Source organism: Petromyzon marinus, chromosome 39 (genome assembly GCF_048934315.1).
Source record: "Petromyzon marinus isolate PM22_M1 ecotype Great Lakes invasive population chromosome 39, UKy_Petmar_22M1.pri1.0, whole genome shotgun sequence".
Taxonomy (NCBI): Eukaryota; Metazoa; Chordata; class Hyperoartia; order Petromyzontiformes; family Petromyzontidae; genus Petromyzon; species Petromyzon marinus.
In genome coordinates this window covers 9,732,486-9,876,664 of record NC_133705.1, presented here as the reverse complement: position 1 = coordinate 9,876,664, position 144,179 = coordinate 9,732,486, and the positions used below count along the sequence as shown (strand labels likewise).

General features: G+C 48.9%; 1 protein-coding gene across 3 annotated transcripts; it reads left to right on the top strand.

Moving 5' to 3' along the window:
• The first annotated feature begins 34,888 nt into the window (after positions 1-34,888).
• Positions 34,889-131,809, top strand: LOC116950383 (uncharacterized). 3 transcript variants are annotated; one of them, XM_032968074.2, is made up of 6 exons: positions 34,889-35,480; positions 36,567-37,105; positions 103,785-104,958; positions 114,539-114,626; positions 116,535-117,560; positions 131,750-131,809. In XM_032968074.2, the coding sequence occupies exons 3-6, from the start codon at positions 103,785-103,787 to the stop codon at positions 131,760-131,762; spliced, it is 2,301 nt and encodes a 766-aa protein (XP_032823965.2). In that variant the 5' UTR covers positions 34,889-35,480; positions 36,567-37,105; the 3' UTR covers positions 131,763-131,809. The 3 variants fall into 3 exon arrangements, with proteins under 3 accessions (XP_032823965.2, XP_032823963.2, XP_032823964.2); XM_032968072.2 differs by having other exon boundaries at positions 131,535-131,809; XM_032968073.2 differs by lacking the exons at positions 34,889-35,480; positions 36,567-37,105 and adding an exon at positions 38,665-39,975 and having other exon boundaries at positions 131,535-131,809.
• Positions 131,810-144,179: the final 12,370 nt, after the last annotated feature.

The following is a 144,179-nucleotide window of genomic DNA, read 5'->3' as shown; positions in this document are numbered from 1 at the left end:
TTCATTAATTTCGTCGTGACCGGAGCCGAGGAGGGAGATCAGAGAGAGGGAGACCAGAGAGAGAGGGAAACCAGAGAGAGAGGGAGAGGGGAGGGAGAGACGAGTGAAGGTTCTTTCGCGAGGGCTGACTTCTCCCAAGTTCTATGTCAAGAATTTACTGCTACCGCTTTTTTTTGTCAGAATCAGAATATGTATTTTTATGTTACCAGGCAAGGCCCCACTACCGCGTAGTAAAGTGGGGGGGGGGGGGGGGGGAGCGGAGGGCGGGATCGTAGCGACATTGTTCAAACCCAGTGACCTGAGCTTTAGCTGCTCACCCCGAGCTGTAAGTGCTTTTATGGAGCATTGTCTTTGTGCTGTTCGCCTTTTGACGTTCTCTGGTCTGACACTGGTGAGGCCGGGCCCTAAAGAAGGCTCCTGCCTCTGGTGTAGAGCAATCAATTTCAAAGACAATGCCCATATTAATATCAGAGCACGTTTTGTTTTGATTTGAAGCTTTCGTGACCGCAGGAATCCATACTCTCTTGTTTTTTTCGATAAAGTCACGTGGGTATAAATTGTATTTTTTTCTACCTACGTGACTTTACCGAAAGAACCAGAGAGCACGTTTTGTTTGCATATTCACCACAAGTACCGTCTGTCGTTAATGGAGACTTGATTCCTTGCAAACACATCTTACAGTAACACCCACTGTTTCATTGCCATAAAGGATGAACCCTATTCTCATTTTTTCATACTTTGATACTGGCAAAAAGGTCCAATTTTCCAGCGACCTGAGTTTCATGGCATTCCACGGCTAACATCAGTGATACCTGAACCAGCCCGCACTGACCAGAGTGGTGAAGTATGGCCAAACAACCAGCCACGCTCCACACACGGCACGGTGATAGACCACTACCCACGCAGACAAGCAGCTTGATCAAGGGGGCTGTAAACTACGTCGAGCTTTTAAATGACAAATTAACCAACAGCTGCGAATGTTAACGGTGCAATTTACGTGTTAACTGAGTTTTGTTGACTAAATAAGAACACGTTTTGGCTGCTCAGGTTCCCATGTCCCAGAACGCAATCCGGAGCATCTCAAGAGGCACCATTTGTCAAGTGTAAATAAAAAATAATAATGTAGCTACATTTTTTGTCTGAAGATATGAACAGCAAACACGAGGAAATGAATTTGCCCTCCTCTCTGCAGACCGACGAAATTCGATGCAATTGAACTATTTTTATATTTTAAGTTTTTTGAAAAAAAAATGACAATCCTGAAATGTGCAATTATTTTCGTAAAAACAACAACAAACAAAACAGTTTAACACGTAGGCTTTCGCGACCAATATTATTAATAATACAGGTTTTTGGGTTAGATCGCGTTATAAATGTGTCGCAACCCTCCACCACCTGACACGGCCAATTAGTAAAAAAAAGTGTCACGTTGACAAAAGACAAAAAGGTCACTACTTTAGCCCACCGGTGTGTTGAAGAGTGAATCCACAACATTTACAATTTGAGTACACCGTTTCGCTGGTAATTACATCCAGCATCTTCTTGAGAAGTATTAAAATAATTTAAACCGCTGTGATAGCTATAGACTCAGCGAAGCCTGGAAGCGTATTATTAAGTAATACACAACACATTCTAATTCATTACAGGTCACATGCTAAGTGGCTGATCACTGATCTATTACATTATTGCATTCACCCCTACCCCCACCTCCACCCCTGATCTCGAATTAGTAGTTTCCTGTCCACCAACAATCTACTACATCTAAAACAATCTGCGTTCCAAAAAAAATACAGCACCACATCTGCTGCATTAGACTCTTTTAATCAAATTTACAATAGCCTTGATAATAAGCAGTACTGTGCCTGTCTTTTTCTTGACCTGTCCAAAGCTTTTGATACAGTCGACCACAACACCCTGCTTAGTAAACTAAGTTGCCTCGGTTTTTCCGAAAACGCAGTGAATGGTTGAAAAATTACCTCTTTTCTCGCACCCAAACTGTATTCACAGATGGTTGGAGGTCAAACAGTGTTAAGATAACAAAAGGGGTTCCACAGGGTTCCATCCTCGGCCCCCTCTTGTTCTCTCTTTATGTAAATGACTTGGGCACTGACCTGGATCATTCCAGGGTAAACAATTTTTGCAGATGACACGATACTGATTACTGCTGGCCGCTCTCCAGATGACGTGATTGCTAAGCTCCAGGGTGATTTCAACAAACTACAACATCAGCTAGTTTCTCTTAAACTAGTCCTGAATACCTCCAAAACCAAGGTGCTATGCTTCTCACCGGGACTAAAGCAGGAAGTTATTTTTCCCCAATTACATTCCTTGAATAATTATCAAATAGAGCAAGTCAAGATCTATAAGTATCTTGGGGTCATCCTGGATTCAAAGCTTAATTTTGAAGATCACATTGATTATATTGGTAAAAAGACAAAAATTAAAATTGGTTTTCTGTATCGACACAAGCACTGCTTCCCACCAATGTTCCGTTTGGAATTGATAAAAGCTACCATACTGCCTCTACTTGACTATTGTGACATCGTGTATAAATCAGCCCCAAGTACTGTACTGAAGAAGCTTGATTCCATCTATTACTCGGCCTTAAGATTTGCATTGAACTGCCCATATAGGACTCACCACGGTGATCTCTACATTGGGTCAAACTTAACATCTCTTAATATTCGACGGCTTGTGCACCAGATCTTATCTATTCACGATGTACTTACAAAAAAATCCGCAGACTACCTACTGAATCTCCTCTCTGTTTCCAAGAACAAATTTGACCTCAGGTCTTCGCTCATCTACCAGCTTCACATTCCCTATTGCTGTACAAAAACCGGAGGAAGGGCCTTTGCTATTGATGCCCCCAGGGTCTGGAATGCTATTGCCAATAAACTGCAACTTGAATCACTACCTATGAGATCTTCACTCAAAACTGCTCTAGAGGAGTTGTACACCCCTAGCTGCCACTGCTATTCAGTGGCGTAACATATGGCTCTAGATTTTGGTGTTATAATTTATTTATGTAGTTTATTGTTAAAAATTCGGTCACAGTCCCTATCATCACTGTTACATTGCATTTATGGCTTTTATTTTGGTGATTTCGAAAAAGTTTTTTTTGTTTTGGCCATGTTTTTGTTTATTGTAGTACGGAGTTAGACTGATGGCCTTAATCTAAGTTGTCTTGTGGTTGTTGTTGTTATTTGACTTGCATCCCAATGGGATTTTTGCACACAGCGTTGGTGTACGGTGCTATTTCAGGAATATTTTGATTGTTTTTTTCCTGGATTTTCTGTTTGCACAGTCACATAATCACTTTAAGATGTTTTCTTGTTCATGTTTTTTGTTTGTTGAGGTTGCACCCGATTCAAGAGCCGAATGGCTCACAGGGCTATACCAAATAAATAAACTATGAACTATGAATCCTGATGGGGTTCAACAATGATGACGTCATCCTGCACTATTTAAGACCCGAAGCAGGTGGATGGCTTCACTGTTCTGGCAAATCGCCCGAAGATACTGGATGTAATTACCAGCGAAACGTCGTACTCAAAATATAAATGTTGTGGATTCACTTTTGTCAACGTGACACATCTTTTACTGATTGGCCGTGTCGGTTGGGGAAGGTTTGCAACACATTAATAACGCGATCTAACCCAAAAACCTTTATTTTGAACAGGCAAAACACAAACTTAAGAAAAAAACGATTTTGTGTTGGTCCCCTGGGCTCGTGCAAACACACACACACACAAACCTTACTTCGCTCACTTATCCGAGATGTCTTTTCTGTGGAAGTTTACGTAATTGACGCACGTGTGTAACGCATTGTTGTTAGGCGACGTTGTTTTTATTGCTGCTTGATGCTGCGTTGACGGTGGAGCACAAGCACAGATAACAACAACAATAACAACAACAAAAACTGGCTGGCCATCGGACAAAGACGGTCACTGCAGCGCGCGCTTTCAGATTCGCTTCTGATGCCGTCTGGAACGCTCTTCCCTTGCGATATTATGATACCACCGGGAGCTGTGATGCACTTTTAAATCATCATCTACATTGAGAGCTCATTTCTTTAGAGCTGCGTTTTGTGTTTAGTTTGTTGTCTTTCATCCCGCACCCCCGATGAGCACGGTCGGCTACGTGCAGTGGGAAATAATTTGAAGACGTACATATATATACACGCAGGGTGTTGTTCTAGAGTTTTGTCTTGTAAAGAATTCCATGCGACAGGGCGGGCCTTTGGAACGCGTGGTCACCATGCGTCTTTCGGCGGGGTTCGTAACAACAACAACAACAACGACAACAACAATGACAGCGGCAACAACAACAATAACAACAATGACAACAACAATAACGACGACAATAACAACACCACCACCACCAACAACAACAACGATAACAACACCAACAACAACAACAATGACAGCGATAGCAACAGCAACAACAACAATAACAACACCAACAATGACAACAACAATAACGACGACAATAACAACACCACCAACAACAACAACAACGATAACAACAACCACAATGACAACAACGACAACGCATAACAACACCAACAACAATAACAACGGCAACAATAACAACAACAATAACGACGACAATAACAACACCACCACCACCAACAACAACAACGATAACAACAACCACAATGACAACAACGACAACGCATAACAACACCAACAACAATAACAACGGCAACAATAACAACGACAATAACGACAACAACAATAACAACAACGGCAACAATAACAACAACAACAACAACAAAAACAACAACAACAACAACCACAACGACAACAACGACATCACCGCGAGCAGCAGACCCGAGGAGTTGTCCTTCACAATCGATGGCGGCAGGCGTGAACGAATCCCACACATTCCCACGTGGCAAGAAGCCATTTTGCTGAGCCATCGCTGGTGGCCCAGGTCGCTTCTGAGACGGCAAATTAATGCCTCAGTGGCCTTTGCCTCGTCGGGATGATACGATGGTTTAGTTTTATTTGTATCTGTTTGGGCGATTTGTTTACCTTCATTGTACCTGCCTCCTCCTCCTCCTGCCCCCTCTCTCGCCTATATAACCTCGTGCCACGGCAACTCTCCCGCCGACTTCATCATTCTCTTTCTGTGGTTCTCCCACCTGATGAAGGTCGCTTGTGTTGCGATCGAAACGTCGTGATTTGTTTAATTTTGTTTTTATTTTTCTACCCACGTGACTTTACCGAACGAAGCAAAGAGTGCGCATTCCTGCAGTCACGGAAGCTTCGAATCAAGATGATCGTGTTTTTTTTTTGTTGATTGTTGTTTCCCCCCCCCCCCACCTGACCCTCCCCACTCTCTGGACGTCTGTGAAAAAGAGCTTTATAGCTCATCGGATTCCTCCCAGTATAGATACAGACGCGTTGCACTGGCAGACAGTCGGACGGAGCTTTGCGATGCCCGTACTCTGGATTTCTTTCCCGATCCACGGGGGGGGAGGGGGGGGGGCTTCAATATTTTTTTGTCCGCCTCTCTTGGATCGCAAATGCCGGGGCGCGTGACATCCCCTGCCACGTTTTCTCTGCGCCGCCACGTTCAGAGGCTCTTCTTTGGTGGTGTTTTTTTTTTTGGCTCGTCTCCAGTCGTTGCCTGACGTTCCGCCCGCAAAGCCCGGAGCAAAGCGAGTGATATCCGCCCCGGTGAAACATGTAAATGTCAAGAAACTATTTTTGGACGAGCAAAAATAAAAGCACGTGTGTGTGTGTGTATATATAAAAGGAACATTTTCATCCTGTTAGCGAGCGGGCTAAGATTGTTATTGGACGCACGTGGTACATTTGTATGTTTTTATCCATCCTACTATACACATTCAAGACAACTGGTGTTTAAATTAACGTCATTTATTGGAGTAAAATGAAAACAAATTGAACGTGAAATCTATTGCGACTCTGAATGAATAAAAGTGGCAGCCGCGAGGAGTTTGTGGCCGTGCCGCACGCCTCTCCAATGTGTCCCCGCGGGTCGTTCGGCACGATATCCGACGTTTCGCTCCACGTGCTGGGAGCTTCTTCGGGAACGGAAATCACACGACGTCCGACGTTTCAGAAAAAAAATGCTCATGAAGGAACTGGCATTATCATCATCATCATCATCAACTGAATCATCAATTCATCATCATTACGTAAAAACTTCTTTCGGACTCTGCGTAGCCAACCGTGCTCATCGGAGTTGCGGGGAAGGACAACAAACTAAACCCGATAATCAATGTTTTTGTACCATTACCATCCACTAATATAATTTCCTCTTCATCGCATTAATAAGCAACATCATCATCATCACCACCTTTAACCACAATAACATTTCTCACCAGTAAAACTACTGTTCATTGGCATCATCACACAGCGTTGACAAGCGACCCGCTCATTGGCTGTGTCGGGTGGAGGAGGGTGGACGACACGCATTTTACTCACGCGATCTGACCCCAAGAAAGTCAATCGGGGAAAAAAAAGGGGCACTTCTCAGATCACTTTACACAGAAGCAGAAGGCGAATCTCCCAGCAGGTGGAGGCGAAACGTTGGACTTAATTTTTTTGGACATTTGTGCCAACTAAGTCGCTTCTGAGAAAGAGCCGCATAGCTCACTGGGCCTCACCTGGGAACATTCTATATACACAGTACAGTATGTGATATTATATATACATATAATTCACCCCTTTTGAAGTGACATTACTGTTGCTGTTGTTAATATTCATGGATTTTGCTTGGGGATGTTGCGTGCACGTGTAATGCGGCGTCAACGTGCGTTTAGAGTATTAGGGGTCGTCCATAAATGACGTCACGCACATAGGGGGGAGGGGGGGGGTCAGACATTTGTGACGATGTGTGACGAGGGGCGGGGGTTGAGAAATGTGACGTCATATCAAAACGCGCAACTTTAAATAAATATAGACAACACGTTCTACTTAATTAAATAGACTTTTAAAATGAATGTTTTCTCCTACAACATCAGAGTGCAGCGCCACATTAAACACGCGCTACAATGGCAATCGTTTAAAGCGATTTGAAGCGTGTTTTATTTTCAAAATGGAAATATGGTTTTGGGGGGGGGGAGGGGGTCAAAAATCGTCCAAAATCGCGCGACGTCATTTATGGACGGCCCCTTATACCATCTCGAGCGAGCTTTCGTTTCACACTTCCACGACCCCCTCCGCAGCTTTGCCCACATCAAGGAGCACAGCCCTACCCCCACCATCTACCCCCCCCCGCCCGCTCCCACCACCTGCAATCTCAACGCATGAGCGAGCGTGTGTGTGTGCGTGTGTTCGGGCGTGGGGAGTGGTAGTGTAGCGGACAATGCCACATATATTATCATAGTATGTTTTTTTGTTTGCATTTTTGACTGCAGGTATTGTGGTTAATGCAGACATGAATCCCTGTAAAAAAAAAAGGTTTCAGTTTTGTTGCCAGAAAAAAGGGGGAAAAACCCCTATTATTAGATGGAAATTAGTCCACGCACTTTTCCTGTACCGCCTTTTTCAGGCGGTACAGGAGGGAAGGAAATTCAACATTTTATGCACCCCAAAAAATACGTAAGAATGTACATACATAGTGCGCGTGCATTAATGCGTATGCATAATATGCATGAGCTATGTGCATGCATTACGTATGTCGATTAACTTTGAATTACCCAAACAATAATACTGTATATATTAATTATAATTCATATGCATACATTAACCAATGCCCCTATGCTCTTCGCACCTGATTGGCTCACAAGTGACTATATCACGTGTGTCCCTCGATTTAAGACCGAAACACAGCAAGATTTATTCACACAACCCTGGCTGTTGCCTGATGAGGGTGGTTGTAATCACTGGCGAAATGCCACAGAACTCGTATTGTGAATGTTGTATTGGGTTTACAACTGCATGTGGAGCGTAGCCACAACCACCGCGTCCCGGCTGGAACGTATTTATCCCGCATTTATCCCGAACACACGGACTTTTGCAGCCGCTCTGAATGAAGCAAGGAGTCGCTCTCGTCGTTCAAATTCCGATCCGGGGAATCTTGTTGTTGTTGTTGTGTTATTGTTGTCGTTCTAACCTTCGTTTCACAGACGCTTGTGCCTCTATTTTTCTGCCATCATTTTTTTATTTTTAATTGTTGCTGCGTAAAAATAATAATAATAACAATATCCTGGTGTCTCTGTGAAAAGCTCTCGGCCTGCCACGTGGTGAGCGTTCCAATGGACACCACCATTTATTTTGTTTAACCTTCGGTCGGAGACAAACTCGAGGGCCACTTCTTAAGTGAATTTTGAAGTCCGCCGGTGCGCCACCAGCCCCTATACGATGGGTTTGTACCCGGCGCGACGTTCATGAAGATGCACAGCTCTTACCGTGCGAGGTCTACATTGAAATTCTCGGGTTTTTAAAAAATAATATCTCTATATATATTTTTATCTCTCTCGCCACGAATGCAAAAAGAGAACTTAACATTGGAATGCAATTGTTGATTCATGGTGTGGCATATAAATGGCTCGCGCTCCGAAATTACAAATGTCCGGCCGGTCCACCCTCCCGGCATGGCAGTCGAGACAATGGAACAATCTCTTTGCCCCCCCCCCACCTCCTCTCCATCCGTCTGCAATGTTTTATTGTTATGTTGAAGAGGAAGTGATATTGGCGAATGTGGGTGGCTAGGAGATGTTCACTACCTCGCCTGGTGTACAGGAGGTCGTTGGTTTGATCCCGACCCTGACGCCTGCCGCTGCATATTTGGAGTTTGCGTGTCTCTTTCCTCGTGGTCGCGTGGATTTTTCTCTGGATCCTCCGGGGTTTCCCTCCACATTTAGAATCACGTGCGTTTAGGGTATTTGGCTGCTATACATTTCCACGCGATAAGCCACTTTGTTGAGCGATCATACAAAAAATAACTGTATAGCTCAGTGGGCCTTACCTGGTGGTAAAATAAAAAAAAAACGTTACGTTTTTTTCTCGATTGTTTTTGCAGTGCCACCTTGCAGTGCTATAGTTGTTGATCCTTACCTGGTTAAATAAAAAAAATATATAGTTTCAAATAGTTTCATATTGATGTTCATTTGTGCTTGCATACTGCTGCCATTGCATCGCGGGTAGCACTCTGGACTTGCTACCCAAAGGTCACCGGTTCAATCTCCCTGTCCACCCAGCCGTGAGCCTTAGTTACGCGACGGTTAGTCTATGATCGGCAGGTCGCGTGCGTGGTGGAGTAAAGTGTGGGATACTCCCACCTTCTTCCAACACGTATTTGATCGGCGTGGATGAGTAGGCCAAGTGTCCTCCAGGTTCTCCCTTCTTTCAGCAGTTGCACGAGAAAATAATGATGGGCAGGGCTGCGCCTTTATCTATACATCAATAAGGAGTGGAGCAATGGTGCAGGGCGGCGCATACATATGCTAATTTTAAGAGTAAACATATCAAACAAGTTTACGAAAAAATATATCTCCTTCATTTATTACCAGGGCTTTGTCCTTCATCATTGCCAGGACTTGAACCCATGTGACCTAGATCACAGCGCACTCACAACCAATACTACATCACCCACGCGTACTCTCGGCGAGACGGCAATACAGGTGCAAGCCGTGAAATGTCTTGCTCGCCACCACTGCTGGCAGAAGGTGCCCATCTAGAGAGAGAGCCCCTCTCGAGGGTATTTGGCCTACTCTTCCACGCTGGCCAGACAAACGTCTTTGAAGAGGTGGGAGTACCCATGCTCTACCCCACCAGCACCACCACACATAAACCTGCTGATCAATTAACGTGGTGATCTCATTCACACTGCTGCTGGGTACACAGATGCATTGTTTCGCATCGAAATGCGGACCACCTTTGGACCGTCCAGTTAGCGAACCAATGACATCTCCCCTTCCTCCCTCCGGTTGATTAATCAATGCATCTTCCCCCAAGAAAAAAATAATATTCTTCATCACTAGCAGGAATTGATCCCATGTGGCCATAAATCACCCACCCACGTTGTCATGTCTAAAACGTTAAAATAACCTTTCCTACGCTGTATCGCGACAGACACGGGATTTATCATTCGGTGACATAGGGCACCAGCGCTGGGTAAAACTTCAATTTAAAGTTTTTGCCGCGTGAGAAATGAGGAAGTGGAATACAATTCTACGCATATTACAACTCCGATTTAACTTGGGGCTCAACCACCGATCTTTTGGCACTATATCTGCGATATCCTTGGCCGTTGACGGAGAGAGAGAGAGAGAAAAGATAGACAAAACCGTACAAAGAGTTAGAATCTCATTTTGCACGGACATTATCTAAAGCTGCCTCGTGAGATAGGGGTTATGTAATTGGCTTGGTGGTTGCGTGCTCTGCGTTACGACCATGGCACACCGGAGTTCGATTCCTGGCCGTCTCGTGCAAACAGTGGGCATCAATGCGTTTGATCGCGCGTCCAATTGTGTAGGCCCACATTTTTTGCGGGCTAATCGTAAAGTCAGAATCAGAATTCTAGATTTGAAGCTTTCGCGACTGCAAGGATTAATGCTCTTTTGTTTTTTTTCGGTAAAGTCACGTAGGTAAAAAAAATAAAGTAAAAAAATAAAATAAATGAACACTGAAGCGTTTGTGCTTTCGCTCCGTTGTCCCCACCTGAAGAAGGACGTTTGTGTTGCGCCCGAAACGTCGTGATTTAATTTAGTTTTCATTTACTTAATTTTCTTTTATTTATTTTTTTACCTACGTGACTTTACCGAAAAAACCCAACGAGTGCAGAATCAGAATCTCTATTTATACCTGGAGGAATTCCCATGAGCTAGGAAGCTCTTTTTCACAGATGTCCAGGAGTTTTCACAGATGCCACCTTACGTTTGCGCAATGTTTAAGGTGTTTTATTCGCGTGCGGTTTTTTTTGCCTCTTAGTTGTGCAAATAGTTTTTTAAAGGACCCTGCCCTCGTCGTTATTGGTAATGTCGATGTGTTATTTTTGCTTCGTCCTTGCTGCCGTGCTCACGCAACCACGGATTTCCCCGTGTCAAGAAATAAATAAACAAACTGAACACTCAACGAGAGATGAAATCGAGTCGGTGACCCGAGTTTGTTTCCATGAGCCCCATCCCACCATGGGTCCTGGGCACACCCCCCCCCCCCCCACCTCTTCACCAATCAATGCCACACTGCTCAGCATGGTGAAGTATGTTCAAACATTCTTCATCAGGTGTCAAGAACAAATCACGGAGGTAAATACAACAAAGAGATGAGAGACGAGAATTCAACAAACCTGAAAAAAACATTATGTGAAGCACATCCAGTCAGGCCAACAACACAGTTAGACACTTCCTGGCGGACCACGAATTTCAGAAGAGTGTTAAATTTCGTGTTCAACCTTTGGATTGCACATACCAGCATAGATAGAATGAAAAATACGAGGTACACGGTCAGTAGAATTTTTTTTAAAATATAATTTTATTCTATTTTTACATACGTGACTTTACCGAAAAATACAAATGAGTAATTTTATGCAGTCACGAAAGCTTTAATTCTTTATTATGTTCAAACAATTGATTTGGCCGTGAGGAAAGCCATCGTCCAGCAGTGGACGTAACGAATGTGCTGTGAATAAAACGGATCTCACAACCATAATAATGATAAATAATTGTCTGGTGCCTTTTCAAATGTCCCAAGAGGGCATGGTAAATAAATCAATTATATTTATTTAAAGCGTGTGACAACAGCCCACTGAGATTCGTTAGGCTGTTTGCAACGCGGACATGTGTGGGTACCCATAATTAGTAAATGGATCTTTATTATTTTTAGGGGGGAGATTTTTTTAATTTTTCTCTCTTTCTTTTCTTTATTGGTTACAATTAAACCGTGAATATTTTTAGATTTCCACTTTCGGGCACCACGAAGCCGAGGAAGCGGCCTCCTATTTTTAGAAAAAGAAAAAAATATTTGTGGATTTTATCACCAATTAGTCTCCAATTGCCGCTATTATTGACGTCATCTCTCAAGATGAGAAAAAACATCGCTTCCTCCTCAAGCTCCCTTCGGCCTGGTTAGGGGGTGGCGGGGGGGGGGCTCGATTGCCACGTGCCAGGAAACGACCCCTCGTTAGACGACGATGACGTCACAGAGTGACTTCTGGAAGTCGCTTCAATCGGCCTCCCCGTCTCTCCCCCCCCCCCCCCCTCTCGCAAGGCCGAGAGACAAGAAGCGGTGAATACAAATCAGACAACAACAACAACAACAACGACAGTGACACCGATGGTGACGCGTGGATGTTGCATTGCAACTGTAGTGTCAGCGGAGCGGGAGACAAGGTTTTTTTTCAGGAGGCACCTTCTTTATTAACACCTTCAGGTTCACGGGTCCGTCCTCGCGATCCCCCCTTAGTCGTCGAGCCTAGCCGTGAACACAACCCTGATCGTGGAGCACCGACGGCGCCGGCCCCGAGAGAGCCAACGACTCTCCGACCTTGACGTAAAGCTTTCGTGACTGCAGGAATTCACATTCTTTGAGGGTTCTTTCGGTAAAAAATCACTTGAGATAGGTTCAAAAGAAAATAACAACAACGAAAAAACGACGACGTTTCGATCGCAACACGAGCGGTCGTCGTCAGGAAAAAAAAACCAAAACGTTTTGACGACGACCGCTCGTGTTGCGATCGAAACGTCGTAGTTTTTTCGTCGTTGTTGTTATTTTCTTTTGAACCTATCTCGCGTGACTTTTCCGAAAGACCTCGAAAAATATAACTATCCGGCCGCGCAATATCCAGCCGAAGACGGCAGCGGCGACGAGACGAGCCCACTTCCCAGAACCGGCATCCACGAGCTCCCCGCTCTCCGCTGCTTTTATGCTCCCCAGCGCGGCCTCTGGCTCCACCCTGGCCACGCCTCCCTTCTCGAACACACGAGCGGGTTCCAGGGGCTTTCTAGATGGGGTCCTCCATGACCCTTGCCCCAGTTCCTCCGCCCTGCCGACACACACACACACACCGCGTATATGCTCGCCGGCGTGTGCACTGCGTGTCCACTACAGTTGCCACTGCCGGCCACCAAGCCGGCGCTATTGAACTACACAACCATAGCCCTGCAAAGGTGGCACTGCAAAAACTCGACGATAAAACAAAATAGATAATATTAAAATAAAATAAAAACACGCTTTAATGAAATGTTCCCTACTAGTAATGGAAGAACTTTACAACTCCAGGAAGTGGCCCCGAAGCTTGCCATAACGTAAGGGGACCGTGGTGATTTACAGCCAACGTCAGTTGAGCGTGGACAATTAGACCCAAGCTGAAACATAACATATAAAAAAGATCGTTTAATTTTTTTTTTATGACAGAATCTAGTATTGTCATCAGCATGACATAAGTATGCCAAGTTTGCAGTCGATGCCACATTGGGAAGTGGGTTACAATTGAGTTGCAATATTTGAGGATACAACAACAACAGACAGAGTGAGTTAATAGAAAGCGTGTTAAAAACTAAACTTAACAAAACGATGTTTACTCTCTGGTTCTATTCGGTAAAGTCACGTAGGTAAAAATACAATAACAAAAATCACGATGTTTGACCAGGGAAGGCCCATTGAGCTCTTTATCAGAAGCGACCTGGCCAGATATGATAGCCCAACGAAGTGACTTGTCATCACGTGGAAATGTATAGCAGTAGCCAAATGCTCTAAACGCGTGACGTTGATTCTAAATGTGGAGGGGAAAACCGGAGGACCCGGAGAAAAATCCACACGACGACGGAGAGAGAGACATGCGAAACTCCAAATATACAGCAGGCGTCAGGGTCCGGATTGGGATCGAATCCACGACCTCCTGTATAGCAGGCGAGGTAGTTCACATCTCGCCACCGCGGCGCCCCGAGGTAGCTAACATTGACGGCCAGCTGTTGCAATGGTATAGAGCAAGGCGACTCGCAACGTAAAGAAGGCGTGCGAGTTCAAATCCTGGTTGGGGGGTTGACTCGATCCACAATCTCTCCGGGGGGTGGGGGGGAAGGGGGACCATAAACATGGTTAAGCACTTTGTGGGAAAGTTATCTGCGTTTGTCCTATGGGATAGACTCGCCTCTGCCAGAGGAATGTGTAATTTTCCACCGCCGTTCTCAAGGCTGTAAAGAGGGGGGAAGGTGAGAACACAGCTTTCAACGCTCTTCCGAGGAGGAGTTCACTTTGACTTTGAATGGTTACTGGTAGTCCACGTGCAATGGACGGCCAAGGCATCACCTCCGATTAGCGCGGTTGGCTACGTACGGCGCGAAAGAAGTTCAACGCACGCACATAAATACATCTGCTAGGCGCCAGTTTCAGGTGCACACTACGGAGGAGACGATCGGCAACAAAGAAAAAAACACCCACTCCACTCAAAGAACACGACAAAACACGATTTGGGATTTTAGAACGCGCCTTTGATCAGTGTGTATCGCCCGCAATCGACGCGTGGGTCAGAAGAGGCAAGGGCATTGAGAACGAGGATGGAATGAGAGCTGATAAGTGCGCAAATAAGTTTGTTAAAAAAACAACAACACGTGAATACACGTCGCTTAGCCTTTTTTTTGTGAATGATGTAGAAAGCCACAGGCACTTACTGCACACGTGCATTGTGGTCCTCTCGTCTTTCGTAATTGACAATTCGTTTCTTTTGGGCGAGATCATAATAATAATGATGCAGCAACAACAACAAAAATAAAAATAAAAATCGTATTTATCCAGGAGAGCCACACGAATGCTTCAGTGTTCATGCAAAACGAGGAGGAAATTGGAGCGCCCAGAGAAAACTCACGCACGCGAGGGGGCAACGCTCTATCCCCGTACAGATGACGAGTTGAGTCCACTTGCTGGGGAGCCCAGGGCACGCGATCTCCTCGACGCCCACGGGAAGGTTGATTCATACACCACTGGCCACACAGTCGTTTGTGAGCGCGTCATTTCGTTACAATTGATTCAATGCAAAGCAAATCTCGGGACCGGTTTTGACACACAGTGTCTCATCGGCAGAGTCAGGCTCGCTTGAATCGATGTCGGTGAACCGCCGCATTGTTACAGGCGAGGACCCTCCCTTTAAGACAGTGGCTCTCCACCTGGGGTGCGAGATGCCCTTTCGGGGGGTGTGGGACATGGCCAGATGTTTTTTTTTTTTTTAGAAAGTCAATAATCGAAACACAAAACGAAGTACGGGAACGTAAGCGCAACTCCTTCGTTTCGTCAAACCTACGTGTTCATTAACATTATTCGTGTTTTTAACGATTGAGTAACCAAAGGGGAGCAAGGGTGCAGTATATGGTTAAGAGCCATTTTGCTTTAAGACTATTCATATTTGACGTCGTTGTTCCAAGGCCGTTCCCTGTCACAGCGTGGTGCATTGCTCGCTGCAGCGGTGTCACAGTGTCATCGCATTTGTTGTTATCTCGTTACAAAGCGCCAATTGCGCAACTGGGAGGAAAAAAGTGATGTTGCCTTGGTGGAAATTCCACACATTATAGCCAATGCAGCATCACAATTATGATGGGAAAGTCACAATGTATTTTCATGTGTGTGTCGTCTTTGACGTATTCACGTGTTTACTTTGTGTGCAGTCAGAGAGGCAATTTGGCCGTGCCGCTATATACCTCGCCAAAGGCTGCCGATGTTCAAATAGGGCGATTATATTTTTCATTGAAAACATTTACATGTTATTCCTTCCCGCAATGTCCTCTTGAGCGCTTCTGTTCGAAAAATGGTGCACCGGGAAATTGATTTTATTTCATTCTCGCTCACTGCGAGTACGACTGCGGTCTTTGTGCAGAGCCTTGCACGCGTGCGTGTGTGCGCGTGTGCCCGAGAAGATTCGTGCATGTGCGTGTGAAGGTATGGAGAGCGGCATTGTGCTCGCTAACAGCACTTGCCCCAACAGTCTATGTAGGCTACAGGGTGACCTTTGCTTCGTGTGTCGCGATCCGTCAGGTGGATCCATTTACAACAATTCGGTGTCGATGCCAATGCCCTCCGCAATCTAATTTCTTAGCTTGAAAATGCATCAACTTAACCTGACTTTTGAACCCAGAACCATCTCACTCTCATCGCTCCGTCTCCGCTGAGGAGGTGCTCTCTGTAGGCGCGTTCCTTCCTTCTGGACTGCTAGTCTCGACAACTGGCAATCATTCCTTTTTCGCGAAGTGTCCTGCTCAATGCCACTTACCATTCTTGTATTTAATAAAATAAATGGTTAAGCCCGCTCGGACAAAAAAAAATGAATGGCCTGCACAACCATGTAACATTCTTTTAAAAAAAAGTCGCCTGCAAGCAAATCAAAGCAAGGATGACTTAAGAGAAATTAGAGATGAGATTTGTGATTTGGCACGTAGCATTCCCTCAATTTTTTTTTTCTGGCGGTGGGAGATGTTCATGTTTTTGTTTGTTGCGGTTGCCCTGATTCAAGAGCCGAATGGCTCACAGGGCTATACCAAATAAATAAAACTGAAATTGAAAAAAAAAAGATGTTTTTTTCAGAATTAGCCGGGTGGTGGTGGTGGTGGTGGCCACGCACGCCTGTCATCCAGCACTGCGCAGGCAGCGAGCGTTCGTGGATCACCGCACGAATCGTGCGAAACACCTTTCCCGTGGGGGTCGAGGAGGTGCCATACCTTGTCTCGCCGGTAGAATTGACTCCAACTGTTCCGCTTATACGGCATAAAGCGTTTCCCCCTCGCACGCGTGGGTTATCTCCGGGTAGTCCCGGTTTCTCCCACGTGTAAACACTAATTATTCGGCTGGTAAGACCTTTATATACATCGGGCCGCCAGAGCTTCGACAATTTTTGGCAACGGGTCACCGCACGGCTGCCTTTCTGCTTGTCTGTTGTGCCTCCTCGGGCCTCTACAAGAGCGACCAAACGTTGTGCCGTGCGTCCCAAGTTGGCATCATTATTGCTGATTATTGTTGTTATTATTAATATTAATCCGGCACTTGTGCTGAAAGTGTCGGCCAAGAAACCTTCCGTGCCTGACCACTGACAGCAGCGAGCAACCAAAATCTAACAGGTGCTGCTTTATATCAATTATTCCATAAATATAAAACGACTAACGATTATAATCAACCATGCTGGGGTCTCTAGACAATAGACTGGCAGACCAGTGTCTGATGGGGTGTCCTTAGACAATAGACTGGCAGACCAGTGTCTGATGGGGTCTCTAGACAATAGACTGGCAGACCAGTGTCTGATGGGGTCTCTAGACAATAGACTGGCAGACCAGTGTCGGATGGGGTGTCCTTAGACAATAGACTGACAGACCAGTGTCTGATGGGGTGTCCTTAGACAATAGACTGGCAGACCAGTGTCTGATGGGGTGTCCTTAGACAAAGTCTTTCTCCATAAAAAAAAAACCCAAGAGATTAGTATTTGATGAGGTTTCCCGAGCCAAACATCACCGCGGAATGTTGTTTCGGATGGCTAAGCGATGGCCCAAAATCGATGGCTCTGTAATGGATGGGAAGATCAAAATAAATAACCAGGCAGACAAACAATTACACGTGTAATGAAAACAATTTGGGCACTCTCGCCAAAGAAGGGATATGACTAAGCAATTTTCTTGGTGACAACATCGGAGAGCCGATGTTGTTTTTGGTAAGAGCCCTTCGTTATATCGGCAGTGAATGGAACGCGGCTGATGATGTACTTACTCCTGCATTGGTTACTCCTTTGTTGCAGGAATACTAAGTGAGCCCGTGGTGGAAATTCCACGTTACCATGGCACGTGCCAGTTAAAAATGAACACTCCAACCACAGACGACTTCCCACACAGCGGTTCGTTCTCGTTGTCAACCCTCGAGGAACGATGGGGCAGCGGTGGCGCAGTGGCTAGCGCCCTGCGCCGTGAAACCAGGCCACCCGAGTTCGACTCTAGGCACGGCTAACATCATTGGCGAGTCGCGTCTGAACTTGCCTTGCGCTGCTCCACTTCACCAACCCGCACTGACCAGCGTAGTGAAGTATGGCCAGAACCACCCCCCCCCCATGACCTACACCACGTGTGGAGACCTTCTTCCAGAAGCAGCTGCTTTTTCAAAGGGTTGCAAATTAGCGTCGTTAATTATTATTGTTATTATTATCTATTAAATGGATGATTGGCCGAGTACGCGATACATTTGCAGGTTGCTGGTGCTACACCGCGGTGGTGCGTGGTAGAAATACAAAAAAACGCAAATATTTTGCGGCAATAATGATTTATCTTCCCGCGAGTCGCTAACCCCGGTCAGAAAATCTTGCGGGAGGGGGGGGAGGGGGGGTGGTGCTGCGTCAAAATCGATTCTCGTGATGTCGGAGCAGTCGGAAGACGAACGTGTCACGTGTGTGCGGCCGACCACGAAGGATTAAGAGTCTGTTGCTGTATAAGCAGCAGCACCCAGGCCTGATGGCGATTGGCTGGGCGCTGTGTTCCAAACGGCAAGGTTTGACTCGTGCTCGAGACTTGGTCGGGCGTGTCTCTGGATTCATCGGGACCCAAATCAGCGGTCAATATTGACCCTTTTTATTTAGTTATTTATTTTTAGCAAGTCTCAGTAGAGTGAATAAACCTTCGAATCGAGTCCAACTTGGCGACAGGGTCAAATCAAGGCTGATAAACAGATTTGTTATGCTCCACCGGTGTGCCGTCAATACGTCCATTTGCTCCTTCTAGCACAGTCGAGCCGAATCAGCGCAAGGCCCCCCCCCCCCCCCGGCTATATATCGAGTTGAGCCGGAACCAAACCTTTAAACTCTGGCCTCGCGAGAAGCCATCCGAATCAGGTTCGGTGCCAAAGCACGGCCAAAGAGGTCGGGTTAATAATCTTCGTCGTGTGCATCATCGAACACGCGTCCTCGACTCGTCCATTGCGTGTGACGTCACAAGCGGCACGGCACGGCTTCTGTAGTGGGAAAGAAAAACAACTCTGGCGCCTTATACTGAGCCGTACCAGGGCTGGCTCGGCAAGGCCCCTGGCACGGCTTGGTTGTGGCAGTGGAAAAAAAAGTAACCGTGTATAATTCACTGCCGTGACAAGACTTCCACAGAGAACTGAACTTTCCAGGAACCCTCTTGACAAAGAATTGTAAAGCTTAACGGTTTAAAAAAAAAAACATGCACAGCCCGCTCCTCAATCCACTGGTGGATGAGGGCCTCGCCACGAACTGCAGGCCACGTGGATTATTTGACCACATACTTCACCAAACCAAGTCGTTGCAGGTTGGTGCAGGCAGGGAGCATAGACAAGGGAACATACATCTACACTACAACAGAGGATTATAGCGCCTGTGCACGCATGGACCAGTCGCCCATCTATACAGGCTAAAACACTTGCTTAGCATTCAACATTCGATGGGACCGGGGAGAATCCCATGCGATTTGGTAAGACGGCAAGTTGTTCTAACCCGGTTAAATAAACACTTATAAGCAAATAACCGGGATTAAATATACCGTGCACTGCGTGATCAGTTTCATAAGTACAGGTATATACTAAAATTTGTTTTAATGTTACCTGGTGAGGCTCATTGAGCTACACAGCTCTTTTTCAGAAGCAACCTGGCCACAAATGATATCTCAACGAAGTGGCTTATTATGTGGAAATGTATAGCAGCCAAATACTCTAAATGCACGTTTCTAGATGAGGAGGGAAAAACCGGAGGACCCGAGGAAAAATCCACGCGACCACGGGGAGAACATGCAAGCTCCAAATATACACCTGGCGTCAGGGTCGGAATCGAACCCACGACCTCCCGTACACCACGCGAGGTAGTTAACATCTCACCACGGGGAGAGAAAGACACGCAAACTCCAAATATACAGCTGGCGTCAGGGTCGGGATCGAACCCACGACCTCCCGTACACCAGGCGAGGTAGTTAACATCTCACCAAGGGGAGAGAAAGACACGCAAACTCCAAATATACAGCTGGCGTCAGGGTCGGGATCGAACCCACGACCTCCCGTACACCGGGCGAGGTAGTTAACATCTCACCACGGGGAGAGAAAGACACGCAAACTCCAAATATACAGCTGGCGTCAGAGTCGGGATCGAACCCACGACCTCCTGTACACCAGGCGAGGTAGTTAACATCTCACCACGGGGAGAGAAAGACACCAAAACTCCAAATATACAGCTGGCGTCTGGGTCGGGATCGAACCCACGACCTCATGTATACCAGGCGAGGTAGTTAACATCTCACCACGGGGAGAGAGAGAGACACGCAAATGCCAAATATACAGCTGGCGTCAGGGTCCGGATCGAACCCACGACCTCCTGTATACCTGGCGAGGTAGATAACATCTCACCACGGGGAGAGAGAGACACGCAAACGCCAAATATACAGCTGGCGTCAGGGTCGGGATCGAACCCACGACCTCCCGTACACCAGGCGAGGTAGTTAACATCTCACCACGGGGAGAGAAAGACACGAAAACTCCAAATATACAGCTGGCGTCTGGGTCGGGATCGAACCCACGACCTCCTGTATACCAGGCGAGGTAGTTAACATCTCACCACGGGGAGCGAGAGTCACGCAAATGCCAAATATACAGCTGGCGTCAGGGTCCGGATCGAACCCACGACCTCCTGTATACCTGGCGAGGTAGATAACATCTCACCACGGGGAGAGAGAGACACGCAAACGCCAAATATACAGCTGGCGTCAGGGTCGGGATCGAACCCACGACCTCCCGTACACCAGGCGAGGTAGTTAACATCTCACCACGGGGAGAGAAAGACACGAAAACTCCAAATATACAGCTGGCGTCTGGGTCGGGATCGAACCCACGACCTCCTGTATACCAGGCGAGGTAGTTAACATCTCACCACGGGGAGAGAGAGTCACGCAAATGCCAAATATACAGTTGGCGTCAGGGTCGGGATCGAACCCACGAGGGAGGTAACATCGCGCCACCGTGGCGCTACCATTTTATACATCCAAATAAAAATAAATCTACATGCCAGACTACGTCTTACGTACAGTGTCCCATTTAACGCTCTATTTATTTCGTTGTTTTTCCTTCCGAAATAAAAAAATTATCGATTAAAAAAATCCTCATTATTCCTTAAATGTGTGGCCAATTCCAGCGCGTGCGAGAGTTGACGGCCCCGCGAATACCCCGAGGAGTGGGGGGGGGGGCGATGTGTGTGTGTGGGGGGGGGTCTTGCTGATGGAGCGACTCTCCGGACTCTGAATTGACCCAGGGGAGGCCCAGGTTCCGGTTCAGATATCAACTCTGGCACGTGTCGTGACGGGTACTGCGGGATACGCATTGGGATTCTAGGATGGAATGCAAATTATGAATGTGAATTATTATCTTTTATTTTGTCCGTCCGGTGTTCGCCGAGCTGCATTGGCTTTCGGTTGCTCAACGAATACATTATGATAAGGTCGCACACGTAGCACACAAAGTGATCTCCACAAATTGCCCACAATACCTCGCTGATCTCGCCAAGGAGCATGAACGATCACCCGACACTCCGCTCATCCTTCCTGGCGAGCCTTCGAACAGAGACGGCCACTCCATCGCGCGCGCTCTCTGACGCGCTTCTGCGGCCGTCTGGAACGCTCTTCCTTACGATGTTAGGAAGCCGATGGAGATATGCACTTTTAAATGATCTAGATTGAAAACTAATTTCTTTATAACTGCTTTTAGTTTTCTTTTGTCATTTGTCCTTCCCCCCCGCACCTCCGATTAGCGCGGTTGGCTACGTAGCGTGCGAAAGAAGTTCAATATCTTGATTTAAAGCTTTCGTGACTGCAGTAATTCATATTCTTAGTTCTTTCGGTAAAGTCACGTTGAAGGGAAACAACAAAATAATAAAATATATATAATATATAAACAACAAAATAATATATATAAATATTGTTTTAATAAAATATATATAAATATTGTTTTATATATTTTATTATTTTGTTGTTTCCCTTCAACGTGACTTTACCGAAAGAACTAAGAATATAAGTTCAATATCATCTACATACGTAACAGGCGCACACTCGCACTCACGCACGGGGGGATATATACAAATTCCGCAAGGGACTTCACAATTCCATGCTCTTGCCCCACCCCCCACAAAACTCCTCCTGGCAATCATCGCTCTTCTCGCCTGTCCCTTGCCTCCTCCTACGTCTTGCCCCCCCCCCCTCCACCCGATCCGCTCCTCTTCTCGTCGCGGTTCGAGAAACAACAATCATCAGCACGGGCGGGCCGCCCCGGAGCGCCATCTCGGCTTCCACGCGGCTGACGCTCGCGGGCGGTGTCAAATCGAGGCTCGCCAGGCCAAGTCGCCGTTGCTGCCGCTGCCTGTACCCTCTGACACATTCCCACCACCCCCCGCCCCCATCTCTTTGGTTTCTCGCGCAGGGAGATCTACGGTCGTGTATACGCACCCGCGTCGTATGCGCGAGCTTATAGGTGCGTGCGTGCGGGGAGCGGTAGGGCCGCAATTCGCGTGGCTGCGTTACGAACCCCGTGACCGGAATTGGATTGCCGCTCACGGCCAACACCGGTGACGATTTTTTAAACCGGTCCTGGGCCTCCCCTAGGTCGACTCAGCCTCAAATGAGTACTTGGGGCGCGGTGTGTAGGCACCACCATGGGGGAGACAAAGGCGGCCGGGCGTGGTGCTGGCCACCCACCCCCTCGTGTGCCGCGCCCACCTTCATACGTGCTCGCTAACGGCACTTGCTCCAACAATCTGTTAAGGCTAAACGGGGGATATTTGTCTTTGGGGGGGGGGGGGGCGCTGAGTCGGCTTAACACGACATCACATGTTCAAAGTGTTTATATTGTTTATTTATTTATCCCCCCCACCCCCTTCCCCCATGCCACGTCGCGTGGGTGACAGGTCAGCTCGGACACGGCCGAGCCGAGTCAAGCGGCCCGGCTTTGCCAGGGCACGAGGCCTCGTTCCACTCGGGACAAATTGCGATTCTGAGAAGCGGGCGGGTGGGTGGGTGGGCGTGGGTGGGCGGGGGTGGGCGGTAGTCCAACCGCTAGCACTGCACTGCACCACGAACCCGGCAACACGAGTTCGATGCCCGCTCACGGACAACACCAGTGACGATTATCTTAACCGGTCCTGGGCCCACCCCCCTCGGTCGACTCAGCCGCAAGTGAGTACCTGGTACGGTGTGTAAAAACATCGCCACTGGGGGAGACAAAGACGGCCGGTGGTGGTGCACGCTTACCGACATACCTCGTGTGCCGTGCGGGCCTTCATAGGTGCTACTCGCTAACAGCACTTGCCCCCAACAGTCTTTCAAGGCTATACGGGGGACCGTTGTCTTTCATCTTTGGTGGGGCCAAAGGGGAGTGGGGGGGGGCATTGCCTTGGGCGTCTAAGAAGAGCCGTACGCTGGCTCACCAAGAGAGGGCGGTACAGTAAGTGGACTCATCGCCATCTGTTTCTATCTGTATGGGGATACAGCATTGCCCCATATTGCGCGTGGGTTTTCTTTTAACGCTCGGGCATGAAAAATAAAAAAACCCAATATATATGTGGTTGGCTTTTGTTTTACTAACAAAACTTTTAAATATGTCAGGGACCCTCCTGCAAAAGAGTCCGTACGCTCGGCGTGGTAAACTAAAATAAATAATGAAAATATCATCTCGCGGCCGCCCCCACCTCGACTGTGAAAACTTGGCAGGACCCTTCTGAAAAAGGAAGACGAATAATAATGAATTGATATTGATTTAGCATTATCACAAATAAATAATAGCAGCAACGCAAAACGAGGTCACGAAGCCCTCTTGCTCTGAGAGCGATTTCATGCCGTGCCTTTAATCTTTGGCTGAGTGTTTTTATTTTACTTAATGCGGCTCAGCCAATTCCGTGACATTTGCCTAAAGCCCCCTAACGTCATCAGATGCTCACCGGCTCAAAACTATAATTTTTGTTGCATCAATGACACGGGTAGGTTGTGTGTGTGTGTCTTTTTTTTTTCCCCACGAACGGCCATGGGCGAGCGGAATCGATTCTCGCGGTCCACCAATTCGCCTTGCGCGTGTTAGATCGGTTTTCGTCCCCCCCGCCGCCCGCTAAAATGTATGCAACACAAACATGCGAGCGATCGATATGCAAACAGATGTGACAATATAACGGAGCGAGCGAGTGTGTGCAAATACGAGGCAGAATGTAATGACGCGGGACAGTGGTGACCATGCACGTGACCTGTCATTCGTCACTGTGGAGGTGGCGGGAGCGAGCTGGTGGGAGTGGGGGGGGGGGCTTCATCCAACAGTGGATAGACAATGGCTGATATTGATAATGACTTCACCATGCTGGTAAGTGCGGGTCGGTCTTCAGGCCTTCAAAGGCCGAGCACGTGGACATCTCCCAACCTTACCACACGCTTTGTAGTCTTTGAGCTGCAGTGAACCAATGATTGTGCCGATTAGATGTACGAATGGCTGCCGCTCACAATTGCAATTAAACAAACTAAGTGAACATAGGAGTACATTGCAATGGGTGTTGATGCCAATGCCCTCCGAAATCAAATTTCTTAGATTGAAAACTCATTTCTCGATTGAAAATTAATTTTAGAATGAAAACTCAATTCTTTGAAACTGCGTTTTGAGCTTAATTTGTTGTCCTTCCCTTCCCCGCAACTCGGATTAGCACGGTTGGTTGGTTGCGTACGGTGCGAAATAAGTTCAACATACATACATACACACAATGTAGACGCTGGTCACCCATCCAGCCACAATCCAGGCTCAATATCTGCTGAGCATCTCAGATCTACCCGGGCTAGGACGCAATTCCAGGTAATTTTCTCGGATTTGCGGTGTCTTCAAACTATGCTTTTTAAATATTTAACTTAACTATTTTGTTATTTTTATCAGGTAGAGCCCACTGAGCTATATAGCTCTATTTCAGAAGCCACCTGGCCACAAATGATAACTAAAAAAAGTGGCTCATCGTGTGGATATTTATAGCAGCCAAACACTCAACGCATGTTTCTAAATGTGGACAGAAAAACCGGAGGACCCGGAGAAATATCCACGCGACCACCAGGACAACATGCGAACTCCAAATATACAGGTGTCAGGGCCGGGATCGAACCCACGGCCATCCTGTATACCAGACGAGGTAGCTAACATCTCACCACAGGTGTCTTGTGACCCCTCAATTAATTGACCCCAAACATGTTTTTTCCTCTGCATATTCATTTCTGTTTAAAATAAAATGTAGTTGAAAAAATATTAACTTTTAGAGAATTAAATATGGAGGGTGGGGGTTCACAAGACATCTAGATAGAATCACCGTGATGACATCACCTCAGCTCTATTTAAGACGGAGACTGGAAGACTTCTTCACAATTCTGGCAAATTGCCCGATGAGGCTGGGTTTGCAATCACCAGCGAAACGTCGTGCATCGAATTATAAATGCCGTGGGTTTACTCTCCAACACTCAACCGGTGCGTTGAAGAAGTCAAGAATTGGCACGTTCTGTTTGAGTGACAAACATTTTACTTGCTAAATTATATGCTAATTCCTTTGTCAAGGCGCTTTGTTTCTTCTCCCACAGCTTAAAGGTCCTGATCTGAACGTGGCTTTTTCACTCCAGCGCTGTCCTACCAGACAGTCTCGTCCCTTCACCTGATGAAGGCCGCTTGTGTTGTGGCCGAAACGTCGTGAGAATATTATTGTGTTATTTTATTTTATCAATTTATTATTTTATTCTCATTTTACGTGACTTTACCGAAAGAACCAACGAAGAAAAACATTTTACTAATTGGCTGTGTCGGGTGGTGGCGGGTTTAACGACACATTTATATTTACGCGATTCAACCCAAACCCACCCCCCCCTTTATTATGGACTGTATATTGCGCTCTATTATGGACTATATATATAGCGCTTTATTGCAAGGCGAAGATAATTGGCCCATCATGCCAAGCGAACCTTTCGTGAAAGTCCGGAGGCTCGGCGAAGGAGGCTTTCCTCGTGCAAATAACTTAGAAGTGTTAACATTTAATGAAAGAAGCTTCGTTTTTTTTTTTTGGGGGGGGGGGGGGGGGCCTCATACAGTGTTCGCCTATTCTATGCCACATTCTTGCCCCGTGTCGAGGAGCCGAATGGCAATGCCGGGGTCTGCGCTCTACTTGCCACGACGAGAGAGCTTCAGCTGAGAGACAGAGAAAGAGTTGGTGTCGTGTAGCCGGTCCTCCTCCTCCTCCTCCGCTGAAGGAGGGCAGACTCCACTGGCTTTACTATTAGGGCTTCGTAGTTTGGGTTCCACGGGCCACAGTCTCTCCACTGTAGCTTGTGTCGTTAAATCATCTCCTGGCGTCTCCATGGACCTCGATGCACCTCGACGTATCTCCACCGTCTTGCGGCTGGCCACGACGAGAGAGCTTCAGCAGAAAGAGAGAGAGAGAGAGTTGGTGTCGTGTCACTGTTCCTACTCCTCCGTTGAAGGAGCGGAGACTTCATTATTTTACTACGTGGTCCATATGGTTGGCAGGTCATATACCCTGTGCAGAACCTACATCGCTTCAGGCTGTAGAACAGTGGTTCTTCTTAACCTGGAGTGCACGCAACCCCCTTTGGGGGGTGCGAGATGCCCTTTCTGGGGGTGCGAGACGTGGCCACATTTTTTTTTAGAAGTTAAATAATCGAAGCACAAATTAAGCACGGCCATGTAAGTACAACTACTTTGTTTCATCAAACCCCTCTGTATTTATTAACATTATACGTATTCTTGGTTCTTTCGGTAAAGTCACGTAGAAGGGAAACAATAAAAAAATATAAAACAATAACATTCTCATGACGTTTCGACTGCAACACAAGCAATCACCAGGTGTGAAAACCACAGCAAGAAATGTTCCTTGCTGTGGTTTTCACACTATTCTCACGGGTTTTTTTGTGATGAATGTAGCGGCCTCTTGTGGCTGCAGTGTAACATAAATTACACGTAACGAACACGCATAGAAAGTACATGATATTGTGGGTGTTCTTTTTTTAAAATGCAACTTGCCTGGCATGGCGTGCATTGGGATTGGTGGGCGACATATTTAGACAGATGCTTTGAAATAAGATGCAAAAATCTGTTCCACATCCTATTATTTTAAGTGGAGTGTCTATAAATGGATCGCCCTGTACCCTCTCTCTCTCTCTGTGTATATATACACACACAGTATTCTTACACAAGGGTGTTCGCGCCAGCTACTGTTACAGGAGTGCAACTGTGTGTCTGGAGCCTCTCTCTAGCACCATCGTCTTCGTCTCGAGTTAACTCGCTACTCACATCGTGAGCCACATCACCTACTATAGAACCCGAGTTACGTTCAGTGTTGACCCGCTAGGGAAGTTGTTTAATAACGGAGTTGCCTCCGTGTTGAACGCTACACTTTGAAGATGCTCGATATGAGAGTTTCAAGTCACGTGGGTTTATATTTTGCTCTGACACGCGTGGATCGCAGAGGACGGTCGAGTTGCAGGTCGCGTCCTGTGTGAGTGTGTAGCAGCGTTGCTGTAAACGTCGGCATTGGGGAGACAAAGGCGGCCGGGTGCCTTGGCTACCTCGTTTGCCGTTCCGGCCTTCACGGGTGCTCGCCAAACACACACTTGGTCCAATAGTGCGCCAAAAAAAGGTGGGGTGGGGGGAGGGGGGAAGCTATTTGCCCTCTTGTGCGTGCGTGCATTGGGGGAGCGGCGGCGCACTGGATAGTCTCGCTCACGGCACAACATCGGTGGTGAATAACCGTGGCGGTACTCGGCCTCCCCTAGGTCGACTCAGCCTTAAAAAAATAAATCAGCACATTGGTGCCGCGTGTGCGTGGTTTGCGGGCCACACAAACTCCTCGTGGGCCTCGCCCACCTCAATAGGCTCTGTTGGACAGCGCTTGCCCCAACCATCCGTTGAAGGCTATACGGGGGGTGGGGGGGTGGATTTGCCTTTCGTGCGTCTCTTACCCTTCTCCACGTGCTCGGGCGAACTTGAGTGAGTGGCACGGCCAAATCGAATTAAAACTCCCTCCACAGAAGCCCTTGCGGTGGGGCTGTAGAGGTCGGATCACTGCGCCTCTATGAACCTGGCAAAACCTGGGTTCGATACCCCGGGGGCCGGCGCCGAGGCGATGACAATTTATATCCGAACCTGTTCAACAGCTTCTTAAACGGGTTCGCGGTGCGAAACGTCACCGCCGGGGAGACAAAGGCGGTCGGGTTTGTGCGTGGCGCCGGCTCGATCGCTCCCACGTCTCCCGCGTAGGCCTTAATAGGCGCGTTCTAACAATGCTACATGTAGAATAGGGGTCGGCATGCAAAAATAACAAGATACATTTTTGTTGTTCGAATTCGGTATGTGTAGTGGGTTCACGTGAGAGACACACTAATTCAGAAGGCAACACGTTCATTCTACGACCACAACGGGGTAACTACACAACCAGTAACCACAACGGGGCAACTACACAACCAGTAACCACAACGGGGTAACTACATAACCAGTAATCACAACGGGGTAACTACATAACCAGTAATCACCACGGGGTAACTACATAACCAGTAATCACCACGGGGTAACTACATAACCAGTAATCACCACGGGGTAACTACATAACCAGTAATCACCACGGGGTAACTACATAACCAGTAATCACCACGGGGTAACTACATAACCAGTAATCACAACGGGGTAACTACATAACCAGTAACCACCACGGGGTAACTACGTAACCAGTAACCACCATGGGGTAACTATATAACCAGTAATCACCACAGGGTAACTACATAACCAGTAACCACCACGGGGTAACTATATAACCAGTAACCACCATGGGGTAACTACATAACCAGTAATCACCACGGGGTAACTACATAACCAGTAACCACCACGGGGTAACTATATAACCAGTAATCATCACGGGGTAACTACATAACCAGTAACCACCACGGGGTAACTATATAACCAGTAACCACCATGGGGTAAGTACATAACCAGTAATCACCACGGGGTAACTACATAACCAGTAATCACCACGGGGTAACTACATAACCAGTAACCACCATGGGGTAACTACATAACCAGTAATCACAACGGGGTAACTACATAACCAGTAACTACAACGGGGTAACTACATAACCAGTAACCACCATGGGGTAACTACATAACCAGTAATCACAACGGGGTAACTTCATAACCAGTAACCACCATGGGGTAACTACATAACCAGTAATCACCACGGGGTAACTACATAACCAGTAATCACCACGGGGTAACTATATAACCAGTAATCACCACGGGGTAACTACATAACCAGTAATCACCACGGGGTAACTACATAACCAGTAATCACCACGGGGTAACTACATAACCAGTAACCACCACGGGGTAACTACATAACCAGTAATCACAACGGGGTAACTACATAACCAGTAATCACCACGGGGTAACTACATAACCAGTAACCACCACGGGGTAACTACATAACCAGTAATCACAACGGGGTAACTACATAACCAGTAACCACCACGGGGTAACTACATAACCAGTAATCACCACGGGGTAACTACATAACCAGTAACCACCACGGGGTAACTACATAACCAGTAATCACAACGGGGCAACTACATAACCAGTAACCACAACGGGGTAACTACATAACCAGTAATCACCACGGGGTAACTACATAACCAGTAACCACCACGGGGTAACTACATAACCAGTAATCACCACGGGGTAACTACATAACCAGTAATCACCACGGGGTAACTACATAACCAGTAATCACCACGGGGTAACTACATAACCAGTAATCACAACGGGGTAACTACATAACCAGTAATCACAACGGGGTAACTACATAACCAGTAATCACCACGGGGTAACTACATAACCAGTAATCACCACGGGGTAACTACATAACCACTAACCACCACGGGGTAACTACATAACCAGTAACCACCACGGGGTAACTACATAACCAGTAATCACCACGGGGTAACTACATAACCAGTAATCACCACGGGGTAACTACATAACCAGTAACCACCACGGGGTAACTATATAAACGGGTCAGGTCAGTCGGAACACTGCCTGACCCACGATGCCGAGCACGAAGACCGGAGACCGAGGAGAAGACGCAGCACGTCGGGTTCCATTCCAGCAGACAGCCCCGATGGAACCCCGGGACCTCCCTTTTATGTCCCTCAGCGTGTCCCCGCTCCACCCTCGCCCCCATCCAGAACCTATTAGAAGGAACCTACTAGAAGGTTCTGGATCGCCTTCCACGTGTCCCCTGCCTGGCTCCGCCCTCGGCCACGCCCCCTTCTGGAAGTCACTAGAAGGTTCTGGGCCCTACAACACGTGTCTCCTCCGTCACCTTTGGCCTACATCCCATCACGTGCCCCCGCCGGCCAATCGGGCTACTACGTCCTCAATTGCCCCCTACTCTGCCAGCCCCAGAGACCTCCTCCATGACATCATCATATACTCTGCTGGTAGAGAGCGCTACTATACCATGACATCATCATATACTCTGCTGGTAGAGAGCGCTACTATACCATGACATCATCATATACTCTGCTGGTAGAGAGCGCTACTATACCATGACATCATCATATACTCTGCTGGTAGAGAGCGCTACTATACCATGACATCATCATATACTCTGCTGGCAGAGCTACTATACCATGACATCATCATATACTCTGCTGGTAGAGAGCGCTACTATACCATGACATCATCATATACTCTGCTGGCAGAGGAGCTACTATACCATGACATCATCATATACTCTGCTGGTAGAGAGCGCTACTATACCATGACATCATCATATACTCTGCTGGTAGAGAGCGCTACTATACCATGACATCATCATATACTCTGCTGGCAGAGGAGCTACTATACCCACTATTCCTCTCTCTGTCGGTAGATGGCGCTAGGCACCGTAGTGACCCATTATATGTCATTACATCACCCCCCCCCCCCCCCCCTTCGTAAAACTCAGCCTTCCCGGCTGATTACTATACCTCAAACAACTGCCTCACAAAATTTTGGACGACAGCAACAACAACAATAACAACAATATAAGCGGCAACCGTCGGCAAAACAATATGTACATAACTGAGGAGCACCCCAAAACAATAAATATTTGATGAAGAAGAGATGAGAGATTCGCGAGCCACAACAATAGCATCGTCATTGTACGTCATCACGCTTCAATTGTATCGTACCTGGAGGGCACTTTGCTCTTCCACTGCTGGATGGGGGCCTACCCACGCCATGCGAGGCATGGGGCGTTAACTGCCCGTACTTCACCACGCCCGTCAGCGAGGGTTGGTGACGCCGGGGGAGCATAGAAGCGCAGCACAACGGCGGGGATTTCCGCACTGCCCTCTGCTGCCCACCCCGTAGCTCTACAGCTGCAGCAGCAGCAGCAGAAACAGCGGAACACCACATCCAGTATGCCCTACGTCGTGGTTATGGGCGACATGTCACGTCCGTACGACCTCTCCGGTTCACCAGCGACCCAGAGAACATGGAATGCACCCAGCAGCACACCACATCAAGTATACCTCTCGAATATGGTTAGAAATGTTAAACTGATGGTGTCACCTTTATTGGCTATCTCTCTCTCTGTGTCACCCAACGATCGACAAGCACTGCTTTGCTCTTATAAAAATTATTCACCACACACGCACTCAAGTATTCACTGATATCAGTAATGGCAACACGTAGGTGATTATGTACCGACACAAACACGAGCCCTGATTCACGTAGACTCAGCTTCGAACACTCAAACCCAACCTCAATCCCCCCACCTCTCCCCACTAATCCTGCCTTTCTTCCCACACAGCAATCACTCTCTCCCTCCCACCTCCCCATTCCATAACCCACTCATCCCCCTCCACCCCAAACTCCCCACTACCTAACCACTCACCCTCTCCATCTCTTCACTACATAACCCACTCACCCTCTCCACCTACTCACTCCCTAACCCACTCATCCCCCTCCCCCTCCACCCCAAACTCCCCACTACCTAACCACTCACCCTCTCCATCTCTTCACTACATAACCCACTCACCCTCTCCACCTCCTCACTCCCTAACCCACTCAACCCTCGTATCTCCCTTCCCCGATCCGCAACCATCCCTCTCTCTCCCTCCCACCCCACCCACACCCGCCAGCCCACCTCCTCTCCCCCCTCCCCGCCCGCTAGCCCCCACCCTCTCCTTCCTTCCTTCCTCAATCTCCCACCCACAGCTCTCGCTGACCCTCACCGTTCGCTCACCTCAGCGCTTCCCTCTCGCCCGTCTCATAGCCCCTCCCCCCCCCTGCCATTCACTCCCTCCCTCACTCCCACCTCTCTCTACGCCAAACTCTCCCTATCCACTCCCACTTCACCCGCACACCGATCTCACCCTCCCCTACCTGTCTCTCTTCCCACTTGACCCACACCACCAATCCCCCCACCCCCCATTCCCCCCCCCCCCTCCTTGATCCCTCCCTGCATCATCCCTCCCATATATAGCCCACACACCCCATCGTACACACCCCTAGCCCATCCATCCACCCTCCCGGTAATTACCCCCCCGCCCCATCCCCTCCAACCCCCACGTAACAAAGTCAAAAGTCCGCCCGTTTCGCCTATCGGGGCAAGTGCTGTTCGCGAGTCGCACCCATGAAGGCGGGCACAGCGCGCGAGGGGCTGAGCGGCCAAGCACCGCGTCTGACCGCCTTTGTCTCCCCAGTGCCGATGTGTGCACACGCACCGCACCTAGGGGGTGGCCCAGGACCGGTTAGGATAATCGTCACTGGCGGTGTTGACCGTGAGCGGAAATCAAACTCGAAAAAACCAACACCCGATCGCCCACACCCCCAGCACACTCACCCACCCACCCATCCACTCTCCCGCCCTCTCCACATCTCCCACCCATCCACTCTCCCACCCTCTCCACATCTCCACCCATCCACTCTCCCACCCTCTCCCCCATCTCCCACCCATCCACTCTCCCGCCCTCTCCCCATCTCCCACCCATCCACTCTCCCACGCTCTCCACATCTCCCACCCAACCACTCTCCCACCCTCTCCACATCTCCCACCCATCCACTCTCCCGCCCTCCCCCATCTCCCACCCAACCACTCTCCCACCCTCTCCACATCTCCCACCCATCCACTCTCCCACCCAACCACTCTCCCACCCTCTCCACATCTCCCACCCATCCACTCTCCCACCCTCTCCCCATCTCCCACCCATCCACTCTCCCACCCTCTCCCCATCTCCCACCCACCCACTCTCCTACCCTCTCCACATCTCCCACCCATCCACTCTCCCACCCCACCACTCTCCCACCCTCTCCACATCTCCCACCCATCCACTCTCCCGCCCTCTCCACATCTCCCACCCATCCACTCTCCCACCCTCTCCACATTTCCCACCCATCCACTCTCCCACGCTCTCCCCATCTCCCACCCATCCACTCTCCCACCCTCTCCACATCTCCCACCCATCCACTCTCCACCCTCTCCACATCTCCCACCCATCCACTCTCCCACCCTCTCCACATCTCCCACCCATCCACTCTCCCACCCTCTCCACATCTCCCACCCATCCACTCTCCCACCCTCTCCCCATCTCCCACCCATCCACTCTCCCACCCTCTCCCCATCTCCCACCCATCCACTCTCCCACCCTCTCCCCATCTCCCACCCACCCACTCTCCCACCCTCTCCACATCTCCCACCCATCCACTCTCCCACCCTCTCCACATCTCCCACCCATCCACTCTCCCACCCTCTCCACATCTCCCACCCATTCACTCTCCCGCCCTCTCCACATCTCCCACCCATCCACTCTCCACCCTTTGCCCATCTCCCGCCCATCCACTCTCCCACCCTCTCCACATCTCCCACCCATCCACTCTCCCACCCTCTCCCCATCTCCCACCCATCCACTCTCCCACCCATCCACTCTCCCGCCCTCTCCACATCTCCCACCCATCCACTCTCCCACCCTCTCCACATCTCCCACCCATCCACTCTCCCACCTTCTCCCCATCTCCCACCCATCCACTCTCCCACCCTCTCCCCATCTCCCACCCATCCACTCTCCTACCCTCTCCACATCTCCCACTCATCCACTCTCGCACCCTCTCCCCATCTCCCACCCATCCACTCTCCCACCCTCTCCCCATCTCCCACCCATCCACTCTCCCACCTTCTCCCCATCTCCCACCCATCCACTCTCCCACCCTCTCCCCATCTCCCACCCATCCACTCTCCCACCCATCCACTCTCCCGCCCTCTCCACATCTCCCACCCATCCACTCTCCCACCCTCTCCACATCTCCCACCCATCCACTCTCCCACCTTCTCCCCATCTCCCACCCATCCACTCTCCCACCCTCTCCACATCTCCCACGCATCCACTCTCCCGCCCTCTCCACATCTCCCACCCATCCACTCTCCCACCCTTTGCCCATCTCCCGCCCACTCAGGGCCGGATTAAGGCACGGGGGGGGGGGGGCTTTAGGGGCTGCAGCCCATGGGCCTCCGCTAGCTGGAGGGCCTCCAGAGATTAAGTGAAACAGTTATTTCGTTTGGGAATTCTGAATTTTATTTGTTGTTAGCCTTTTCAAAATACATTTTATTTTTCTTTAACTTTGTTTTCCTTTTCAAAATATGACGGGGGGGCCTCAAAGTTCCCTGTAGCCCAGGGGCCTCAAACAATATTAATCCGGTCCTCCACCCACCCATTCGTTCTCCCACCCGCTCCCCATCGCCCACCCATTCATCCACCCTCTCCCCATCACCCACGAATCCCTTCCGTTCCTCCATCTCTGCAAGCAGCAACAGCAGCAGCGCGCTCCTCCGCTAGTGGGCGCGGTAGGCGTGTGTGGAGAGAGAGAAAGTCGAGCTGCGTCGAACCGTGCCGAGCCGTGCCAACTCTCCCCCCCCCACCCTCTCTCTGTGTGCCGAGCCGTACAGACTCCAACTCTCTCTCGCTCGCTCTCTCTCAGCAGAAGGCGCCTCGCTCGCAGGCGAATCGACACACGCTCCGGTGGTTGTTGCGTCTCTGATATAGCAGCAGCAGCAGCAGCCAGCTGGGCTCATACAAGCCGAGCTAAGCCGAAGCCAGCCCCGTCTCCTGAGTTAGTGGGGTGTGTGTGTGTGTTTCGAGAGCGCTTCGAATAGTATTCAGTTAGACACGCACGTACACACGGGAGTAGCTCAAGTGGACCCGACGATTACAGGATAATTTTGCAGTTCACCCTACAGCCAGAGTACACATTATTGTTAGTGTTGTGATATGTGCGTGAGTGCACGCGTGTGAGAAGAGCAATTTGCTGCTTAGCATCATATTCAGTGATCACACAACGACACATAGTGCATATCCAAAGTGCATTGGTTGAACGTTGCAGGCTGATGTGAATTTCAAACTATATCCAATTCAATAGTAGTTCGTATTTATGTTGTAATAATATATTTGTTTTGATGGTGGGATATTTATCAAACGTGAAGTTCATCTTAACAACGTCGCGGATTACCACGTGAGTATTGTGAATGTAATAATTATTACTTATTACAGAAGAATTGTGGCGGTACAGCACACCGAGTCGCCACATTGCTCAATATCGCCCCATGTTAATCATCAATCAAGGGGAAATTATTGCATTTCCACCTGGACTACCTCGTATGGAATCGTGTTGGCTAAATACGACTCGACTGCGACTACTCAGAATTAAGGTTAATCAATACATTGCGGTTAATTTTAATGCATTAACACACTTTTAACGGGGGGGGGGGGGGGGGGGTAGGTCATTAGGGCATTGAATTTCGAATGGCTCGGTGATTCTGGGAATTGCCGCACGAAGCGCGTCAAGTAGGTGATTGAAATTAAGCAAAATAGTTCATAAAGCGTCGACGAATATGGCCGTTGAAAGGGTTAAACGGTGTTAATTAAAACAACAATTAAAACAACAATAAAACAACAATAAAAAATAACATTGATGGGGGGGGGGGGGGGGGGGGGAGGAATACCACTGCGCTACGAACCCTCGATTCCTGGTACCGCAATCATCGGTGGGACGCCGAGATCGGAATAGGTTCTCGGCTCGAGCCGCACTGATTACGGGGAGGGTTAGAGGGGGGGGGGGGCTTTATCATCCAGCAGTGGATTGACAAGGGTGCACAACGAATGCGATCGATCGACTCTGTTGTCACGCACACACACGCACACATTTAATGCACCCTTTATAATGTTATAATATTACCAGTGCAATGAAACGTTAATCATACAATTGTATTTAACTTGCGTGTGAAAAATGGAATGGCCGTGGGCGCAACAAGTGAATGATTCTTGGGAATGCTTCTGCTGACGTTGATTAGTATGCTGATAATATTAGTGTGATGTAAATGAAATAATAATAATGATATTTATGAGATTATACCGATGATGTTAATGCGGAAGCTCATGATGTCGATTTGATGATTATGAGATAATGCTGATGTCGATTCAATTTACGATAATGAGATAATTCTGGCGATGATGTTGATTAGATAATGATAATGAGATGATGTTGGTGATCATAATGATGATAGGCGTTTATTTAAGAGGCGTGTTCCCGTCTTCACAGACTCGGCGCCGTGCGCGTGCAACCTCCCGAGGGAATGAGCAAACGAACGACATTGACGAACGAATGAACGAGCCACTTCGTCGGCACGAAAGTCAAAGACGGAGTGAAGGAATACATGTAACACCAAAGGAAGGACGCGGGGATCAGGGCGCGTGATGTCATTCAACATCGCCAGCGGCATCGTGCCCATCGGCACCACCGTCAACAACAACATCACCTGCCCAGCTTAATGAGAGAACGGATCGCGAACGCCAGCTGATGTGCAGTATACATTGACTGCTGCAGATCTAACTGCAGGGATAATTTCTGCACGCGGCAATAAAACAACTGTTGTTTCGACTGCTGCTGCTGCTGATAATTTGGATAATCATTTGCGATGTGCTAGATGTCATTTATTTATTCATCATTAATTAATTAATTACATCTGCGCAACGTTGCGTCGCTGGGGTCGGCAGACGGAGCTCCCGGCCAATGAGAGAGGCAGAGGCGAATCCGTCGCGACTCGGGATGAGTGACAAAAGAAGGCGATTTCAGCAGAGGTGCAGCACTCACTCACTCATCCACCAACCCACCACCCACTCATCCACCCACCCACTCATCCACCCACCCACTCAGCAACCCACCCACTCATCCACCCACCCACTCATTCACCCACTCATCCACCCACCCACTCATCCACCCACCCACTCACCCACTCACCCACCCACCCACCCTCACTCACCCCCACCCACTCACCCACCCACCCACTCACCCACCCACTCACCCACCCACCCACTCACCCACCCATCCACTCACCCACTCACCTACCGCACTTACTTACTCACTCACCCACCCACCCACTCACTCACTCACCCACCCCACTCACTCACTCACCCACCCAACTCACTCACCCACCCACCCCACCCACCCCACTCACTCACCCACCCCACTCACTCACCCACCCCACTAAACCACCCACCCAATCCACTCACTCACCCACCCACCCAAACCACTCACTCAACCCACTCACTCAACCCACTCACTCACTCAACCCACTCACTCACCCACCCACCCAACCCACTCACTCACCCAACCCACTCACTCACCCAACCCACTCACTCACCAAACCCACTCACTCACCAAACCCACTCACTCACCAAACCCACCCACCCAACCCACCCACCCACCCAACCCACTCACCCACCCAACCAACCCACCCACCCACCCAACCCACCCACCCACCCAACCCACTCACTCACCCACCCACCCACCCAACCACCCAACCCACTCACTCACCCAACCCACTCACTCACCAAACCCACTCACTCACCAAACCCACTCACCCACCCAACCCACTCACTCACACACCCACCCAACCCACTCACTCACCCAACCCACTCACTCACCCAACCCACTCACTCACCACCCACCCACCCAACCCACCCACCCACTCAACCCACCCACCCCACTCACCCACACAACCGACTCACCCACCCACACAATCCACTCACCCACCCACCCACCCAACCCACTCACCCACCCACCCACCCAACCCACTCACCCACCCACCCAACCCACTCACCCACCCAACCCACTCACCCACCCCACTCACCCACCCCACTCACCCACCCACCCAACCCACTCACCCACCCAACCCACTCACCCACCCACCCAACCCACTCACCCAACCCACTCACTCACTCACCCACCCAACCCACCCACTCACCCACCCACCCAACCCACTCACTCACCCACCCACTCAACCCACTCACCCAACCCACTCACTCACCCACCCACCCAACCCACTCACCCACCCACCCACCCAACCCACTCACCCACCCACCCAACCCACTCACCCACCCACCCAACCCACTCACCCACCCACCCACCCAACCCACTCACTCACCCAACCCACTCACTCACCCAACCCACTCACTCACCCAACCCACTCACTCACCCACCCACCCAACCCACTCACTCACCCACCCAACCCACTCACTCACCCACCCACCCAACCCACTCACTCACTCACCCAACCCACTCACTCACCCAACCCACTCACTCACCCACCCACCCACCCAACCCACTCAACCCACTCACTCACTCACCCACCCAACCCATTCACTCACCCACCCAGCCAGGCACCGACTCACGCACCCAGCCACGCGTCCAACCCACTCACGCACCCAGCCACGCGCCCAACCCAATCACTCACCCAGCCACCCACGTACTCATCCACCCACTCGCCCAATTACGCATCCGCCCAGCCAGATGCACACACGCATCAAGTAGCTCGGTGGCTTGCTCACCCAGCCAGCCACCCGCTCAACCCAACCCACGAAGGCATTTATTAATTCACTCGGCCACCCACTCGGCCACCCACTCGCCCAATCATTCACTCAGCACACTCGCCCAATCATTCACTCAGCCACTCATTTATCCATGCACGCATTCACGCACATTCTTATAAACGCATCGAGTCACTCACTCCTACTACTAATATTTAACCCCATTCACCCAACCATTCACCTACACACCTACTCGCGCACCGACTCGCTCATCCACTCTCCTAGGCACCCAGTTGCACACTCATCCATTCACCCACCCATTCGCTTTTTCATTCATCTCATCTATTCCCCCAGTGACTCACACAAACATTAATCGACTCGTATCAATCAATGCACGCATCCACTCGCTCTCTCACCCGCTCTACCACCCATCGACTCTTACACGAACAGACGCGCGTACCCCATCGCGCACTGCCCAGTCGTACTCACTGGTATATTCATTCACCCATCCACACATTGATATACACACACACACACACGTCTCACGAATTGGATATTTCACGCACTATCTCACTTGCCCTCTCACCCACTGACTCACGCACTCGCCTCTTCACATTTTCACCCATCCACTCGTACCCATATTCACCCATCCACTCACTAATTCACTCACCCACAATATCACGCCGCCGCATGCACTGTCGCGAGCATCCGTGTTGCCACCCACTGACCATCTCACCCATTCCCCAACTCATTCACCATGTCATTAACTGCCTCACCACCTCACAGCCGCACTTGATAAACACCCACCCAACGTTTAACCGCTCACCATCTCACTCACCCACTCGCTCACTCGATTACCATCTCACTCACCAAGGAGCTTGACCGCTCGCCATCTCGCTCACACAGCAGCTCATTATCTCACCATCTCACTCACACACTCCTTCGCCCGCTCAGTCATTCGCTCACCATCTCTCTCTCTCACACGCGCAGGCTCTTTTTAATATGCTCACTATCGCACTCGCATTCACACACCCGCGCGTTTCAGATCACGCAACACCACCACCACAGTGATAATGCGACAACAGCATTAGCTGCCATCAACCTATTCATCCATCCATCCATTATCTAGGTGTCGTGCTAAGGTGAGTACTGTATAATGATGTGGTGGCAGTCTTTGCATCTCGTGATGATGATGATGATGGTTGGTTCTAACCCCGCTACACATGCAATGGCATCGCTATGAAGGAGGAGTTACAGATGACGATTGATGTTGCAGTTATAGATCTGATGGTGGATAGACAGACTGACTCTCACCACGTTGTAGACGATGCTTACGATGTTGCAGTTACAGATGATTATGATGATATTAATGTTGCAGTAACAAATCTGACGGTGGGTAGTCACACAGACTGACTATTTTGGCAAATCGCCCGATGATGCTGGATGTAATTACCAGCGAAACGTCGTACTTGAACTGTAAATGTTGTGGATTTACTCTCCAACACACTGGCGGGCTGAAGTAGTAACTCACTGGCGCGTTGTTTACGTGACAAACCTTATTATGAAGACTGACTCTCACCTCGTTATAGATGTTTAGGATGGTGATGTTGCAGTTACAGATTTGAAAAATAAGGTCTTACCTCGTTAGACAACGGTGATCATAGGCTCTTCGTTATAGACGTGGTCGTAATGGACTTTCACCTCGTTATAAATACCGACGAAGATGATGATTTTGGGCACTCGGTTATAGCTGTGAAAGTATCGGACTCACCTCGTTAGTTATGATGATGAGCTCTCCCCTAATTCTACTATCACAGGTATAGTTGCAATAGTTAATGGACTTTCACCTCGTTAGGAATGCTGATTTATGATGGGCTGTTGGTTACAGTTGTGACAGTAATGGATCTTACATCGTTATGCGTAATGATGATGATGACCATGCGTTATAGACGCGACGATGTCTTTCCTATTCCGGAATCCTTCCTTTACGACTGACGATCGGATACACGTCTTAAAGATGATGGTGAGTGTGGCGATGGATGCTAGTGGTGGTGCTGGCGGTGATGGCAATATATTTGTCTCTAAATGTTATGACGAAGCGTAATGACGATAATGTTGCAAAAGGCAACAGGTGCTCGTTAATGTAGCGATGATGATGATGATGGTGCTGGTGGTGCTGGTGGTGATGATTCTAAAACGGATGTCGATGACAGCGATGGTGACGACGGTGATGGTATTGTCGAGGTAAAGCCGACGAAGGTTGCTGTTTGCGCGATGGGCAATGCGATCGGCAATCGATGTGCTCGGAAAGAAGGGGCATTGCGCGAAACGTCGCCAATCGTACATTGTTTCCTAATTAAGAGCACGCACCGCACGGCGTTACTCACGCAACGCGCTGGATTTGTTGCTGTTGCCGTTGTTGCGATAAACAACATCTTCAATGATGTATCACTTGACGAACAGAATACGACTAAACATTAATTTCCCCCAATTAGTGGAACGCAATTCGATTGCATGGTAGGGAAAATCAAAATCCCACCCGTGCTTTTGTTGCTAGCCACTGTCAGCAGCGCGTTAATTAAACAGGGGTGCTTCAACAGCAACAAAAATAAACCGGTAACACTTATATGGGACCATCGTTTTTGTTTAATGGAAAAAGAACGGACAATATGACACTGTAACGTGATAACAAATGTTTGTTAATAGCTTCAAAAATGAGTCTCCACTTCAATCTTGATTTGAAGGAATCCATACTCTTTGATTCTTTCGGTAAAGTCACGTAGGTAGAAAAATAATAATAATAGATCACTAATAGATGATTTTTCTACCTAAGTGACTTTACCGAAAGAACCACAGAGTATGGAGTGTCCCACTTGTTCTCGCCATCGTTGTCAACGCGTGCCTGGAATCTCCTCCAGGTGTACTCCAGCACCCAGAGGAGGAGACACAACATTAAATTTCGATTTAAAGCTTTCGTGACTGCAATGATTCATCTTCTTTGGTTCTTTCGGTAAAGTCACGTAGAATGAGTGACTTTACCGAAAGAACCAAAGAAGAGACACAACATTGCTGGCTGTGTTGTCGCAAATTCTAAGGAAGCGTCAACGGTTTTTGTTGTTGTTGTTTAAGCACCCCTCTGTATACTCGGTTGTCATCGGTACGGCAAGTGGCTGCTCTTCGAACGGACTGCGCCCTGGCATAGGAACGTGGAATTCCCACCACTGGTGATGAACCCTCGCCACGCACGCTGTTTGGGGAGATGATGAGACGTCGGCGCTTTCGATGGTGGATCTGTGGATCTACTGGGAACGAAGTCTTGTGTGTGTATGTGTGTGTGTATGTGTGTGTGTATGTGTGGGGAGCGGTAGTGTAGTGGTTATCGGGCTGCGCTATGAACCTGGCGACCCGGGTTCGATTCCCGCTCACGGCCAACACCAGTGACGATTATCTGAACCGGTCCCGGGCCTCCCCTAGGTCGACTCAGCCTCAAATGAGTACCTGGTGCGGTGGATAAAAACCTTGCTACTGGGGAGACAAAGGCGGTCGGGCGTGGTGCTGGCCACCCACCCCCTCGTGTACCGTTCCGGCCTTCATAGGTGCTCGCTAACAGCACTTGCCCCTACAGTGTTGAGGCTATACGGGGGATCTTTATCTTTATGTGTGGGGAGCGGTAGTGTAGTGGTTATCGGGCTGCGCTACAAACTTGGCGACCCGGGTTCGATTCCCGTTCACGGCCAACACCAGTGACGATTATCTGAACCGGTTCTGGGCTTCCCCGATGTCGACTCGGCCTCATATCAGTACCTGGTGCGGCGTGTAAACATCGTCACTGGGAAGACAAAGGCGGCCGGGAGTGGTGTTGGGCCACCCACCCCCTCGTGTGCCGTGCCGGCCTTCATAGGTGCTCGCTAACAGCACTTGCCCCAACAGTCTGTTAAGGCTATACCGGGGATCTTTGTCCTTTGTTTGTTGTGTGTGTACACGTGTGTTGAGCTTCGTTAGCACCGCACGCAGACACCCGTGCTATTCGGAGGTGCGGCGGGGAGAGGACAATGAACTAAACATAACATAAATCATTCTGAAAAAAACAAATGAGTTTTCAAGATCAGTGGCTCCTTGGCCTTGGGTGCCCGCACGCCCTGGGGGTGCGAGACACGGCCAGATGACTTTTTTTTTTAGGTCAATCATCGAAACACGCAAATTAATTACGGGCACGTAAGTAGAACTACTTTGTTTCATCAAACCTATGGATTTATTAATATTATACTTTTTTGTTTACGATTAAGAACCAGGGGGGGGGGGGGGAGGCAAGGAAACAGTAAATGTTAAGAACCGCCGATCAAGATTATTTGAAAGTCCATCGCTCGCAGTGGCTTGCTCATATCGGAAGGAAGAGCGTTCCAGACGGCCGCACAAGCACATCTGTAAACGCGCGATGCATGCGGTGACCGCCTTTGTTCGACGGCCGAGCTAAAAGCCGCTGCTGCGAGGATGACCGGAGTGTTTTATGCTCATTGACGAGATCGGCAAGGTAATTGTGGTTCATTTGTAGCAAGCACTTGTGTGTGTGCGTGCGTGTGTGCGTGCGTGTGTGTGCGACCTTACAACGCAGCCGTTCGGCAAACGGAAGCCAATGCAGCTGAGCGAGCACTGGACGGGTACGGTGTCGGATCTGGTGCACGTGGTCGGTTGGATGCCTTCTTTAGATCGCACACCTCCTGGCTCTGACACTCCTCATCCCCGATCACTCCCTCCCATCCCTCCCATTCATCGCTCCCTCTCATCCCTCCCTACTCTCCCTCCATCATCCATCCCTCCCTCCCCTCCATAATCCCTCCCCTCCCCTCCCTCCATCATCCCTCCCTCCCCTCCATAATCCCTCCCTCCATCATCCCTCCCTCCCCTCCCCTCCCTCCATCAGCCCTCCCTCCCCTCCATAATCCCTCCCTCCATCATCCCTCCCTCTTCATCCTTGCAGACAGCCGTCTGACAGCCGCAACACGCATCAGAACATCAACAGCGACCCGATGCAGCACCACCTCCCCTTCACGAATGAAACATTTAACGAAAAAAGGCCACTGCAGTTGTGCATTCGTGGACATGCAACCCAACGTATGGACCCGCGTAGTAAACATGACACAGAGACCCATAGAGATGCACAGAGACTCATAGAGATATCCATTTAAAGACAAGCCACAGTAGTGCGACTGTGGTCCGTGCAACGCGAACTCTGGACCCACACGGTAAACTCACCGTGGTCTGCGCTCCTTCAACGGAGCAGAATCGTTCAATTGTGGAAATGCAAACCGAATCATGGACCATATCGTAAACCCACTGCAGCCTTGAGCTCCATCAACGGAGGAGGAGGCGGAGGAACAGCGACACGGATTATCTCTCTCTGCCGAAGCCCTCTCGTCGTGGCTAGCAGCAGCAGACCGCGACATTCGCATTCATCTCTTGGACCGAGTGCCATTTTTATACGTAAGAATATAATCTTTAGAGGTCCGTTGTGGGGCCCCCTCGTTTTACGAGACGGACGGGACGTGCAGAAACAACGGACCAGAGATAGCGAATGTACTTGTGCTCCCAACCCAGGGGTGTGTGGGAAGCGTTAAGAGCGCTTGTAAAATGCACCCAACAAAGTCTGCAGGTGCAAGTGTTAAATTTGCGTGCAGATTGTGTGCGAAGTGGCTCGCACCATCTCATCCGCTCGCCATCTTGCTGACCCAGTCGCTCACCATCTGACTCGCCCAGTAGTGTACCGACTCACTCTCACACACACTCACTCACCATCTCACTCACCCAGTAGTGTACCGACTCACTCTCACACACACTCACTCACCATCTCACTCACCTAATAGTGTACCAACTCACTATCACACACACTCACTCTCACACACACTCACTCACCATCTCACTCACCCAGTAGTGTACCATCTCACTCTCACACACACTCACTCACAATCTCACTCTCACACACACTCACTCACCATCTCACTCTCACACACACTCACTCTCACACACACTCACTCACCATCTCACTCACCCAGTAGTGTACCAACTCACTCTCACACACACTCACTCACCATCTCACTCACCCAGTAGTTTAGCATCTCACTCTCACACACACTCACTCACCATCTCACTCTCACACACACTCACTCACCATCTCACTCTCACACACACTCACTCACCATCTCACTCTCACACACACTCACTCACCATCTCACTCTCACACACACTCACTCACCATCTCACTCTCACACACACTCACTCACCATCTGACTCGCCCAGTAGTGTACCAATCTCACTCTCACACACACTCACTCACCATCTCACTCTCACACACACTCACTCACCATCTCACTCTTACACACACTCACTCACCATCTCACTCTCACACACACTCACTCACCATCTCACTCTCACACACACTCACTCACCATCTCACTCTCACACACACTCACTCACCATCTCACTCACCTAATAGTGTACCAACTCACTCTCACACACACTCACTCTCACACACACTCACTCACCATCTCACTCTCACACACACTCACTCACCATCTCACTCTCACACACACTCACTCACCATCTCACTCTCACACACACTCACTCACCATCTCACTCACCCAGTAGTGTACCAACTCACTCTCACACACACTCACTCACCATCTCACTCACCCAGTAGTTTAGCATCTCACTCTCACACACACTCACTCACCATCTCACTCTCACACACACTCACTCACCATCTCACTCTCACACACACTCACTCACCATCTCACTCACCCAGTAGTTTAGCATCTCACTCTCACACACACTCACTCACCATCTCACTCTCACACACACTCACTCACCATCTCACTCACCCAGTAGTGTACCAACTCACTCTCACACACACTCACTCACCATCTCACTCTCACACACACTCACTCACCATCTCACTCACCCAGTAGTGTACCAACTCACTCTCACACACACTCACTCACCATCTCACTCTCACACACACTCACTCACCATCTCACTCACCTAATAGTGTACCAACTCACTATCACACACACTCACTCTCACACACACTCACTCACCATCTCACTCTCACACACACTCACTCACCATCTCACTCACCCAGTAGTGTACCAACTCACTCTCACACACACTCACTCACCATCTCACTCTCACACACACTCACTCACCTAATAGTGTACCAACTCACTCTCACACACACTCACTCACCATCTCACTCTCACACACACTCACTCACCATCTCACTCTCACACACACTCACTCACCATCTCACTCACCTAATAGTGTACCAACTCACTCTCACACACACTCACTCACCATCTCACTCTCACACACACTCACTCACCATCTCACTCACCCAGTAGTGTACCATCTCACTCTCACACACACTCACTCACCATCTCACTCACCCAGTAGTTTAGCATCTCACTCTCACACACACTCACTCACCATCTCACTCTCACACACACTCACTCACCATCTCACTCTCACACACACTCACTCACCATCTCACTCTCACACACACACACGCTCACTCACCAACTCACCAATCCAGCAGCAGCAGCAGCTCACTCGCTCACAATCTTACTCTCACACACACTCACTCACCATCTCACTCTCACACACACTCACTCACCATCTCACTCTCACACACACTCACTCACCATCTCACTCTCACACACACTCACTCTCACACACACTCACTCACCATCTCACTCACCCAGTAGTGTACCAACTCACTCTCACACACACTCACTCACCATCTCACTCACCCAGTAGTTTAGCATCTCACTCTCACACACACTCACTCACCATCTCACTCTCACACACACTCACTCACCATCTCACTCTCACACACACTCACTCACCATCTCACTCACCTAATAGTGTACCAACTCACTCTCACACACACTCACTCTCACACACACTCACTCACCATCTCACTCTCACACACACTCACTCACCATCTCACTCTCACACACACTCACTCACCATCTCACTCTCACACACACTCACTCACCATCTCACTCACCCAGTAGTGTACCAACTCACTCTCACACACACTCACTCACCATCTCACTCACCCAGTAGTTTAGCATCTCACTCTCACACACACTCACTCACCATCTCACTCTCACACACACTCACTCACCATCTCACTCTCACACACACTCACTCACCATCTCACTCACCCAGTAGTTTAGCATCTCACTCTCACACACACTCACTCACCATCTCACTCTCACACACACTCACTCACCATCTCACTCACCCAGTAGTGTACCAACTCACTCTCACACACACTCACTCACCATCTCACTCTCACACACACTCACTCACCATCTCACTCACCCAGTAGTGTACCAACTCACTCTCACACACACTCACTCACCATCTCACTCTCACACACACTCACTCACCATCTCACTCACCTAATAGTGTACCAACTCACTATCACACACACTCACTCTCACACACACTCACTCACCATCTCACTCTCACACACACTCACTCACCATCTCACTCACCCAGTAGTGTACCAACTCACTCTCACACACACTCACTCACCATCTCACTCTCACACACACTCACTCACCTAATAGTGTACCAACTCACTCTCACACACACTCACTCACCATCTCACTCTCACACACACTCACTCACCATCTCACTCTCACACACACTCACTCACCATCTCACTCACCTAATAGTGTACCAACTCACTCTCACACACACTCACTCACCATCTCACTCTCACACACACTCACTCACCATCTCACTCTCACACACACTCACTCACCATCTCACTCACCCAGTAGTGTACCATCTCACTCTCACACACACTCACTCACCATCTCACTCTCACACACACACACGCTCACTCACCAACTCACCAATCCAGCAGCAGCAGCAGCTCACTCGCTCACAATCTTACTCTCACACACACTCACTCACCATCTCACTCTCACACACACTCACTCACCATCTCACTCTCACACACACTCACTCACCATCTCACTCTCACACACACTCACTCACCAACTCACTAACCCAGTAGTGTACCATCTCACTCTCACACACACACACGCTCACTCACCAACTCACCAACTCACCAATCCAGCAGCAGCAGCAGCTCACTCGCTCACAATCTTACTCTCGCCCTCACCAAGATTTACACTCTGTCGGCACGTGCCGTAGGGATTGTTGGGGGCTGTATCGACAACAACAACAGCAGCGGCGGCAGCTCGTAGCTCGGTGGCGCGTGTAAAGAGCTGCAAGCACCGCGGAGTTGCGCGCCGGTGCGGAATTCCATTCCAATGCTTTTCTCCTCGCGATTTTTGAGGCCTCCGTGTCCACCCCCTACCCCCGTCACCCCCCCCCCCCCTCCGTCACCGCCCCCCCCCACTCCGCTGCCGTTGGGAGCGAGCCTGCAGTGGGCCCAGAGTTGGCAAGCGTTGACTTGATGGGAGCCCTCGGACAATAGACTGATGGGGGGACACTGATAGAAAGACAGATCTGTGTCTGTTAGGAGACCTCTGATAGTAAACTGGTGATGGACAATTATCGAAAGACAGATCAGTCACTGATTGGAGTTTCTCAGACAACAGACTGATGATGGACAATGACAAAAAGACAGATCAGGCCATGGTTGCAATCTTCAGATAACCGACCCCCAGACTGGTATCTGATGCGTTTGCTAGACAAAAGACGGATGATGATGTCTCCAATGGCGTCTCTAGACCACAGACGTTATTTAACTATGAATTTTTTTATTATATTTTTTTTATTTAAAGCTTTCGTGACTGCAGTAATTCATATTCTTAGTTCTTTCGGTAAAGTCACGTTGAAGGGAAACAATAAAATAATAAAAAAATATATAAAACAATAAAAATTCTCATTTTTTTATAGTTTTATATATATTGTATTATTTTATTGTTTCCCTTCAACGTGACTTTACCGAAAGAACTAAGAATATAGATTTTTTTTCACAGGTAAGGTCCCAATGAGCTGTGTAGCTCGTTTTAGGAAGAGACCTGGCTATCACAAATGATAGCATCATAATGTTGAAATTTATAGCAGCCAAATACCACATCGGTATGGGTATTTGTGTAGGCGTGTTTTGTATGTCCGTGTGGGTATCTGCGGGGAATGGTGGTGTAGTGGTTAGCGCTACGCTGCGCTACGAAACCTGGCGACCCGAGTTCGATTCCCGCTCACGGGGGCCAACACCGGTGACGATTTTCTGAACCGGTTCTGGGCCTCCCCTAGGTCAACTCGGCCTCAAATGGGTACCTGGTGCGATGCGTAAGCATGTGTGGTGTTGGCCACCCACCCCCTCGTGTGCCGTGCCGGCCTTTATAGGTTCTCGCTAACAGCATTTGCTCCCTACACTCTGTTAATGCTATAGGGAGATCTTTGTCTTCCCATGTATGTACGTTGAACTTCTTTCGCGCCGTACATAGTCAACCGTGCGAATCGGAGGTTGCGGGGGGAAGGACAACAAACTAAGCACAAAAAAAAGCAATTCTAAAGAAATGAGTTCGCCAATCTAGCACAGCGGCTTCCTAATTTCGGAACGGAAGAGCGTTCCAGACGGCCGCAGAAGCGCATCCGAATGCAGTGACCACCGCCGTTTTGGATGCGATGAGGGTGACTGGAGGTCGCGCGTCGTGGTTTGTGCTCATTGGCGAAATCGGCGAGGTACCAGCGCCCCCGGGGCTAGAATCTCGCTCGCGGCCAACACCGGTGACGAATGATCTGAACCGGTCCTGCGCCTCTCCTAGGTCGATTCGGCCTCAAATTGAGTACGTGGTGCGGTGTGTTGAACATCGCCACTGGGGACACAAAGGCAGCCGAGCGTGGTGTTTGCCCGCCACCACCACGCCACCTTTTCTGTGTCGCCCTTCATAAGTGCTCGCGAACAGCACTTGCCCGAACAGTCTGTAAAGGTTTTATGGTGTGTGTGTGTGTGTTGGCTGTGTGTAGGGCTATGGTGACGCAGCCACGTGGCGTACATGGCCCCTCGGTGCGGTGCTTTCGCGTGTTATCGTGGTAGACTGGGAGACGGGAACAGACAGAGACACGTGGAGAGAGACAGATACGTTGGTGGGAGGGGGCAGAGACACGCGCACAGGGAGACAAGAACAGAGAACACCTCTAACAGGGTCACTGGGATAGGAAGAATTGACACGTGGAGACAGAGCGAGGCAGGGCAAAGAGACACGTGGAGACACGCGTAGCTGGACAGCGGGGAAAAGGGACACGGACACACGAGGGAAAGAGACCGGGAGATACGTGAGGACAAGACGGTCAATAGAGATGGACACGGAGACACATGGAGACAAGACCGTGATACAGCAGGGCAAAGAGACACGAGAGACACGTGACGAGAGACGGAGAGAGAGGAAGACAGTTGGAGAGAGAGAAGGAGACGGGTGGAGAGAGACACTGAGATACGTGGAGACAAGACAGACAAGAGAGAGTCACGGAGACACGTGGAGACAGACGGACAAGAGAGAGACAGGGAGACACGTGAAGACAGACAGACAAGAGAGAGACACTGAGACACGTGGAGACAGACGGACAAGAGAGAGAGACGGAGACACGTGAAGACAGACAGACAAGAGAGAGACAGGTGAAGGCAGACAGACAGACAAGAGAGAGAGACACGTGAAGACAGACAGACAAGAGGGAGAGACACTGAGACACGTGAAGACAGACGGACAAGAGAGAGACACTGAGACAGGTGAAGGCAGACAGACAAGAGAGAGACACTGAGACACGTGAAGGCAGACAGACAAGAGAGAGAGACACTGAGACACGTGAAGGCAGACAGACAAGAGAGAGACACGTGAAGACAGACAGACAAGAGAGAGAGACACGTGAAGACAGACGAACAAGAGAGAGACACTGAGACACGTGAAGACAGACAGACAAGAGAGAGAGGCACGTGAAGGCAGACAGACAAGAGAGAGAGACGGAGACACGTGAAGACAGACAGACAAGAGAGAGACACGTGAAGACAGACAGACAGACAGACAAGAGAGAGACACTGAGACACGTGCAGACAGACAGACAGACAAGAGAGAGACACTGAGACACGTGAAGACAGACAGACAGACAAGAGAGAGAGACACTGAGACACGTGAAGACAGACGAACAAGAGAGAGACACGTGAAGACAGACGGACAAGAGAGAGAGACACGTGAAGACAGACAGACAAGAGAGAGAGACACGTGAAGACAGACAGACGGACAAGAGAGAGACACGTGGAGACAGACAGACAAGAGAGAGAGACACGGAGACACGTGAAGACAGACGGACAAGAGAGAGAGACACGTGAAGACAGACAGACAAGAGAGAGAGACGGAGACACGTGAAGACAGACAGACAAGAGAGAGACACGTGAAGACAGACAGACAGACAAGAGAGAGAGACACGGAGACACGTGAAGACAGACAGACAAGAGAGAGAGACACGTGAAGACAGACAGACAAGAGAGAGACACTGAGACACGTGCAGACAGACAGACAGACAAGAGAGAGACACTGAGACACGTGAAGACAGACAGACAAGAGAGAGAGAGACACTGAGACACGTGAAGACAGACGAACAAGAGAGAGACACGTGAAGACAGACGGACAAGAGAGAGAGACACGTGAAGACAGACAGACAAGAGAGAGAGACACGTGAAGACAGACAGACGGACAAGAGAGAGACACGTGGAGACAGACAGACAAGAGAGATAGACACGGAGACACGTGGAGACAAGACAGACAAGAGAGAGACACGTGCACACAGACAGACAAGAGAGAGACACGTGAAGACAGACAGACAGACAAGAGTCAGACATCAAGGCTGGGTCGCTATCACGTTAGGCTCCACACTGGGATTCGTGCTGTCACCTTAATTGGAGTTCTTGCCGTGACGTCCTTGTTCTAGCAGAGAACGTGCTACACGAGGAGCAATCATCTCACGTGTTTCTTGGTTTTATGGACCTGGACTGGACCCTAGGTTAACTCGGCATAAAATTTGCACTTACAACGTTACTGGCTATCCGGTACTGGTGTGATCAGCCACAGTATTAAAACATGTTCATCATAATAAGAATTGTCATCATCATCATATCCTCAACCACCATAATGATTCCTTAATCACCATATATTTACCATCATCTCCTTCCGCAGTATTATCATCACCACCACCTTATAACCCACATCATCAATTAATCATCATTGTCATCTTAACCATTATCATCATATCAATTAATCATCACTTTAATCAACATAATCATTAATTGTTCATCATTCAACATTATCATCACCGTCACATCGTGTTGACAAATGTCTATGTTCCGTGGCTTCACGAACCCCTCACTGACCAGCGCGGTGAAGTATGGTTAATATATAACAAAGCCCAAAATGGTTTGCAGAGGAAGGGGGGGGGGGGCTGGGGGCTGCGTGGGGTGGGAGTGGGCCCTCATCCAGCAGTGGATCGATGAGGGCTGCGCGTGCACTCACAGTAACGCGGGTGTCCACATTTCACTTGGAAAAGAGGGTAATGGATCTGAATGGGTCCTAACCCGGATAAATAAAGAGCATCGATCACTCTATCAGTTAATCGATAACTAAGGCAGATAAATTCAATGCGGTTGGGTTTGAAGGTCACGCATTGACCAATGTGTTGATCACAGACCTGTAATATTTTCTAAATACTGGCTTAGAAATAATAAAAATAGAAATATCTCGTTGCATGGCGCAGTGATGTGGAGTTCACGATGACGAGAATATTCTTCGTCGTCAGGTATGATCGATCCACTGCTGGATGGACTCCTCCCCCGAGACGTTACCATATAGCACGACCCCGTGATTTAAACATCCACTCAGCACCCCAGCATGACGTGAATTTAAAACGAAACAATATTTTATTTTACCAGGGTAAGTCCCACTCGGCTACAGAGGATTTTTTTCAGAAGCGATCTGGCCACAAATGATAGCTCAACGAAGTGGCTTATTATCGTGTTGACATTTATAGCAACAGCCAAATACTCTAAACGAGTGATGTTGTTGATTCTAAATGTGGGAGTGCAAAAGGACCCGGAGAAAAATCCACTCGATCACGGGGTGAGAGAAACACGCAAACTCCAGATATACAGCAACAGGCATCAGGGTCTGGATCGAACCCATGACCTCCTGTATACCAGGCGAGGTAGTTAACATTTCACCAGGAGAGAGAGAGAGATGAGAGAAACACGCAAACTCCAAATATACAGCAACAGGCATCAGGGTCGGGATCGAACCCACGACCTCCTGTATACCAGGCGAGGTAGTTAACATCTCACCACGGAGAGAGAGAGAGATGAGAGATACACGCAAACTCCAAATATACAGCAACAGGTATCAGGGTCTGGATCGAACCCACGACCTCCTGTATACCAGGCGAGGTAGTTAACATCTCACCACGGGGAGAGAGATACACGCAAACTCCAAATATACAGCAACAGGTATCAGGGTCTGGATCGAACCCACGACCTCCTGTATACCAGGCGAGGTAGTTAACATCTCACCACGGGGAGAGAGAGATACACGCAAACTCCAAATATACAGCAACAGGTATCAGGGTCTGGACCGAACCCACGACCTCCTGTATACTAGGCGAGGTAGTTAACATCTCACCACCGTCGGTGGACGTCCTCTGGGTTGGTGTTCCATCCCTTTGACTGCCACTCCATCGCTCGTCTCGGCCACCGGCCACCGTCCTGCCCGTGCCCCACTGAATTTTCCGGATTAAATTCATTATTTGGCGACGGCTGCAGCGTTAGTGGTGGTAGTGGTGGCGCACGAGTACAATTAACAATGACGACAGGAACAAATACTCGGCACCGTTCGTCAATGACGGTGAAATATAGGATTGGCTGAGCCCTTTCCGGAAATCATACGGGAGGTGTTAAGATGTTCAAACACCACTTAGATAACACCTGTTGCAAGGCATCAAGTTCGCACTATCAACACACGCTTCTTGTTAAAACATGCAAAAACGAAGTGCTTTTCTCATAATATTAAACATCGCAACGTTTTAATTGTATGTGAAACTGATTGGCCTACACCAGAGACGGCCTCTTTCTTGGCCTTGTGCCTGCACCGGCGTTAGACCACAGATAACGCCAAAAGGCGAACAGCACAAAGGCAATGAAAATGTCAAATCTTTAATAGCTCGATTGGGCGCATTTACTACGAGCCCCCCCCCCCCCCCCCCAAAAAAAAATGTAAAATCAAATTTTAATGTTTTACTTATTCCGCTCGTGCAGCCTGGAAAGCCGCCTCGCCTCGTGACCCTCTGTCATGGGGGCCCTGCCAAGTTTTCACAGCAGGCGGGTCGCGACGCCGCTCTCCGTCATCCCAAATGAGTCATTTGCAGGTTACTTTTTCAGCAGTGGTCAATTACCAGTTCCCCCCCAAATTTTTTTTTTTAGCTCGGGGAGAAAAGTGTAGAACTCCGGAAGAATCCCATGGACAACAGGGCCGGGCGGGGAGGGGGATGACACACAAACTCGACGCAGAAATTGCGCCCGAGTCTGGAATCGGAGCCCAGGAATCTTCTTGCTGTGATGCGCGCACAGGTCGCAGCTGCAGTACCACTTGCACCACGCTGCCGCCCTTTTAATACGTCGCTGAAGTTGCGTGCGGATGCTTGCCCGCGGTAAATCCAAGTTGTATTTCATTTGCGTTAACGAGTTGAATACTCTGACGGGAGCAGGCACCACACCGGCCAAATAAGAACATTGCCGGACTTGTATATCGCGAAAAATAATCCACCCATCGCCCGAAAACGCTCTCGCAGTGCCACTTGGCGTGACACATTTAAACAAAAAAATCAGAATCTTTATTTATACTCGAGGAATCTGATGAGCTATAAAGCTCATTTTCACAGATGTCCAATAGGGGCACGGGGTAGGAACGTTACAACAACAAACAGTACAAAAAAACGATAGGAGTGCAAAGTACAAGAAATGTTAAGAAATCACCCCCCCCCCCCAAAATAAACTAAATACACCCTCATCGTATCAGGCAAAGCTTACTGATATATTTACTTTTTTTTTCCCAGAAGCGACCTGACCGCAAATGATAGCCCAAACAAGTGGCTTATCACCATGCGTAAATATACAGCAGCCAAATAAGTCACGTAGATAGGTTCAAATAAAATAACAAAAAAAACCCCAAAAAACTACGACGTTTCGATCGCTACACAAGCGATCGGCTAAACGCACGTTGACTCTAATTGTGGAACGGGTTTAAAAAAAAAGAACAGGAGGACCCGGAGAGATAAAAATCCACGAGGACACGGCGAGGGTGGGTGGGGGGTGGGGGGGGGCGGAGGAGAAAGAGACGACGTACAAACTCCAAATATACAGAAGGCCTCAGGGTTGGGTTCTGTACGCTGCTTTCTCCCACGTGTCTCCTCCTCCAATGCGCTGGCATCCCATTGCAGGCGACAACGGCTCGAGGCCTTCCGCTAATGAGCCGCCTCCTCGCTCTTTAATGAGGGCCGGCTCACTCGACGATGAATCGCAGCAGCAGCAGCAGCAGGGGTGGCGGGCACGGGGAGGCGAAAGGCGGAACAAAAAAAAAAACACCGCACGCCGCGGATTTGTAACGGACGCTAACGAGGAAGAAAAACCGGGCACGTCGCTGAGATTCCGGAACGCTTTGAATGGTATTCAACGTGTTTTGTCTGTCTCTGTGGAGTCTGTATGTGCTCCCACCTTTGGTTCAGCCTGGGTTTCCACCCGTCTCGCGAATAAAACGACAAAAACAAAAGTAAATTGGATGTGTTTCGTCGATTGATTTTGGCCGCGGCTCATAGGAGTCCGTGGGTAATTAGCGCCGCAGATGAGGGACGTTGTACGGAACTCGTGGTGTTATTTATAAGACGGACGAGTAAATACAAAACAACAACAACATATCGATAAATTTCGATTTAAAGCTTTCGTGACTGCAATGATTCATCTTCTTTGGTTCTTTCGATAAAGTCACGTAGAATGAGAATAAAATAATACATTGATAAAATAAAATAACACAATAATATTCTCATTCTACGTGACTTTACCGAAAGAACCAAAGAAGATGAACATATCGATAATTATTCAAGCAGCGAAGGTTGTGCGCGCTGTAGCATTATTGCATCAGATGAAGAAACACAATGAGGCGGCCAATGAGTTTTATTTTGTAAGAGATGGGTCGGCGCTGAGAAGTCCCAGGGCCCAGAGAGTGAGGGGCAGGTGCCCAGTTAATTTGTGGGGGGGGGGGGAGGCTGGGCCCAAAGATTGAAGAAAGGGCCCAGAGACTGGATAGGCTAACATCATTGCATGCATGTCCTGGCGGTTTGTGTTGGCCGCCGTCAGTGATTCACGGGAACAGGGCAGAGAATGAACTTCAGCGGGCCAAAGGGGCACGTGGTGGTTGAGTGAGCACGTGGTGGATCGGTCGCAGTGACTGGTTCAGCAAGTGAGTGCCGAGCAAATAAGTAAGAGGGTGAGTGGGCAGGTGGCCAAACGAGTGAGCTCGTGAGTGGGTGGCTTAGCAAATGAGTACGAGGGTTAGTGGGCAAGCGGTCAAATGAGTGAGCTCGTGAGTGGTTGAGCGAGTAAGCGCGCGATCGAAAGGTCAGTCGAGTGAATCTACGATTGTACGTGCGACCAAGCAAACGAGTGAGTGAGCGAGTGAGAGATTCGGGAGAGCGAGTCGCTTGGCCAGCCAGCTGTCGAGCGAGTTGGCTGGACAAAGCGAGCGAGCGAGCGATCAAGTGACGAAGCGCGCGCGCGAGAGAGAGAGAAAGAGAGAGTGAGTGAGCGAGCGAGCGAGCGGTGGTCCACCGCTACCAAAAGCCGAGGGATGCGTGAGAACGATGGCTCCGGCGCTTCCGTCGAGTGGCTCCACTCGTGCGCGCGCCGCGGGAGAAGCGTGATCCCTCGACTCGGGAGGAATCATCGCCAGGGTTGCCAACCGTCCCGGATTGCCCCAGAATCGCTCCCCACCACCACCACCACCATGCCTGCCCCCCCTCCCCCCCACCCTTGCTGAGTGAGGTAGCTGGAGCTGCAGTAGTGCATTGCACTTCTTGCCCTCTTCTGGAATTGAGAGATCTTCATCGTTCTTCTCGAATCAGAATCTGTATTTAGACTGGAGGAATCCGATGAGTTTCGAAGCTCTTTTTCACGGAGGTCCAGTATTTGTAAGGTGCCGCGGTGGCGAGATGTCAACTACCTCGTCCGGTGTACAGGAGGTTGTGGGTTCGATCACGACCCTGACGCCTGCTGCTCTATATTTGGAGTTTGCATGCCTCTCTCCCCCATGGTCGTGTGGGACTTTTTTTCCGGGTCCTATGGTTGTTCCTTCCACATGTAGAAAAAACGTGCGTTTCGAGTATTTGGCCGCGATACATTTCCACGTAACGATAAGCCACTTCGTTCAGCTATTATTTGTGACCAGGTCGCTTCTGAAAAAGAACTCTTGAGGCTCAGGCGGGCCTTGCCTGATAACATCGAATAAAAAACAAAGAAAAACAAAGTCCCCATGATACGCCCCCCCCCCCCCTCCCGGGGTATTTGTTGCAGTTCGTGGCCGGCGAAAAATCGCAGGGCCGACCCGACCCAGCGGTCTAGCGCCTTTCGCAGCTCGTCTTGTCGCCGATGTGCCCGCGGTTCGACCTCCGACGGCCGCCCCGATTTAATACTGCGGCTGTGCGCATCCACGACACGGAGGCAACCGCCGCCGCCGCCGTCGCCGCCTCGGGCAGCTGCTTCGCTCTCACAGTGGACACGTGTCAAGAGTCACGTGGCGTCACGCGCATGGCGCAAGGACAATTGTGCGCCGGCGTCAATGTGCGAATTTCAAAAATTGCGCCGCAAATAATGATGATGACGATGATGAGGACGTTGATTTACATCTATAAAGCACCCGTAAGCAATCGTTCTCAGGGGCGCTATGCATGGCAAGTGGAAAAAAAGTTCGATGGCAACCGAGGAAAGAATAAGAAGAAGCGAGAAGGACGTTTTAAATGACCGAAGAGAGAGAGAGAGAGCCATGTGTATACAGATACGTTTTTCGTCGAGATTTGAAGATTTGCAAGTGTGTCTCGGACGTTCTCGCCTCGAAGGGGCAAGGAGTCCCAGAGTTGAGGTGACGGCGAGCAATGCACAATCTTGAGGATCTTCTTAATGATCTTGATGGAATACACGTGGCTAATGTAGGTCATGAATGTAAGTGCAAATGACTGTGCTCAATTGGATTGCTGTACAACCAGTAATCACCCCCCCCCCCCCCAACTGCGAAAATTTGGCAGGACCCTCCTGAAAAAGGGGAATGAGACTTGGTGACGCTTTTTTGGGTAAACTAGAATAATAATAATATTGATAAGGGGCCTTCCATAAATGACGTCACGCACCTAGCGGGGGGGGGGGGGGCGGGGTCAGACATTTGTGACGATGTGTGACGAGGGGGCGGGGGTTTGAGAAATGTGACGTCACGTAAAAATGCGCAACCTTAGATAAATGTAGACAACACGTTCTACTTAATTAAATATACTTTTTAATAAATGTTTTCTCGTACTACATCAGAGTGCAGCGCCACATTAAATACGCACTACAATGACAATAGTTTCAAGCGATTTGAAGCATGTTTTTTTGGGGGGGGGGCAGAAGGGGGGGGTCAAAAATCTTCCAAAATCGCGTGACGTCATTTATGGACGGCCCCTAACCCAGACGTCGTGACAAACTAATTATCCGCGACCACGAACGGATAATTGAATCTGCCCTTTCCACCCCCATATCGGCGTGAATAACGGTTATTTAATCTATACTACTTGATGAGAAGTAATCCGCCGTCATTGCCGTGGGTGTACTTGCCCCCGTCAACGTAATGTGGAATTTCCACCACGGGCCTGGGAGCCGCCAAAGGAAGTTGAGCGCCGCCGAACGTGAATACGGCACCGCGCAATTCTTCTGGAATTCCGTGTCGTCGACTTTGTTTTGAGATTCCTCCACAGAGGCCCTCTCGGGTCTCTGAACATTTGTGCCACGTGTATAAGGAGCTTAGTGATATTTACACGGAGAGACCCACAGCTGTTTCCCCCCCCCCCCCACCCACAAGCCCCTCCCTGCCTCCCACTCGCATCGCTGCTTCAATCCGTGTTGGCAGTTTCGGCCCATTTTAACAATGATAATGCAGTGTAGCACCTCCTCCTCCTCTTAACCACGATAATTGGTTTCACGAAATCGGCGGTGAAGTGATTAGGTCATTAAGCGAGAATAGGAAATGCGCGCTTTAAAGGCTTAATTCGCTCCAAAAGCATCGAAAGTTATACCCTTTTTTCCCACCCAAAAAAGGTACCTTATAATATTTAAACAATGGCTATTAAAAGTTACTAACACCATTCTAACCACTTGATATTAAAAGAAACACGGTTAATAAGTGCATTCATTAATATTTAGTTGTACCTCCAACAGCCCATCGTTGACAATGGAATGGTCGGTAAGCGAACACATTGCGTTCTATGGATCTCCGTCGTTAAGCGATTAGTCGCTAACAGGGGTGGTCGTTAAGAGGGGTTCTACTCTACACTATACACTACATTACACACTACACTATTATACACTACATTATACACTACACTTATACACTAAACTATAGACTACACATTGAGTTATATGGATCTCCGTCGTTAAGCGATTTGTCGCTAACAGGGGTGGTCGTTAAGAGGGGTTCTACTCTACACTAATTATACACTACACTATTATACACGACACTACTATACACTACGCTACAGTGCACTACATTATACACTACACATTGCGTTCTATGGATCTCCGTCGTTAAGCGATTAGTCGCTAACAGGGGTGGTCGTTAAGAGGGGTTCTACTCTACACTATACACTATATTACACACTACACTATTATACACTACATTATACACTACACTTATACACTAAACTATAGACTACACATTGAGTTATATGGATCTCCTTCGTTAAGCGATTAGTCGCTAACAGGGGTGGTCGTTAAGAGGGGTTCTACTCTACACTAATTATACACTACACTATTATACATGACACTACTATACACTACACTACAATGCACTACAATACACTATACACTACACATTGCGTTCTATGGATCTGCGTCGTTAAGCGATTAGTCGCTAACAGGGGTGGTCGTTAAGAGGAGTTCTACTCTACACTATACACTACATTATACACTACACTATTATACACGACACTACTCTACACTACACTACAATACACTATACACTACACATTGAGTTCTATGGATCTCCGTCGTTAAGCGATTAGTCGCTAACAGGGGTGGTCGTTAAGAGGGGTTCTACTTAATAACAACAGCGGCAGAACGATTTGTGACAACAGCTCTTTCAGATACGCTTCTGCGGCCATCTGGAATGCTCTTCCTTCCGACGTTATCTACGTACGGTGCGAAAGAAGTTCTACATAGGAACGTACATTAGGAAGCCACTGGAGCTATCCACTTTAAAATAATCTACATTGAAAACTAATCTCTTTACAGCTGCGTTTTGTGCTTAGTCTGTTGTCCTTTCACCCGCATCTCCGAATTGCGTGATTGGTCTACGTACGGTGCGAAAGAAGTCCAGCATACCATACGTAATAATAGAAAGTGGTCGCAGGGATTTCTTGACACACGCACGCAACTTGCGGGCAATTGCCTTCTCGTAGAAGTCAGCCTCGCGAAAAAGAATCCAACTGGAAGCTCAACGCACGTCCGTACGTAACGCAACGCAGGCAAATTTCGCGAAAGCGACCAGCACAGCGCTTTCACTCTGTACGTTGAACTCAGTGACGTGCGGCGAGGTCAATGGCTGGGGTGGCACTGGCGAGTGTCGGAGCCAGAATCACACACTGAGGGGGGCGTGGCCTCATGGAGGGGGGCGTGGTTTCACGGAGGGGGGCGTGTTGTTAGACACATCCCCCTCATTGAGGCAGATGTGATAGCTGCCTCCCCTGGTGTTTTTTCATCGCAGTTTGTTTCATGACGAGACCAGCGAGCCTAAATATATTTATACACATACGTGAAATAAGTTACCTGGAGTATGGAAGGCGAGGAGGACATGTAATGAAGGGGTCTACAAACATTACATTGGCGACATACTGAGATAGTAACAGGCACGTGCTTATTGCCCGCGCACCATCCAGTTACTGAGGGGTTGCGCAATCAGAGGGGAGGCTGAGCTCGTCGCTGCCTCACCTCTCGTCTCTTCCTGTATTTGCAGCGGAGCTCCGCAAATTTGGCGATTTTGACGATAAAAATGATTGTAATCGTACAGAAATGACATTTATAACACATATCAGTGGAAACATCTTCGCATTTATTTTATTTGATTATTCTTTTTTTTTTACTTTTCGTAACAGCTATTTTCATTTGAGTATGAAAGGTGAGGCTCTGCCTCCCTTGCCTCCCCTGACCGCACGTCCTTGGTTGAACTCATGTCGCACCGTTCCGTCGCCAACCGTGCTACTCGGAGGTCACACCTCGTGTGTGGTTGCGGATTGTTTGACTTCTAAAAATTTCCACACGATGGGCCACCTCGTTGAGCGATCATTTGTGGCCAGGTGGCTTCAGAAAAAGAACTCGTAGCACGGTGGGCTTTACCTGGTAAAGTAATACGTAGTTTAGTTGTAGGTGATTTCTTTTTTAGTGGTGTACTTTACCTTTCCATACTTTGCACTCCTATCTTGTTTTCGTACTGTTTGTTGTTGTAACGTTCTGACCCACCCCTACTGGACATCTATAAAAAAAGAGCTTCATAGCTCATCGGATTTCTCAAGGATAAATACAAATTCTCAATCTGATGACGGAGGGGGAGCACCAGGGGAGCATTGGGGAAAGGGCAGGTGGGTAATGGTCTGGATCACACACATAATATAGAGACCCATAGAGATACATATAGACCCATAGAGATACATGGAGAACCATAGAGACCCATAGAGATACATAGAGACCCATAGAGATACATAGAGACTCGTAGAGATACATAGAGACCCGTAGAGATACATAGAGACCCGTAGAGATACATAGAGACCCGTAGAGACCCATAGAGATACGTAGAGACCCATAGAGATACATAGATACCCATAGAGACCCATAGAGATACATATAGATCCATAGAGATACATAGAGACCCATAGAGATACATATACCCATAGAGACCCATAGAGATACATAGACCCATAGAGATACATAGACCCATAGAGATACGTAGAGACCCATAGAGATACATAGAGACCCATAGAGATTCATAGAGACCCGCAGAGATACATAGAGACCCGCAGAGATACATAGAGACCCATAGAGATACATAGAGACCCATAGAGATACATAGACCCATAGAGACCCATAGATATACATAGAGACCCGTAGAGATACATAGAGACCCGTAGAGATACATAGAGACCCGTAGAGATACATAGAGACCCGTAGAGATACATAGAGACCCGTAGAGATACATAGATAGAGACCCATAGATATACATAGAGACCCATAGAGATGCATAGAGATACATAGACCCATAGAGACCCATAGAGATACATAGAGACCCATGGAGATACATAGACCCATAGAGATACATAGAGAACGATAGAGATACATAAGGACCCATAGAGATACATAGACCATAGAGATACATAGAAATACATAGACCCATAGAGATACATAGACCCATAGAGATACATAGAGAACAATAGAGCTGCATAGATACCCATAGAGATACATAGAGATAAATAGACCCATAGAGATAAATAGACCCATAGAGATACATAGACCCATAAATATACATAGAGACCCATAGAGATAGATAGAAATACATAGACCTATAGAGATACATAGACCCATAGAGATACATAGATACCCATAGATACCCATAGATATACATAGAGACCCATAGAGATACATAGACCCATAGAGATAAATAGAGACCCATAGATATACATAATTCCCATACAGATACACAGAAATACATAGACCCATAGAGACACAGAGATACACAAATAGTCCCATAGAGAATACATACCTGTGAATTTACATGCTTAAATTTGCATATGTGTGTACGTAACTATAGGCGTATGTGTGTGTTGAATGCCTCAAATGAGTATCTGGTGCGGTGTGTAAACAACGCCGCTGGGGAGACAAAGGCGGCCGGGCGTGGCGCTGGCCACCCCCCCCCCCACCCCCCTCGTGCGCCGTGCCGGCCTCCATAGCTGCTCGCTAACAGCACTTGCCCCAACAGTCTGTTAAGGTTACGCGGGGGGATCTATCTTTGTTTGAATGCGTCTGTGTGTGTGTGTTTATGCTGACATCGTGGCACAAGAAGAGTGGATGTGACACAATTCTTGGTCACCATAATGAGGAGAGGAGGCAGAGCAGACCCGAGGCCAGACTCCATGGGAATTAATAGCACCGTAAAAAAATACGAAGGTCCTTTATTTAACCGGGTGATGGCCGCTTTGAGATTCACTGCCTCTCAATTATCGATATTGTTCGTTAATGTGTGTCCTCATGTTCCAGCTGGAGTGGGATGGTGGGACAAGTGAACCCATGTGTCCCATGAGCTAAATTCCTCAGCAACTTAAAACAATGTTACTTCCTTATTTCTCATGCTCGTTAACTCAGGAATGCCTCTCACTGAGTCTGAAGACTCCGTTTTTTTCCCCAGGAGGGTCCTGCCAAATTGTTGTTTATGTTCGCAATAGGAGAGCGATGATGTTACCGCTGCTTGTGCGTGTAACCCCAATCGAGCAATTGGCAAGGTTAATAATTCAACACTGGCAGGAACCCGCAGAACTTCAGCGTTAAATAGGATGCCGAATCTGCAGGTTATTCATCGCACCTGAAACCTTCACCTCACTCCCCGGTCTTTTGACGTCATCTTTCCTTGTCAACTTCACCCGTGTCGCGTGACGTCATCAACCCATCTCCCCCCCCCCCGCGTCTGGTGACGTCACCACTCTCCTCGCCAACGCACCCCAATCTAGCATGATGGCATCACTCCCCTCTGCTCCAACTCACCAATGTCGCGTGACGTCATAACCCGAACCCCCTCCCCCACACTCACGGGTCTCTTGACGTCATTGCTCCCTCTCGTACACCTCACCCGCGCCTCGTGACGAGTTCAATATTCACCCCTGTTATTGACCCGTGCACAATAATTGAACTCGGGACGCTGGGCTTGTAGCGAAGTGCGCTAACCACTGCACTACCGCTTCCCCTTTCATAAAAAAGCCAAAGACTCCCCAAATATTTTTGGGGCAAGTGCTGTTAGCGAGTGGCACCTATGAAGGTCGGAGACGGCATACGAGGGGGGGGGGGAGGGGCAGCACCACGCCCGGCCGCCTTTGTCTCCCCGGTAGCGATGTTTGCACACCGCAGCAGGTATTTATTTGAGGCCGAGTCGACCTACGGGAGGACGCCCACAACCGGTTGTGTTTGCCGTGAGCGCGAATGGAACCCGGGTCGCCCGGTTCGTAGCGCTGCGCGCTAACCGCTACACTACCGCTCCCCCACACACACACTCACACACACTCACACATACTCACATACTCAGTACCCCCCCATCACTCGTGCCCACTGCTGCCTTCGTTAAGGGGGGGGGGGCGGTCTCACCAGTCACGTAGAAAGAAAATAAATTAAATCATAGAATACGACTTTTCGATTGCAACATAAACAAGCGTCACCAGGTACGAATTAATAATGAGGAGAAAAACAAACCCTAGTAAACTTAGAAATATAATACAATACAACACAGAGAGTCGGCAAACATAACAGTCAACACCCTACCTGGTTGATTGACGTTCTTCCAAAGATGCCTAAATTTGAGAGAGATAGAGAGACAAAACACAGACACGGAGACACATAGACAGACACATAAGCAGAGAGAGAGACACACACAGAGAGAGACGCACACATAGGCACACAGAGAAACAACGCCTCTGTGTCGAGGCCTATTGTTTAATTCCCCCCACCCAAACAATCGCGCAGAAATTGTCCTCCCATTGTCTCAGAGCTGGGCAAAGCGCGGGCGATGGCGAAGCCCGAATGACCTCATTTCAGCCAATCACAGAGCAGATGGCCTGACAGATGGGCTGCTTGGGGGATGCTTTTATCTTTCTTATCAAAATATTAGTGACCTTACAGCCAGCCCCTTGTCGTTACGTGGCTGGACGATGGCCTTGCCCTGCTCCGTGTCGTTTGTGAGGCTTGTCTGACCGTGAGCTCGCCGCACCATTTTAGTTCCGAGTGTTGGCAATGGCTGCACAGGTTGCCACTGATGTGGAGGGGGGGGGGAGGGAACCGGAGGAGAACCCGGATTAAAACCCACGCGACCACGAGGAGAGAGACACCGCAAACCCCAAACATACAGCAGGCATCGTCAGGGTCGGGATCGAACCCACGACCTCCTGTATACCCAGGCGAGGTAGTCAACATCTCACCACGGGAAGAGGAAGAGAGAGACACCGCAAACTCCAAATATACAGCAGGCATCGTCAGGGTCGGGATCGAACCCACGACCTCCTGTATACCAGGCGAGATAGTCAACATCTCACCACAGGAAGAGGAAGAGAGAGACACCGCAAACTCCAAATATACAGCAGGCATTGTCAGGGTCGGGATCGAACCCACGACCTCCTGTATACCAGGCGAGGTAGTCAACATCTCACCACTGGAAAAGAGAGGCACCGCAAACTCCAAACATACATCAGGCATTGTCAGGGTCGGGATCGAACCCACGACCTCCTGTATACCAGGCGAGATAGTCAACATCTCACCACGGGAAGAGGAAGAGAGAGACACCGCAAACTCCAAATATACAGCAGGCATCGTCAGGGTCGGGATCGAACCCACAACCTCCTGTATACCGGGCGAGATAGTCAACATCTCACCACGGGAAGAGGAAGAGAGAAACACCGCAAACTCCAAATATACAGCAGGCATCGTCAGGGTCGGGATCGAACCCACGATCTCCTGTATACCAGGCGAGGTAGTCAACATCTCACCACGGGAAGAGAGAGACACCGCAAACTCCAAATATACAGCAGGCATTGTCAGGGTCGGGATCGAACCCACGACCTCCTGTATACCAGGCGAGGTAGTCAACATCTCACCACTGGAAAAGAGAGGCACCGCAAACTCCAAACATACATCAGGCATTGTCAGGGTCGGGATCGAACCCATGACCTCCTGTACACCTGGCGAGATAGTCAACATCTCGCCACGGGAAGAGGAAGAGAGAGACACCGCAAACTCCAAATATACAGTAGGCATCGCCAGGGTCGGGATCGAACCCACGACCTCCGGTATACTAGGCGAGGTAGTCAACATCTCACCACTGGCAAAGAGAGAGACACCGCAAACTCCAAATATGCAGCAGGCATCACCAGGGTCGGGATCGAACCCACGACCTCCTGTATACCAAGCGAGGTAGTTAACATCTCGCCACTACAGTACCTAGTACAGCAATACCCCGGTTTGCGTTGCCAGGGGGGGGGGGGGGTGCATTCCTGAAAGGTGCGATAACGAATACCAAAACGACGTCAAACAAAGCGATTGACAGGGTGTAGCAGGCGGTGGAAGCGAAGGCTGAGAGTCGACGGATGACGATGATGCTCTCAGCGACGTGAGAGTGTGGGCGGTCGAGCTCGACAGCAAATCGGGTCGCGGTGTCGATAACAAAGCCGACGCAGTATTCGCGAAACTATGCAGAAGGGGGAAGATGTACATCTGGGGTATGTGACTGTATCGGGCTAAAAAAAAAACACCACCCGCGGTGCCGAGAATTTACCTGCGACGTTACTCACGACCTCCTGTATACCAGGCGAGGTAGTTAACATCTCGCAACAGCAACAACCAAGAAACCCCGAGACAAATAACATTACAAACTTCACACGGAATAGGCGCTCGAGCCGCATGCATTTTGTGCTGTTGGGACCCACAGCAAGTGGCACCGCTGCAGTCTCACGCTGCCCAAGCCGATCGCACTACCACTGCTCATGATGGATGATGGTGTAGAAGCGAGGCACCTATTACAATGGAGGGGCAAGATACGACTGCGTGCCCTCTCCTCCTTTTCTCCCGACTCGCTTTTACTGAAATAACTAACGGATGTGTCTAACCCGTGTATAATAATAATAATAATAGGGAGTTTGAAAATGTTGGACCCGATTTGAAATCGCTATATCGCTGCAACCACGAACCGCCCATGAATGAAACTTTTACAGCCCCTAGCCTCAGTCATTCGCAAGACACACTGCCTCAACGTTGGATATGTCGCACGGTGCCCCAAGACTTGGCGCTACACTCTCGGCCCCCAAGATCACCCCCAGACATCACCACACTCTGCGACTTTTTCTTGTGGCGATACGTTAAAGACCGTGTTTTATGTGCCACCATTAGCAACTAATCTGGATGACCTCAAAAACAGAATCACGGCAGGGGGTGTGACTTCGGTAGAATAAGAGACACTTTGCGAGGCGTTTGGGACGAATTCAACTATCGTCTCGATAATAAAGTATTAAAGCTTTCGTGACTGCATAAAATTACTCATTGTTTTTTTCGGTAAAGTCACGTATGTAATTTTATTGTATTTCTACATACGTGACTTTACCGAAAAAAAACAATGACTATCGTCTCGATGTTGTCCGTACAACAGGTGGAGGGGACACAGAGCATTTATAAAATGGCTAGTAAAACTTAATAACTCATTAAACCTACTGTAACTTTTTGTGTAATTGTAACATGTTGCCATCGTGAAAGAAACTGCTATGAATTGGTTCAATCATTTTAAACACCCAATTATCTAGGCTGTAACCATATATAATTATAATTGAACACGTAAGCTTTCGCGATCAACATTATCGATAATAGAGGGTTTTTTTTGGGGGGGGGGAGGGGCGTTGGGGGGGTTATATCGCGTAAATGTCAATGTGTCGTTAAACCCGCCACCACCCGACACCCCCAATTAGTGAGGTTTGTCACGTAAACAGAACGTGCCAGTTCGTTATGACCTCGGCACAAAGGTCGTGTGTTGGAGAGTGAACCCGCACCACGTCTGGTGGTGCCAGGTTTAACGGCACACATTCGGATGTATGCGATCTCACCCAAAAAAAAAACAACCTCCTCTATTATGAGATAGTATTTTAGTTGCTCCTTTGATTGGGTTTAGAATAAGGCGGTCTCACGGTAATAGTATTAATTAAAAAAAACCATTTAAAAGAACACTAAATGCACCCCACCCACTCCACCCACCCCACTCCACCCACCCCACCCACCCCACCCCACTCCACCCACCCCACCCACCCCACCCCAGCCCACCCACTCCACTCACCCTAGACACCCACTCCACCCCACCCACCCCACCCCACCCCACTCCACCCACTCCACCCACTCCACCCACCCCAGCCTTGTGGCCGTCTGCGCCCCACAAGCGTCGTGTAACGCTGCCACTCGCACCCCTCCCCATAGCTGCGCCCCTCCCCCCCCTGACGTCGATGACGACGACGAATCTAAAGATAATAATATTGTAATAATAAAAAGATGATACCATCATATTATCACCAAAGAGAATACTACATTATCATGAATAGAATAATAAAATATCATAATAAAATATTAATATAATATTATAATAAAGGGAATAATATAATATTATCACAAAGGGAATACTATAATATTATAAAAAAGAGAAAAATATATTATTATTATAAAGATAAGATTATATTATTATCATAAAGAGAATAATATAATATTATTATAAATAGAACAATATTATATTCTAAAGGTAATAATATCACATTCTTATTAAGATCATAACGGCGGGTACCGGTGAACTTGGACGTTCAAGCAGAATAATAAAAGCACGTGCGTTCGGGGGGGGGGGGGAGGGTCATCGCACTATTGAGCCCCACCGGACGTGAGTAGAACCTTGCGAGAGCCCCCCCCCCTCCCCCCTCCCCCCTGTACGTCAGGGTAAGTCGAACGCTCTTGAACTTCTTTCGCACCCGTACGGAGCCAACCGCGCCAATCTCCGCCACGTCCCCCGACGCCCGGGCGGCGTGACGAACGGCGCAATTAACGCGAACGCTGGGCGAAGGGTGCCGCGAGAAGGGGGGGGGGTAGGGGGGGTAGGGGGGGGGGTGGTGGAGTTGGGCGGGCGGGGACCATGGCCCTGTGAAGCGCTCCGCGACTGCCGTAAAGCGATGCCGCGACCAATTACGGACGAACGCCGCTGACGATCAGCGCGGACGTCTCCTCCACGTCTCCATCCACGTCTCCATCCACGTCTCCATCCCTCGCTCGCTCCCGTGTGGACGCTCGTGCGCGTGATGCACACCGCTCGTTTTCAAACATCCGTTGTATTTATTTTTTTATTATATAACCCCCCCCCCCCCCGCCCCCCTACTACCACCGGCTCATCCCGAAAGTGATTTAACAGCCGATAATTTTCGTTGGGTTCACAAGTATTTTCAGACGTTTGGGTCAGGGCCCGATTAAGTTTGATCGGGGGAGGTGGGCGGTGGGGGGGGGGGGGGCTTCCCTGGGTTTGTGAAAGTGCTTTTAATGTCAAGTGCGCGAACGCTGTTCCCGGGAATGATTCTGGCGTGTCACCTGGCCCGCCTCGTTGTGTGGGGAGCGGTGGGACAGCGGTTAACGTGCTGCGCTACGAACCCCCGGCGAGCCGAGTTCGATTCCCGCACACGGCCAACACCAGTTGACGATTATATTTATCTGCACCGGTCCCTGGGTCTTCCCTAGCTTGACTCAGTCTCAAATGAGCACCTGGAGCGGTGTGTTAGTATCGCCACGACCTGGAGCGGTGTGTTAGTATCGCCACGATGGGAGACGTGTTGTTGGCCATCCACCCCTACGTGTGCTGTGCCGGCCTTCATAGGTGCTTCTCGCTGACATGATTTACCCCAACCGCCTGCTTAAGGCGACACGCGGGATCTTCGTCTTTGGTGACAGGCAAAAGACGTGCGCGCGCGTAGATGTAACCTCTGTCGATTTGACAGCACACACTGGTGTGTGCGTGGCATGTACTTAGGGATCAGTGTGAGCGTCGTTAAATGTGTTTGTTTTCCAGCCCGCTTACAACGTTTATGTTGCTTGATGGGTTTTCTCACCGTTTTACAGATTCGAATGCTAAAATAACGCATATCCTCAAAGGACATTTTAGACGTGACTTCCTTGTGCTCATGGATCTGGCTTGCCTCGTAACTCGTGCGTTTCGAGTATTTGGCTGATATAAATATCCACGTGATAAGCCACCCGGTTGAGCTATAATCCGCGGCCAGGTCACTTCTGAAAAAAAACCGATATAGCTCAGTAGGCCTTGCCCGTTAAAATAAAAATACAAATTTTCGTATATTTTTAAAATCTCGTGGAGTGCCTTATGCCGATAATTCATGCTGCCAAGCCGGCGTATCCGCATTCCAGAGAGCATTGAGAGAGACCCATTCAGCGCTGGCTTTTGGGGGGGAAGCCCCACTTTGATAATTCACTTCCTTCCTCTCACTGTTTCACCAGGACACCCATTGCCCTTGTGTTGCCAATCACTCCGTTGCTATTCACCTTGGTCTTTTCAGTCCAGACCTTTTTTTCCCCCTCCCTTTTGTTCAATGTGACAGACGAATTGTAAAGCTACATCAAAGTTTTCACGATTAGCTTTTTTTTATATCAACATACAAAGACAAATATCCCCCCCCCCCCCACCCGGTATAGCCGTAACAAACTGTTGGTGCAAGTGCTGTTAGCGAGCACCTATGAAGGTCGGCACGGCAAACGAGGCGGTGGGTAGCCTGCTCTACGTCCGGCCGCCTTTGTCTCCCTAGTGGCGATGTTTGCGCACCACGCACAACACTCAGCCGCCGTTCGCCACTAAGTGGTGGTGACGTCACCACGGCGCTTGTGCCAGGCTATGTGCATGTTAAGTCCACGCGAAGTGTCGAACGCCCGCTGGCAGGAGGTCACGAGACAGACCCAGCAGGTGCCATCGGTTGACTGACTGAGATGATTGGCCGATGCACCACCTGTGCCCCCTACTGTGCCAACTTGCTGTGCTTTAGCCATCCAGCCCTCTGCTCGTTGTTGTGAGCGTCGGTCCTCTACCCTCCGTTGTTATTGGAGGGCGACTGCCTCCAACTGCCCAGTAGCGTCCTTCACGAGCCTCCTCCACAGAGGCCGATCTTGACACCACTGGTACCAGTCATCAGCAAGTACACTCAGCTCCACATCCTCTTGTACCAAATCACTCCATTCCTTCTCTAGCCCGTGCCGCACTCATTTAGCCCCCTCGATCCGGCCGAACAACAGCTGTTTAGGCATGCGGGCTACATGACTCAGCCAACGCACAACTCGCAGTGATACACACACAGCGATGCGATGACTTCAATTGCCATTTTGAAAAAAAAAGATTCGTGGGACGGGCCACATGGGTGGTGACGGCTTTGCAAGTGGCCTCTCCTCTGAAGGTTTCCTGGCTTGCGTGAGAAATTGGGATCGTGGTCTGGGATGTGATACTTAATGGATGCATGTCTCTGTTGCGGTAACTTTTTTTTTGCTGTTTGTGCCTTTTGTTCTGGTGCCATTCTCTCATTTGTTTATTATTTATAGGGTTTTCATTTGCTTGGTAGTAGCTGTCTATATGATTTAAGCTCTCGTATATAGTTAATGTGCAGCGTTGTGGGATGCAACTATCGTGAATGACGCTACATGAAATGAAGTAATTATAATGCAACACTGTGGAGGCAGCAAGGGAGTGTTAGTGGATCACCGTGGTATCCAAATGTGGGGCACACTCTGTTACACGTACAGCACCGTGCGCTTGTTATACGTGTCAGTCAATTTGATGACATTTTTAATTCTCACGGCTGGAATTTTTCCACCTTAAGTTTATAGACTAGTTTCAAGCGCTGGCTTTTCTGGGCAGTCATCGATGACTGGGTTGAGACTGTCATTGGACTGCACTTAAGACACTCAGTTTATGATAATAATAATAACGGTTGCAATAATTAATCCAATAAAGCTTCAGTGAGTTTCAAGACTCCTGTTCATGAGCGTGATACTGTTGGAACCGTGGCCAATTTTTTTTTGTTCACGCGCGTTTGCTTCGGAAAAAAAAATCCACACAGATGGGTTCGTAAATCCGCTTGCTGTCCTGCCGCTTCCTGGCCACTTCACAAACCGGGGCGGGTTTTAGGCGTTTCACAAATCCTTCCGTGATCCACCAATCCTTGCCTCCAAAGCGCTGGGTCATGGGCGTAAACCACCACCGTGCTTGGCTTTATTATTCATAATATTATTATCCGTCCATTATCGCGCATAATAGGATGAATTGCCACCACTTCTGGATTATTGTTATTGCTATTATTATTCCACTTGTCTACGCAGGGAAGCCTCACCGAGTCTCAAGACTGCAGTTCAGGAGGGTCCTGCCTCCAAGTTTGTACAGTAGGCGGGGCGATGTTCATTCATTAGATGTATTTTTTTCGTAAAATTTCGGCCCCACTAAAGAGGGGCATCGCTATACTTCACAGTACGAATGAAACGAAGGTAGCCCTAGCTATAAAATCAACACACATATGAAAATATAAAAAATGAGGGGACAAACCCAAGGGCTTAAAGGAAATGGCAGAGATGAACATGACCATTCTATCGTGTAAAACTCGAAAACCAGAAGGCGACGTTAAAAACAACAATAGGCGTTTTCTTAAGTAATTAAAACATTTTAAATATTCATGAAAATGTGAAGCTAAAAGAAAAAAAAGAAGATGAACACGAGTGGGGCAGTGGGCTCAGGCGGGCACCAGGGAGCCGCAGCGAAGTGAGGCCTGAGCTGCGTAATCCCAGTCGAGTCGTGTCGCAGGTACATTGCCAGTGCCGGGGGTGGTGTTTTTCACCCCTACCCTATCCCCCCACCCCCCCCCCCCCCTTCGCTTTGTTATTAACACCGCTACCCGATTTGCTGTCGCCTCAAGACTCGCACTTAACGTCGCTGACGGGATCGTCGTTATCCGTCATTTCTCGTTATCCGTCATTTCTCGTTATCCGTCATTTCTCGTTTTCCGGCGCCTCTCAGCCTTCGCCTCTTGCCACCTGCTATTTTTTTCAATCGCTTTGATTGACGTCGTTTCGATATTCGTCGTCGCACCCGTTCAGGACCGCATCCCCCCCCCCGCCCCTGACTTAAACCGGGGTATCACTCTAGCAGGTACTGTAGGGCGCCGCTGTGCCTTCGATGTTAACAACCTCGCCTGGTGTACAGGAGGTCGTGGGTTCGATCCCGACCCTGACGCCTGCTGCTGTATATTTGGAGTTTGCCTGTCTCTCTCTCTCTCCCCGTGGTCGCGTGGATTTTTCTCCGGGTCCTCCGGTTTTGTTTACAAGGCGCGCGGATGCCTTCGTGAGTGTCGTGTTTCTTTTTTGTAAATCGTTGAAAAGCCATAATATAGCTTTTTTTGGGTTAGATAGCTTAAATATAAATGTGTCGTTAAACCCGCCACCACCCGACACACCGCCAATTAGTAAGGTTTGTCGTATAAACAGAAGATACCCGTACTCAGATTGTAAATGTTGTGAATTTGCTCTCCAACACACCAGTGTGCTGTACTAGTAACGAAATCGCACATTCAGTTTACGTGACAAACCTTACTAATTGCCTGTGTCGGGTGGTGGCGGGTTTAACGACACATTTATATTTACGCTATCTAACCCATAAAACCTGTATTATTGACGATAAATAACCAATGACGGCCACTACCGTCCCTTCGTCGTAGTGCTGGATTGCCGTACCTCGTGGGCTCGTGGACTAGCGCACGACGTTTCTCTCCACAATGGAGGGGGCTTTTTTTTCGGGGTTAGATTGCATAAATACAGATGCATCATGAAACCCACCACCTCCTGATGTAGCCCAATTAGCAAAAAGTTTGTCACGTAAAAAAAAACCGCCGTGCCAATTGGTTACTACTTCAGCAGACCCGGTTGTGTGTTAGAAAGTAAACCCCACAGCATTCTCTTTGGTTATATTCGGTAAAGTCACGTAGGTAAAAAAATAAATAAAATAACAAAAATTGGATGTGCGGGGAGGGCGGGGCTGGGAGACGGTGGGACATATTGGCATGAGAAGTCTTTATGTTGTCTTGTGTTGTCTGTGTTTTGTCTCTGCTTGTGTATCTGCCTTTGTGTCTGTGCTTGGATTTGTTTCTCTGTGCTGTCTCTGCCCGTGTGTGGGTCTTGGTGCTTCCGAGTGTTTACTGCCGTGCTCCACTTTGCTCTATGCATACCTCATGCTAAAATGTCCCATTGTCTCTCAGCCTTGCCTTCTCATGCTAATACGTCCCATTGCCTCTCAGCCTTGCCTTCCCTGCCTATTTAAGGCGACTTCACTGCCTATTTAAGGCGACTTCACTGTGTGCTTGTACCTGTGCTGGTCCGCTCTACTTGAATGTCTACGTGTGTGTGCCGTCTGTATCTTGAATTTCATACTTAACTTGCAATTTAGCAATCTTTGACCAACCAGGCTATGCGTTAATTGTGTTTTGACCGACCGTCTGTGTTGCTTTATATGGTTTCCAAATTCTGCTAAACCCTGTCTGTTTGGTGTGCTTCTCTCTCTGTTGTACCCTGTTGTATCTGTGTTAGTTCCCCCCTACTTGGGTGTCTGTATATACATCTGGGGTTATGTGTTTCCCCTCTCTCGTAAATTTAGCTCTTCTGTACCTGATGATGGCTTCTTGTGTTGCAACCGAAACGTCGTACGCTATTAGGTTATTTTATTATTTCTTATTTATACGTGACTTTACCGAAAAAAACAAAGATTAATTCCTGCAGTCACGAAAGCTTCGAACCAAGTTTAAAAATGACGACGTTTCGGCCACAACACAAGTGGCCTTCTTCAGGTGAAGGAACAGAACTGTCGGGACGACAGCACTTCAATGACCGCTGCTAAGATTCGCAGCGTCTTTTAAGCTCGGTGGAAGGAGCAGGGCGCCTTGACAAAGCAGTTTACATATCAAAAATAGCTGTGTTAAAGTGTTTAAGCAGCGCCCTCAACTTTAGCACCACGGATGCTAAAGTTGAGGGCGCTTTGTTCTTCTCACACAGCTTAAAGGCCGTGATCTGAACGTGGCTCTTTCACTCCAGCGCTGTCCTACCAGACAGTCTCGTCCCTTCACCTGATGAAGGCCGCTTGTGTTGTGGCCGAAACGTCGTGAGAATATTATTGTTATTTTATTTTATCAATTTATTATTTTATTCTCATTCTACGTGACTTTACCGAAAGAACCAAAGAAGATGAATCATTGCAGTCACGAAAGCTTTAAATCGAAAAAAAATATCAAGTGGTTGTTTCTGTATGGAGGGAGAAACAGTTTGGCGGATGGTACGGTCAGAGTATCCGTTTGTCTTGAGGGCCACGTGTACATGTTTTAATTCACTGGTCAGGTGGTGTTGGTCCGAAATGCAATGAGCCCTGTGGTATAACGTTTTGATGAGAGAATTATTTTGAGCTGGGTGGTGGTGGGAATCAGGCTTCAAGTAGGAATCTGTGTGGGTGGGTTTCCTGTAGACAGAATGCCCCAATGAGCCATCAGGTCTCCTCTCAAACAGAACATCCAAGAATGGTAGCTTGCCATCTTTCTCCACTTCCATGGTGAATTTGATGGCGGGGTGTCTGGAATTGATGTGGTGTAGGAAAAGGTTCAAAGCTGGGAGGTCCACAGCATTCTCCGCTGATCACAGCAACAACCAGGTTCATCAGGTGACAGACTGATGATAAAGCCGTGTTCGGCCTCAGGTGTGAAAAAATATGAATAGGTTTTACACTTTCTGGCAATTAAACGGGAGGTGTTAAGATGTTCAAACACCAAATAAAAACCTTTTGCAGGGAATCAAGTTCCTGCATTAACCACACACACAGTACGTGTGGTGAACATGCAAACAAAAGCAAGCTCTGATAACATTTGCATTGTCTTTGAAACTGATTGGCCTTCTTGATGGCCTAGTCTCACCAGTGTCAGACCAGAGAACGCCGAAAGGCGAACAGCACAAAGCCAATGCCACACGGATCGGAGTATTCATAGCTCTGGGTAAAATCTCTTCTTAATTTTCCTACCTTGATACTGGCAAAAAAAAAATATCCCATGATTAACCGAAAGAAATGTTTAAAGAACCTCATCAGTCAACGGAGAGCGCCACGTGTGCCATTCGGCGGGATGTCCGACGTTTCGCTCCACCCACCGTTGGGAACGGCAACTCGGAGAGGGTCCCAGCGCACGGAGCGGAGTGGCACAGCAGGCAACGTGCAATGATTTCAAGATGTGTATTTCTTCTCAGTGCATTGATATGTTGCTATTTTATTACAATTGTCAAACCCAGTTTTTTTTTTCTTCCAAAAACGCTACAACTTGCTCTTCAAACATTGATGCACATACACGGATGTGTTTTCAACTTCCCTTCCTCTCCAAAGCGTATTTCCTCTGGTTCAATTAAGCTATGTTGCGCGCCATTCTTATGAAAATCTGAAGCTTTCGGTTATCTTGGAGAAATCCGATGAGCTATGAAGCTCTTTTCACAGATGTCCAGGAGAGGCATGGGGTCAGAAAGTCACAACAACAAACAATACCAAACAAACGATAGGAGTGAAAAGTTTCGGAAGGGAAAACAAGTCACTCAAAATAAATACGTAAAATAGATAAAGTATACAATGCACTCCTCTACTTGCGAACATTTGACTTACGAACTTTCAGAGATACGAACAAGCCTATCTGTATGTCCAGTTGCCTGTTCGGACTGAGATTCGTAAGTTCAACCACCGCACAATAGATGTCGGTGGTGGCATCTACATCTGCAGAACGTGAAGAACCAGTGGCATCTACATCTGCAGAACGTGAAGAACCAGTGACATCTACATCTACAGAACGTGAAGAACCAGTGGCATCTACATCTACAGAACGTGAAGAACCAGTGGCATCTACATCTGCAGACCGTGAAGAACCAGTGACATCTACATCTGCAGAACGTGAAGAACCAGTGGCATCTACAGCTGCAGAACGTGAGGAACCAGTGGCATCTACAGCTGCAGAACGTGAAGAACCAGTGGCATCTACATCTGCAGAACGTGAAGAACCAGCGGCATTTACATCTACAGAACAGGAAGAACCAGTGGCATCTACATCTGCAGAACGTTAAGAACCAGTGGCATCTACATCTGCAGAACGTGAAGAACCAGCGGCATTTACATCTACAGAACGTGAAGAACCAGTGGCATCTACATCTGCAGAACGTGAAGAACCAGTGGCATCTACATCTGCAGAACGTGAAGAACCAGTGGCATCTACAGCTGCAGAACGTGAAGAACCAGTGGCATCTACATCTGCAGAACGTGAAGAACCAGTGGCATCTACATCTGCAGAATGAGAAGAACCAGTGGCATCTACATCTGCAGAACGTGAAGAACCAGTGGCATCTACATCTGCAGAACGAGAAGAACCAGTGGCTTCTCCATCTACAGGAGATTATACAACTTTTAAAACCATTCCCCGTATTTGGTGTACTGGCCGTGCAACATGGTTGTAATCTACAGGAGTAAAGTTGCAATTAGGAGCAAATCGACGTACGAACAGAGACCTCTGTGAACCTAGCTCGTTCGTAAGTAGAGGAGTCCCTGTAAGTTCAATTCGCGTCAGTGCAAGGCATCATACGGCAAGGCATCATCACGAACGAAGCTGCTGCTATGTCGAAGTCTCACAGTAGGGGGAGATGTTGCTGCTGTGTATGTAATCCCCTTTATATGTATGTTTCCCGAACTTCGTACCTTTCGTAGCCAAGGGGTCGTCCATAAATGACGTCATGCACCTGGGGGGGGGGGGGGGGGCGTCAGACATTTGTGACGATGTGTGACGAGGGGGGGGGGGGGGTTGAGAAATGTGACGTCACATCAAAATGCGCAACTTTAAATAAATATAGACAACACGTTCTACTTAATTAAATAGACTTTTTTAATAAAGGTTTTCTCCTACAACATCGAAGTGCAGCGCCACATTATATACGCACTACAATGACAATAGCTTAACGCGATTTGAAGCATGTTTTATATTTTGGGGGGGGGGGGCAGAGCTTTGTGACGTCATAGTTGAGGGGGGGGGTCTGACTTTTTGTGACGCCGTGTGACGAGGGGGGGGTCAAAAATCGTCCAAAATCGCGTGACGTCATTTATGGACGGCCCCCAACCGTGCTAATCGGATAATTACGCCAATAATTTGCTGCGTTCATTTTTTGGAATTTGGCAACTTTGGACTGCGACGCCGGCACGCGATGGCCTGTCCGCTTGATTCGAATAACTAGAGAAAGGCAAAGGTACAGTTCCTGGGCATGCGGTGAGAAGACAACAGGAAACTTGAGTATCAATGTGGTTTCGACTGGGGCAATTCTTGGTGGCACAAGAAGCCGGGGGGGGGGGGGGAAGAAGGGAAATTAAGTGGAGTGGAGCAATTCGAACGATCGGATAAAACTGGGAAAATCGCTTTCCAGGTTCTTGAGAAACGTCACGGACAGAGCTAAATGGAAGGAATTGCCACGATCAGCCGACGTCTGTGAGAAAGGACGCGGTAAAGAGAGAGATTTTAATATAGTAGAACCCATCTAAACCACCACCACTGTTCACGACTAATCGCTTAACGACGGACGGCCCTTCATAGAGCCCAATGTGTAGTGTATAGTGTAGTGTATGGTAGTGTAGTGTATAGTGTAGTGTATAACAGTGTAGTGTGTAGTGTATGGTAGTGTAGTGTATAGTGTAGTGTATAGTAGTGTAGTGTATCGTAGTGTAGTGTATAGTAGTGTAGTATATAGTGTAGTGTATAGTAGTGTAGTGTATAGTAGTGTAGTGTATCGTAGTGTAGTGTATAGTAGTGTAGTATATAGTGTAGTGTATAGTAGTGTAGTGTATAGTAGTGTAGTGTATAGTGTAGTGTATCGTAGTGTAGTGTATAGTAGTGTAATGTATAGTAGTGTAGTGTATCGTAGTGTAGTGTATAGTAGTGTAGTATATAGTGTAGTGTATAGTAGTGTAGTGTATGGTAGTGTAGTGTATAGTGTAATATATATATAGTGTATAATAGTGTAGTGCCTCCATAGAACCCAATGTGTTCGCTTACAGACCATTCCCCTGTTAACGATGGGCTGTTGTAGGTACAGTAAATATTAATGCATGCATTGATTAACCTGTGTTTCTTTTAACGTTATGTGTTTATTATGTTGCTCGTATATTTATGTATTCATGTCCATTGTTTAAATATTATAAGTTACATTTTTTGGGTGAAAAAGGGTATAACTTTTGATGCTGTCGGAACGAATTAAGCCTTTAAGCGTGCACTTCCTAAACTCGCTTAACGATCAAATCGCTTAACGACCGGTTTCGTGAAACCGATGACCGTCGCTAAAGAGGAGGAGGATGGACTGCACTGGCAGAGAGATATTGAATCGCTCGCTGCGAATGAAACAGACGGCGCCAATGCTTTTGTTTGCTTAATTGTATTCAGCTTTATTACCCAGGAAATACCCCACCAACCCTTTCGCAGGATGGTCCTGCCGAGTATTTTATTTACAATTTTCCGCAGTAGTTGGGGGGGGGGGGGGGCGGTGGTTTGGGCTTGGTGGAGGGGAGGTGCGGGGGGGGGTGTAATCGCTACGTACGATTCCAATTGAGCGACACGGTTTAACACTGTGCACACTCGCGGTACGAGCCCCTGGGGGTGCCTTGCCAGGGTTACGGGGGGTTTCGAACCATACTGCTGGGTCGGGCAGCGTCACCTCGCCCCCGCCCCCACCCTCGACCCCCCTCGGATTTTGTGTCGTGACGCAACTCTCTTGCTGTGCACGCGGTCACCGTTAAGACGGGGGTCAAATTTGCAGGCCCCCTACCCCCACCGCTCTTTTGTTAACGTTCTTCGATCGGGCACCGCGCGTGAGTTAATTTCCTTCGTTCTGTTGAGCCCTTCACCAACAACGATGACGATGGCCCCGATGCGCCTCCGACGGTTTTTGCCGCTCGTTGTTTTCAAATATCCACGCCGAATGATTCTCCGCTCCGATTTTCGAAGGGGGAGAAAGAAAACCGCCAGCTTATGATGCCGCGGGAATAGCCCCGTCGATGATCTTTCGTCTCCTCGCCTACTTCGCCGTCTAATTTTTGTTAAAATGTTTTTTTCATTGCAATCGTAGCGTGGCTGCTTCATGACTTAAAGCAATCGTCTGCACTAATCTGCTTCCGTTCATCCCTTAAAACAACCTCCTTCTGTTCTCCCTTGCCTATCCTGCTACTCCCTGCCCCCCCCGGCTACAACCATGCCTACCACAACCCCTATCACTACCCCTACCACTATCACTACCCCAACCCCGATCACCACCCCAACCCCTATCACCACCCCAGTCCTTATCACTTCCCTATCACTACCCCAACCACTATCACTACCCCAACCCCTATCACTACCCCAACCCCTATCACTACCCCAACCCTTATCACTTCCCTATCACCACTCCAACCACTATCACTACCCCAACCCTTATCACTACCCCAACCACTATCACTACCCCAACCCCGATCAATACCCCAACCCTTATCACTACCCCAACCACTATCACTACCCCAACCCCTATCACTACCCCAACCCCTATCACTACCCCAACCCCTATCACTACCCCAACCCCTATCACTACCTCAACCACTATCACTACCCCAACCCCTATCACTACCCCAACCCCTATCACTACCCCAACCCCGATCACTACCCCAACCCCTATCACTACCCCAACCCCTATCACTACCCCAACCCCTATCACTGCCCCTACCCCTATCACTGCCCCTACCCAAACCCCGCCTTAACCACTCCAACCTATCTTGTCACCGTACTTACACCACTACTTTTTAATAACCCCACTCTTTCTTTCAACCACTATCATCTTACGGCCAAGTTGATAGTCTTTGAAAAGGCGCCTTGGAATGAGGCATTATATACATCGATAGAAGATAGGATCATTAATAATGCGTTTGATCATTCCTGCATGTGCTTATAATCCAAGCCCTGGCTTGTGACAGCCTGAGGCCGACTGCGCGCGTTTCCACAGCCTCAAAAATGCCTCTTCACCTAGTCGACACAATGCAGACGTGGAATGGCATGTTGCTACTGATTCGTGTCTCTTCGAGAATTCGAATTAGCGAAGGATACATGCGGCCAATGGAAAAAAAAAACATTCCTCTTCTGAGCTCAGCTTTGCTCGCCTAATTTGACTTCCCCCTCGACGTTCTGCGAGTTGGAATTTTAAGCGATTTCGGATTGCAATCGTGATGCTTTCTACATCGAAAGTTAAACGACATCGTTCGGGGGGTGGTGATGTCCGCCGCTGTCGCCGCTGGTGCGTTTTGCAGCGGTGCACAGACAACATCAATAACAACCACAACAACAACAACAACCACAACAAAACTCCACACACGTGTCTATAACACTGCGTCGTCTTAAAAAAAAAGGTAGGCAACGTTTCGGGCAATGGTCCTTCTTCATAGCACGTCCATAGAGAGGGCAGTAGAGAGAGAGAGGGAGAGAGTGCACGGTGATGCTTTGGCAGACGGAACTTGTTTACACCGTGAGGGTGCCTGATGAGAATTTAAAATTATTGTTTTAATATTAAATTTGTATTGAGGGAATGTGCGGGATACCCCATAGCTCACGTTGTTGACGCACGCGGCCACGCACGCACCGTCAACATGAGCCAAGCCAGTTTAACACGTCGCAGGAGGCTTTCGCGACCAATATTATCCATAGTAGAGGTTTTTGGGTTGGATCGCGATGAATAACCACAACGGAAATGGACGTCCGTTGTAATTTATTTGCGTACACTGACAAGCCCCCCACCCCCCATCCCTGGCCTTCGCACCCCATTGGCTCACAAGTGACGAGATCACATTTATCTCTCTATTTTAAAACGAAACGGGAGGAGTTCTCCACAACTCTGGCTATCGCCTGATGATACTGGTTGTTGTAATTACCGGACGAAACGTTGTTACAGCACTCGAATTGTAAAATGTCGTGGTGGGTTTACTCTCCAACACACAACCGGTTGGTGCTGTAAGAGTGACGCATTGGCACGGTTCGTTTACGTGACACAACCTTGCCAATTGGCTGCGTCGGGTGGTGGCAGGCTTCAACGACGCATTTATATTTACGCGATGTAACCCATAAACCCTCTATTGTGCATAAGGTTGTTGAAAAGCATGGGAGGCTCGCTGCCCCAAACCATACAAGGGGTATCCCACTGAAGGGGGGGAAAGGGTGACAAGGGGAGGGAGAGAGGGATATAACCTAAACAACACAGCTGACATAAAGGAATACAAAAAAAACCACACGAGACGGCCCTAAACGAGCAATTTTTTTTTCATTTCCACTGAGAATCACGTCGAAAACACAAATGTAATTTCCAATGACCAGTTTTATTAATCAGCTTGCGGTCATTCCTAAAGGCAGCATTGTTTGCCCTTTACTCAAAAAAAAGTACGATCGAGGCGTCATTCCCATTCACGGAGGTATTTCCACCTCTGTGTGCAACAACGCCACGTGACACGTGCCGCTGCCTCCGGGCTCTGGAGATCACCTGGAGAAGATTCCAGGGCCACGCGTTGACAACGGTGGCGAACGAGTAGGGGGGAGACTCTTTAACTTTTTGAAGCTATCAACATTACATTTGTTTTCATGTTACAGTGCATTATTATCCGTTATTTTTCCATTACAAGCGTTAGTCCCAAAAAAGTGTGAACATTTTTTTTTTGAAGCACGCTGTAATATGATGCGGAATAAGTTTATTTCGTGTCACATCGTGTACGCGCGAAGACCAAGTTTTAACGATACACGATCTAACGTGGAATAAACTTAATTACGGATCGTTGGGTACACAGGTCAGCTGAATTTTAATCCAAGACCTGATCCCCTCTTCTTTAATGATATTCACCATCAATTTTTTTTTAACATGTTTCCCCTCGTTCTTACCGCGGGCGATCACGGCTATTATGTCTTTGAGCGCGCCAAGGGGGAAAAAAAAGAGACACACACAAGATAGAATATGCCATACTCTGGAAGCAACCAAAAAAAAACCCATTAGGAAGACAATGAGAAAAATAAATTGCAGAACTCAACGCGACATTGATTGAAGATGTCATAACAAGCTAAGAGGAAATCATCGCGACCTTAATTATCTAACTATCTTACCGTATAATTTACTCTGTCGTTTCAAGAGCCTGGCGTTTAATAGCGGGAGCTACGGTTAGCTCGGTGGGGGGGGGGGGGGGGGGGCGCGCTGGGAAGCCTGACAACCCGGGTTCGATTCTAGGCCACGATTAACATCAATGGCAAATTGCAAGGCCGCCGTAGCCATGGATTCAACATTGGGGGGACCAAATCTTCCATGGGGTCTGGCGGTCCCCTACCCCCCAGAAAAAAAGGCTAAATTTGAAAACTAATTTCCTGCCGAAAATATTAAAAAAATTCACTAACACATGGGATGGACTTTTGATTAATTTTTGTTACAATGTCTAATAGTGTATATTGTATTACATTGCTCTGTTTTTTCTTCTTTTTTACCTTTTCTTGTTTCATTGTATGTAATGTTTGAGATTAGGGATTAATAAAGTACAACCATAACCACAATCATATAAACATAAATCTATGCATTGTTGCATGAAGACAAGTCCAGATATTGTGGCCAAGGTTTTAGCAAATTGTTGTTTTTATTTACATAGCATAGCAATTATAATTTTTTTAAATATTTTTGGTAGCAATATATTGGGGAGGACATTTTGAGCATATTTGAATATTGGGTGGGGGGGGGGGTGTGCCCCCCCGCCCCCTCCAATATATATTATAATTACGGCCTTGGAAAATTGTATCGGAACTTATCCCGGTTCCCAACCTGGGTTCAACGCGGCCTTAAATGCGTAGCTGGTGCAGCGAGCCAACACCAACATTTTGGAAGCGGGGGTTTGGCGAGGGACGGAGGTGCTCCCGACACGATGCCGGGCGACGTGACCACTCGCAACCCTCCGATAGGCGCTCGCTAGCGGCGCTCTCGCCCCCTGGCAGTGACGGCGCAGTGGTGGCTGCTTTAAGCCTCGAAGCGAGGTTTCCAGGGTTCGATTCCCTACTCGGGCACCGCGGTTTGTTTAGTTCTGCCGTCCTGCATGGCGGTGTTTTTATTTTATTTCGGATAGCGGTCCGAACCCGGCGACCCAAGTTCAATTCCTGTTCACGGCCAACAACATTTACGATTATTTAAATCGGTCCTGGGTCTTACCTAGGTCGACTCGGCCTCAAAACGAGTACCTGGTGTGGTGTGTAGATATCACCACCACTGGGGGAGACAAAGGCGGCCGGGCGTGGTGTTGGCCACCCACCCACTCGTGCATCGTGCCGGCGTTCATAGGTGCTCGCTAACAGAACTTGTCCCAACAGTGTTTTAAGGCTACACGGGGGATCTTTGTCTCTTTATCACTGTTGATGAGCACATGCCCCAAAAACACAAAAACAACCTGTGATGACCGGCAACGTTATTATGAGAATTTGTGGAAAATAGACGATGGGAGTGAATTTTAAAGTGGAGCAGTGTGAGGGTAGAAGCTTAAGGAGATGTGTTGTGTGACCTGCGGTGTGGTGAGTGGGTGGTTGAGTGAGTGGTGAGGTGAGTGTGTGAGCGACGAGTGAATGAATGTGTGAGCGAATGAGTGAGTGGTTAGGTGAGTGAGTGAGCAACTTTACGGTGTGGGCCAGCGAATGAATAGGAGAGTGAGTGTGTGAGCGAATGAGTGAGTGGTTAGGTGAGTGAGCAACTGTGAGATATGGGCCAGCGAATGAGTGGGCCAGCGAATGAATAGGAGAGTGAGTGTGTGAGCGAATGAGTGAGTGGTTAGGTGAGTGAGTGAGCAACTTTGCGGTGTGGGCCAGCGAATGAATAGGAGAGTGAGTGTTTGAATGACTAAGTGACTTGGTGTTGTGGGTCAAGCGAGCTAATGAGTGAGTGAGTTGTTGTGACCTGCAGTGTGGTGGTTAATCGTCTTGTAGATGAAACGAAGCAATCAGTCTGTGGTACACCGAGTCCTCAACACAGGCGTAGGAAGGAATCGATGAGAATGAAATTCATGGGCAGAGTGCCCGTGGTATTAGCAGTAGCGATAGAAGGGTTTGTCGTTTCGCCTTCGGGATGATGTTGCCGCGTGGTGTCGATCATCATCCCCATTGGTTGCCCTGTGCCAGCGGTGCAATTCCACATTTCTATGGCAGGGGCCAGTGAGGCTCTCCACGAGACAACCAAGAGTTTGCTTCCCACAAAGCATCGCTTTGGTGTCAATAATTGTAGCCCGTAAGTTTAAATACAAATTCAATATACATCCCTGTGCGCTGAGGTTCCCTGCGCGGACTCATTTTTATCACACGCTTTTTGTTAACTCACTCCGTCTGTTGTCGTTGTTATTGTCGTTGTATCCTCAAATCTTGTAACTCAATTTTAACCCACTTCCCAATGTGGTATCGACTGCAAACTTGGTATACGTATGTCATACTGATGACAATACTATATTCTATCATAAAAAATAAACATTTTTAAACATGCTTTTTTTATATGTTATGTTTCGGCTTGGGTCTAATTGTCGACGCTCAACTGACGTTGCCTGTAAATCACCACGGGTCCCCTTACGTTATGGCAAGCTTCGGGGGCCACTTCTTGGAGTCGTGGAGTTCTGCCATGACTCGTACGGTACATTTCATTAAAGCGTGTTTAATTAAAAAAAAAAGTCGCTGGGTAACTCGGTAACTTTGGGCGGGGGGCGTGGGTCATATTGGCCGTGTCCAAGCACCCAATTCTTGCTTTCGTTTCCCCCCCCCCCCCCCCCCGCAGATGTTAACTACCTCGCCCGGTGTACAGGAGGTCGTTTGATCCCGACCCTGCCGCCTGTGGTATATTTGGAGTTTCTCTCTGGCGTGTCTCTCTGCCCGTCCGTGGTCGCGTAGATTTTTTTCTCCCGGTCCGGTTTTTCCCCTCCACGTTTAGAATCAACATCGCGCCGTTGGAGTATTTGGCTGCTCTACGTTTCCACACGGCGATGATCCGCTTCGTTTGGCTATCATTTGTAATAGCCCAGGTCGCTTCTAAAAAAAGAGCAACGTAGCTCAGTGGGCTTTACCTGGTTGAATAAAACGAATAAAAAAATGTAACGGGCTCGCGAGTTTAGCGAGCTGGCGATCGCAACTTGGTCACCAATAACTGCACAAAACAAGACACGCATCCAAAACCTAAAAAAAATTGCTTCCACGCTTCATTTGGCTAAATTCCGACCGTTACGCGACGAATATTCACTCTTTTGCGTTTGCGTGAGGACATTGCATCTTGGGGCTTCCACTATGGGAAATGCGACGAACGCTGATCCGTCGCAGCGCCGTGTGGGGAAATGCACCCCTGTAGAGAGCGTGGACAAAATAACGTCGCTCGAATGGATTTCAGAAGATATGTTTTAAAAAATATATAAATGTGTTCGTTCGTTTCTCAGTCCACTTGTCCTGGTGAGGGTCGCGGTGGCAGCGTGTTGAGCAGTGGCGATCCATTTCCCTGGTGTCAGCACGACTACACTATACACTACTATACACTATACACTACACTATATACTACTATATACTACTATACACTATACACTACTACACTATACACTACTATACACTACTGCACTTTACACGACTACACTATACACTACTATACACTGCTACACTATACACTACACTATATACTACTATACACTACTATACACTATACACTACTACACTATACACTACCACTACTATACACTACTGCACTTTACACGACTACACTATACACTACTATACATTGCTACACTATACACTACACTATATACTACTATACACTACAATACACTATACACTACTACACTATACACTACTATACACTACTGCACTTTACACGACTACACTATACACTACTATACACTGCTACACTATACACTACACTATATACTACTATACACTATACACTACTACACTATACACTACCACTACTATACACTACTACACTCTACACGACTACACTATACACTACTATACACTGCTACACTATACACTGCACTATATACTACTATACACTACAATACACTATACACTACTACACTATACACTACCACTACTATACACTACTACACTTTACACGACTACACTATACACTACTATACACTGCTATACTATACACTATATACTACTATACACTACTATACACTATACACTACTACACTATACACTACCACTGCTATACACTACTACACTTTACATGACTACACTATACACTACTATACACTGCTACACTATACACTACACTATATACTACTATACACTACTATACACTACTACACTATACACTACCACTACTATACACTACTACACTTTACACGACTACACTATACACTACTATACACTGCTACACTATACACTACACTATATACTACTATACACTACTATACACTACTACACTATACACTACCACTGCTATACACTACTACACTTTACACGACTACACTATACACTACTATACACTGCTACACTATACACTACACTATATACTACTATACACTACTATACACTACTACACTATACACTACACGATACGCTACTATACACTACCACGACTAGAGACTACTACGCACAGACTCTAGCTGTCCAGCCCCACCCACGCTGGGGGGTTGGCAAATTGGCAGAAGATTCCAGGGTTGGTGACGCAGGTCAATACGCGACACAGTCGCACGTAAACCCGATCGCACAGAAAGTGAAACCGAGCAGTCTCGGGGTGGCGAGATGTTAACCGCCTCGCCTGGTATGCAGGGGTCGTGGGTTCTATCCCAACCTTGATGGCTGTTTATTTGGCATGTTGTACGTCTCTCTCCCCGTGGTCGCGTGAATTTTTCTCCGGGTCCTCCTGGTTTTCCCTCCACATTTAGAATCGACACGCGTTTCGAGTATTTGCCTGCTATAAATTTCCACGTGACAAGCCACTTCGTTGGGCTTTCATTTGTGAGAGCCAGATCACTTGTTAAAAAAAGCTATATAGCTCAAGCGGACCTTACCTAAATAACAAAAAAAATGTTTATAGTTATTTTTTTGTTTAATGGCGGATAAAAACAACATAACTAGTGTTCTTGGTTCTTTCGGTAAAGTCACGTAGATTTGATAAACCATTTTGGGTCTTAATTGATTGATCACGCTTAAGGTGGCTTTCAGACCGCATCCATTCTTTTTCGTCTCCCCGCTCCTCTTTTCTGAATATAGATGGACTCGTCCATCTGAACAAACTGCCAAATCGCTCTCCATGGTGCTAACGTTAAAAATAACCGCCACTTTTTCAAATTTTCTTGTTGTGGTTTTCACATCTGATGATGAGTGCTTGTGTTGCAGTCGAAACGTCGTGAGAATTTAATTGTTTTATACTTTTATTATTTTATTGTTTCCCTTCTACGTGACTTTACTGAAAGAACCAAGAATATGAATCCCTGCAGTCACGAAAGCTTTAAATCAAAATTTTACATTACTAGTATTCTTGGTTCTTTCGGTAAAGTCACGTAGAAGATAATTTTATTGTTTTATATTTTTATTATTTTATTGTTTCCCTTCTACGTGACTTTACGGAAAGAACCAAGAATATTAATCCCTGCAATCACGAAAGCTTTAAATCAAAACACAAAGTCACAAATTATACAACCCTACAGGATTAATTACACCCGCAGAGTCACAGCTGTTAAATCACAGTCGCAAGTGTGGCTGTAGCTGGCAAGGAGAAGCAAATTGCGTCATTCAAATGTATTTTTGTGTTTGCCATCGCTGGAGACTGACAGAGATAAGATATTGGCATTCGAAATGTATTGCTATAGAAGAATTATCATCATCATCACGATCCATAGGTGTCCACTGCACATTTCGTCAATTGTTTCCACTTTCCTCTGTCTTGTGCCAATTTGCTCAAGTAGTGCCCACATACTTCCGGCACCAATCTCGTATGCTCTCGCGTTCAAGCCATTCTCTGTGAGAGATTCTTATTTTTCCGGTTCATGGACGGATCCGGCATCTAAACTGGACCCAAAGAGCGATCAACGCAAGATGTAATTAAAAGGTTGCACGTAGAAGAAGACCTGATGCAGGCGAACTGGGCACTATTTGGACACATACGTAGGATTGACAACAGACAGGAACATTTAAATTGTGTTGTTCGGAATAAAAAAAAAATTCGAAGCTACCGGTAAGAGAGGAAGACCTCGCAGACGATGGCTTCACGACGACCTCGTAAGGGATTGGTGCCAGAAAGATGTGGCCATTGTTTGAGCATATTGGCACAAGATAGGGAGGAAAGTGAAACCAAATGGCGAAATGTGCAGAGGGGGGGTCACCCACTTACGGGGCTACCTGCCCCATGGATCGTGATTGTGATGACGAACCGCTCTCACCTGTTGAGAGCGGTTCGTTAAGAGATTTGCGAGCGATGGAATAAACGAAGCAAGCTCATCGCGCATTCAAGCGACAACATCCCGCCTCCTCCCCGCTGTTTGGTTTTGTGATGAGACCAATTAATTATTCACCCTCTGAATGTTTTATTAAGTTGAGTGATGTCTATAAAATATGTATCCGGCTGGGGATTTCTGAACGAAAACACGGCAAGGGATCTTTGCTGTAAATAAAAGGCTTATTTTTTTTTTTAAGGCGACTTGAAATTACGCAAATCGTCAAAATCACTTCAAAGTTAAAAATTTATATTATGAATGCTTGTTGTTGTTCTTATCGTCATTTTAGAAATCAATTGAAAGTCAAACGTTGAAGAATAAAAATAATAAGAATGTGTTCCTTAGATGACAGTTGCGCGATAGCGACCATAATATATAATAATAACAACAACAACACACCGATCAACACGGATGCATTGGCATGTAGTTCTCCCCATCGAATTGTATTGCGAGAAATCTTCGTCTTCCCGTGATAAGCGGCGGTTTCTCTGTAGCGCAGAGGTTGGCAAAGCCGAGCGGGCGCCGTCCGTGCGGGCGCCGGCCGTGGCCGATGGCCTGCGGCGGTCACTGCCCACTTGGTGACACGGGGTGCACAACGTAGCAGGAAATCCATCGCTGTACTGCACCTCTATGCTCCCCCACTTCTATGCCGTCCCACCTTCGGCAAGCCGCGCTGAGCCGCGCGCGGGGAGACGCGATCGGCACCGTTGATTTGACGAGAGGACTTTGGACGGCGCCCAACTTGCCTAGTCGTCGTGATCCACCAATCCTGCCTCCCAAGTCTTCCCCGCATCGCGCGATGACCCTGGCACATGGTAAAGACCCCGCTGTGAGTTGGGCAGGGCCGACTGTGCCCCTCCGCCCCGCAAACGTGGGAAGGAAATTTATGGCCTTTATTGACTGGAGCGTGAAATTGAGGTTGCACACAAAGACAAAGATCCCCCCGTTTAGCCCATAACAGACTGTTGGGGCAAGTACCGTTAGCGAGCACCTATGAAGGCAAGGCACAGCACACGAGGGGGTTTAGGTGACCAGAACCAAGCCCGGCCACCTTTGTCTCCCCAGTGGCGGTGATTTTATGCACGGCACCACATAATCACGTGATGCTGAGTCGATGTAGGGGAGGCCGAGGATCGGTCCAGACAATCGTCACTGGTGGTGGTGGTGTTGGCCGAGAGCGAGAATCGAACTCGGGTCGCCAGGCTTGTAGCGCAGCGCGCTAACCGGCATGCTATCGCTGGCACACACGCGCGCCGCAGAGCAGAGCGTTCCCGCTGTGGCTCGGGCCACTGGAGGTGTTTTTTTTGGCTTCGCCGGAATTATCGGCGAACACTTTGAGACACGTGACCGCCGCGGAGACGGAGCGATGATAATCGTCGTCGTTGTAGTCGCCCCACGGATATTGTTCTTTTTTTTTGCTGCACCGTCCCGTAGCGTGAGAGACGTGGCGACGGTCGTGTGGAGAGAGAGAGAGAGAGACTTTGGCTTTCGGTCGGGGCGCGTCGCTCACAGGTGTTGATGGTCACCAGGGACGAGACTGGCGATGGAACGGCAGCCCAAAGGAGAAAAGCACGCCAGAGAAAGTTGGCCGTCGCGGAGGTGATGTCCTGATGTTGACGTCGAGAGCTAACGGCTTTTTGATTTCACATCGAAGTGGTTGAGAACAGATGATTGTGTCACGAGTAGCTGTGATGATGCCTCCTTTGTGTAGATCTGTGTGAGTCTATGGGCCTCTATGCAAGTCTATGGGTCCCAGTGTGAATCTCTAGATTTGTGTGTGAGTCTATGGTCGTCTCTATGTAAGTCTATGGGTCTCTATGTAAGTCTATGGGTCTGATAGTGAATCTCTAGATCGTTGTGTGTCTATGGGTCTCTATGTAAGTCTATGGGTCCCAGTGTGAATCTCTAGATCTCTGTGTGAGTCAATGGTGGTCTCTACGTAAGTCTATTGGTAACTATGTAAGTATATTGGGTCTGATGTGAATCTATAGATGTGTGTGTCTATGGGTCTTTATGTATGTCTATGGTCCCCAGTGTGCATCTATCGATCTCTGTGTGAGTCATGGGGTTCTCTATGTAAATCTGTGGATCTCTATGTAAGTCTCTTGGGTCTGATTGTGAATCTGTAGATCTGTGTGTGTCTATGGGTCTCTATGTATGTCTATGGTCCCCAGTGTGCATCTATCGATCTCTGTGTGAGTCATGGGGTTCTCTATGTAAATCTGTGGATCTCTATGTAAGTCTATGGGTCTGATTGTGAATCTCTATATCTGTGTGGGTCTATGGGTCTCTGTGCAAGTCTATGGGTCCCAATGTGAACCTCTAGAGTCGAGATGATGCGGTACGTGGATCGATTTTTTTTTATTTTTGGCCCCCGTTTGTGCAGTCTCGTTCGAATCATCTGTCTCCTTTAGGCCGTCTCATCGACCGCGTCGTTCCACCTCGTGCCCGTGCGTCGCGTTGTTCCGTCACGTTTTGCGTTCCGTCTCCGCTCGCTCCACTTGAGATGACAATTTAACGTTTGGCGGCTCGGGTTGAGGCTTTTCTTCGTGTTCAAAAAAATAATAATAATAATAATAATTAAGCGGCACACCGCGACTGTCAGAATGATCGTTTGTCATAAATACCGCCGCACGAAAGCGCGCCGCCACTCTCCCAAAAGAAAGCGATCGCCGCGGATGAACTCGCGGAAAGTTGACGGTGACAAAGCACCGCGCGATCGCCTTCGTTCTGAAACGCGTGGAGCAGAGAGGCCGCCACCGCCGCCGCCGCCGGTGCACCATGGTAAGTCAACCGGCACGTTTCGTGATTTTTTGTTTGGTTTTTCCGCGCCGGCAGACGAAGCCATTCGAGCCACGCGTGCGCGGGGGCGTGCGCGGGAGGTTATTTGCCTCCGATGAGAAAAGTTGCGTTTGTTTTAAACGCTCTCCAATCCTTTGGGTATCTCATCTCATTCACAGCTGGGATTTTTTTTTTTTAATAAGCCCCCGCCCCTCCCCCCCCCCCCCCCACCGGCTGTACCTCCCACGCTCCCCCCTCCATGTACGATGGTGGCTAGGAGATGTTAACTACCTCGACTGGTATACAGGAGTTCGTGGGTTCGATCCGGACCCTGACGTCTGCTGTATATTTGGAGTGTGCATGGTGTCTCTCTCCCCGTGGTCGTGTGCATTTTTTCCCGGTCCTTCGGTTTTCCCCTCCACAGTTAGAATCAACATTTCACTATTTGGCTGCTGCTATTAATTTCCACATGTTGATAAGCCACTTGAATTTTTATTTAAAGCTTTCGTGACTGCAGGGATTCATATTCTTGGTTCTTTCGGTAAAGTCACGTAGAAGGGAAACAATAAAATAATAAAAATTTAAACAATTCAATTCTCACGACGTTTCGACTGCAACACAAGCAATCATCATCAGGTGTGAAAACCACAACAAGAAAATTTGAAAAAAGTGGCGTTTTTTATCGCTATCCGTGGTCCTAACGTTAAAAAAACCCGCCACTTTTAAAAAATGTTCTTGCTGTGGTTGTCACACCTGATGATGATTGCTTGTGTTGTAGTCGAAACGTCGTGAGAATTTAATTGTTTTATATTTTAATTATTTTATTGTTTCCCTTCTACGTGACTTTACGGAAAGAACCAAGAATATGATAAGCCACTTCGTTGAGCTATCATTTGTGTTTGCCAGGTCGCTTCTGAAAAAGAGCTACATAGCTCCATGGGCCTTACCTGGTAAAATCTAAATATGTTATTGTTTAAATAGTTTAGCTTTACACACGCCCACCTGCCTCCTACGCGCACACGTCGTAAATGACATTGGCAAACGATCTCTTTTACCGTTGACGCTTGACACTTTTGATGTTGCGCAGAAGAAAGTGTCGCAAACCGGCCACATCATTCCCATTCTCCTTTATTGTCGCGTGAAGCGACCGGCATCTGCCATGGGACTGTTAAATGTCCACCACCACTGTACCGGTAATGGAGGTAACTTCCCCCCCCCCTCCCCCCGCATTAATCAATCTGTGCTCCACTCGGCATGTGTATAATACGTAATCGCAGGAGGCATTTGCACATTCAGCCATTCATATTAATATAATTTCCAAGAGTATAGTAATGCCCGAGCCCCTTTGGACAAAATACAACACCGTTAGTCAGTTTCACCATTCGTCAACTTTACTTTATGGCTTTTATGCGAGCCAACGCACGCCTTTGCGGCTGATTAACGAAATGTTATCTTTTTTTAACCCGAGGGCAACGGATTGCATTGTGTCGGTATTTTTTTGCCCTCGGTTTTTGTTTGCGCATTGAATAACAACAAAAATAATAACGGCAATGTTCATCTTGCAAGTGCTCCCACCGCCACACAGTATTCGCCTCCCTCGCTCTCGGATAGAGAGAGAGAAAACGCCTCGGAAGGCGCCAGGAGGAGGAGGATGCATCTCAGATGAATGGGAAGGCAGCAGCAACCACAATTTGCTCAAGGACTTAGGTCCTCTATATTTGTATTTTTTTTGTTTTATTTTAACAGGTAAGGCCCGCTACCTGGCCACAAATGAAAGCTTATCATCACGTGGAAATTTATTGCAGCCAAATACTCTAAACGCGTGTTTATAAATGTGGAGGGAAAAACCCGAGGACCCGGAGAAAAATCCAGGCAACCATTGGGAGAACACGCAAATTTCTAATGTATGCTGTCATATATGCTGTCGCCAGGGTCGGAATCGAACTCATGAACCTCCTGTAAACCAGGAGAGGTAGTTAACATCTAGAAATTAAGTTATTATCGGCTAATGAATGAGCATTTACACGTGGGAGGAAACCGGAGTTCCCATATATATAAAAAAACAACTCGCGCGTGCAAGGGGGCAACGCTCTATCCCGTCCGCCACGGGTGACAGAACGGACAACACGACGACAACGGCAACGACAGCAAGAAAATGGTCGGCGAGCGAAATTAAGAGAACCATAAGATTAAAAGACCCGACGAGCGGTCGCGGATGATTGCGTGGCACCGGGGGTCGTGCGGGAGACCCCCTCGACCACCGCGACCCCCGCACGTTGACGACGACGATGTCACAGCATTTTTCTTGCGCGCAGATCTTCCCGATCGTCGCCGTCGTCGTCAGGAACACAATGCATTTTTTCCACCCCATCGCTCAATTTACGCGCCTTCCCGTGAGGCAAAAATGGTAAAAATGTGATTGCTTGCTGTAGATGGGAGGCAAATGACACGAGTCTGATGGCGCAATTGCGTTGTAAGTAGTAATGAAAGAAACATCTTAAGTAAGGTGAAGAAAAAACGCGTGGATTTCTAATGCCTTCAGCAATGATGATCGCCGTCAGGTCGTTTGAGAGTCCACTGGCAAGTGATGGGGGTCTGTTTTCTCTCCTGGTCACGTTTGCCACGTACCAAAGCAACATCGAGGATAGATGGCCGGGTGGCTCTAAGGTCAAGAAAGCTGAGCCAGCACCGCTGAGATTCTGGGTTCGGATCCAGTCCTCGGCCATCTGTGATTTAAACCTGATTCTCAAGTGCAGTGAGTTCAGAGTTAGACTATGTATTTATACTGGAGGAATTCCATGAGCCGTGAAGCTCTTTTTCACAGATGTCCAGAAAGGAGGGTCAGAATGTCACAAAAACAAACAATATTAAAACACCATAGGAGTGCAAAGTATAGGAAAGGTAAGCAAATTATATAAAAAATATATATGTACAAAAAACTAAACTATTTTTATATTTTATCAGGTAAAGCCCACGGAGTTATTCGCTTTTTCAGAAGCAACCTGGCCACAAATGATAACTCAACGAAGTCACTTAATGTGTGGACATTTATAACAGTCGAATAATCTGAATAATCTAAACGCATGTTGATTATGAACGTGGAGACAAGCACTGGAGGACCCGGAGAAAAAAATTCCATATGACCAGGGTCAGAGAGACATGCAAACTCCAAATATACAACAGGCGTCAGGGTCGGGAACGAACTCCAATCACGTAACATTCGGTTCTGCACTCGATTTTACTAAATTCCAGGCCTCAAAATTCGCATGTCGTTTTGACTGCCGTGCGATGAATATTGGCGCTCGTATGTAGATCCCGTGACATCATTTGCTCAGGGTGGGGCCATTGTCTGCCGACGTCCCGGTCAAAAAATGTTTGAGGCCAATTCAGAAAAAAATGACACTGCAAATTACTCAATTGGGAATACCCACAGCAATTATCACCCCCACCCCCTCGTCCTGCTACCGTGACAACTTGACAGGACCCTCCAAATAGAATCGCAAGACTCATCAGCGTTGTTTTCACCGAGTGAAGAAGCGTCGTGATAATAATTGTCCAAGCGGCAGAGAGCATCTCGTGTGATGCGTCATGGGAAAATAGAACGGGGTGGTGGAAGAGGGGGGAGATGGGGTGGGGAGGGATGGTGTGAGGTGTGGAGGCAAGCGGACAATACGTCGTGGGGTCATAGGTTTGGGAGAGTGGGGGAAGCTGCCCAACTCCCAACCTCACATGGCAGCTCTCTCCCCAGCCGGCCACTTACCGCCTCGATATCAAGGAGGTGGTGGGGGTCACAAGAGGTGGTGGCTGTGAGCGCGTTTCAGGAAGGCAGGGGGCCTGGCTCCAGCCACCTCTTAAACCAGTTTCCGATCGTTTTCCGTCATTGTCGTATTGCCGTGACTTGATGACCGGCTCCATGCTGAACATCGTGTGAAAGAAGGCCTTCGTATGCTCATCGGATTCGTCCAGACTAAGTAAAGATACTGATGATCCTATTTCGCGTGCCGAAATGATGATCCTATTTCGCGTGCCGAAATAGGGTCATCAAACGCAGAGCCTCTCCCTGTCCGATTCTCGTCCTGCGAGAGTGTTTTTTTTTTGGGGCTCTTCGAATCGACCGACGAGCCGGTAGAATGACACGTTGCCTGGCGCTTTGCTGAACGCTCACTTCGCGTGGCTTAATTTAATTTGTTTGGCCGTGTCGGGTGGGGTAGGTGTTGGCGGAGAGAGACATCCCGGCAAACACGGCAACGTTCTGGGCTAGCGTCGGCGGTGTGCAGTGGGAGTGGTTTTGGGGTCAACGTTGGCCCAACGTTGCCATGGATATCGTCCGCTCATCGAAAATTATTTCACGAACCGGGCCTGAATTGACCACTTGAACGAGCGATACGAAAGATAGAAAGAGAGGAAAACGCGAGTATTTTCTGGCGACATAGCGCCGACTTTAAAATCTCCCATCACCGTCAAGCAAACGGTGGAGGACTCGTGGGTGACAATTGGGCTTCGAGATTAACGTTGTGCGGCAGGTGTTTTTTTTTTCTACACGCGAGATTTTTTTTATTTTCTTAAATTTTTTTTTATTTTTTATTCCTGGAGTCCAGGAGAAATTGCCCCGGCATGATGACCATTGTGCACAGACGGTGCACGCGGAGCCGTGTGGCTTCCTATGACCCCTCGCGACCCCCCCAGGTTGCCGATCAAATTGAACCCCCGGGAGAGAGAGAGGGAGATAAACGTGCGCCTGTTTTTGTGTGACTCTGCATTACGTGCAACAGAAATATTTGCTCTATCTACCCCGCCTTCAAAATTGCAGGGTGACCGTTGGAGGGACGCAGCTGGCTAACGTGGTGGCAGAGCGCATGCGTGCGCGTGTGTGTGTGCACGTGTGTGTGCACGTGTGTGTGCACGTGTGTGTGCGCATGTGTGAGCGCATGTGTTGACCGGCAAAACAACCCCCTACCTCCTCGCGGTGCCGGACGGGCAACTCTGTCGTGGACAGTGCTGTGGGGGGAGGGCCAATTCCGATTGGCCTCTCCCCTCATGGCATCTGTGACCACCACAGTGGCTAAACGGGGGCTCTGGACGGGTGCGAGGAGCTGGTAACCCCTCCACCTTCAATAAATTACCACGAAACCACGACTTAAATACGTAACTAATAAGCTTGTGCCGGAGGCCCTGGGGGGACAGGCGTCTATGACGTCTCCTGGCCAAACCCCAATTGGCGGAGCCAGGAGATTGAATCTCTACTCTTGGGGCTCCTCCAGAAACAACGAAAAGCCACTTCGTGTGGCCACGTGGAATGTTCGAGCGCTCACTGCGGAGGAGAGGCTGCCACTCCTCTGTCGGGAGCTGGACCGGTACCGCCTGGATCTCTGTGGCATTCAGGAGGTCCGGTGGACCAGTTCTGGCTCCTGCCGCCATGAGGGGTGGACAGTCCTCTATTCGGGGCAGCAGACTGCCAAACAACAGGGTGTGGCTCTTCTTTTGAACAAAATAATGAAGGGGGCGCGGGAGCGTGGCAGTGAGGTGTGGGAAGCTGTAAGCCCCAGGCTACTTTGGGCTCGCCTTCCCATCAACCAGAGGCGAGGAGTGGTGGTCGTGGTTACTTATGCCCCCATCGAAGACGAACATCCGTGGAGGGATGCAGGCATAGCTGATGAGTCAGATGCCTTCTATGACCTCCTATCACAGGTGCTGGCTAAAGTTGCCTCTCGGGATAGAGTCATCTTGTTGGGTGACTTCAATGCCCAAGTTGGTCATGATGCTGGCACCTGGTCTGGAGTGATTGGAGGGCATGGGCCAGATCAGCTCCATAACAACGATAGGAGGCTGCTAGATTTTTGTGCAGCCCATGGGCTTGTAATTACCAACACGCTGTTCCGGCATCGGCGCATCCACACAACATCATGGATGCATGCCGGATCCAAGCAAGAACATCTGCTAGACTACATAGTGACAGACCAGCGGATGCGAGCCCATGTCCTTGACACCAGGACGTACCGTGGAGCCGATCTGCCCTCTGACCATCGACTTGTCATCTGTAAGATGCGCCTGCCATTATTCCACTCCGGTGGTGGGTGTTCACCCAGGACCCCATTCCAACCTAAAGTGGCCTGGTCTCAGTTAGCTGATGAAAGTTGCAAGCGAGAATTTCATCATCGCTTGCGGCTGGGGTTGGCATCGTCTCCCACTCCTCCTGATGTCGAGGGTAAATGGGCGAGGTTTAGGACTGTGACTCATGCAGCTGCAATGGCTGCTCTGGGTACGCGGTCCAGACCTCCCCAGAGACCCTGGCTGACAGAGGAGGTGTTCAGGATATTCTTGGTTCTTTCCGTAAAGTCACGTAGAAGGGAATTTTATTGTTTTATATATTTTTTTATTTTATTGTTTCCCTTCTACCTGACTTTACCGAAAGAACCAAGAATATGTGTTCAGGATAGTTGAGAAAAAGCGACAGGCCCACTGTCATTGGCTACAGATTCCCACATCAGAGAATGAGGAGGCTTACCGCAGCCTTCGCTAGGAGGTTCGGAGAGCCGTGAGGCGCTGCAAGGATGGGTGGTGTTCGCAGGTTGCTGAGGAGATGGAGTCTGCCTCACTGGCCCGCGATCACAAATCTCTATTTAACTCCATCAAAAAGTAACCTGCAACGTCACACCTATTACCATCATTAGGGGGAAAAAACGGTGATCCAATCTCCGACCCCCAGGAACAGGTTTGCAGATTTGCTGAGCATTTCTGTGAGGTCCTGGGGGAGAGAAAATCCCTCAGCCAGGAAAACATCGTGGCACAAAGTGGGGATGACCCTGCTGAGGCTGCGGTGCCTCATATATTGGAAGAAGTCACCCCCTGTGAGTGGCTGGCTGAGGTGCCATCTGTTGAGAAAGTATTGAAGGCGATCCGGAGTCTGAGACCAGGAAAGGCACCGGGCAGCGAAATGCTGAGGGAGGGTGGTGTATGTGCACAGACTGCCCTATATGACATAACAACAGTCTGGACCACTGGACGGGTTCCGCAGGATTGGAAGGATGCTCTGGTAATCCCCCTCTTTAAGAAGGGGGACCGCACAGACTGTAACAACACAGGAGCATCTCACTCCTCAGTGTGCCAGGAAAGGTCCTGGCAAGGATTATTCAAGATCGCCTTGCCAGGCACGCTGAGGAGAGGCTTGCGGAGCCCCAATGCGGTTTCAGGAAAGGGCGGTCCTGCACAGATGCCATATTTTCTGTCCGTCTGCTACAGCAGAGGTATAGGAAATTCCAACAAGACCTACATCTCTGCTTTATTGACCTGGTCAAAGCCTATGATACCATCAGTAGGCCTGGGCTCTGGGTTGTTCTTCGTGCTTTTGGAGTCCCTGACCCTCTGCTCACGATCATTAAGGACCTTACCTGTACACCTTGGGGTGCGACAGGGATGTCCTCTGGCTCCCACATTATTTAACATCTATTTTGACCACGTAGTTCGTGAAGCCTTCAATAGCTGTACCGGGGGAATCTCCATTTGGTACAGATATAATGGGAGGCTGATCGATGTCCGGGTGCGGTCAAGGGATGGCTCCCTATTGCTTAACCATGTTATGTATGCCAATTATTTGGTAATAGCTGCTCATTCAGAGGAGGAGTTGGAGACGCTGCTGCTGAGACTGGAGTGTGCCACTATGAGATGGGGCCTTACCATCAGGCCCACCAAAACTAAGCACCTGCCTGGGTATTTTGTACCATTGGACACTCCACCCCCACAACTCCCAATCGGTGATGGGGCAGTTGTGGAGAGAGTGGAGAGTTTCCCATACCTGCGCAGTGTGCATATGACGGGCTGCAGTTTAACAGCAGAGGTCTCACTACAAATTAGTCGAGCGGCAATATATTTTCATCGGTTGCGTAACGTTGTGTGGAAGCTACCTGGTCTGTCGCTCCGCACTAAGCTTCAGGTATTCTCGGCCATGGTCATTCCCTCCCTTCTCTACGCTTGCGAAACGTTGGACCCCCCCAGGTGGAACATCTTCGCCGGTTAGAAACATTTAGGCTAACCTGCCTACGATCCATCCTGGGTTTAACCAGGCTGGATTGTGTGAGGCGCTCACAAATCCTTGAAAGATCTGGACAAGGTCCCATCGGTGAGCTCTTCCGGCAGGCAAGGCTGCGTTGGCTGGGTCATGTAGCCCGCATGCCCAGCCACCGCATGCCTAAACAGCTTTGTTCGGCCGGATCGAGGGGTCTAAACGGGCGCAGCACGGGCTAGAGAAGAGATGGAGTGATGTGGTACGGGAGGACGTGGAGCTGAGTGGACTTGCCGATGACTGGTACCAGCGGTCAAGTTCGGCCTCTGTGGAGGAGGCTCGTGAAGGACGCTACTGGGCAGTTGGAGGCAGTCGCCCTCCAACAACAACGGAGGGCGGATGAGCGACGCTCACAACAACGAGCGGAGCGCCGGGTGGCTAAAGCACAGCAGATTGGCACAGTAGGGTGCACAGGTGGTGCATCAGCCAGTCATCTCAGTCATCTTCGTCTGCCGACCCGTGGCACTTGGGTCTGCCCCGTGTCCTCCTGCCAATGGGCGTTCGACACTTCACGTGGCCTCAAGGTGCACATGGCCTGGCACAAGCGTCGTGGTGACGTCACTGCCACTTAGTGGCGAATGGTGGTTGTTGTTGTTGTTCGCGTGTGGGGAGCGGTGGCTTTGCGCTACGAACTCTGTGGCACGGGTTCGATTCCCGCTCACGGCCAACACCAGTGACGACTATCTTGACCGGCCGTGGGCCTCCCCTTGGTCGACTCGGCCTCAAATGAATACCTGATGCGGTGTGTAAACATCGCCACTAGGGAGACAAAGGCGGCCGGGCGTTGTGCTGGCCACCCACCCCCCTCGTGTGCCGTGCCGGCCATTATAGGTACTCGTGAATAGCACTTGCCCCGACAGTATGTTAAGGCTTCATGGGGGATCTTTGTCTTTGCACACCTTTGTGCACCTCGGGCAGCTGTTGCAGGTAGGTGGGGATAAAGATGATGAAATTAAAAGGGGACGATGAGAGAGGGGTGGAGTGAGTATGGAATAATGAACTTATTTGTAAAAACGAAATACCATTTCCATTCTGCCAACCCAGTAAAGAATGACAACGTTGGTTTAACAACGTTGAACGCTGCGGTGGCGAGATGTTAACTACCTCGTCTGGTATACAGGAGGTCGTGGGTTTGATCCCGACCCTGACGCCTGCTGTATTTTTGGAGTTTGCATCTCTCTCTCTCCGCGTGGTCGTGTGGATTTTTCCTCCAGGTCCGACGGGTTCATTCCTCCACATTTAGAATAAACTGTGAGTTTAGAGTATTTGGCTGCAAGTAATTTCCACGTGATGAGCCGCTTTGTTGAGATGTCATTTGTTGACCAGGTCACTTCTAAAAAGAGCGATACAGCTTAGTATGGTACCTCAACGCCCACGGGAGTTTTCGCAATCTCTTTGCGGTGATCCACCACCAACACCTCGCTAATGCCTCCGGCAATGCTCGGTTACAGGCAACCACGTGCGACAGCGTAGCCACCACTGCCCTTTGTCAATCCACTTGCTGGATGAAGGCCTCCCAACCCCCTGTTGGGTTATTTGCCGGTCAGTTAGGGGGATGGGGAGGGCGGTCGGTGAGTGTGTACTGCGTGTCATTTTAAAAATGTGCGACTGTCCAAAAAAAAAAAGGCAGGCGTGTTTTCTCCCCGCTGCACACGGCAAACCTGCAGAACAATCGGACAGCCCCAAGGTTTGTTGGGTTCACGGCGCTCAACGCATTCGTGCATTAACCACCGAAGCACTGTTCTCCCAAGTTGGTGTTTAACATTGCACAATTTGAGACTTGGAATGAATGGATCTTTTTCACGACCCAAGTGCAGGGCCGTCAAAGGTGTCTAACGCTTGCACGAGGGCAAAGTGGCGATTGCATCTCGGCAACTCTTCGGGAGCAGGGCCGCGGCGACGCCGCTACGCATGCGCTTTGCGTGTTTGTCTGCCGGCGATTACTTGGATGTATCGTATTAATTCTCAGCCAAAACACGACCAAAGAAATAACAAGATAGCTCGCTGACTGCTCAGCCACACCGGGAGAGCGGGCGGGGTGAGGGGGGGGGGTTGGAAGAAAAGTTTGAGCTGGCCGAACTCTCGCAAATTGAGTCACCGGAGACGGAGTCGAGTTGACCCACGGCCAAATTAATCCGGCTGATGGACTTTTTTTTGTTCCTGGGCGAGGAGCGATGATGGCACGCCGCTGCCCCGCGCTGCCTTGGGGATTTTCCGCCGCCCCCCCCCCACCGCCCACCTTTTTGGTTCTTCCGGGTTCTCGTCGCCGCGTTTTGCTCGAGTGCAGCACCATAATTTGGCGGCGTGCTCGAGAGAAAGGCCGGAGAGTTTCAAGAGAGACTCTTTTCAAACGGCGGCGTGACAGCGCTACCATCGCTGGCATGCCCCCCCCCCCCCCACCTAGTGCAAGGGGTGAAATGTAACCATCCAACACCGTCCACCACCTGTCCAATAATCCCCCCCCCCCCAACCACCATCACCACCATAGCCCGGTGCCGTGACCCCCCCCTGGCCTCTCTATGGTCCTCTCAGTGCAGCTGCACCGCCTTCGAACTCAGTAGCTGTTAAGGTCAACCACGTGTTTTTTTTTCCCCTTCCTCTCAAGTAAGGCGGCGGAGAAACTGCGGAACCTCCGATGACCGTGCCGTGCTTTCACAGCGGCCTCGCGATGGGAACCCACCTGTCCTGGTTGGGTTTGCCCAGGATCGCCCTCTTGTTCATTTGGCTGTCTTTGGAAATCTGCTGCTGTCAGCAAATGGCGATTGTTTTTTTTTGCTTGCGTATTGCACAGAGGCCGTGTTGTTTTGACACCTCTTTGTGTTGTTGTTGTAGTTATTGCTGTTTGCAGCATGGTTTTTTTTCCAGCCTGTACTATTATTATGTTAATAAACGGATTATTTAGTGATGCTGCTGCTGCTGCGTTGACAGTGGTGCACGATGACAATTAACCAAAAACAAACACTCGATACGTTCTTCAATACGTCTCTGTGTGTGTGTGTTGTCTTAAAAGGAAAAAATATATAACAGACGACGTTTCGGGCAATGGACCTACTTCATGTCATGTAATACAATTTAATATTATCACGCGCTATGAAGACGGGACATTGTGCCCATCGGAGTGTATGGGGGAAGGACAACAAACGAAACACAGCAAGCAGTGGTAAAGAAATTATAAATGAGTTTGTCAATCTAGATAATGTAATAGTGCGTTCCAGATGGCTGCAGAAGTGCATCTGAAAGTGCGCAACGCGGTGACTGTCATAAGCCGCCGACGTCGCTGCTGTGAAGATGACCAGAGTTTGCACGATGATGATTTATGCTCCACGGCAAGATCGGCAAAGGTGTCGTGATTCACTCGCGGCACATGATCTTGTGCGCGCATGACGAGCGCCGCGTTTTTTAGACATGCAACTCCGTTTTCCGCCCACAGATGTCTTGCGTGAGCCTGCTCTGGGCATGGGGCCTGTGTATGGTGCTGGTCAGCCTGGCGCCCGCTGCGTGGCCTGGCCTCGGCACTCAAGCGCTCCATCCGGACGCTCCCACCTCGCCTGGCCCTCGGCCGCCTGGCGCCCGCCCATGCCTGGCGCCAGTCTGCCCACGGTGGAAAACGACGACGACGACGATGATGACACCGCCGAAGCGCTCGCCGGGGCTCGCCACGTTGGACTTCCCCGGCTGGAGCGTGAACGCCGCCGAGCAGCGCCCTGGCGGCGCAGTGGACGCCGGAGCCACGGGGCGTCTCCTCGGATCCAAAGGTGCTGTGGCGGCGGCGGTGGTGGCAGAAAGCGGCGCCGCTAACCGGATGGCGTTCCCCACCGGCCCAGGTCACAGCAACGCTGTGCACCGGTGGCCAGCAGCGCGATGGACGGTGGCACCGGCGGTGGCGGCGGTGTTGTTACGTGGGTCGGGCAGCGAGAGTGTGAACGGGCGGCGGACGCGGTCGGTCGCTCTGCCGGTGTTGCCGCAGGCATGGCGGGATTCTCCGGGTGCCATCATTTCCAAAGTGCCATCGACGGTGACAGCAACCGCAGCGGCGATAGCGCCGCACCGGACGACAATCGCACGGCGGTGGCCGGAGCAGCGGCAGCGGCGTCGTCGTCGCCGACTGACTCGGCGGGGGACCTCGGCCGACCGGTCCAAACCTCGGCCGCCCCGGAAGGCCCCGACGGAGGCCCCAGAATACTTGGGAGCCGGCGGTGGCTGGAGGGGCGGCATCGGCGAAGCCGAAACGACGACGTACAACGGCACGGTGGAGTGGGGCCCCACGGCTGCGGACGAGGACTTGTCTTCGCTCGAGGAAGCGGAGGATTTGCTGAGCCCGGTCGGCGGGATGGCGGCGGCGGCGGCGGCGTCTGCGCCGGCGGCGACGGCGACGACGACGACGGAGACTGGGGACAGACGTGGGGGCGACGATGGCAGGAAGGTGAACGAGCACGGCGAGAGCGAGGAGGAGGCGGGGACGAGAGGAGACGGCGATGGCGATGGCAGACGGGGAGAAGAGACGACGTCACCGGTGCGGATCCGCACGCCGGCGAACGTGGACTGGGGGCGGGGCAAGGACATTGCCGTGGACCGGACGCCTGGCGGAGCGGCACGCTCCAGCGGTGAGAGCACCACGTCCACAGAGTAACCGTGATGGGTCGGTGACGATCGGTCGAGTAAAAAAAAGCATTCGGATCCAGGAAGGGGGCGAGGGGGCGGGCTGGGGGCCGTTGCCCAAGACTAACGTTTTGGGCAATGATCCCTTTTCTTTTTCTCATGTAGCTTTTGTAAATGTCGTGGGTTTACTCTCCAATGGACAACCGGTGTGCTGAACTCGTAACTAATTGGCATGTTTGGTTGACGTGACAAACCTTACTAATTGGTTGTGTCGGGTGGTGGCAGGTTAAATGACGCATTTATTTTGACGCGATCTCACCCAACAACCTCCATTACAAATTTTCCTTTGTCATAGTGCACGTCAATAATGGCAGTGTTGTTGACGAATGTGTGTCGGAGTCTTTTTTGTGCGCTCTTATGGTTATTAGGCTTTTGCTAGTGTGGCACCCAAGCTATGGAACGCCTTGCCACTTGAAATCCGGCAATCAGAGTAGGTAGATATATTTCAGTCTGCTTTGGCCTTCCCTCTTTAGTTTGGTCGGTTGCCCCTAGTTCTGTTTTGGTTTCCTGCTTTTCATGCATTGCGCATTGGGATCCTAGGATGGCATGCGCAATTATACACTTGAATGATTATTCTAAACGAGTTCGGCGAAGGCTCAGATCCGATCACCAGATTCTCAATCGAGAAGCTCCCAAGCTCGGCGCAGCGCCCTCCGAGCCACTCCCAGTCGCCACGATCTCTCTACGCTCCTATTCCCGTCCGCTATGCACGGCCGTGCGCTGCCGCCGGCCTCGATGGCACCCGTCGCATATTCCCGAGACCCGCAGCGATCCACACGCTGTTCTCGTTGGCAAAGCGACGCCGCCAAACCTCACCATCTCGCAACCACTTTTTTTGGGGGGGGGGGAAATTGTGAACGACATTTATATATTCATTTGGGAAGGGGGGGGGGGGTGGCGGGGGTTGCAAAACGTAAACGCTTATTTTTCGCGACGAACATTTCAGCATTTTCAAGCGAGTGTAATTATTTCTACCTCAATCACCCTCACCACCCCCGCCCGCTCCCTATCCCCCCCGCTCTCATCCACTCTCTGCTGTCATTTGCGCGCGGCTCTCGCGTCAACTTCCAAACGACCCAGAAGCACCGCCGCTTAATAGTTGCGCCCGTTTCCCACTCCTCGATCAACAAATCTGCCGAGCTGTTATTAATAAGTCATTGAACAATCGTGAGCGTATGTGGCGAGCTTTTATTGCTCATTAATAATGCATTCCCGGAGCTCCGAGTCCCCCCCCACCCCATCAAGGTGAGATATTAATCCTCAGAATGCATCTCGACAACACCGTTGGCTGTGCATATGTATGCATTCATGTAGAACGTCACCCACGTGGCCGCGCGTAGCCAATCGTGCTATCGGAGGGTGCGGTGCCGCAGCGCGCTTCATCATCCGCTTCCTTTTCATTCGTTCGTTCATTCACGGGGATGGCGGCGTTTGCCAGAGGCCCTGCGTCACGGCCTCACCGAGCACCGGCAACGCTTCCCACATGGGGGGGGAGGGGGAGATTTGCTCATGGCAGAGGGCGATGCTTTTGTTGCGCACGCGACACCACTGGAGCCGTGCGCAAGCAGAGTAAATGACCCCACTCTGTACGTCCATGGAGGGGGGGGGGGGGGGGACGCGTTTCTGAAAGTTGCGGCGACGAATTTCGAAACGACGTATTACATCGAGGCGATTTATGGGGCAGTAGTGGGTGGTGGAGGGAGGACCGGCTGAGAGGCGATGGATAACGAGAAAGGACGGATGACGACGCCATCAGTGACGTGAGCATATGTGGGTTGAGGCGACAGCAAATCGGGGTTTACGGCGTTTATAATCGAGTGATGACGTATTTGTGAAACGACGTACACTGCAATCGTTCAGCTATGGGATGTTTGGGCAAATACCACACCAGTTATATCGTGTGTGGTTTTATATATTTATTCTTATCTCTGGGAGGAAACTGCAGAAGCCGGAGGAAACTCATGTTGAACAGGGGGAGAAACATGTAAATTCCATGCAGAAATGGCACTCGGACCAGGGATCAAACCACAGTCCTTCTTGCTGACACCTGCAAATCAAACAAAATTCACCGACGCGCCACGTTGTAACTCATCCGCGGAGAGCGCACCGATCACGGGCATTGTGAACTGTGATCATAACGGAGAGCGCACCGATCACGGGCATTGTGAACTGTGATCATAACGGAGAGCGCACCGATCACGGGCATTGTGAACTGTGATCATAACGGAGAGCGCACCGATCACGGGCATTGTGAACTGTGATCATAACGGAGGGCGCACATGTGAAGGTTACTTGGTTTGTAACGCAGACGATGGTCCCGTTTAGTAGCCAAGTTACCTGGCTATTTTACATAGAGACCCATAGAGATACCATAGAGTGTGAGTGTTGAGTGTGTTTGTTACGTGGACGATGGTCCCGTTGAGTATCCAGTTGCCCCGCTGTTCTACGTGGGAGATCTGTCTATGGTAGTGCTGCATGAGCACAGCAGAAGGTGTAGTGGTGAGGAAAACGAAACGACCCCCCAAAAAACCCCACCAACAGTGCCTAGAACGAGTAACAGGGTCCTTGAAGGAACAGTGCACGGCTAACGTAAGCACCCTGGTGTTGGTGCAAGCCATGACATCCGAAGGTGGCCCTTATGGTGGTGGCAGTGGAGGCGGTAGTGGAGGTGGTTGCGGTGGAGGCTGTATGGGGGTGGTGACGGTGGTGCCGGTGGTTGCGGTGGTGGTGATGGAGCCGGTGTTTGTGGTGGTGGAGCCGGTGGTTGCAGGGGTGGCGGTGGTTGGCAGTTGCGGTGGTTGTGGTGGAGCCAGCGGTTGCGGTGGTGGTGGTTGCGGTGGTGGCGGTGGTTGCGGTGGTTATGGAGCCAGTGGTTGCGGTGGTGGAGCCGGTGGTTGCGGGGGTGGCAGTGGTTGTGGTGGAGCCGGTGGTTGCGGTGGTGGAGCCGGTGGTTGCGGTGGTAGTGATTGTGGTTGTGGTGGTGGAGGCGGTGGTGACGGTGGAGGTGGTGGTGGCAGTGGAGGCGGTGGTTGCGGTGGTTGCGGTGGTGGTGGCGGTAGTGGCGATGGAGGTGGTCGTGGTGATGGAGCCGGTGGTTGTGGTGGTGGTGGTGGTGGAGCCGGTGGTTGCGGTGGTGGCGATGGAGGCAGTGGTGGTGATGGAGGCGGTGGAGGCAATGATGGCAGCGGAGGTACCGGTGGTATAACAAGACGCGTCTGCAGAGAGCACAGAATTTTTTTTATTATTGTCAGTGGTAGAACTGCGTGCGCCGTAGGCGTCTGTTGACCGAGTAAAGCGGAAAGGAAGGAATAACGCAAATGATAGATCCGTGAGCCACGCCAACATCATCACCACCCCCACCCCCCTTTGCGATGTCCTTTAAATGGTAATCGTTGCTCCAGATGTTGCCCGACTCACACTGTTGTGAGTGTAGGCACGCAGCAAAAACTAAGAAAACCAACCTTGTATTATACGCATTCATATATATTTAGTCTACGCATTTTAATGAAGTACTCGCAATAACGCTGCAAAGGTGGGCTTCTCTAAACGAAGGCAAATGTCCTTAAGTGCTGGTAGAGTGCTGTCAGGGTGTCGGCAGGGTTGCTGTCATTGTCATTGCTGTTGTCTCATCGGAGTTGTCGCTGATGCCGCCGCCGCCGCCAGAATTCGGCAGCGCAGCATCGGGGGGCAGCGAGCCTCGTGGCACCCGGCCGGGCCGGCTCGGAAGACAAGCGAGCCGATCACGGGTCACCTAATGGGCCACCGAACGGGTCACCTAACAGGTCACTAACGGTTCACCTAACATGTCACTTAACGGGTCACCTAACGGGTCACCTAACGGCTCACCTAATGAGTGACCTAATGGGTCACCTAACGGCTCACCTAATGAGTCACCTAATGAGCCACCTAGCTGCTCACCTAATGAGTCACCTAATGGATTACCAAATGGGTCACCTCACGGGTAACCTAATGGATCACCTAATGTCACCTAATGGATCACCTAATCGGTCACCTAATGGGTCACCTAGCGGGTCACCTAATGGATAACCTAATGGGTCATGTAACGGATCAATAGCATCTCCCTCTGCTCGAGTGAGCATTCGGTCGACGCTCATCTTCGGGAGAGATGCTGAGCCAGTGATGGAAATTCAACATTACCATGGCATGCGTCAGTTGCTCCACAGGTCGGCCTTGACAAACCGATGAGCCGTTGAGATTCAAGGTTGCTCACAATTCGGTTTGACAATTAAATAGGAATTCTTTTTTTTTACGTTGTAATGAACGTCGCGGTCCCTAGTATCAAGTGAACGCATTTCTTACGACATATACAAGGTTAAAAACGCGACTCTTACATCTAGGAAGTTGTATTCACCCACTCGCGCACTGACCCATCCATCACATACACAGCCATTCACTCACCTAATCACTCATCCACCCGTCTCCTCACCAACCCACCCACCCACCCACTCACTTTTTTACACAACCACTCACTGACCCACTCACTCACCGACTCACCTACGTACTCACCCACTTACACACCCATCCACTCACCCAATTACCCATCCACTCACTCAACCACCCAGCATTCATCTACCACTCACTCGTACACCTAGCCCTATTGGCAATCAAGTCGACACCACTCCTAGCTGGAGTTGCTTGTTTATCCTAAGTCGTTGTTATTGGATCAACTGTTATGAGCCATCTTTTGTCCGACCCAGATCCCATAACTGCTCCGAAGGTACCAGCTTCTTGACATGTAAAACCCCTAGGCGTGTGGGATGTGAGGAGTCACGCTGCAGTAGATTGCAAAGTAAAGGAAGATGTCACTTAAGTAGTTTCATGCAGCTGAGCAAATTTTTCCTCTCTCCTGGTGGCCTCACAATACGCCGCTGCTGTTCATTTGTTTTAAACAAACTGTTCAGTGACGCTACTGCGTCTTAACAATAGACTGGTGTCTAATGGGGTCTCTAGACAATAGACTGATAGACCAGTGTCTGATGGCATCTTTAGACAATGCACTGACGGACCAGTGTCTGATGGCGTCTTTAGACAATAGACTGACAGACCAGTGTCTGATGGGGTGTCTAGACAATAGACTGATGGACCAGTGCCTGATGGGGTCTATAGACAATAGACTAACAGACCAGTGTTTGATGGGGTCTTTAGACAATAGACTGATAGACCTGTGTCTGATGGGGTGTCTAGACAATAGACTGACGGACCAGTGCCTGATGGGGTCTTTAGACAATAGACCAGTGTCTGATAGGGTCTATAGACAATAGACTGACAGACCAGTGTTTAATAGGGTCTTTAGACAATAGACCAGTGTCGGATAGGGTCTATAGACAATAGACTGACAGACCAGTGTGTAATGGCGTCTTTAGACAATAGACCCACAGACCAGTGTTTGATGGTGTCTCTAGACAATATACTGACGGACCAGTGTCTGATGGGGTATTTAGACAATAGACTGACAGACCAGTGTCTGATGGGGTCTTTAGACAATAGACTGACAGACCAGTGTGTGATGGGGTGTCTAGACAATAGACTGATGGACCAGTGCCTGATGGGGTCTTTAGACAATAGACCAGTGTCTAATAGGGTCTATAGACAATAGACCGATGGACCAGTGCCTGATGGGGTCTATAGACACTAGCCTGACAGACCAGTGTTTGATGGGGTCTTTAGACAATAGACTGACAGACCGTATCTGATGGGGTGTCTAGACAATAGACTGATAGACCAGTGTCTGATGGGGTCTTTAGACAATAGACTGACAGACCAGTGTCTGATGCGGTGTCTAGACAATAGACTGATAGACCAGTGTCTGATGGTGTCTTTAGACAATAGACCAGTGTCTGATAGGGTCTATAGACAATAGACTGACAGACCAGTGTCTAATGGCGTTTTAGACAATAGACTCACAGACCAGTGTCTGATGGGGTCTCTAGACAACAGAGTGACGGACCAGTGTATGATGAGGTCTTTAGACAATAGACTGACAGACCAGTGTCTGATGGGGTGTTTAGACAATAGACTGACAGACCAGTGTCTGATGGGGTGTCTAGACAATAGACTGACAGACCAGTGTCTGATGGGGTCAATAGACAATAGATTGACAGACCAGTGTCTGATGGGGTCTTTAGACAATCGACTGATAGACCAGTGTCTGATGGGGTCTTTAGATAATAGACTGATAGACGAGTGTCTGATGGGGTCTTTAGACAATAGACTGATAAACCAGTGTCTGATGGGGAATTTATACAAGAAACTGATAGACCAATGTCTGATAGGGTCTTTAGACAATAGACTGATAGACCTGTGTCTGATGTGGTCTCTAGACAATAGACTGACAGACTAGTGTCTCATTGGGTCTATAGACAATAGATTGACAGACCAGTGTCTGATGGGGTCAATAGACAATAGACTGACAGACCAGTGTCTAATGGCGTCTTTAGACAATAGACTCACAGACCAGTGTCTGATGGGGTCTCTAGACAATATACCAGTGTCTCATAGGGTCTATAGACAATAGACTGACAGACCAGTGTCTGATGGTGTCTTTAGACAATAGACTGACAGACCAGTGTCTGATGGGGTCTCTGGACAATAGACTGACAGACCAGTGTTTTTTTTATAGGGATCTCTGGACAATAGACTGACAAACAATAGACCAGTGTCTGATGGGGTGTCTAGACAATAGACTGATGGACCAGTATCTGATGGGGTTTTTAGACAATAGACTGACAGCCCAGTGTCTGATGGGGTGTCTAGACAATAGACTGATAGACCAGTGTCTGATGGGGTGTCTAGACAATGGACTGATAGACCAGTGTCTGATGTGGTCTTTAGACAATAAACAGACAGACCAGTATCTGAATGGGTGTCTAGACAATAGACTGATAGACCAGTGTCTGATGGGGTCTTTAGACAATAGACTGACAGACCAGTCTCTGATAGGGTCTTTAGACAATAAACAGACAGACCAGTGTCTGATGCGGTGTCTAGACGATGTACAAGCCAGTTTAATCGTTACTTTGAGATGTATTTGGTTATTAGTCACAGTAAAAATAATAATTGGATATGATGAAAAAAAATAACCTCGGCAACTTTGGCAGATGCTGCGCAATCATTTTCTATCATTAAGACCACAGGGTCTCAAAAGAGGCTCACTCCCGCATTGTGTCGGTGATGAGATGTTAGCTACTTCCCATTGTATGCAGGAGGTCGTGGGTTCGATCCTGAGGTGAAAGGCAGCTGGTCAGTGAGTCACCACCAACATTTGCCCAAGCTCTGTTGTCCTCTATTTAGGCCATTAGATGGAAATACAGAAAAAGAGTATTGAATCAATCCGTGTGCATATTTGAGCGTTGCACCCTCAAAAATGCCATGCGTCCCATGAAAAATAATCTTGCCACTTACCGAGGCCTACGTGAATATATAAATCAATGCCACTGCTCTTAACATTCCTTCAGTTGTCACACCATCCAGCCAGAGCTGTTGCCTTAAATAATGAAAGATAGAGCGTGCCCTGTCACAGGCACTTGTAGTTTGTACGAGTGACTCAGTCTATAAGATGATGATCATTGCGCAAATGTCATCATGCCACATTGACACCACTTTCATAATAACTGAGCGTGTGCTTAACTACGATAAATAGTGTGCACAAACTGTTCTGCTTACAATTTCTTTCAAATAAAAGCAAACCGCGCTGTTGTAAATAATATATATACCTCCAGCATGCAACTCCCTCTGCAATTTTACCCCCTTGCCGACCCCTGCCCATGGATGGACAACCGTGCGAGACGCAAAGCTCCATAGCTCATCGGGATCTTCCGGATTAAATGCACGCACAATACACTATTTAGACTAAATGAAAAAAAAATGCATCACCAGGTAAGGCCCACTGAGCTATTATATGGCTTTGTTTCAGAAGTAACCTGGCCACAAATGATAGCTCAACAAAGTGGTGTATCATCATGTGGAAATTTATAGTTGTCAAATACTCTAAATGCATGTTTCTAAACGTGGAGGGAAAAACGGGAGGACTCGGAGAAAAATCCACATGACCACGGGGAGAACGTACAAGCACCAAATATACAGGCGTCAGGGTAGGAATCGAACCCACGACTACCTGTATAAAAAGCGAGGTAATAGTGCGCTCTGACAATGTGCAAACGCAACCCTGATTGGCTTCACAGATTTAGCACAATCGGGAGTAGCTGGGTAATTTGGTAAAAAAGCTACATTATGGTATAATGAGACGTGTAAAATGTATACAATGTATGGCAGAGTTCGGCTGCAGTACATAATCCACTTCAAAAGAAACAATTTTATCACAGTCTGTGCTTGCTTTCAAAGTCAGGCCCCAGACTATCCAATCAACCAGCAAAATAAATGAGCAGACAATATATCTCCTTCATTTAGCTGTCCCTCCACGTAACAAATGCATACATTTTTATACTTCCCGTCAACCACAAAGTTATCTGAGAGTGTACAATGTCGGAGTACTGTGTCTCATCAGCAGTCAAGTGTGCTTGAGCCAATGCTGGTGAGCTGAAAACATGTTATATCCAAAGATCCCTTATTTAACGTAAAGGTCCACGTTGCAATGCAAATACCTAAAACAACAATATAAATTGCGTCATACCTTGTGGTTGTAGCTATGCCTTCTCTGTATTCTCTATCCATGGTTCTGAATGGCCGAGTGCGTTCGCTGTCCATGGTTCTGAATGGCAGAATCAGAAGATATATTTATACTGGAGAAATCTGATGAGCTAAGAAGCTCTTTTTCACAGATGTCCAGTATTTCGATTTAAAGCTTTCGTGACTGCAAGGATTCATCTTCTTTGGTTCTGTCTGGAGGACAGCGCTGTCCTCCAGACAGTCTCGTCCCTTCACCTGATGAAGGCCGCTTGTGTTCTGGCCGAAACGTCGTGAGAATATTATTGTGTTATTATATTTTATCAATTTATTATTTTATTCTCATTCTACGTGACTTTACCGAAAGAACCAAAGAAGAAGATGTCCAGTAGTTTCACAGATGACCGTATGTGTTCCTGTCCATGGATCTGAATGGCTTTGTGTGTTCGCTGTCCATGGTGCTGAACGGCCGTGTGTGTTCCATGTTCTTGGTGCTTAACGCCCATGTGTGTTCGCTGTCCATGGCACTGAATTGTCTGTGTGTTCGCTGTCCATGGTGCTGAACGGCCGGTTGTGTTCCTTGTCCATGGTGCTGGATGACCGTGTATGTTCCCTATTCATGGTGCTGAATGGGTGTGTGGATTTCATTTCCATGGTGCTGAATGGCCGTGTGGGTTTCCTGTCCATGGTGCTGAATATCTCTGTGTATTCGCTGTCCATGGGGCTGAACGGCCATGTGTGTTCGCTGTCCATGGTTCTGAATTGTCTGTGTGTGTGTGCTGTCCATGGTGCCAAATGAACGTGTATGTTCCCTGTCCATGGTGCTGAATGGCCGTGTGTTCCCTGTCCATGGTGCTGAATGGCTGTGTGTGTTCCCTCTAGGTCTCACTGCGCGCCAGGTCACCACCATCGTCAGCATTTGCTCCATCAGCTTCGTGGTCATTGCTGCTGCTGTTGTCCTGCGAACCAGGTGATGATGGTTACGATGATGATTAGCGGAGTGACGATACATAAGTGAATAAATTAATGTTAATTCTTCAGCTCACGGTACACGCATCGATTATTATGTCTAACAGTCGATGTTTTTTTATATTCACTGTTAGATTAGCATGCATCACAAGAGGCGCTACAATTCACCACTGTAAAAAATATATTATTGAATCGAATCGTGACACTAAATCTTTATAATTCATTGATTTGTCATGGGGTGAATGGTTACACACCTTTACTAATGAATCATTACACCCTTAATGATGATGTAGTATTTCTGCGTGTTTTAAATTTCAAACACGACTGTTGCTAGCTTATCGATTACGTAAAAATGGGACAATTTTCCTGTGGGAAACAATACAAAGTTTGATACTAATGTATCACATACATACAGCATTATAATAAAAAGTTATCAAAGGCCAAGCTTATTTATAATTACACTTTATTAATGTTGGTTGTAAAATCCTCCTTTATGTCATAGGGGAACGCGTTCCAATCATTGGCTGTATGATTGGCTGTGCAATCATTGGCTGTAGAGTATTTTCCTCTATCATAAATTACATTATTATTTGATATTATTTGTTTTAATACCTCAATGTGGTATTAAACCTAATGTATATGCATATCCTCTTTAGGAGTGTGCACGTCTGAAAGTGAACTCTTTTGCAGGCGCTGCATTGACAGCTCGTGGTTGTGAATAGCGCCGCGATGCTGTTGGTGGTGATGACATTGATGACGTTGACATTGATGATTATAATCATGACGAGAGTAAGAACAACGATGGTGGTGGCAATTGTGAAGAATATGATGATAGTGGTGGGTGATGGGGGGGGGGGCGGAGAGAAAAACACTGCTTGCCTTTCAAGGTTTCACCAATTTGCTGAAAAAACTAATAAATGTGCATATTTGCCCACGTGACAATTCGATTTGATTGGCGCTGTCGGGTTGTGCGGGGTGATACGTAAATCATCTATACATAATACCTGCACGACCAAACTCAACAAACGAATTATGAGTCGTAATATTGGTCGTGGAAGCTTAGTTATAACATTATATTGCTGTTGTTGATATTGTTATGGATGATGATGATGATGAATCATATTTTAACAAAAAATCAAACATATTTATCACCTTGTAGCTGCCAATATAATGCTATTATAACAATGATACCTATTTCAAAAACTGCTACAGGGCAAACGTCCCTTATTCAGCGGACGTTTTACCCGGAAATCTGCTTTAGGAAACTTTTTCATGAGTTTTGTAATAAACAGCACCGCGTGGTACCCGAGGACAGGTGCTGAACGATGATCTGGTCGCGATGTTTATCTGCTAGACTCACGGGGACTTATTTCCCCAACGCTCGCTGGCACTCTGTGAAACCAGTCGTCTTCTTTAAAACGATTGAACACTACGAAAGAAAGTGTAACCACTGATATCTTCTCCATCGCGTGTCCACTCTCTCAATCATCATCATCATCACGCCACCGTCTCCACCACCTCCTTGTCCCTCTCTCCTTTTTTCATCCCTGCCAACGCTCTCCTCCACCACCCACAATGGCACCCTCTCCATAAACCTCCGTATTCCTCTCTCCACCAACCTCCCGTGGCTCATCTCTCCATAATCTTCGCACCACCTCATCGCATCACCCCACCTCCTCTTGCCCGCACATTCACCGCTCCGTTCACTTCTCTTTCTATCCCACCCCGACTGTGGTCCCTGACCTCTCAACCAATGCCCCGATTCCCTTCACCCTCTCAACCTCTCAACCTCTCACCCGTCACCCCCTCCTCTCATCCTGCCCTGCACCGTCGGACATGTGGGTTTTGTTCGCCCGCCCGCCCGCCTGCCTGTCCGGCCTGCCCCCCTGCCCGCTCGCCATCACCGCAGCTGGGTGCGCTCTCGCAACCGCCGCAACGTCCTGCAGCGAGACGGGGGCAGCGGCATCGAGGAGACCTGCGCTACCGTCTCGCCGTTCCACGCTTGCAAGGCCGCGGCGTCGGCCGCGGCGGCGGCGTCGGCCGCGGCGGCGGCGGCGGCTTCGGCGGCTTCGGCGGCCGCCTCGTCGGTGACGGCGTCGGCGTCGTCGCGCGTCGGGACGTACGCCCCCTACGCCGAGCCACCCTCGCCGGAGCCGGCGCGTCCGCCCTCCTCCTGCTCGTCCGCGCCGGGCCAGCCACAGATGCTGCAGCTCCTGGCCCAGCGTGCCCACCACCAGCTGCAGGGCCAGCCGCAACACCACCCCGCGGCGCATCACCACCACCACCACCACCCGCTGTCCCACCACCAGGCGCACCACCACGCTGCGTCGCACCACCACCACCAGCAGCAGCAGCAGCAGCACCAACATCTGCACGTGCTTCATCAAAAGCAGCAGCAGCAGCAGCAGCACGAGATGATGTTGCCGCCGTCCGTTTCGGCCGCGATGCCGGCGGTGATGCGCGGGGCGGCCCCGGCGGCAGCGGCAGCGGCGTCGGCGTCGGCGGCGGCGGCGGCGGCGACGGCTCCGCAGTACGCGCCGTCCGTCTCCACGGTGACGGCGGTAATCTGCGAGCGCCCGCGGGAGAGGCCGGCCGAGGGGCAGACGATGCAGGCGCCACAGACGCTGGCGCAGATCGTGCCGGCCGTCGCCACCGCCGCCGCAGCGTCGATCGTCCCGGGCCTCCCGCTCGGGCCGCGCCTCTCGCTGTCATCGCTGCCGGGCCTCGTGCCAGCCGGGAACGCCGCTCACGATCCGAAAGTGCAGCAGCAGCAGCAGCAGCATCAGCATCTGTTGCAACAGCAGCAGCTGCAACAGCAGCAGCAGCAGCTGCAGCAGCAACAGCAGCAACAGCAGCAGCAGCTGCAGCAGCAGCAACAGCAGCAGCAACAGCCGCTGATACCAACAATCTACAAAGTTCCATACGGCAGCAACAGGTAGGTGACCTAGGTGTTCGCATGCCAATAGGTCATAGGTCAGCGACTGAGTGGTGGGGGTTGGCGGGTCATGCGCAGACGGAGCGATGACGACGGCGGTGATGGCGGTGATGGTGTTGATGTGTGAGATGTCCGACTGCAAGGCATTGATGAGGCGGTGCCAGGTAGAGGGCAGTACAGAAAGTATGGTTTTATTTATTTTATTCTTTATTTCTTCTGGCAGGCGTTGTCTGTCAGAGGAGTTTCGAGGGGTTTTTTTTCTTCCTCTGGGTGCTCTGGTTTCCCTGCTGTGTGCAAATCATTCTCACAGAAAAGCAATTTGGCCCAGCGAGTTAAGCAAGGGGCCCTGCTTAGAACGAGACGTGAGACTCGTCCAGGCTTTGGCGGGGGGCAGGTGGGGTGGGGGGGGGGAGCGTTCAGTAAAACCAAACGGCATTGCCTACGCACAATGCGTTGTGTGTCCGCCGGCGAAGCTTTGTTCCACCGGTGATGAATGAACGCCCTCGCCGGAAGGCTACAGGGGAATGGACGTGGTCGTTGAACCTTTTTTTCCCGTTTGAAGAAGGCTGCACAACGACGATCCGCGCACCTCGTCATGCTGCGGCGTTTTAGCGTTGCAGGCGACCGCGACTCCTTCCCGCTCTGGGGCAGGATGGCTCTGCGAGCTTTGTAAACGTTCCGTCCAAACACTTGAGACCCCCGTGTACGTGCAACCGGGAGGACGAGGTTGTGATAGGTGGGGGACTGGGGGCTGGGGGCAGGAGACTGGGGGCAGGGGACTGGGGGCAGGGGACTGGGGGCAGGGGACTGGGGGCAGGGGACTGGGGGTATGGGACTGGGGGCAGGGGGCAGGGGACTGGGGCAGGGGACTGGGGGCAGGGGCAGGGGACTGGGGGTAGGGGACTGGGGGCAGGGGCAGGGGACTGGGGGTAGGGGACTGGGGACTGGGGGCAGGGGACTGGGGGCAGGGGACTGGGGGCAGGGGACTGGGGGCAGGGACTGGGGGCAGGGGACTGGGGGCAGGGGGTAGGGGACTGGGGCAGGGGACTGGGGGTAGGGGACTGGGGACTGGGGGTAGGGGACTGGGGACTGGGGGCAGGGGACTGGGGCCAGGGGACTGGGGACTGGGGGCAGGGGACTGGGGCCAGGGGACTGGGGACTGGGGTAGGGGACAGGGGGCAGGGGACTGGGGGTAGGGGACTGGGGGCAGGGGACTGGGGTAGGGGACTGGGGGTAGGGGACTGGGGGCAGGGGACTGGGGAAGGGGTACAGGCAGTTACTGGAGCTTGCAGTAATCACTGTTATAATGTAAAATAATGTACAATGCTTTTGTCAATTCACTGCTGGCTGAAGGCTTCCCCAAAGTTACGGGTTGACCATCAGTGCGGGTTGAGTGAAGCTTGGGGTGGGGGTGTTCGGGATTGGTTCGGGATTGGTTCAGATATCACTCCGCCACTCACGTCAGCTGTGACCGGGAATCGTGCTCATGTTGTCACGTGCTCAGAAGGAGGGAAATTTGCCTTAACGTCGCTTATTATAGATATATTCCTTCTAAGGCCACAATGTTGTCGCTTAACGTGTTTGAGTTTTACACTTTGCCGGGCTTATCTCACGATGCGCTAACCACCGTGCCGCTAACCGCCGTGCCGCTAACCGAGCAGTGCCCCTAAGCGCTGCCCATTAGAATTTTCACGTTCTTTTTTAAATTGATTTAATGAATAAAAATATTATTATTATGAATGTTTCTTGGCCCAAATCCAGGACGCAAACATCCTTGTACAATTTTTTTTAATTGAATAAATAAAAGCCTTTTAGACGCACGTGCATTGCACGGCTGACGTCACGGCGGCGAGATGTTAACTCCCTCGCCTAGTGTGCAGGAGGCCGTGGGTTCGATCCCGACCCTGACGCCTGCTGCTGTATATTTGAAGTTTGCGTGTCTCTTTCACCGTGGTCACGTGGATTTTTTTTTTCTCCTGGTCCTCCACGTTTCGAATCAACGTGCGGTCAGATTGTTTGGCTGGTGCGAATTTCCACACGGTGACCAGCCATTTCGCTGAGCTGCGGGGCTGCTTCTGAAAAAAAAGAGCTGGTAAAATAAAAATAAAAAATAGTTTTATAGTTTAGTCTCACGTGCCCGCTGTGAAAACAGACACTGCTACTCCATGCAGCACCAGCAGCAATCAGCAGCAGCAGCATCATCTAGATTATCGTCTATCCTCTCTCTCCCTCTCCTCGTCTCTCCTGAACCCTCTGCTCCCGTCTCTCCGTTCCTTCTCCGGCCCCTTCCTCCTCCTCTCATTCTCCATTCTTTCGCTTCTTCCCTCTCCCGTTCCATGCTCTTCTTCCCGCACGTTACATTCCGCGGTCTCCACTCCCCTTAACCACACGAGTATGGGGAAAAAAATGTTTAACGCGATGCAGTGAATTGATTTAACGAGACGTGAATCCGTCAGCTGTATGGGGCCAAAATAATTCGGTTAACAAGCCTGATTCTGCTGTATGAGACTTTAAAAAAGTAGAAACCGGTCCAGAGTTTTGCCGCTTCCTTTAAACCGAATGGTGCAAAACAAAAAGACGCTATGAACGTTCATTCGTGAATGTGTGCAGTTCAAAAGGCATGGCTTATCACAGCGGCTGCGTTGAAACAGATGTGTTCATGATATGGCGTTGTTCATTATCGCTGTAGCTGTTGTTGTTCATACTTCTCAATTCGATCTATTGGATAAGTTGTTATTACTTTTGCATGGTCTCCATTCAAAGAATAGATTTAAAAAACTATAATTTAATGTTAACCATCTCATTTGCATAACAATTATGACGACTACCATTGTTGTTGTGTCGGTGGTGGTGTTAGCCTTGGAGCGGTGACGCAGCCAGCCCAGCAGTAGCGCGTCCGGAGCTTGTTATGGAGGTTCCCAGTTCGAATCCAGCGGCCGCCCTGATCAACCTTTTCTCACGTTCTGAGACGTCTGCAAGTTGCAGGGTGGTGGGTGTCCCCGTTCACTGCTAAATCTCGAAACGCGCAAGCGGCTCAACGTTAATTCTATTCAGAGAGGCATGGCGCCAAAGTTTGTAAAGACATCTTACTCACTGCGGAGAAACGTAGCGACACGACCATGCTCGATGCGAGCTGCCAACAAACTGTGCTACACGTGCTCCCGCACGGCCTTGTGTGGGAGCCTCGGTACTGTTTTTATTCCGGTTCGTTTATGATGACGCACACGTACGTCATCGGAACGGGAATGGGAAATAGTACGGTGCGTGTGTGTGTGTATACAAGTCGGACTTATACTACGCTCTGTCTGACTGACTCACTCACGGTGGAAATTGGTCCACCCCAAAACGGCATCTACTGCACAAACCATGGCAGTAGATGCCGGGATACCCGATTCACGAATGAAAGTTTTAAAACTCTCCAGCAGTGTGCGACTGGCAATCCAGAACAGACCGTGTAATGTATAACGACGCAATGCCCCGATCCACAAATACGAAGGAGACGTCACAGTGATGATACACTCCGTTGCTTCTGTGCTTGAACCACCTGAATGTGAAATCGTAAGTCGTGGCTCTTCATCTACATCGGCAGCCGTACGAGAGAAGAAGACGGTGGACATTAAAGATCGCCCGGCCATCGAGCACCGGCATCGGAGTTCAATTTTTACCAAATTCCAAAATTTCCTGGAAATAATTACTCAATTTGGATTACGCAATAGCAGTCATCGCCTCTCCTCCCTCCTCCCCCTTCCTTACCGGCAGACCCATGGCCCAGGTGACTCTTGCCAATTACGTCATCCTGGTCTCTTGAGTTCTGACCTGGTGAATACAAAATAAACCCCCAATAAGTAATATTTAAAAATACCTTTTTTTAAAAACACGCTTTAATGAAATGTACCGTACGAGTAATGGCAAAACTCCACGACTCCAGGAAGTGGCCCCGAAGCTTGCCATAACGTAAGGGACCATAGTGATTTACAGCCGACGTTAGTTAAGCGTCGACAATTAGACCCAAGCTGAAACCTAACATATAAAAAATATGGTTTAAAAATATGTTTTAATTATAGAATATAGTATTGTCATCAGTATGACATAAGTGTGCAGTTGATAGCACATTGGGAAGTGGGTTAAAATTGAGTGACAAGATTTGAGGATACGACAACAACAACAGACGCAGTGAGTTAATAGAAAGCGTGTTTAAAGATTATTTTAAAATAGTGTTTTTTTTTATTTTTTTATGATATAATATGATATTGTCATCAGTAAGACATGAGTATACGAAGTTTTCAGTCGATACCATATTAGGAAGGGGGTTAAAATAGAGTTACAAAATTTGAAGATACAACAACAACAGACAGAGTGAGTTACATAAAAGCGTGTAAAAAAATATATTGTTTGTACAATTCATTTTTGTTTGCTCAATTGCTCCCGCAAAATAAAATAATTCATGTATATTTACGTTTCAATCGCATGCCATTTCTACGACTTGTCATTTGTCGATTCGCATACAACTTGGAAGGTGTATCGCGAGAGTGAGAATCGACTTATTCATACGCCGGCCACTAACAACGCTTGGGACAGTTACTTGAACGATGAATTAAGAATGAACTCTTATAAAACCGATGCATCATTGAGGTGCCGATTGAGAAGCTGCATGAATCTCATGTAAGCTCTCTCCTCGAGGGCTGAAACCCTTCAGTGAATTTACTCATTGCCTGCTATAAAACAAACAAGCAAACACATTTATAGACCGATGGCCTTATCTTGATGGGCAAAATGATGACCATGACTTAACATCAGCCGCAATCCATCCAACGCTGATGGTATCGCCAGGCCATCGGTAGTTAACACCTCGCCTGGTATACAGTAGGTCGTTGGGGGATTATATCCCGATCCTGATGCCTGTTGTATATTTGGAGTTTTCATGTTCTCACCGTGATCGTGTGGATTTATCTCCGGGTCCTATTTTCCCCTCCAAGTTTAGAATCAATACGAGTTCAGAGTCATTTTTCTGTTATACATTGCCACATGATGACAAGTCCACTCAAATGAGCGATTATTTGTGGCCAGGTCGCTTTGGAAAAAAATGAGTGTAAGGCTCAGTGGGCCTTACCTGGTAAAATAAAAAAAATAGTTAATCGTTGATACTGCCAAACAAAGTCAGAGGATTTGGCTGCTCACCCCGAGCTATAAGTGCCCTGATCCGTGTGGCATTGTCTTTGTACTGGTCGCCTGTTGGCATTATCTGGACTGACACTGGTGAGGCTAGGCCGTGAAGAAGGCTGTCTCTGGTGTAGGCCAACCATTTTCAAAGACAATGCAAGTATATCATCAGAGCCATGTTTTATTTGCATGTTCACCACGAGTTCGTGTGGTCAATGCAGTAACTTGATTCCTTGCAAACGGTTTATATATTTGGTGTTTAAACATCTTAACACCTCCCGTTTCATTGCGAGAAAATGGTAAAAAAACAACCTGTTCTCATTTTTCACGAGTTAATAGTTCATGGTTGTTCCTCGCAGTCGGATAGGACATGTTTCTCGTGTGCGTGTGTTCTCCGATTCACGTGGTCCACTTCTCTCCGCCTCTCAGTATACTTCCGAGCGTACACGGCGCCAGCTTTCTGTGTGCGCACTCTTCGCTCACCGTTCCAGTTTCATTTCCAATGTTCACATTCGTCTGATCCGTATCGCGCAGCAGGTATTACATTCGCTAAATATATTTTTGAATCGAGGTACGTTGACGAGAAAACATTTTTTTTACACGTTCGTCGACGACGATGTGGGCCTTGAAAGTAAAAATATATACGAGGGGACGTTTCGGGCCACGGCCCTTCTTCAGAGCACGCGGTACGTGCTTGTGTGTTCCTCGTCATTTATCAAGATCAGTTTTACAATCCAAACCTCCTCTCGTCCGCCTCCCTATTTAATCCCTCCATCGTCTCTCGCGTGGTCAAGTCGACGTTATAAACCGATAACTCCACGGTTGCGTTCCATATTCAAAGCCTCGCTTGAGCCGAGCCGATCATTTTCTTTGGCCGATTGAGTGCTTTTGATTTCGTGCCCCAGAGAAAAACCCCTCCCACCCACGCGAGGAGGTCGCAACAACACCCAACCTACCCCTCGCCCGCCCGCCGCCGCCGCCGCCTGTCGAAAACTTACTTTGCGATACTTCAACATTGTTGCAGGCAACCGCCGCCTTTGATTCCTCAATGGTTTATTTTTTGGGGTTAGGTCGTGGAAGTGCAATTGATTGGCGTGTGCAAGCCCCGCCTCCACCAACCCCCCCCCCCCCCCCCCACCCACCACCACCACCACCCCCGCGCCCCACCTACCTTCCTATGCACGTGCGTTGAACTTCTGTCGTAGCGTACGTAGCCAACCGTGCTAATCGGAGGTGCTGCCCCCTTCCCACTCCGTGCCCTCCCTCCACACTTTTGCAAGAAACGCAACGTGAGCGTTGGGTAAGGGGCCAAGTGCCAGTGGGGCCGGCCGTAGAGGAGGCGGTCGTTGCTGCGGCCCTCGGATTATTCCGTCCCATGGCGCAAGCCCCCCAAGCGGCGCGGGGGGGAGGGGGGGGGGGCTGTGTGCTCACAGCACCGGCGTAGGCAGAGGGCTTGGTTTGAGCAGAATATGAACGGCGATTGTCCTCTGCGTGACTGGTTTTCGTGCAAATTCTCCGAGGCGAATCGTGCCCGCTATCCCCCCCCTCCCCCCCCCCCACCACACACACACACACACAATGCCACACGGATGTCACGTCCCCGAATAAATCATCAGCATGTATTGTTTTTGTATTTTTTTTTTACTCTCAGAATTATCGTCCAGGAATATAAATTCAAATGTGGCTCCTTTACTTACGAGGCATGGGCCTATCAAGACTGTTTGGGCGAGTGTCGTTATTAAGCCTCTTTTATGGAAATGGGCTGAAATTTACGTTGGGGAAGTTAACTCATGCCCGGACACCTTTGTCTTCCCAGTGCTCATAATGTTCTACCAGAGCGACAGTCATGGTTGGCTGAGTTGACGCTATGAGTGGCTCTACAATCCAGGCTCAGATGTGGAATCCGGTAAATAGGCCCAAATTCATATTAATATTGCCAACCCACCCTGTACAAATTCCAATTAGTGAGCACAACAACACCGTTATGCTAATGTGTTACAAGTTGTAACGCATTGGTAATGGTGCTATTATTGCGGTCTGCCTTTAATTGGCACTGCCGTGTCACACGGTTGAGCGTGAGACCTTGGGTCGCTCCTGCCTTCACGTAGGTGCTCACTAACAGCACTTGATCCTAGAGTTTGTTAAAGGCTATTCGGAGGATCTTTGTCTTTGCTACTGCCTTTCCAGAGACGGGCAATCAGTTGCAGGCAGCACAATGAGATTGGCATGGACTCGGGTCCGAGGAGTAGCCACGGGGTCGGGGTGGAGTAGGCACGGGGAGGAGTAGGCACGGAGTAGGGATGGAATAGCCACGGGGTCGGGGTGGAGTAGGCACGGGGTCGGGGTGGAGTAGGCACGGGGTCGGGGTCGAATAGCCATGGGGTCAACCAACAATCTTGGTTGTTGGTCTTGGTTGTTGGTTGACTCGGCCCATTCCCTACTTCAGGGTGAATAAACAAACGAGTACCACTTCGTGAGGAAGTCAACAGTTGGATGGTTATATGGACAGACGTGCTCCCTCGTAGGAGTTGAGCAACCAATGCCTCGACATATCGCCCACCTGAGCAGGAGGTCACACGAGGACTTTGTGAATCTGTGCGAGGGACACCTTTGCACATGGGGCAGTTTCTCCATTGCTCAAGATTATTTTCTAAATGACTCCCGCCGAGTAAGCGTTTTTGGGGATTCGAAACTTCAGACGGCACAGCCCTGCTCTGGCACCGCTGCACGCTGATCTTACCACCGGAGCCTACGCACGTGCAGATGTATGGCACGGGACGTACATGTCACACACCGCTGAGAACCACCGAGAGAAATTTACAGCGAATGGCAACTTGAGTTCCTATTGCCTCGACAAGTCCCCTGTAACACGTAATAGGCTTTCGCGACCAATATTATCCATAAATACAGGGTTTTTTTGGGTTAGATCGCGTAAATATAAACGTGTCGTTAAGCCCGCCACCACCTGACACAGCTAATTAGTAAGGTTTGTCACGCAAACAAAACGTGGCAATTCGTTACTAGTTCTGTTCGTTACTAGTAGTGTTGTGGGTTTTTACTCTCCACCACACAACCGGTGTGCTGATTTTGTAATGAATTGCCATGTTTTGTTTAAGTGACAAATCTTACTAATTGGCTGTGTCGGGTGGTGCCGGGTTTAACGACACACTTATATTTACATGATCTAACCCAACAACCTCTTATGGATAAGTTCCCTATACTCAAAGCCTGTCATGGTGGCGAGATGTTAACTACCTCGCCTGGTTTGCAGAAGATCCCGACCCTGACGCCTGTTTTATATTTGGAGTTTGCGTGTCTCTCTCCCAGTGGTCGTGTGGATTTTTTCTCCGGGTGCTCTGGGTTTTCCCTCCACATTTAGAATCAACATCACGCGTTTAGAGTAGTTGGCTGCTTCTAAATGTCCACGTGACGATGAGCCACTTCGTCAAGCTCTCGTTTGTGACAGCCAGGTCGCTTCTGACAAAGAGCTACATCGCTCAGTGGGCCTTACCTGGTAAAATAAAAAATGGTTGAGTTTAACATGAAGTAAAAATAGTTTAGAATTCAGTTTTGCTTGTCCCGAGCCAGTGATTCGAAACCTTCCATTATCCGAGCGAGAGATCATTGGCTTCCCGTGACAACAGCTGGGATCGCCCACACAATGTTTGTTTGTTTGTAAACCCAGCGGGGTGATGATGATAATAATGATAATTCCATGTATACAGCGCTTTTCATCAAGGCTTTCAAAGCGCTGTACAGGACACAACAGCAGCAGCAGCAGACACATTTAGCATAACAATGCTATTAAACAGATTTTATAATAATTTACTATATGAACTGAAAGTAAAATAAGCGGAAGAATAGAAATATGTTTTAAGGCGCATTTAAATCATCATTAGACCTCCTTTGCCAGTACCAAATTATAATAATAGGGTTTCCCCCTTGTTTCTGGCAACAAAACTGAAACCTTTTTAACAAGGAATCATGTTACAGCATTAACCACAATACTTGTGGTCAAAATGCAAACAAAAACACACTGATAATATATGCATTGTCCTTGAAACTGATTGGTCCACACAAAAAAAAGGGGAAAAACCCTATTATTATATTTTGGTACTGGCAAAGGAGGTCTAATGATGTAGATACCTAAACCCGAGCCCTCATTACTTTGATAGTGCATTGTCGTTGAGCTGTGTAACGCCTTTTGGCGTCCTCTGGTCTAGCAACAATTGAGACAATGCTCTAAAGAAAGCCGTCTCTGGTGTGGACCAATCATATTCAAGGACGATATATATATTATCAGTGTGTTTTTTTGTTTGCATTTTGACCACAAGTATTGTGGTTAATGCACACATGATTCCTCGTAAAAAGGTTTCAGTTTTGTTGCCGGAAAAACAGGGGAAAAACCCTATTATTGCATTTAAATCATGTCCACTACTCTGAGATCCTAATATGTCTCGTGAAAGAGCGTTCCTTAGCCTGGGGGTTACACGGAAACAAATCTCGGTTACCAATGGACAGAAGCCTCGGCCTGGTAATGCAGAGGAGACCTGCACCCATGCCCAGATCTTAGAGGCCTTGAGGGGACATATGGGTGCAGCATGTCAATGATGTCGACTGAATTGATCCGTCTGATATTAGAACTTTTAATGCATTGCACTTTTTCATATTCTTTGGTATATAATTGAAAGGGGGTGGGAGGGGCAGTGGTGAGCGCAATGGACAAATGCACCCACGAACATGACTCTTGGTTGCACCATCAGTTTAGAATGGCATCTGAACCAATTGTGTGGGTCCCTCCCTCTTTACTAAACCCTTACCGATCAGTTCGGCCAAGTGTGGTCAAACAACCCACGTGACCGAGGAGGCTTTCATCCAGCAGCAGTGGATCGACAAAGAGTTGTACATTAAACTTTTGTTGTTGTTAAATACCAACTTGTACGGGGTTGAAATTCAATACTCCTCCAGCTCGGCTTTTACGCTCAAACAACTTGATCCTTTATATTGCCCGTGTGCCCTGCACCGCCACTTCAAGTAAGCTGCTTAGGAGAATGATATCTCAGTCGATGCGTGCGTTTTTGTTATTGTTTTGTGGCCGTGCTACCAAAAAACTATGGACCGCGTAGTTAAACCACTGCGGTCTGCGCTCCTTCGACGGAGGAGAAGTGCTCTGGACGTGGCCAGCCGACCTCGAAATTTCAATTTAGGGCTCCTGAACACATTATACTGCACGCGAATAATCCAATTTAGTTCATTTCCGGTAAGTGCCAATGAGTGTTCTGGAGCGTCTCTTAAAATTTCCACCGCTCGATTTTTTTTTTGTCGGAGACGACCGACGGCAGAGCGACTTCGTGAATCGCATTTCAATGCCCCCCCCCCCGCCCGGTCGATCGCGAGCATCGCAAAAAATGAACCGGGGGGGTTGGGGGTGGGGTTGGGGTTGGGGTTGTTTCTCTAAAGTCTGTTGCTCCGATATAAAATGTCCTCTGTGTGCGCACGCTCCACGTCGAGGAAGCGCGTGCCAGGCCCCGGGGGTGATGGTTCAGCGGCGCCCGCGGGGGTTATAGCGCGCAGCGGGCCCGGCGCCCCGGGTGTCGGCGGGCAACGGCCGCCGGTTGGCGATTGTCCAAAGCCGGCCGCTGGACCTCCGCTCGGTCGACTCGACGAGCACCCGACGCGGTGTGTAAGACATCGCCGCTGTGGGGAGACAAAGACGGCGGCGGCTTTTCTACGGCGCGGGCTTGCTCGCGGCACTCGCCCCGAGCAGTCTGTTGAAAGGCGATACGGGGGGGAGGGGACCTTTTATCTTCGGCTAAGCCTTCGATCATCCATCGATCGATGGCCCAAGAGCGCCCCGCCCCCCCAAAGTCTCCGCCTCGTGGCTGCTGCCCCACGCGCGTGCCGCCGCGCGGCGGTTCGGGGACTTCGGCGCGCGGCGATTTCCCGGGAGCCTCTCCGGGACACCGCGACTCGCGCGGCCATTTTTTGTTCGTTTGGTTTTTGTTTGTTTTTGTTGTTTTTGTTGTTGTTTGTTTTTGTTTTTGTTTGTTTGGTTTTGTTTTGTTTTGTTTTTGTTTGTTTTGTTTTTGTTGTTTTGTTGTTGTGTTTTTGTTGTGTTTGATGTTTTTGTTTGTTTTGTTTTGTTGTTTTGTTTGTTTTGTTTTTGTTGTTTTATTTTTGTTGTTTTTGTTTGTTTTGTTTTTGTTGTTGTGTTGTTTTGTTGTTTTGTTTTTGTTTGTTTTGTTTTTGTTGTTGTGTTTTTGTTGTGTTTGATGTTTTTGTTTGTTTTGTTTTGTTGTTTTGTTTGTTTTGTTTTTGTTTGTTTTGTTTTTGTTGTTTTTGTTTGTTTTGTTTTTGTTGTTGTGTTGTTTTGTTGTTTTGTTTTTGTTTGTTTTGTTTTTGTTGTTGTGTTTTTGTTGTGTTTGATGTTTTTGTTTGTTTTGTTTTTGTTGTTGTGTTGTTTTGTTGTTTTGTTTTTGTTGTTTTGTTTTTGTTGTTTTGTTTTTGTTGTTTTGTTGTTGTGTTTTTGTTGTGTTTGATGTTTTTGTTTGTTTTGTTTTGTTGTTTTGTTTGTTTTGTTTTTGTTTGTTTTGTTTTTGTTTGTTTTGTTTTTGTTGTTGTGTTGTTTTGTTGTTTTGTTTTGTTGTTTTTGTTTGTTTTGTTTTTGTTGTTTTTTTTTGTTTGTTTTGTTGTTTTTGTTGTTGTGTTTTTGTTGTTTTGTTTTTGTGTTTTTGTTGTTTTGTTTCGTTGTTGGCGCGGCCTCTCTGATGCGCCCCTCGGGACGTTCCCCGGGTGCCGTCCCGCAATGACGCCCGGCGCTTACGTGCCGGGGGGGGGGGGGGGGGGTGGGGTGGGTGTGTGGGGGGGGGATGTGTGGGTGTGTGTGTGGGGGGGAGGTGTGTGCGGGGGTGTGTGTGGGGGGGGTGTGTGTGGGGGGGGGGGGGTGTGTGTGGGGGGGAGGTGTGTGCGGGGGTGTGTGTGGGGGGGGTGTGTATGGGGGGGGGTGTGTGTGGGGGGTGTGTGTGGGGGGGGTGTGTGTGGGGGGGGGTGTGTGTGGGGGGTGTGTGTGGGGGGGTGTGTGGGGGGGAGGTGGGTGGTCTTCTCCGGGGAGCGTTTGGGGGAACTGTTTCGGCGCCATGTCTCACGCCGAGTTCGGTGCCCCGACAAAAGGGCGCCGCTGCGAAACGTCGCACGTCGCGCCGAACGTCGCACGCTTGGGGGGAGGAGGGAGGGGGGGGTCACATCCCAAGGTCGCATCGGAGAGCCGTGACGGCTGGGACCGCGAAAGCGGTCACAGGGGGCGGGGGGTGGAGGCGCTCCCTTCGCGTCTTCACTCCTTGTGCGTGACTCGGAAAAAAACTTGGGTTTGGTCGCAGGGTCTCGCATGTCGATGTTTGCGACTATGAGCTGCCGTATCTCTCTGTCTCCCTCTCTCTCTCTCAAGTTACATCTTACGTTTTTGTCCATTACCCCCACCCACCCACCCCACCTAAGCACCGCACAACCTCCCCGCTCCTTCCCGTCCCTGACTTGCCCATCGCCAACCCTCCCCTTCGCCGTGCTTCCCAATCATTGTCCAGTTGGCGAGAGACAAACATCGTTTTTTTTTATATATATATACACCTCTGTGGTTGAACAGCTGTAGGCATTGGGGGGAGAGAAGAGGGGGTGGGTGGGGGGTGAATGCGTTGGAGCGTAACTCGTTCCCGAGACTTCGGGGAGAAATTGACGGTGCCCAGTTGCCGCCGTAGGAATGTTTTTTTTTTCCCTACGTTCTAAACAAACCAAAAAAAGGCATTCCGAAGGAGGAGTCTAAAATTCGCGATCCTCCTGACGTCAATCGAAACGAGGCTGCCGGAGGAAATATTCACAAGCTCAGTACTACTGCACTGTGGAACACTCTTGTGAATGCTAAATATGAATTAATGTATTTATTTAAAAAAAACGTTACTACTTTCAGTGGCGGAATCAGTGCTGACGACAAAAATGTCAACGTTTACCGTAAAAGGGTTTTTCTTTTCTTTTCTGCACGGCCCATTTTTTGCTGTCGGCTTTGCATATGAACTGGACATCTGAGACGACTGGACATTTGTGGAAAAAAAAGAGCTTAGCAGCTCATCGGATTCCTCCGGTATAAATACATTTTCCGATTCTGGTTCAACGCCGCGCTCAGCCGCAACATATCACACCCCCCCCCTCCTCCTCCTCCTCCTCTCCCACCAGTCTCCCGGCCTTGTTACGTTCGTGAAAACAATGCAAAGTGCGTGATTGTTACCGAAGCACACAATTTGCATTTTGCCCGCTGTGCACGCAAGCGTCTCGGAGTTCGGACGTTCCCATGTTTGTTTGTTGTTGTTGTTGTTGTTGCACGCGAGCAGAAACCGCTCGGGGTGGGCCCCGCTCCATCGTTCAATCGCGGCGTCCCTCGCAGAGACCCCCGCGGCCCCCCCCCCCCCCGCGGTCCCCCCCCCGTCCCCCCCCCCCCCCCGCGGTCCCCCCCCCGGTCCCCCTTCCCGCTCAAGAGTTTTTTTTTTACGTCCCACGTTTTTTTATTTTTTAAAGTACAACGGAGTAACATTTATTTGTTTGTTTGTTTCTTCCCCTTTTCGTTTTGCTACTATGATCATTTATCATTCGTAACGCATAAGAATAATATTAATAATCGCATCTCACGGAATTTTGTTTTTCTTTTTTGCTCAAATTGTAATAGTTTGATATGATTTACATTTTTTTATATTTTTGGTTTCGACCAATATTTTATTAACCGAGAGCATTTCAAAAGTGAATAACGCCTACACGTGTAAATCTTGTCAGGTATGAAGAATCAGACTGTACGGGAGCAACCTGGCGATCTACCACTGTCTAACCATGCCCTTTGACCTTCACCACACCATAGAGGACTTTGTCCGATTGGCACTTTTCCCCTCGTTAAATGGTGATAATCACTTTTTGGAACTTTACCAAACACGCGCAAAAATCCCACAACAACTAATAATAATAACTTACATCGTGTCGCTTCACTCTTACAGACCAAGATTTTAAAAGCTGGAACACAAAAAAAAACACGGCGGCCGTTCTATGATTTGTCGCATTTAGGGGCAAGGAGACGCAGGGACACGTGTCGTGAATTAGCAAGAAAAACCACAACGTTTTACCACTGGTTAAGCAGGACCAAAAACAACACACAAAAACCCCACGACCGAAGGAAAAAGAACCCCCGAAGATCTGTATTTGTTGGCGTGGGAAAGGTCGCCCGGCCGGGATGCCCTCTCCGAAGATCTGTCTTTGTTGGCGTGGGAAGGTCGCCCGGCCGGGATGCCCTCTGGATGCTTTGCGCGGAACGACAAAAACAAACCATGGAATTATTTGACCGTCGGGTTTTCAAACAACCAAATTTGGAATTTTGCCGGTGGAAAAAAATATATATATTTGCCTGAGGACACAATCGGAATGTGCTGCTTCGTTTCTTGCGATACGTTTTAAGATCGTGATGCGACAGGCGACGGTGGTGGTTGGGTGGTCAGTTGCGTCACGGCGCCCTGCACGGCCGCGCAAAAAAACCGACTCGCTTCGGTATCCGTCGCTGACCGAAGCTAGGCGAGCAAAACAGGCGAACGAAACGACCGAACGAGCGGATCCACAAACTCTCCCCACCCCACACCTCCCCCCCCCCCCAGTAGAATTCTCCCCCATTCTGCTTCTTCCCGCCGCCCCACGGATTTGCATCGGACGCAAAAAGTAAGGTCGCTCGCGAGCAGCGTGTCACCTTTTTCCAGAGCCATCCAAACTGGTGGACTAAACCAACCGTCGAGTGTTTGTGTCGCCGTGTGTGCATTGTGGTGGGTGGCTGGGTGGTGGTGGTGGTGGTGGAGGGGGTGGGGGTGGTCTCCTCCGGGAACGGAAGGACAGAACGAAGGAAATATCTCTGCCGTTTTGCTGTGTAAATGGAGACGTTTTGAAAAGGTGGCGATTTGTCAGGAGTTGCCTTTGCTGTCCGCGAGGAGCGTCCGTGGCGTGGATGATGTGACAAATGTCTCCAATGTGTTTTTGTACACGCGGGGCAGAGACGCGCGCATTTGTTCCCGTGATGGCGAGTTTTGCAGAAATGTGACGGAAAATAAAAAAAACGAACGAGAATACAAAATTATATATCTATAAAAATACATATATATTGTTGAGAAACACTTTAATTGTTTTGCTAAATCTATAATTTTGTCATCTCTGCCTGACGTGTTCATATATCGGCTATCTGTAAGAGTTTAGACAGTACTCGTGTTGTTTCAGTGCTGAACTTAAAATTGCCGGTTAACGGCTATAATTGACACTTTGTGAACATGTTTACCGCCATCTCGAAATTTCCATTTAATAACGATCTGCAGCCTGTTAAACTGGACCGCGTGGCTTTGTTTACGTTGAACCTTTGCAATGGTGGCTACTCGAGAGAGAGAGAGAGGGGGAGGCGTTTTTTTTCCTCACTCCTGGTCGAGACGATCATTCCATCGCCACGTCTGTGCCCGATCATGTCGGCTCTCGGAGACCCAAAGCAGAGGTTGTGCCTGGTTAAAGTTACTTGGGTGGGTGACCACCGCCAGGGGGAGGGCCTGACAGGTTGACGCGGCCGTGGGGGGCTGCGGAGGTCTGTGGTGATGAGACATTGCAGCGACGAGTATCAATCCCCCCCACCCCCCTACGTGTGCTTGGTGGGTTTGAAATTGGTGGGTTTTCTCCGGGTTTTCTGGAACCCTCTCTGCCTCCCTCCCACGTGGAGCCCACTCACGAATGATATTAGGGCAAAATATCCCAATGTAGCGGGACCCTCCTGAAAAAACGGCGAGTCATGAGACTCAGTCGAGGTTTTCCTGGATAAATATTTTACATTATTATAATTACGTAACGTGGTTTTTAAAACCATTGTTTTCCGTGACCAGCTACAATATTTAAAATGTGACTTTGGATACCGGGATGTAATGGAGACGATATTTTGGTCTGAATAAGAAGAAAAATCGAATGTAGTTTTCGTGTGTATTTATGGATCGGGGTGCCGTGAATATATGTGCTTTTTTAAATCATATAAATTACCAAATAAAAAATATAAAAATAATCACCCATTAGCCTCTTGTTGTATATAGCTTTCTAAAGCTTATTTCTGCAGTCCAAAATCCATTATTGAGTGGCAACAATTTTTGTAAACGTTAAAATGTAACGCAGTCCTGTACATACACTCACTTGTTATTGATTTTACATATTATTTTTTTTTAATTAGATTCCATTGACAAACAATATTCAGCTTTGTCGTCGGTTACAAAATAAAAACAAATGACACCAGTTTAATTTATCTTACAGCTTCCCAAAGTCATTCCCTGTAGCACAATACACTTTAAAACACACATCAAGATCATGTTTCATTTTTTGTTTGTTGCAATTCCTGTCGTTCTTTGACGAGCGTGGAAAAAATCTAAGCCCGTCGGTGTTACTTTATTTCGATTCACCACTTTTTTTTTACCTTTGCGCTGTCTCCCGCCAGACGAGCGGCGGTGCCCGATCGAAACTGCTCGCTTGGGCCCGAGGTAGTCGTCGTTTCGTGAACTCTCGATTATCCGTGAGCGGATTAATTACGGGGGTGCAGGCTAGCCGAGCTCGCGAGAACACTGAACACATCCCGACGCATCTTTGTCCACTCGGGTTGCCACCCGGTCCTGCTTCTCCCCAGGGATCTCCTCTTTTCGAGGTCGGTAAGGCTGGGGAAAGTCTTCTGCAAGTCTTCCCGGGACGTGACAAGTCCCGTAGTTTTGTCAGCTGTGTAGGAATACACTACTGAAGACGACATATTTTACGTGTCGTTGCCTACCCCCCCCCCACCATCCCTCTTCCCATATCGTGAGAGATTATTCTTCCCGTGACATGTGCCCCGGTATTTTAAGCCTCCGAGGATAGCAACCCGAGCGCCCCTGTCGCCGCAAACAAATTATTTGGCGCCGCCGCTGCTGCTGCTGTTTTGGCAGTGGTGCGTGAGCACAAATTAAAAGTCGACAAGTTCGTTAATTACACTGTGGTCTTTAGAGGGGGGGGCGGGGGGGGAAATGCATATCATGAGCAACGGCTCTTCTTTATAGCACGTTAGAAATGGTTAACACACACAGGTGCGTGTGTTACGAAGAAGGGCGGTTGCCTGAAACGTTGCCTGTTCTATATATTTTCCCCCATTTTTAAGGCCATGCGCATAGAGGTATTGACCCGAACGAGTTGAGGTTTTTTTTCTCTCGTTCCGATGGCTCTTAGGACAGAGTAAACGCAATCGACTGAATTCCGCCGTAGGTATAATCCGTAATTGACACACGTGTTCCGCTATCCGTGTTCATGTTTATTCTGGGTCACCCCACCCCCAACCTCGCGATTGCTCCGGATAAACTCTCGATTGCGATCGAGAGTTTGCCTGCACGGTACCACGTCGCATATCCGACTCGCAGTGGGCTGTGGGGTAAATAGGCCCAGGAGTCGGCAAACACGCGACTCTGGAGCCGCGTGACGGCCTCTTTAAGTGACCCTTTCGTGACCGTCCTTTGTTAATGGACCACCACCGTCTCGTATTTACCCACGGTGCATTGTTCGGCACTTGAAATATTCTAGATTTGAAGCTTTCGTGACTGCAAGGATCCATAATCTTTGGTTCTATTCGGTACTTGAAATATTGTTTTTTTTTACCGAATTAGAAAAAAAATGTCTCTCTCTCTTTTTAGTTTAATTGCCCATCACTGCGTGTAGGCAAATATGTACAGGGTGGGTTTTGTGAACATCTATTTAAAAAAAACACAGTGGTGCCAAACAAAAACAAAGATCCCTCGGATCGCCTGAACGGACTGTTGGGGCAAGTGCTGTTAGCGAGCACCTATTGAAGGCCGGCCACGGCACACGAGGGGGTGGTTGGCCAACACCACGCCCGGCCGCCTTTGTCTTCCCAGTGGTGATATTTGCACACCGCACCAAGTACTCATTTTAGGCTGAGTCGATCTAGGGGAGGCCCAGGACCGGTTCAGTTAATCGTCACCGGTGTTGGCCGTGAGCGGGAATCGAACTCGGGGTCGCCGGGTTCGTAGCGCAGCGCGCTAACCGCTGCACCACCTCTCCCCACTGTTTCGCCACACATACACACTTAACAAATGAACTCAACGCATCCATCAACAACACCGTGTTGCCTTTAAAGAAAATCATACAATCATTATAATATCATATATTAAAATCATATCATTGACGACGTTTCTGTTGTTCAACGGCCCTTATTCATGAAATGTGCTATGAAGATGTTTCCTCTTATATATTTATTTTAAGGCGATGCTGTTGACAAGTGTGTTGGGATTTTTTTAAATTCATATCCAGATGTTCTGAGCGTCATCCCAACATCCGCACTGCGGCCTGAAAAGGAGGAATATAGAATCGGCCACGTTTCAGACCAATTGCCACCTTTGTTCGTGAGCTCGTCGGTGACTGAGCACACGCACGCACGCACACACGCATGCTACCGGGCAAAAAAGTTAATGCCGGACAAAGAGTCGTGTTTACGAGTACAATGGGCGTGCGCGAAAACACAGAACACATCACCCGTGCACTATAGCACGTGAGATTACAACACGCGGGAAGCGTTCGTGCAGCGGTTGGCACGCAGTGCTCAAACCCGGCCACCGGGGTTCGATTTCCCACGCACGGTCAACACTGGTGGCATAGGCCTCCCCTAGGTCGACTCAGCCTCAAAATGAGTGCCTGGTGCGGTTTGTAAACATCGCAACTTTGGGAGACAAAGGCGGCAGAGGCGTGGTGCTGGCCATCCGCTCTTGTACAGCGTCGAACTTCATAGGTGCTACTCGCTAACAGCACTTGCTCCTACGATCTGCTAAGCCTACACGGGGGATATTTGTCTTTGGAGGTCATCGATTACTTGTCCAGGAGCGGCGGATATGCGACGTTCGGTTCGGACATGCGACTTTCTTACTTGCCATGGGGAGAGTGCCGGTGACGCTACAGCACCCGTGTGTGTGTGTGTGTGTCGTGGGGGAGAAATGTGCTTAATCCTGGCCGCGCGACACACGTGTGAGTAAAACTACTGTCAAAAAGAGCTTCTAAGCTCGTCGGATTCCTCGAGATTCTGATAAAGATAAAAAAAATACTTGAAATGGAGAAGACTCAATAAGTCGCAGAAGAGTGGTTGGAGGAAAAGACAGAACAACCTCTGTGTACTTCTTGTGCTGTGTATTTAAGAGAAAAAAAAAACATGTTACTTTTCAACAGCAAAGTTAAAAGTTACCTGCATCGTCGGAATGCGAACGTGGCGAGCGTGCCCTGGATTTGTGAACATTTATTATTATTATTCAATTGTATCCATTGAAAAAAAAACCCTAAAAGGCATAGCTTGTGAACCGGGAGTAAAATGCCCTATAAGTGTGTGCCATTTGAGCTTACGGCGACCTCGTGACAATAAAAGTAAAACAATTATTTAAAACGTACCCCTCTTTGTCGCCTCCCGTCTCGTGGCGTGTGTCGTCTGCTGTGCGCTGAGGTACGAAACGAACGCGGTGCAGTGGGTGCCACGGTGGGGAGATGTTGACTATCTCGCCTGGTATACAGGAGGTCGTGGATTCGATCCCGACCCTGACGCCTGCTGCTGCTGTATATTTAGAGTCTGCATGTTTCTCTCTCTCTCCCTCCCCGTGGTTGCGTGAAAATTTCTCCGGGTCCTCCGGTTTTTCCCTCCTGGGAATTTTCACGACAAGCACGGTGAAGTATGGCTTTGATCATTTTAAATTCCACCTGATCGCAATGCAGTGATTTATATTGCGATTTATTAAATTTACCCCCCCCCCGCCCCGCACACACAATGATTCAATAAATTGTCACGATTCGCGTTAAGAACGATTGTGTTTTTTGCTATTTTCCATGCAGGTCAACGTAGCGACAGATAATATATTGGGCATTGGAAATGTATTGCGACAGAAGGATACCGCTGCATCTAAACTGGACCCAAAGAGTGACCAATGCCAAGGTAAGACAAAGGTTGCACATAGAAGAAGGCCTGATGGTGCAGGCCGTCACGAGAAGGAACATTGCACTTTTTGGGCACACACATGTGGGATGGACAACAAACAGAAAAAAAAAATCAAAAAAAGTGTGTTGTTCGGAAAATGGAAGGAACAGGAAAGAGAGGAAGACCTAACAGGGACAACGGCCCGACAGCAACATCGTAAGAGATAGGTGCCGGAAAGACGTGGCCACGACTTGACAATATTGCCATAAGACAGAGAGCAAAAGTGGCAACAGATGACGAAATGTGCCGTGGGGCACCTGCGGGGATATCTGCCGCGGCGCGGCATAGCGCGTGCTTACTGAGCCCCGGTGTCTTCCTGCGGAAACTACATTCTGCCGTCAGACATTGTTTTCCAAAAGGTCTCTGCCATGCTGATAAACTACAACGATATAATTTTTTTTTTGTCACAGAGACGCGAGAAACATTTTTTTCGGATTATTACCCATGACCCCCCCCCCCCTCCCCCCACAATATTACATAATGAGTTTCAGACAAAACCATATTGCATCGGGAACGAGAGGGTTGTCAATGCTGCCCGGCTGCCAGGGAATATATCGCGACAATGTGCGTCAAAGCGACGACGACAATTTACGCAGCACGGAACAACAACAACAACCAGCGAGCGCTCTGCGGATCATTCGTGAAGTGCCCCAGGAGTAGTTCTGCAGCGTCCGTTCAGCGGGACACGAGGCCCCCTGCCAACCAGCCGAGTTCCAGATGGGACGGTTTTGGTCACCTATGCGTGACGAGCCTCCTGCCACAACAGCGCGATGATGGGATTAAAGAGAACGGCGGACTGCGAACACTCATTTCACTCGTCGTCGTCGTCATCATCATCTCTGATCTATCCACTGCTGAATGAAGAACTCAACAAGCTGTTTCCATCCCTCACTCCTGCCCACGAGCTCAACCCACATCGCTCAACCTCAGCAGGTGAACGTCCTCCCTCGGGCGGTTGCGTTCCCTCTCGTTGGCCCGCCACTCCGTTCCGTCGTTTGTCTTCTGGCCCAGCCTAAGCCCACTTACTTTTGTCAACAGGTTCACGTGGTTCGCTATCCCTTTTGGTGGAGGCAAAATTCTCGAATCCATGCGTTCGTCATCATCATCATCTCTCTCCGTCTCGGCTGAAAAGTACGTAAAGGAGTGCCCTTTGTGCCAATTTTTTTGTCCGTCAATGAAGATCAGCAGCCTATCAATAGCCGCTACCCCCCTAACCCCTCGCCCCCCCCCCCCAATACACGCACCCCAAATAAAATGTGCCTTTCGGCTGAATGTATTTGCAACGGCAAGGAGTTTGTGAAAATAGAAAAAAAAAATCAATGCGTACAAGTGGAAGTGATCGTTAAAGCGCGGGGCTAATTTGGGAGAGTTTAAACTTATTTTTGAAGTCGGCCGTAAATATTACATGAGCGTCGCTCGCTCGTCTCATCGAACAACTATCTGCGCAGTCACTTGCTCCTAATAAGGGCGCAACCGGGTTACATCGGCGGTGGAAGCAAAGGATTCTAGATTTATTACAGGACTAATGTTTAATTCTGTTTTATGTCGCACTTTGTTTCTTAATTATTTATCTTTGTTGCTGTGGGTGTTTTTTTTTTTTTACCCGCAAAGGGTGCAAATTTATGTTTTGCTTTTCATATTTGACATGAAATTGGTGAATTATTTACCAACCGTCACGTCAGTTTTTCGCGGTCTGGTTGCGTACGGCTCTACGGTGGTGCGCTGTTTAAGCAAGGTGTCCGACGTTTCGCTACCGGGAGCTTGCACACGCGACCCACATTACGATTCACAATTTTGTTTTTGGGTCAGGTCTTGCGAGTCCAATGTGTGTCGTAAAAACCCTCCTCCATCAGATACATCCAATGAATAACTTTATAAACAACTTTATTAATCGGCTGTGTCCGGTAGGCGAGGGTTTACGACAAATATTTTACTCACGCGACCTGACCCAACACTCAATTTTATGCTTCTTCGAAAATTGGAATTCTGTTTAACATCATGTTTCAGCTAAATTACTACTCAACATATTATTTTCATTTTGCCAGGTAAGGCCTCACTGAGCTACATTTAGCTCTTTTATCAGAAGCGACCTGACCACAAGTGATAGTTCAACGAAGTAGCCTATCATGTGTAAATGTATAGCAGCCAAATACTCTAAATGAATATTGATTCTAAATGTGGAAGGAAAAACCGGAGGACCTGGAGAAAAATCCACACGACCACAGGGAGAGAGACGTGCAAACTCCAAATATGCAGCAGGCATCAGGGTCGGGATCACACCCACGATCTCCTGTATACCAGGCGAGGTTGTTAACATCTCGCCACCGCTGCGCCCTTTCAATAATTTATTTGGTATATGATGGAGAAACAGAAAATATGCCGCGAATGAATCGTCCATAGTGGAACGGCACAAGCCCTCTCAGATACAGACGAGATGTCCTAGAGGTAGATGGGCAGCAGCGAACACTAACGACCGTACTTGGCTGATGAGTCCCGATAAGCACACACCACAAGTCTACCCTCGTGTCTCTGTCTCACGGCTGCCCCGTCGGCCGTCCACATTTGCCTCAATTCATTGACGGTGAGCTCAGGCGAAGCGGTCAGAATGCAGTTCTACTGAACTGGTGGTTTTGCACAAGGCCGAGAGGTTTTGTCCGTGCAATTATGCATCTTTGTGTGTTGGTCAATGAAAGTGTCCGTCTTGAATAAATTAAGTTTTGCGTTTCAGATTCGCCGTCGGTTTTTTTACGTTGGGTTTTACGTCTAACGCGTTCAGAGTAAATGACCTATTTCATTCTGCTTGATAATAAAGGCGTAATCGCCGAAGAAGCCGCTGTTTAAATTAATTAGCGCGTTTATATGTGTGTGGATGTATTTATCAAAGGTGCCCGCTAACAGCACTTGCCCCAAGAGTCTGCTCAGGCTATGTTGGGGATCTTTGTCTTTGGATGCATTTGGATGTCAATCATATGGCGTGGAAGTGGTGGCGCAGTGGTTAGTGCACAGCCCTACGGGTCCGGCCACACCCGAGTTCGATTCCCGGCCGCGACCAACATCAGTGGATAATATCTGAATCGGTCCTGGGCCTCCGCTACGCCGACTCAGCCGTAAATGATTACCTGGTACGGCGTGCAAACATCAGTAGTGGGGAAGGCAAAGGCGGCTGGGCGTGGTGCTGGCAACAATGCTCTCTGTATGAGTCTATTAGTCTCTATGTAAGTCATTGGGTCTTCGTGTGATTCAATGGGCCGCCCCGTGTTGATGATTTCAGATTGGCCCATGAAGATCACCTATGAGAGTTTCTATTCTAAGTGACATAGCCGTTCAATTTGCTTTGTCCGAGAGTTGTTGATTTGCAAGGCACACCTACCCACCCACTCGCCGACCCGCCCACCCACCCACTAACTGCCTTCCACGTGTAGCATAGGGGCAGTGTGAAGTGCTACACTCTGTGGCTTGGATTTGGAAGTCAGAGTCGCAAACACACAGAGAGGAGACTAGTATTTTAGTTTCCACCTGTGCATCAGGTATGCCGCGTCTTCAGTGGTCTGCGCGGCCACCGTGATCTGCCAAACATTTGGAGAACATTGAAGTCGGGCGAGATGAAAAAGTGCTCCCTTCGCCAACCCGCACCTGCCTGACCGGTGTGGTGAAGTATGGCCAAACCAAAACCCCCGTGCATCAGTTACGCACCCCGACCAAAGGTGCATCACCTTCACCGACGAGCGAACTCTGGATCGAGCAGCCGTGCCGTCGTCTGGGATATGAAGGAGCAGATGTGGGGTGGGGGCACCCTGAAGGATGAACGGGGGTGGGGGAGGGGGGCACCCTTCACTCCAGGTTGGTGAGTGGTGGTGGCGAGTCCCAAGGCCAGTTCAGACATCTATCATGGGACCCTTTTTTGCCAGCATCAATGTATGAAACAAATAAGAATAGGTTTTTTTTCCCTTTTTGGCAAGAAAACAGGTGTCACGATCTTTGAACATGATCATAGCTGCTCACCCCGAGCTATAAGTGCTCTGATCCGTGCATTACCTTTCTACTGTTCACCTTTTGGCGTTCGCTGGTCTGACACTGGTGCTGAGACCAGGCCCTAAAGAAGGCTGTCTCTGGTGTAGGCCAATCAGTTTCAAAGACAATGCAAGTATATAATCAGACCATGTTTGTTTGCATGTTCACCACGAGTACCGTGTGTGGTTAATGCAGAAATGATTGCTTGCAACAGGTTTCTATTTGGTGTTTGAACATCTTAACACCTCCTGTTTTATTGCCAGAAAGGCTACAACAATTTTTTTTTTCATACTGGCCACTGATGGCTTTGGCCGTACGTGGGAATAGAACCCGGGTTTGCCCAGGTTCGTTGCGCGGAGTGGTAGCCACCGCAATTCCGTAACTCAAATTGTATTACGTTCATCAGTAGCGTAACTGGCGTGGGGGTGGGGGGGCAGGGGGGGGTGTCTTGCCCCCTCCCCCCTGGTGGCCTACGCATCGAGTCGGGGGCCCCCTTGACAGCCACCACATTACAGGCCTGTAGTGGCTGAATTTTGCGGCAGACGGAGCCCCCGCCCCTCCGCCCCGCAGCGTTCAATATGCGAGACCGTGAGCATGACGACGGTGTGATTGGGGCACGAGGAGCCACGGATATACAATGGCCTAGGTGCGACCGTGCGAGACGAGTCAAATGTTGGGGGCCCCCACCTGGACGATTGCTGCACTCCCTGAGCTCATAACGTCGTTCACTACGCCACTGCAGCAAAATGTAAATAACCACACAGTTTTGCAATGCTATAACCACGGAACGTTTAATACGCCTCAATGATGTTTCCCACTGCCGAACAGCAGCCCTTGATTAGGCCAGTATTTTGTTTTCGTGCCCTCGTTGATGTGGAGACGAATCTGTATTTGGTAACCGCCTACCCATTATCGGCCACACACATTACACTGTGACACCATTTTTGTTCCTGGGTAGTAAGTGTTATTTCGTAATTGCCTATGCCTAAAAAGTATAGAAAATGGCTATTATTCCCCACAAACTTTGCTTTTGTGACCAGGACAGTGATATTTTGAAATGTATCTATATCCAATGAGAAAACGGGCGAATTTGTGTCTTTTCGTTCACATAAAGTCAGAAAAACAACAACATATGAAATTAATCTAAATTAACATATGTTTATATGTATTTATACTAAAGTAATAAAAAAAAATGACAACACAAAATGTAGAAGTGAGTAATTGTTCGAGATTTACGATTATACTGTAAATCACATTCACGAATCAGCCCCCAAATATAGTCTCTCATCATGTTCTCGTTATACTGTCCTTGGTAGCGGCTTTCAAAGTCCAGTATATCCTGGTGGAAGCGCTCGCCTTGCTCCTCCGAGTACGCTCCCATGTTCTCCTTGAATTTATCAAGATGAGCATCAAGGATATGGACTTTGAGGGACATCCTACAGCCCATTGTGCCGTAGTTCTTCACCAGAGTCTCAACCAGCTCCACATCGTTTTCGACCTTGTGATTGCCCAGGAAGCCACGAACCACTGCGACAAAGCTGTTCCAAGCCGCTCTCTCCTTTCTAGTGAGCTACTTGGGGAATTTATTGCACTCCAGGATCTTCTTTATCTGTGGTCCGACGAAGACACCGGCTTTGACCTTTGCCTCAAACATCTTAGGGAAGAAGCCTTGAAGGTACTTGAAGGCTGCCGACTCCTTATCTACAGTTCTGACAAATTGTTTCATTAGGCCCAATTTGATGTGCAGTGGTGGCATCAGCACCTTCTGGGGGTCCACCAGTGGCTCCCACTTGACGTTGTTCCTTCCCACAGAGAATTCGGTCTGCTCTGGCCAGTCACGCCTGTGGTAGTAAGCCTTGGTGTCCCTGCTGTCCCAAAGGCAAAGATAGCAGCGACACTTGGTAAAACCGCCTTGGAGACCCATCAGAAATTCTACCATTTTGAAGTCTCCGATGATTTCCCAGCCGTACTCATCATACTTCAAGGCGTCCAGCAAGGTCTTGATGCTGTTGTAATCCTCTTTGAGGTGCACCAAGTGAGCCAGGGGAAGAGACGGGTACTTGTTACCATTATGGAGCAGCACGGCTTTGAGGCTCCTGGATGAGCTGTCAATGAAGAGGCGCCACTCATTCTGGTTACAGGCGATTCCGATTGCCTCGAACAAACTGGTCACATTGTGGCAGAAACAGAGCCCATCTTGACGGGTGAAGAAGCTGAAAGATGGTTGGTGACGCTTCCTCTGATCTGCGACTTGTGTTGTGGCCGAAACGTCGTGATTTTGTTGTTTTATTTTTTTACCTACGTGACTTTACCGAATTGCACACTTTTATCCAACAAGTTCCACTGCTTGACCCGAGACGCCAAAAGCTCGGCAT

Coding starts and splice junctions, on each gene's coding strand:
- LOC116950383 (XM_032968072.2), top strand. CDS start 103,785: ATGTCTTGCGTGAGCCTGCTCTGGGCATGGGGCCTGTGTATGGTGCTG. Junction 104,959..114,538: donor CGGAGCGGCACGCTCCAGCG/GTGAGAGCACCA, acceptor TGTTCCCTCTAG/GTCTCACTGCGCGCCAGGTC. Junction 114,627..116,534: donor GCTGTTGTCCTGCGAACCAG/GTGATGATGGTT, acceptor CCATCACCGCAG/CTGGGTGCGCTCTCGCAACC.